At 51.8% G+C, this 140,698-nt stretch overlaps 6 protein-coding genes across 9 annotated transcripts in view; 3 read left to right on the top strand and 3 right to left on the bottom strand.

Moving 5' to 3' along the window:
- The first annotated feature begins 37,589 nt into the window (after positions 1-37,589).
- On the top strand, positions 37,590-42,934 carry LOC123931870 (interferon lambda-4-like). The gene is made up of 4 exons (XM_045989509.1): positions 37,590-41,586; positions 41,672-41,815; positions 42,043-42,117; positions 42,280-42,934. Exons 1-4 carry the CDS (start codon positions 40,909-40,911, stop codon positions 42,376-42,378), a joined length of 996 nt encoding a protein of 331 aa, XP_045845465.1. The 5' UTR covers positions 37,590-40,908; the 3' UTR covers positions 42,379-42,934.
- IFNL3 (interferon lambda 3) lies at positions 42,625-46,708 on the top strand. The gene is made up of 6 exons (XM_045986754.1): positions 42,625-42,643; positions 45,396-45,571; positions 45,866-45,943; positions 46,194-46,337; positions 46,440-46,523; positions 46,610-46,708. Exons 1-6 carry the CDS (start codon positions 42,625-42,627, stop codon positions 46,706-46,708), a joined length of 600 nt encoding a protein of 199 aa, XP_045842710.1.
- Positions 46,709-68,122: 21,414 nt separating this feature from the next.
- SYCN (syncollin) lies at positions 68,123-69,457 on the top strand. Its single transcript, XM_045987016.1, has 2 exons — positions 68,123-68,517; positions 69,338-69,457. Exons 1-2 carry the CDS (start codon positions 68,123-68,125, stop codon positions 69,345-69,347), a joined length of 405 nt encoding a protein of 134 aa, XP_045842972.1. The 3' UTR covers positions 69,348-69,457.
- Positions 69,458-71,487: 2,030 nt separating this feature from the next.
- NCCRP1 (NCCRP1, F-box associated domain containing) lies at positions 71,488-74,328 on the bottom strand. Its single transcript, XM_045987043.1, has 6 exons — positions 74,001-74,328; positions 73,314-73,376; positions 73,177-73,228; positions 72,490-72,585; positions 71,753-71,891; positions 71,488-71,628 (listed from the first exon to the last, which is right to left on the bottom strand). Exons 1-6 carry the CDS (start codon positions 74,326-74,328, stop codon positions 71,488-71,490), a joined length of 819 nt encoding a protein of 272 aa, XP_045842999.1.
- Positions 74,329-86,986: 12,658 nt separating this feature from the next.
- Positions 86,987-129,589, bottom strand: PAK4 (p21 (RAC1) activated kinase 4). Of its 3 annotated transcripts, none has more exons than XM_045988487.1 (10): positions 129,419-129,589; positions 97,703-97,776; positions 96,292-96,550; positions 93,000-93,449; positions 92,339-92,785; positions 90,838-90,971; positions 90,581-90,707; positions 89,351-89,476; positions 88,460-88,594; positions 86,987-88,022 (listed from the first exon to the last, which is right to left on the bottom strand). In XM_045988487.1, the coding sequence occupies exons 3-10, from the start codon at positions 96,493-96,495 to the stop codon at positions 87,867-87,869; spliced, it is 1,779 nt and encodes a 592-aa protein (XP_045844443.1). In that variant the 5' UTR covers positions 96,496-96,550; positions 97,703-97,776; positions 129,419-129,589; the 3' UTR covers positions 86,987-87,866. The 3 variants fall into 3 exon arrangements, with proteins under 3 accessions (XP_045844443.1, XP_045844441.1, XP_045844442.1); XM_045988485.1 differs by having other exon boundaries at positions 129,431-129,589; XM_045988486.1 differs by lacking the exon at positions 129,419-129,589 and adding an exon at positions 106,348-106,568.
- A 9,792-nt stretch (positions 129,590-139,381) lies between these two features.
- Positions 139,382-140,698, bottom strand: part of ACP7 (acid phosphatase 7, tartrate resistant (putative)) — a 16,464-nt gene continuing 15,147 nt past the window's right edge. For both annotated transcript variants that reach the window (XM_045988452.1, XM_045988453.1), the window contains one exon: positions 139,382-139,759. In XM_045988452.1, the coding sequence (XP_045844408.1) occupies positions 139,694-139,759 (66 nt within the window). In that variant the 3' untranslated portion in view covers positions 139,382-139,693. The remainder of the gene's footprint in view (positions 139,760-140,698) is intronic.

The following is a 140,698-nucleotide window of genomic DNA, read 5'->3' as shown; positions in this document are numbered from 1 at the left end:
GCAATAAAAAGGAAGGAACTAGTGAGAGAGATAAGTTGGGTGGCTTTTAAGGACACTGTGCTAAGTGCAAAAAGCCAATCTCAAAAGGTTACATGATATATGATTCCATTTATATCACATTCTTGCAATGACAAAATTATAGAGATGAAGAACAGGTCAGGAGGGTAACAGCAGAGGGATGGTGTGACTATAAAGGCATGGCCCTTGAGTGTTTCTTTGGGGTGAGGAGACAATTCTGTATTTTGATTGTGGTGTTTATTTATACATGTGATGAAATGTCACTGAATCATAGAGAAAGACAGACAAAAAGAAATGAACGTATTCGAAAGCTGAAGTCCCAGTTAGGTGTGTAATCTAGTTAATTGTATTGTGACAATGTCAGTTTCCTAGTTTGAAAGTGTGCTATAGTTATGTAAGGATGGATACGGGGAACTCCTCTGCAGTATTTTTACAACTTCCTGTAAGTTTTTAGTATTTTAAAATAAAAAAAAATTTAAGTTGATAAAAAAAATGTACTAAAAGAAAAAAATTGATCCCAGGAGTATTTTTCCATTCTGCTTAAATGATTCCTCTTTCTTTCTTACGTCCCTCTCCACCTCTCCCTTTACCACTCGAACCCCCAAAGATAACCATTGGTCACTCACAGCTTTCCCTCTACTAACAGCACATGCAGGTTTGTCGCACATATTCTTGTTACTTTCACAAAAGCGGTGTCAATCATATGGAATACATTTTTCTGCAATTCGCCTTTCTTGCTTTGCAGTGGTCCTGAAAATGGCCAAACTTGTCCTGGGTGGTCTGGGTAGGGCTTGGTGATGGAATAAAGGGCATGGGTTCCAGGTGGGGGTGGGAAGAGCTGCATCAGGGGACCCTGAGTGGGGTCTCAGCCCCACTTCCACCACCACCTTGGATTCTCTGATGTCTCTCTCAGGACCCCTACTGCAGCACCCGGATGGGGGGACCCTGGGAGAAGATAGGGGTGCATCCTCAGGGGCAGAGGGTGGGACATGGGCAGAAAGGGGCACTTAGGGTCACCTAAGGGTAGAGGAGGTGGACTGGCTCCACCAGCTTTTGACTTTTGCTGCAGAACCTCAGATTCCAAGCCCAGATCCCAGTTTCAGGGGACCTCCATCTCCTACTCAGCCTTTTCTATATTCTCCTCCTCACCTTTTGCCCATCTCTTCTGTGCAGGTCTGAGACATTCTGATGCCTCCTAAGTCCCTTCCCTGCTCTGAGGTCCACAGCCCAGACCTCACCCAAGGCTCTCAGAAGCCCTGAAGACAACTGAGGGGTCCTGGGTGGGAAACAGGCAGCCCCTATCAGCGAAAAGGATATGAGAGTAAAGACAAATGGAGAATAAGTGAAGGTGGACAGACTAGAAAAATAGAGGTGGAGGATTAAATATGAAGGGGGAGATCTGTGAGGAGTGACTGAGGAGGGAGAGGGAGGCAAGGCAGGTGAAGGGAGAAGAGCAAGTGAGAAGGTTAAGTGCAGGGGGGTGGTAGAGAGCTGGGTATTGGGACAGGTGAGTGAGAGAATTGAAGGGAAGTTAGGAGAGGGACAGAAGTGAGGGCAGACAGGTTCAGAGGCTGGTGAGGAGAACCAGATGACAGGATCAGGTGAGGCAGAAGAGCTAAGACTCCTATTAGACTCTGCTCCTTCTCTCTGACTTGCTCCTTGCCTGTGTTTGCCACCTGGACCACTCAAGTAGTCTCGGCAGGTCTCTCTCCACCCTGACCTTGTGGGTCTCCTTCTCACTGATCACCTGTCTCCCTTCACCTGACCCTGCTGTCTGGCTCAGCTTTGCCCCTCACATGTATCCTTTAAGCTCCCCCGGCCTCTCACTTGCTGCAGCAGTACCCAGTTTCAAGTCCCACAGAGGGGCAGGAACCATGGTCTGCTCAGTACCCAAGAATTCGCTCGTCCATTCTCTCATCAAATATTAATGAGCCCTTACTATGTGCCCAGGATGACCAAATGTTTACTGTTTTGGTCCCTCAGCATGGAGTGGTCTTGAGGACAGTGGCAGGGCAGGGGTCTTAGCTCACAGCATGAGCAATGGAGGGTGGACCTCAATAGTAAGGGCCACCACTGTTATCTCTCAGTGAGGGGGAGTGAGTCCACAGAGGACCAGGGAGAGGCATGCCTGGAGAGGGAGTGCTGGAGGTGAGCCTTTAGCAGGACGGATGGGAAATCATAAGCCATCATGGCTACATTCAAGTGCTTACCTTATAGTAGCCACTGTTCTAAATGTGTCCCACTTTGGGGGCACCTGGGTGGCTCAGTCAGTTAAGCATCCAACTCTTGGTTTTGGCTCAGGTCATGATCTCGCCGTCCATGGGGTCAAGCCCCATGGTGAGCTCTGCACTCAGTGCAGTCTGCTTCAGATACTCTCTCCCTCTCCCTCTCACTCACCCATTGTCCCAAATAAATATATATCAATATCTATATCTATATATGTGTGTGTGTGTATATATATAGTCTTTTTAAAAATGTGTCCCAGGGCTCCTGGGTGGCTCAGTGGGTTAAAGCCTCTGCCTTCAGCTCTGGTCATGATCTCAGGGTCCTGGGATCGAGCCCCGCATCGGGCTCTCTGCTCAGCAGGGACCCTGCTTCCCTTCCTCTCTCTCTGCCTGCTTCTCTGCCTACTTGTGATCTCTGTCTGTCAAAGAAATAATAAAATCTTAAAAAAAAAAGTGTCCCGCTTTCCAGATGAGGAAACTGAGGCACAGAGAAGTAAAGTCATCTGTTTCAAGCCATGAAACTGGTAGGTGGTGGAGTCATATTTAAAGTTTCGTTTACCTGATTTCAGAGCTTGCCTTCTTAACCCCCATGTGGGGGATTTGCAGAGGTGGTGGCACATTCTCTTGGATGCCTGGTGATGAGATCCTCACAATATAACAGCATCTCCCCAGGTTTTTGGGCTCTTGAGGGTGTCACCAGGACCAAGACTGGACCTGTGGTCCTACCTGTTGGATGGATGGACTGAAGAGATAGGACATGGCAGGGAGAGGGGAGACAAGACTGGGCCATGGATTGGAACAGATGGTGGATGGATGGATGGATGGATGGATGGATGGATGGATGGATGTGTGGATGGATGTGTGGATGGATGGGTGGATCAATGGATGTATAGATGGATAGTTGATCAGGGCGGGAAGTCAACCTCACCTAGCTTTGCCTCTAATTTCTGGCTATGGAAATAGTTGCTACTTCTTTTCTGTGTGTGTGATTCTCTTGGAGTCTGTCTCCCCCATTGGGTTCAGCTTTTGATTTCTTGGGTTGCAGTCTGTAGCACTTTGCTGCTGTTTTGGGGCTCTGACCCCTAGCTTTTTGTCTATATCTCCATTTCAGTCTGTTTCCACACTTTTATCTACATCTATAGGGTTCCTGGGGCCCCAAGGGGCATGTTTTAGGTTTATTCGGTGTTTCTCATCTTTGGCTGCATATTAGAAACACTTAGGGAGCTGACAAGATCTGACAATAATAATAACAAAAACAGCAAACACTTATTTGGTGCATATCCTATGCCAAACACTGTTTGTACTTGCATTATATACTTATACAAGCATTGTTATATCATTTAATGCTTATTATGAACTTAAGAGGTAGCAATTATTATTACCCCCATTTTATAGATGAGGAAACTGAGACTTCAAGAAGACAGTTCCATATCTCACAGTTGATAACAGGCAGAACTGGGATTGAACTCGATGCTCCTTAAACTTTTAACATGCGTATAAATCACCTGAGGATTTTGTTAAAATGCGTATTTCTGATTCATAGGTCAGGGACAGGGCCTGACATTCTGCATTTCTAACACTGTCCCAAGGTAATGCCAATGTCTGTAAATCACACTCTCAGGAGCAAGAGCTTTAACCACCTCTTGGTGTAGAGCAGTGTTTCTCAAAGTGTGGTCCATGGACTGGAAGTATCAGCTTCACCTTGGAACTTGTCAGGAATGCCCATTGTCTGAACTACAGAATCAGCAATGCTGGGGGTAGAATCCAGCAATTTATGTGTTAGCAAGACTTCCAACTGAATCCAATGGCCTTTAAAGTTTGAGAACCCCTGATAGAGTGTAATCATTAAGACCAGGGGAATCTCGGGGACTATGGCTCAGACACTGGTATCTTGAGAGTTCCCCAGGAAATTGTAAAGCAAGCAAAACCCACGAGCCACTGGATTGGCTGGAGGGAAAATCTCAGTTTATGTAAGTGAAGCAACTGTACTATCTGAATTTAGAATTTGCAGGCAGGGTTTGGGCAGGACTGGGGAGGCCAGGTGGGCAGTGGCCAGGAGGCGACAGATGGGAGATTGAATGTGAGAGAGAAACAGAAAGGAGGCTAGAACAGGGAGCCTGGAAGTCTTTTGGAAAGAGATCCTGGACTGGTAAATCCTCAGAGCCTGTGGAGTTGGTGGTGTGTGTGTGGGGGGGAATTTCCTTGAGTCCAGGCCCTATTTTCCTTGTAAGGGGCACCAAGTAAAGGGGCAGATGTTTTTGAAGAAATTGGAGCATGTGGAATCTTAGGGGACACATGGAAGGTTTTGGGGGTTCCAGGACAAAGATGATGGGTTTGCATGAATTGTCCCAAAACACACCGTAGTAAATAGGGATGACAGTGGTACATGAAATGTGCAAAATGCGTTATACCTGTGATTATAGAGACTGCTCAAGATGACCTTCTCCAGGGTGCCTGGGTGGCTCAGTGGTTTAAGCCACTGCCTTCGGCTCAGGTCATGATCTCAGGGTCCTGGGATCGAGTCCCGCATCGGGCTCTCTGCTCGGCAGGGAGCCTGCTTCCCTCTCACTCTCTCTGCCTGCTTCTCTGCCTACTTGTGATCTCTCTCTGTCAAATAAATAAATAAAATCTTAAAAAAAAAAATGACCTTCTCCAGTATTGTTCTCCTTTTCCTGTTGATGAATTGAGGTTTCATTGCAACCATCAAGTCACCCTTGACCTCTCTCTCTTTCCCTCTTTTTCTCCCTTTCTTTGTCTCTGTTGCTCTGTCTGTCTCTCTCCCATACATTCATCAGCAAATCCCACTGGCTGTACTTTCAAAGTGTTTCCAAATTCACCCACTTCTGATCCTCTTCTCACCCCCATCCTGGCCTGTCTATGGTCACCTCCTGCTCAGACAATCACAGTACCCCCATCCCTGATCCCCACCATCCCATCTGTGACTGTTTACATTCAGCCATAGATTATGTACCTCTGTTCAAATCACCTGTTAAGCCTAACAAAGCCTTCTAACCTCATCTCCCTGTTCACCCCCCTTCTCTACCAGATGGCCTCATTGCTGTCTCTTGAATAAGCCCCTTTCTCCCTGTATGTACCAAGGCTCTTAGTTGCAAACAACAGGATCCACACTGGCTAGTTTTAGCAAAGACTTGTGATAAGAATATTGAGAGGCTCTTGGATTCTTGGAGAGGGCAGGGAGACAGATTATGAAGGTAATAAAGAATTATCCCTAACTGCTCCATGAGGGCCTCTCTGGGAAGAAAAGTCCCATTCCTGCTGCTTAGAACCTCTGATAGTCATGACCAGACTGTAGAAGCATCCTTCACAACCTCCCCCAAAGAACTAGAGGCTTCTTTTGCAGGGGCTACCAGGTGACTGCTCTCCACTTTTGTGGCCACCTCCTCTTGTGGCTCACTTTTTTTTTTTAAGAACAAAACCCAGATTTGAGGAGGAGCATGATGGTGGAGGGGTAGGAGACCTAATATCATTGGGTCCCAGGAGTTCAGCTAGATAGTTATCAAACCATTCGGAACACCTACATATTCAACAAGAGATCAAAGAAGAGCAACAATTCTTTTATTTTTATTTTTTAAAATTTCTTTTCAGTGTTCCAGAATTCACTGCTTATGCACCACACCCAGTGCTCCATGCAATACGTGCCCTCCATAATACCCACCACCAGGCTCCCCCAACCTCCCACCCCCACCCCTCCAAACCCCTCAGATTGTTTTTCAGAGTCAACAGTCTCCCATGGGTCATCTCCCTTTCCAGTTTCCCCCAGCTCCCTTCTCTCTGTCTCCCCATGTCCTCCATGTTATTTCTTATGCTCCACAAATAAGCGAAACCATATGATAATTGACTCTCTCTGCTTGATTTATTTCACTCAGCATAATCTTTTCCAGTCCTGTCCATGTTGATACAAAAGTTGGGTATTCATCCTTTCTGATGGAAGCATAATACTCCATAGTATATATGGACCACATCTTCCTTACCCATTTGTCTGTTGAAGGGCATCTTGGTTCTTTCCACAGTTTGGCGACTGTGGCCATTGGTGCTATGAACATTGGGGTACTGATGGTCCTTCTTTTCACTACATCTGTATCTTTGGGGTAAATACCCAGTAGTGCAATGAGCAGCAATTGTAGGAACAGAAAATTGACCACTTTCCAGAAGGTAGGATGTGCAGAGAAGTGAATCTGAGACAACGTAGGGGAAGATAGACCTCTGGGGGAGCGGCAGGCTCCCCACAAGTGGTGGAGCAGCGGAGCACAAAATCAGAACTTTTACAAGTCTGCTTCACTGAGGGATATTGCTCCAGAGGCTAAGCAGGGGGTGGAGCCCTCGTGGGAACAGTGTGGTATCAGGACCCACAGAGTCACAGAAGGATCCGGGGTGTCTGAGGGTAGTAGAGCTCCCAGGTATCGGAGCCAGGAAGCCGGCTGCAGAGACAGAGCTAAGGAGTGAGCTCTCAGCTTGGGTTTACCTTAAACTGTGATCCGAGGCACAGTTGGGCCACTGCTCTTCAAGAGGGATCCCACAATTGGCAGATCTGGAAAACTCACCTTCATCCTCTGGGAAGAGCAGCGGTGGCAGGAATCTTCTGGGTTTGAAGACTCCAAATGGGGTGGTGTGCCAGAGACAGAAAAGCTCAGTCACAGGCCAGGTGAGCTCGGAGTGCGGCAGGAGACCAGGGAGATGGGAAGGATTGACAGCTTTTCTCTGAGGGCGTACTGAGGAGTGGGGCCAAGCTCTTGGCTCCTATGGAGACAGCAAGGCCACCATTTTTATTCCTGTACTCCAGAGCTCTACAGAAAGTGTTCAGGGAACAAAAGCTTCCGAGAGCTAACCCGAGCAGATTACTTAGCACAGCCCCTGGCAAGGGTGGTGCAATTCCACCTGGACAAAGACACTTGAGAATCACTGTAGCAGGCCCCTCCTGCAGAATATCAGCAAGAACATCCAGTCAATACCAAGTTCACCAATCAATGAGAACTGCAAAATCTCAGAAATACAGGAATACAGCATATGAAATTCATAGCTTTTTCCCCCATGATTCTTTAGTCTTTCAAAGTTAAATTTTTTAATTTTTATTTTTTCTTATTCTATTTAAATTTTTTTTCCTATTTCCTATTTTAACATTTTTAACTATTTATCTTATCAATACCTTTTAAAAAATCTTTTAAAATTTTCATTGTTATACTCATATTCTATCCCTTCATTGTATTTAGTCTTATTTTTTGTATACATATAGGTTTTTCTTTCTTTAAAATTTTGGGATACAGTTTCTTCTTCTAACAAATAAAAAATATACCCTAAATCAAGTGCATGGCTTTGTTCTAGTCTCCAGTGTGATCACATTCTTTCCTTTTTTTTTCTTTTTTCAACCAACTTCTTATCAATTCCTTTTTTAGAATCTTTTAAAATTTTCATTTTTACACACATATTCCATCCCTTCATAGTGTTTACCCTTATTTGTGTGTATATATATATAAGTTGTTCTTTCTTTCTTTCTTTTAAAGATTTTATTTATTTATTTGACAGACAGATATCACAAGTAGGCAGAGAGGTGGGGGAGGGGGAGCAGGCTCCCTGCTGAGCAGAGAGCCCGATGTGGGTCTTGATCCCAGGATCCTAAGATCAAGACCCAGAGCTGAAGGCAGAGGCTTAACATGCTGAGACACCCAGGTGCCCCTTTGTTTTTTATTCTTTAAAATTTTGGGAGGCTGTTTCTTCTAACAGACCAAAATACACCCCAAATCAAGTGTGTGGTTCTGTTCTATTCACCAATCTATTATATACATATATATTTTTTTCTTCCTTTTTTCTCTTCAGAGGTCTCTTCCGATTTGGTTAGTGTATATTTTTCTGGGGCCATCGTTACCCTTTTAGCATTTTATTCTCTGATTCATCTATTCTTGTCTGAATAAAATGACAAGGCGGAAACTCACCTCAAAAAAAAAGAACAAGAGGGGCGCCTGGGTGGCTCAGTGGGTTAAAGCTTCTGCCTTCAGCTCAGGTCATGATCCCAGGGTCCTGGGTTTGAGCCCCACATTGGGCTCTCTGCTTGGCAGGGGGCCTGCTTCCTCCTCTCTCTCTGCCTGCCTCTCTGCCTACCTGTGATCTCTGTCTGTCAAATAAAATAAAATTAAATTAAAAAAAGAACAAGAGGCAGTAATGAAGGCTAGGGACATAGTCAATATGGACGTTAGTAAGATGTCAGATCTAGAGTTCAGAATGATGATTATCAAGGAGCTAGCTGGGCTCGAAAAAAGCATGGAAGATACTAGAGAATCACTCTCTGGAGAAATAAAATCCCTTTCTGGAGAAATAGAAGAACTAAAATCTAACCAAGTTGAAATTTAAAAAGCTATTAATGAGGTACAATAAAAAATGGAGGCTCTTACTGCTAGGATAAATGAGGCAGAAGAGAGAATTAGTGATATAGAAGACCGAATGATGGAGAATAAAGAAGCTGAGAAAAAGAGAGATAAACAACTACTGGACCACAAGGAGAGAATTCAAGAGATAAGTGACACTATAAGACAAAACAATATTAGAATAATTGGGATCCCAGACGAAGAAAGAGAGAACGGGGCAGAAAGTATAGAGAAACAAATTATAGCAGAGAATTTCCCTAATTTGGCAAAGGGAACAGCATCAAAATCCAGGAGGCACAGAGAACCTCCCTCAAAATCAATAAAAATAGGTCCACACCCTGTCATCTAATAGTAAAACTTAAAGTCTCAGTGACAAAGAGAAAATCCTGAAAACACTTTGGGACAAGAGGTCTTAAGCATACAATGGTAGAAATATTAGATTGGCAGCAGACTTATCCAGAGAGACTTGGCAGGTCAGAAAGGACTGGCATGATATATTCAGAGCATTAAATGAGAAAAATATGCAGCCAAGAATACTATATCCAGCTAGGCTATCATTGAAAATAGAAGGAGAGATAAAAATCTTCTTTTTTTTTTTTTTTTTTTTTTTTTTAGATTTTGTTTGTTTATTTGACAGAGAGAGAGATCACTAGTAGGCAGAGAGGCAGGCAGAGAGAGAGAGAGGGAAGCAGGCTCGCTGCCAAGCAGACAGCCCGATGCGGGACTCGATCCCAGGACCCTGAGATCATGACCTGAGCCAAAGGCAGCGGCTTAACCCACTGAGCCACCCAGGTGCCCCGAGATAAAAATCTTCTAGGACAAACAAAAACTGAAAGAATTTGCAAACACCAAACCAGCCCTACTGGAAATATTGAAAGGGGTCCTCTAAGCAAAGAGAGAGCCTAAAAGTTAACAGGCCAGATAGGAACAGAGACAATATACAGTAACAGTCACCTTACAGGTGATACAATGGCACTAAATTCATATCATTCAATAGCTACCCTGAATGTAAATGGGCTAAATGTCCCAATCAAAAGACATAGGGTATCAGAATGGATAAAAAACAAGACCCATTGATATGATGTCTGCAAGAAACTAATTTTAGACCCAAAGACACCTCCATATTTGAAGTGAGGGGGTGGAAAGCAATTTACCATGCTAATGGACATCAAAAGAAAGCTGGGGTGGCAATCCTTATATCAAATAACTTATATTGTAAACCAAAGACAATAATAAGAGATGAGGAAGGACACTAGATCATACTTAAAGAGTCTGTCCAACAAAAAGATCTAACAATTTTAAATATCTATGCCCCTAACATGGGAGCAGTCAATTATATAAACCAATTAATAACAAAATCAAAGAAGCCTATCAACAAGAATACAATAATAGTAGGAGACTTTAACAATGTCCTCAATGAAACTGACAGATCATCTAAACAAAATATCAACAAGGAAATAAAGACTTTAAATGACACACTGGACCAGATGGACATCACAGATATATTCAGAACATTCTATCCCAAAGCAACAGAATACACATTCTTTTCTAGAGCACATGGAACATTCTCCAGAATAGATCACATCCTGGGTCACAAATCAGGTCTCACCCGGTACTAAAAGACTGGGATCATTCCCTGCATATTTTAAGACCACAATGCTCTGAAACTAGAACTCAACCACAAGAGGAAAGTTGTAAAGAACTCAAATATAAGGAGGCCAAAGAGCATCTTACTAAAGAATGAAAGGGTCAACCAGGAAATTAAAGAAGAATTTAAAAATTCATGGAAACAAATGAAAATGAAAACACAAGTGTTCAAAATCCTTGGGACACAGCAAAGGCGGTCCTGAGAGGAAAATATATAGCAATACAAGCTTTTCTCAAGAAACAAGAAAGGTCTCAAGTACACAACCTAACCCTACACCTAAAGGAGCTGGAGAAAGAACAGCAAAGAAAGCCTAAACCCAGCAGGAGAAGAGAAATATCAGAAGAGAAAGATCAGAGCAGAAATCCATGAAATAGAAACCAAAAGAACAATAGAACAAATCAATGAAACTAGGAGCTGGTTCTTTGAAAGAATTAGTAAGATTGATAAACCCCTGGCCATACTTATCAAAAAGAAAAGAGAAAGGACCCAAATTAATAAAATCATGAATGAAGGAGGAGAGATCACAACCAACACCAAAGAAATACAAACAGTTATAAGAACATATTATGAGCAACTATACGCCAGCAAATTTGATAATCTGGAAGAAATGGATGCATTCCCAGAGACATATAAACTACTACAACTGAACCAGGAAGAAATAGAAAACCTGAACAGACCCATAACCAGTAAGGAGATTGAAGCAGTCATCAAAAATCTCCCAAAAAACAAGAGCCCAGGGCCAGACAACTTCCCAGGGGAGTCTACCAAACATTTAAGAAGAATTAATACTCATTCTTCTGAAACTGTTCCAAAAAATAGAAATTGAAGGAAAACTGTCAAACTCATTTTATGAGGCCAGCATTATCTTGATCCCCAAACCAAACAAAGACCCCATCAAAAAGAATTACAGACCAATATTCCTGATGAACACAGATGCAAAAATTCTCACCAAAACACTAGCCAATAGGATCCAACAGTACATTAAAAGGATTATTCACCATGACCAAGCAGGATTTATTCCTGGGCTGCAAGGTTGGTTCAACATCCACAAATCAATCAATGTGATACAATATATTAATAAAAGAAAGAACATGAACCATATGATACTCTTAATAGATGCTGAAAAAGCATGACAAAGTACAGCATCCTTTCTTGATTAAAACTCTTCATGGTGTTGGGATAGAGGTTACATACCTCAATATCAGAAAAGCCATCTATGAAAACCCCACAGCGAATATCATTCTCAATGGTAAAAAACTGAGAGCTTTTCCCCTAAGGTCAGGAACACAGCAGGGCCTAAAATTTATATGGATCCAGAAAGACCCCAAATAGCCAGAGGAATGTTGAAAAAGAAAACTAAAGTTGGCAGCATCACAATTCCAGACTTCAAGCTCCATTACAAAGCTGTAATCATCAAGACAGTGTGGTACTGGCACAAAAATAGACAAATAGATTAATGGAACAGAATAGAGAGCCCAAAATGGACCCTCAACTCTATGGGTCCATTAATTATGTCAACTAATTTTCGACAAAGCAGGAAAGAATTCCAATGGAAAAAGGACATTCTCTTCAACAAATGGTGTTGGGAAAATTGGATAACCACATGCAGAAGAATGAAACTGGACCATTTCCTTATACCACACACAAAAATAGACTCAAAATAGATGAAAGACCTCAATGTGAGACAGGAATCCATCCAAATCCTTGAAGAGAACACAGGCAGCAAACTCTTCGACCTCAGCTGCAGCAACTTCTTGCTAGAAACATCGCCAAAGGCAAGGGAAGCAAGGGCAAAAATGAACTACTGGGACTTCATCCAGATCAAAAGCTTTTGCACAGCAAAGGAAACAGTCAACAAAATTGAAAGACAACTGACAGAATGGGAGAAGATATTCACAAATGACATATCAGATAAAGGGCTAGTATTCAAAATACACAAAGAACTTATCAAACTCAACACCCAAAGAACAAATAATCCAATGAAGAAATGGGCAGAAGACATGAACAGACATTTCTGCAAAAAAGGCATCTAAATGGCCAACAGACACATGAAAAAGTGCTCCACATCACTTGGCATCAGGGAAATACAAATCAAAACCACAGTGAGATACCACCTCACAGCAGTCAGAATGGCTAAAATTAACAAGTCAGGCAACAACAGATGTTGCCGAGGATGTGGAGAAAGGGGAACCCTCCTACACTGTTGGTGGGAATGCAAGCTGGTGCAGCCACTCTGGGAAACAGCATGGAGGTTCCTCAAAAAGTTGAAAATAGAGCTACCCTATGACCCTGCGATTGCACTATGGGGTATTTACCCTAAAGATACAAATGTAGTGATCCTAAGGGGCAGGTGTACCCCAATATTTATAGCAGCAATGTCCACAACAGCCAAATTATGGAAAGAACCCAGATGTCCAACAACAGATGAATGGACAAAGAATATGTGGCATATATACACAATGGAATACTATGCAGCCATCAAAAACCCCTGAAATCTTGCCATTTGCAATGACATGGATGGAACTAGAAGGTATTATGCTAAGTGAAATATGTCAATCAGAGAAAGACAATTATCATATGATCTCTCTGGTATGAGGAATTTGAGAGGCAAGGTTGGGGTCATGGGGGGTAGGGAGGGAGAAAATGAAACAAGAATGGGACCAGGGAGGGAGACAAACTTTAAGAGACTCTTAATCCCAGGAAAGAAACTGAGGGTTGCTGGGGGGTGGAAGGGGAGGGATAGGGTGGCTGGGTTACAGACATTGGGGAGGGTATGTGCTATGGTGAGTGTTATGAATTGTGTAAGACTGATGATTCACAGATCTGTACCCCTGAAGCAAATAATACAGTATATGTTAATAAAAAAATTACTAAAATCCTAAAAAAAAGAACAAGACCCAACATTCACTGAGTATTTATTATCTCCCAGCTACTGTTAGTGACTTCATTTAATTCTTACATTCACTACTTTAAGTAGGTACTATTATCATTCCAATTTTACAGATGAGGAAACCAAGGATCTACAAGGTAAGACAACTCAGTCAAGGTGAAACCATTTGTTTTTATTTTTAAAAATTAATTATTTATTTATTTATTTAGAGCATGAGCAGGGGTCGGGGGAGAGGGTAAGGGGAAAGGGAGAGAAAGAATCTCAAGTAGACCCCACAGTGAGCACGGAGCCTGAGGTAGGGCTCAATCTATGAAACCTGAGATCATGACCTGTGCTGAAATCAAGAGTCACACACCTAACTGATTTAGCCACCCAGGCAGCCCACGGTCAAAAGATTTGTAAGTGGCAAAGCCAGTCTTCAGACTCTAGTCTGTCTCTTGCATCTCATTCTCCCTAGCTCTACCTGACACTGTAGTACATGTTTTTCAGTAACCACTTTATCAAGATCTAATGCACGTACCATATAATTCACCCATTTCTAGCGTACAATTCCATGGATTTTAATACACTCACAGAGTTTCGAAGCCATCAATTTGAGAACATTTTAGAACATTTCATCAACCCCTGAAGAAACTCCACATTTCCTCCCAGCCCCCTCTCCCTACACAGCCCTAGGCAACCACTAATTTACTTTCATCTCTATGGATTTGCCTATTCTAGACATTTCATACAAATAGAATCTTATAGTATGTCTGTGTCTGGCTTCTTTGACTTAGTATAATGTTTTCAAAATTCATGTTGTAATGTATCAGTACTTCATTATGGCTGATTCTGTATTCCATCCTATGGATATACCACATCTTGTTTATCCATATGTTATTTGGTGGACTTTTGGGTTGTTTCCACTCATTGGCTATTATGAATAATGCTGCCATGAACATTTGTTCAAGTTCTTATGTGGGTATATGTTTTCATTTCTCTTGGGTATTGTGGCTCATTTCTGAACCCAAGCTTTTGGGGGATGTCCCTGATGGGTGCAGTCCAGGTCACACATCTATAGAAATTCTTCCTAGGATACAAAGAATCTGGGAGTGTGTTTTTGGCTCACACTCATAATGAGGTGAGGTGAGCTCATCCCTGGGTGAGCCTTGAGGAAGGCTCAGACTCATAATGTGGCAAATTACCAAAGTGTGGGAGAGCATTTGTGTAGGTTTTAAGTTTATTGATTCTCGGCTCCAAATTCTCTCTTTTTGCCTGCTCTTTGATAATGGAGCTGGGCCTTGGTATTTCTCCTTGGCCAGCCAGGAAGTTGTTCAGCCTGGCTTGTAGAGGGGGCTGGAGGGGTAGTGGAGGAGAAAGGGGCTCTCTTTCTTCATTCTAGTTGCTAGGGTTCTTTTCTCTTCACTGTCTGGTCCCCTGTGGTTTCTCCAGGCCACGTTTCTGCCAGGAACAGCCGGGAACAGCTTTCTCCGGCTTCCATGGGCTTTCTCTCTTGACTTGGGTGGCAGTAGGGTATCTGGGAGCCTCAGGCAGGATAGGCTGTGCCCTGAAAGGTCACTGGTTTCATACCCTCCCCTCAGCCCCAAGCATATGTGTGCTGGGGAATGAAATGGGATGGGGTGAGGGCTTGTGGGCTGGCTGTCTAATAACCCAATCCTAATCCCATACACCTGGCCTGGAGATGCCTTGGCCACACCACACACAGAAGAAGTATGCCAGACCCTGCTGATGGTGTCCTCTTTCATTCTCAGCTCCATCAGCACCTTCACAGTCCCCAACTCTCTGTACAGCCTCTTACCAGCCTTGGCTTGTGTGTTCCCAGTTCTGCCTACGTGACGACTGTTGACCAGATCTGACCCTGGTGGCCCGGAGTACTCTCCATCATCCAGTGGTAGAGGTCTGAGCCCCTCTTCAGTTTGTCCTTCCTTAGGTACTCCTTCTCTGACCTAGGGTATGCTTCAGAATTCTCATTCCATCTTTATAGTCACTCTCTTACCGTTGAGCCCTACATTGAGCTTGATCTCACAACCTTGAGACCATGACCTGAGCCAAAATCAAGAGTCAGATGCCTAGCCAACTGAGCCACCCAGGCAACCCAATGCCTGGCATTTAAACCATAATTTCAAGTTGTATTTCAACAGAGACTAATAGCTATTTTTTTCTACCTTTATGTAGATTTCTTAAACTTTTACCCCATATCTTTATTAAGTGTGTCAGTCAAGGTTCTACCAGAATCAGTAGAATCTATCTATCTATCTATCTATCTATCTATCATCTATCTATCTATCTATCATCTATCTATTATGTAGAGATTATTGTATTCCAAGTAATTGGCTCAGACAGAAGGTGATCCTGCAGTCCTCAGGCAGAATTTCTTTTCCTGCAGGGAAGAATTCTCACCCCCCTCCACTCCACCACTTAGTTTTCCTCGTAAAGCCTTTTAGCTGATCAGATGGGCTCACTTGTATTATTGCGGATAATCTCCTAGACTAACTGATTGCAGGCTTTAACCACATCCACAAAATAGCTTCACAGAAACACTGAAATTAATGCTTAATTGAATAACTGGAAACTATAGCGAAGTTGATTATAATTTACAAACAACGAACTGTACACATTTAAAATGTATTGATGCATCTAGGCATCTGTAGACACCTGTCCACTCCCTTCCCCAGGCATCAAGAGATCTGCTTTCTGTCATTATAGGTTAGCTTTCATTTTCCAGGATTTAATAACAGGATTTGTGGATGAATGCATGATGCCCAGTGAAGTGAAGTAACTTGCAAAACTCATACAGCTAGGAAGTGGTCATGCCAAGATCCACACCCGCACCTGCGGGTTCCTCAACTCCACAGCCAGTCTCTACTGCCTCCCCCGTGCAGGAATCTTCTGGGGGCAGAGAATGTCTGCTCCTTGAGGGCAGGGACTGTCTGATCTTCTGATTTCTCTCTCTCTTTCTTTCTTTCTTTCTTTCTTTCTTTCTTTCTTTCTTTTTTTAAAGACTTTATTTATTTGACAAAGATAGAGAGAGAGCACAAGCAGGGAGAGCAGCAGGCAGAGGCAGAGAGAGAAGCAGGCTCTCCGCTGAGCAGGGAGCCCAATGCGGGGCTCGATCCCAGGACCCTGAGATCACAACCTGAGCCAAAGGCAGATGCTTAACTGACTGAGCCCCCCAGATACCCCCGACCTTCTGATTTCATTCTTCCCTCTCCTTAGCTTCTCCTGGGACCTACAGGACATGGCGCTTTAATAAGTGGTTGATTAATTTAATTTTCTCTTCTCTGTATGTTTCCTCACGTCCCTTCCTATGTCTCTGCCTGTTTCAGTTATCTATTGATCCATGGCAAATGACCCCAAACTCTGGATAAAAACAAGAGTGACTTATTACTTCTCAAGGTTCTAAGAGTCAGCTGAGCAGTTTTTCTCCCGTACTCACTCACTCACCAGGCTGTTTTCAGCTGGTGGGCTGGCTGCTGGGGTCAGCTGGGATGCTCATCTGGGTGGGTCTTTCTCTCATGGAGGTCTTTCACCATTCAGTAGTCCAGATTGGGCTTCCTCACAAGGTGGCCAGAATATTTCCGATACACAAGCCGTTGGCAAGCTTCTGTGTTAATGCTCTAATGGCCAGAGCCATTCATGTGGCCAAGTCACGGTCAGTGTGGGAAGAGACCAAACAGGGGTGTCAGGGTGGTGCAGTTGCCACTCAGGTCAGTCCACTGCCCTGCCCTGGGGCTCCCCCTTGTTTACAGAACAGAATACTTTGCTCTAAGAGAAAGGGCCGAGGCTCCCGATGGCCTGGTTCATAGCCTGGCTCCGCTACCTGTTAGCGGCGTGACCTGGGCCAGGCAACTCAGCTATGCCGTGCCTCAGTGTTCACGCCTGTAAAATGGGTTAATGTTCATCCATTTTATCCATCCAATCCAAGTTAGATAAGTTCATGCAGGCAAAATTCTTAAATCAACGCCTGGCCCCTAGACAGCCCTCAATAAACAATGCTGCCGTTATGCTGTCCCCACCCCTTCCGGCTGGCGTGCTGGTGTCCACGGGAGCGCTTGTGTCAGCTGTGAATTACATTTGACTGTTAGAACGGAGACCACCTGCAAGATAGAGGACTGTTTCTCTTGTGAGACAAATCCAGAGGCGGGGCTAGTAGTTCAGCCCCACGGCTTGTCAGGCTTGTCAGGGACGCAGTGCCTTTCCGCCACCTGCTCAGGCATGAGGATCCCATTTACAGGTCATCACTGCGGCTCCAGGAGTCTGAGGCATATTCAAAGCAACAATTACATCTGAAGGAGTAAAGAGGATGAAGGACACCTGCCAGCTGACTAGTCCCTTTAGGAAACTTTTCCGGAAGTCCCACCCCATGGCTGGAGGGTTGGGTTTTTTGTTTGTTTGTTTTTTCTTTTCTTTTTTTTTTTTTCCTTTCTTTCTTTCTTTCTTTTTTTTTCTGGTCTTAGCTATCCTAACTGTAAGGAAAGTTGGTAGATATCTTTTAGCTGGGCGCACCGCCACCTGCAATTAAATCAGTGTTCTGTTACTAAATAAGTGGAGAACGGATACAGCCTGGGCCACTAGCAGTCTTTGCCACATACCCCTGGCTCCACTGCGAGGGTGGCAGTGTGAGTAGCCCAAATGGCAGGTCAAGATGCCCTTCCCACTAGAATGTCAGCTCCAGGAAAGCAAGGATCTTTGTGTTTTTGTTCACTACTCCTTAGTCATGCCACCGGTAAGGCCTGGTACACAGCAGGCACTCAGCAACGCTGAACAAATGGATCTCTGGCTAAGGACCCCGAGGAGCAGAAAAAAAAACTTAAAATTGTTTGAAACACAGTAGAGGTTTTAAAAGGAAATACTTACTGGGGCACCTGGGTGGCTCAGTGGGTTAAGCCTCTGCCTTTGGCTCAGGTCATGGTCGCAGGGTCCTGGGATTGAGCCCCTCGTCGGGCTCTCTGCTCAGCAGGGAGCCTGCTTCCCCTCTCTGTCTCTGTCTGCCTACTTGTGACCTCTCTGTCAAATAAATAAATAAATAAAATCTTAAAAAAATAAAAGAAAATACTTATTGATTTGTCCCTAATATTTTATTTTGAAATTTTGCACTCTTACAGGAAAGTGATAATAGCAGGTACAGTGATGTTCCTAAGCCCTTCCCCTAGATTCACCAGTGTTAACCTTTTACCTCCCTGGGTGGCTCAGTCGGTTAAGCCTCTGCCTTCTGCTCAGGTCATGATCTCGGGGTCCTGGGGTCGAGCCCTGCATCGGGCTCATTGCTTGGCGGGGAGCCTGCTTCTCCCTCTGTCTGCCACTCCCCCTGCTTGTACTCTCTCTCTGACAAATTAAAAAAAAAACAACCAACCGAACCACTTTACCTTCCTTTGTCTCTCTCTCCTACTCGAAAGCAATTGCAGCTATCATAGTACTCTACACCTCAATGCCTCCTGTGAATCTCAAAACAAGGACATTTTCTGACACAAATCACAGTGCGCCAAAATTTCAACATTATGGTAACAGGACAACACTATATTATTTAGTATGCACTCCATATGCAAACTTATCCAGTGATACCCATAATATTTTTGTTCTTTAAAAATATTTACAGTTTCAAATCCAGGATCCAATCCAATCAAGGACCATGCAGATGTTGATGACACGTCTCTTTCTGTCCTTTGATCTGGAGCCGTTCCAAAGCCTTCTTTGGACATTGACGTCTTCGAAAAGTCCAAAGCTGGTTGTTGTACAAAAAATTTTGGCTTGGATTTGTCTGATTGTTTCTTCATGATTTAAATTCAGGTTAAATGTTTTTGGCGAAAATAATTCAGAGATGGCGCTGTGTCCACGAGGAACATGATTTCGGTTTGTCTTCCTTTTGGTGATTGGGTTAAGATGAAGTCTGGCAGGTTTCGCCCTTGTAAAGACTTCGTTTCTTCCTCTAATTAATACGTCATCTGTGGGATGCTACTGGAGACTGTGTGACTATCTTTTGCCTCAAAATCTTTTCGCCCAAAAGATGAAAATTGATTGGTGATCTTTATTTGAACGAATTTTTCCATTGGTGGTTCCAAAATGCCTTGAAGAGTTTGAAATACCAGCTATGGTTCAAACAGAAACAACCCGGATTTTCATGGAGAGAAAAATTTTCAGCTCTCTGGAGTCCTTTGACAACAATGTCGAAATAAATTTCTCTTGCTTTTTTTTCTTCTTCTTCTTGAATTGGTTTTGTAGCTAGATTCCCTCACATCCTGAATCTCTTTGTCCATCTGTCTCTGTCCCCTTCCTCCCTTCCTTATTCCTATTTTTCCCTCCCCTGACTCAGAATTCCTTGGAAAGACTAGCCAAGAGTCGCTATATCCTAGTGTTTGGGGAAATCATTATGCTTAAGTGAGCGATGATGCTTTGGGGCCATAGACAGGCAATGAGCATATGATGATGTGGGGGACAACAAACGTATACTGAGCACGGATGACATGCCGGAATGATTCTAAGTGGTTTATAGATATTAAGTACCTATATTTTCAATAACCTTATGAGCTAGTCACTATTTTTATCTACCTTATTTCAGAGGAAAGTGAGGTACTGAAAGGGGAGATGATTTGATCAAAGACACATATACCTAGTAAGTGGCAGATCTGGAACCTGAATCCAAGTGATCTCACGCCAGGTTATCTTTCCCACTCTCTTTAACTTCAACAAAGAGACTTTGCAAAGAGAAACACTTTGAAGTGGCTAACGGATATCTTGCAAAAAGACCGATATTTGTATCATTTGTAGGAGGGTTCATTTGTAGGAGGAATAAACTCCGGTAGCTATTCTAAACAAAAAGGGTTCATAGTAAGATTCAGGCACTTACTGTGATGGTTAATTTTATGTCGGTTTGGCTGGGCCATGGTGCCCAGACATTTGGCCAAAAGTGATTCTGGATGTTTCTGAGAGGGCGTTTTTGGATGAGATTAACATTTAAATCCATGGACTTTTGAGTAAAGCAGATTGTTCTCCATAACGTGGGTGGGCCTCATTCAAAGGCCCCAAGAGAACAAAAACTGACCCCCTGGCAGAGCAAGAGAAAAATTTCCCAGCAGACAGTTTTTTAGACTTGAACTGCAACCTTGTCTCTTCCCAGGGTAGCCAGTTTTCCAGTTCACCCTGCAGATTTTGGATTTGCCAGCTTCCATATGTGAGCTGATTCCTTAAAAAAAATCTCTTCGGGCGCCTCGGTGGCTCAGTGGATGGAGCCTCTGCCTTAGGCTCAGGTCATGATCTCAGGGTCCTGGGATCGAGCCCTGCATCGGGCTTCCTGTTCAGTGGGGAGCCTGCTTTCCCCTCTTCTCTCTCTGCCTGCTGCTCTGCCTACTTGTGATCTCTCTCTCTCTCTGTCAGATAAATAAATGAAATCTTAAAAAAAATCTCTCTTCATATATATATATGTATCATATACATATCACAATAATATATGATAATTATATATATTAATACCTCTATATCTATAGATCACCTATTGGTTCTATTTCTCCGGCGAACCCTGACTAATATGCTTATAAAATCACTCAAAGGCTTGGAGGAGAAAGCTGTAGGCTTGGCATCCAGGAATGACTTCTGACAAATTCTGCAGAGTTTGCCCACCGGAGAGTTCTACTTCTCCCACAACCAGGGAATTCAGGAGACTGCTGTGGGACTATTGAATTCAGAAGCAAATTGGAAGGACTGATTGTTCATCTATAGTCTCAGCCCCAAGCTCATTTGTCTCTGCTCCATGTGTGCTCCATGATTGTAGGGCAGAAAACCGACACACTGCATTTTCCTGAACTCTTTGCCATCTTCTGATGAAGTTCTGCCAAGGAGAGAAGACGGGAACAGCAACTTTCTTCTCGCTTCTAGCTCAGATTAGCATCCTTACAATAGCAGCCCGTCGTCGCTGGGGTTCCTAGAAAGAAGACCAGGGTCTCCCTCAGGATTGATACCTGTGGAAGGGAGGGGGAATGTAGCAGGATTGGGCAGGGGGGACGTGGATCTGTGATATATTCCCAACAAAGACAGCCCCCCGACCCTGCGGCAGCTCTGGATGGTCTTTCAGAATTGTCTTGAGTTGGGATGAGCAATTGGGGTCTTTAGACCCCCACATTTGTCAGTCGTTGGATGCAGGCTGGCCGTGGAAGGAGGTGTGAATTTAAGCAAAACAGATTTCTTTAACTCAGGCAATTCCCAAAGACAGTGACAGCCAAGCCCTCCTGGCACCTGGAGAAGTTCTTCATTCTCGAATGGTGTTCTGGGTCATTTATCATAACACCCACTGCACAGTGGAACACTCTAGCTCCAGCTGTAATATTGCAGTGGTCCCAACACTAGCTGCTCTGTAGCCCCTAAAACACACCGGTAGCCCAATATGCTGTGTGCCGTGGATGGTCAGAGAACCAGCTCCAAGTTCTCTCCTCTGAGCCTAGGCACCTGCAGCAGGGAGCTCCCTTCAGAAGTTGGAGCAAGAGTGGCCATTGTGCCTCCTGGGGGGTTTGCAGGTTCCAGCACAAGGTATCGATAGTCTGAGAATCCATCCAATGGGGGACTTGTTGCAAAGATCCTGGATTCTGGGAGTACCATCTGTCTTTGTTCCTTCAATCCTAGAGGTGAGAGCTGGTTTATTCCATTGCTGATATTTGGGTTATTCTGGTGTTCTTTTTTTTTTTTTTTTTGCTCAGTCAGCTTTCCAAACACCTGTGAGACCAAATCTCTGAATTTAAACCCTGTTACTTGAAATACCTAGAGTAGTTCTATTTTCCTGATTGAACCCTGATGAGTAACACTGCTCCAGTTAAAAGAAAATGTGGGATCATGAGGTTATCGCTGGAACTGTTGACTTCAAGAGTGTGCCCTGTGGTTGGGACTCCGCGGTTATGAACTTGTCCCACTGCTTCTTGACATCTGTGAATCTTGAAACTCGGGATGCTGCCATGGAACAAAATGAAAACAGCAGGAAGAAGGCCTGCACACCACTTCTCATGCTCTCTCTCTCTTTCTCTCAAATAAAGAAATAAAATCTTAAGCAAACAAAACAAAAAAAAAAATAGGCTGCTAGATTTGGGGTGCCTGGCTGGTTCGGTCAGTGGAGCATGTAACTCTTAATTTCGGGTGAGTTTAAGCCCCATACTGGGCATGCTGCCTGCTTAAAATTAAAAAAATAAAGAAAGAAACTGCTAAATTTATGTGGTGGTTTGTTAGGGCACCAATAGGAAACTAATAAAATAAGAGAAAAAGACTCTCAGATAGGCATTAACCCTGCCGGATGATTTCTGTGTTTGTTACCATCTGCCTGCAGGGGAGAAACCAGCCCAGCTTGAGAGGCTCCTGGGACTGAGGCAGGCCAAGCCCAGACATGCCCTGGCAGTCTGACCAGGCTTCCATCCCTATTCTGCCTTTTCCAGGATGTCCAGAGTGGAATCATAGAGTATCTGTGACCCTTTTCTGACTTATTTTGAGAGTGCTTAATAAACAAGGAAGGGAAGGAGGGAAGTTACAATGCAGCAGAGGAAATTTTAGAAGGTGATGGATATGTTTATTATCTTGACTGTGGTAAGGGTTTCACAGATGTATTCATAGGTCAAAATTGATCAAATTGCAAACTTATGTTATAAATATCTGCAGTTTACTCTATGTCCATGATACCTTGGTAAAACCATATAGGAAAAATAGACAAGACTAAGGCATGAAAAGAGAAACCATAGATGGGGAGAAAATATTTGCCAGACAAGGATCTGATAATGGCCTTTCATCCGGAATATATTTTTTAAAACTTGCAACTCAGTAGTAAGACAAATGAGCCAATAAAAATGGGCAAAAATGTCGAACAGACAGTTCCCCAAGGGGAATATGTGGGTTGCAAAGAAGGAGATGAAACCATGCTTGTCATCATTAGTCATTAGGGAAATGCAAATTAAAATCACAATGAGATTAAAGAGGGCACGTGATATGATGAGCACTGGGTGTTAGACTGAACCAAAGAATCACTGAACATGCTATCAAAAACTAGTGATGTACTATATCTTGGCTAATCGAATTAAAAAAAAAACAACAGAAAAAGGTTAAAAAATAAATACAAAATAAAAAGGAATTCCCAACATTAAAAAAATAAATAAATAAAAATAAAATCACAACGAGAAAAAAATAAAAAGGAAATCACCATCAGGTATCATTACTCACCCAGCTAAATAACTGAAATCAGAAAGACTGAAAATAACAAGTGCTGGAGAGTTCAAGATCAACTGATCTCGGTGAGGGCTGGACCTGGGTTCTCTTGGTCATCACTGTGTCCCACTGTCACGCAGGTCAGGGCCTAGCACAGAGCAGGTACTTGGTAAATGTTTACTGAATAAACGAATGAAGTACTTTGAGAGGATGTTTTTTTAAAGTAAGTTCTACACCCAATGCGGGGTTTGAACCCAAAACCCTGAGATCAAGAGTCACACACTTTACTGCCTAAGCCTGCCAGGTGCCCCAAGAAGACATTTCTTGAGGATGACTAGAGTCCCAGGGCAACTGGCTGCTCTCTTCTGGGGATCCTCCAAGATAATGTCCCAGCTCGGGGGTGATGACTTCACAATAGTTGTTTTCTTTTAAGATGATTTATTTGAGAGATAGAGTGAGAGAGAAAGATCATGAGCCAGAGGAGGGGAAAGCTAGTGGGAGAAGCAGACTCCCCAGTGAGCAGGGAGCCCACTTTAGGGATTGATCCCAGGACCCTGGGATCATGACCTGAGCCAAAGGTAGACGCCCAACCGACTGACCCACCCAGATGCCCCATACAATAGTTGTTACATTCCTTCATTCATTAATCATTAATCATACTTTCCTGACATCTACAGAGTCCAGGCTTTGGCCCTTGATCCTGGAATCCAATGTGGCCCACTGTCCCAGCCCTCTGAGGGCTCAGAGGCCACATTAACAAAGAGCCCACACATGGGGTAAGTGTCACGTGCAAAGCGTGGAGGAAGAAAAGCAAAGAGTGACTTACGGATGGGTCCCGTGAAGGCTTCTCAGAGGAAGAGCAGATCTTGTTAAATCTCAATGGATGAAGGAGAATTTCCAAAGCTCCCCAAGGACAAGGTCTTATCAATATACCCATGTCAATTTCCCCTCTTACATGCCTGCCACCTGCAGGGGTGAGAAGGCTAAAACTCCCATTTCTCAGACTCCCCTGTAGCCAGAATCTGCCTTACATTTGGGTTTGTCCAATCAGATGCCCTCAAACAAGATGCGAATGAATGGCGGGCGTGAGGCGGAAACCACTCTGCTTCCTGCTCCACCATCATGGAAAGGTTGGCTTTTCTGTGGTGGTCTTTCTGATCAAAGCCATTTCCTTTTTTTTTTTTTTTAGATTATTTATTTATTTATTTGTCAGAGAGAGAGCGCACGAGAGAGCGAGCACAGGCAGACAGAGTGGCCGGCAAAGGCAGAGGGGGAAGCAGACTCCCTGCTGAGCAAGGAGCCTGATGTGGGACTCGATCCCAGGACGCTGAGATCATGGCCTGAGCCGGAGGCAGCCGCTTAACCAACTGAGCCACCCAGGTGTCCCTCCTTTTTTTTTTTTAAACATTGTATTTATCTATTTGACACAGAGAGAGAGAGCACAAGCAAGGGGAGCAGCAGGCAGAGAGGGAGAGATAGAGAGAGAAGTAGGTCCCCGGTGAGCAGGGATCCCAATGCTGAGCTCAATGCCAGGATGCTGGGACTATGAGCTGAGCTGCTGGCAGATGCTTCACTGACTGACCCACTCAGGCGCCCCTGATCATAGCCATTTCCTGAGGGCGGTTGTCCCATCACTGGGACAGATTCCCAGTTGTGTTGCCTTCCTGAACGTGGCAGTGGAAGCCAATTCCTAATTAAGCAGTCAAGGTCCTGATCAAAGAGAAGAAGTCAGCCCTTGAAAAACCTGTCTATGGTTTGGCTCCTGAAATCGTACCAGGATGGTCAACACAGAATCTGTTTGAGGATCTTTTTCTTTAATTTGACACAGAGAGAGAGTGCGAGAGAGAGAGAACACAAGCAGGAGGAGTGGGAGAGCTGAGCAGAGAGCCCGATGCGGGGCTCGATCCAAGGACTCTGGGATCATGACCTGAGCTGAAAGCAGACACTTAATGAATGAGCCACCCAGGCACCCCAACACAGAATCTATTTGTTCTGATATTTTTGTTAGCCATTTAAATCTGGTAATAAGGCCCTTTCTGTCACAATTAACTAGCCTCGGTCCTGGTCTCTGTAAGGAAAGGTGTGAGTTCGTTATGGCTATTTAGCAAATCCCCACAAAATTTGTGGTGTCAAATAGAAATTTATTCTCTCGGGACACCTGGGTGGCTCAGTGGGTTAAGCCACTGCCTTCGGCTCAGGTCACGATCCCAGGGTCCTGGGATCCAGCCCCACATTGGGCTCTCTGCTCAGCGGGGAGCCTGCTTCCCGCCCTTCTCTCTGCCTGCCTCTCTGCCTACTTGTGATCTCTCTCTCTGTCAAATAAATAAATAAAATCTTAAAAAAAAATAACTTTATTCTCTTACAGCTCTGGCAAACAGAAGCTCGCCATTGGTATCACTGGGCCAAAATCATGGTGTGCTCCCTCCGCAAAGGCTCCAGGGGAGAATCTGCCTTGCCTCTTCCGGCCTCTAGGGGCTACTAGTCTTCCGTGGCTTGTGGCCACATCACTCCCATCTCTGCCTCTGTGGTCATATTACCTTCTCTCTCTCTCTCTCTCTTTAAAAAAAAAGTAATCTCTACACCCCAGTGTGGGGCTCGAACTCATCACCCTGAGATCAGGAGTCGAGGCTCCGCCGGCTGAGCCAGCCAGGCGCCCTCTCTCCTCTTTTGTGTGGGTAATCTCTCCGTGTATCAAATTTATAAGACACTTGCCATCGCATTTAACTTCCCCCATCGCCTCGTCCAGAATAATCTCATCTCTTCTTTAATTTAATCACATTTGGGAAGACTTCCCCGCCCCAGTAAGGTCACATTTCACTTTTCAGCCTGTCACATGGAACAATGTAGGACCTTTCTTAGAGCACCTGTTTCGCCTCAAGCCAGGTTCCCCTCATCATAAGCCCGAACTGGATCATCATGAAACACTTTGTCTCTTTCTTCCTCTAGATTCACTCTCTGCTCTGTCCTAGGTGTCAGAATCTGGATCGCATCAACAGGGACTCCCTTCCCTTCTGTCTTCCAGCCCGGGTTGGCTATAACTACTCCCTCCCACATACCTTCCAGTTTGGGAATGGTAAGTTTTCGGCCATTGGCTGGGCCTGGGACTCTCCCTTTGTTGGTTACCCTTAACCACGCCCTGTCTCTGATCATTGCTGCTTAAGCAAGTCCCTTCCCTCGTTTGACTGTGACAGGGGTGTGCTACAGGGATCCTAGTTGACACACAAAGTCATATACATTGTCATATACACTGACATACATAGTCACATAGTCATGCCTACACTGATCCCTAGCAAGAGGAATGGGACTCCCATGATTGGTTTTAGGTCAATCAGATTCAGCCAAGAATAACATGGGGGAGGGGATCTGCCAAAAAGACACGAGAAATATTTTGTCGGGCTGGGAACAACTCTATCTCCTTTATCCATTTTAGAGCTAGGACCCTGAGATACTGCTTCCTCCTTGTTTGACAGTTTACATGTTGAAGCTTTTCTTAAAGTAATGGTACATTGATTAAATATGGAGTCCATACTTGTGCCAGGGACTGGCAGCTGACATAATGTTTTTAATTCCCACAATCACCTGGTGAGGAAAGATATTGGGACTATTTTATCCATTGGAAACTAAGAGTTGAAGTGATTTGCCCAAGGTCACACAGCAACTCAGTGAGCAGACTTGAGATTCTAAGATCTCTCTGACCTCAGAGTTCATTAAAAAAAAAAGATTTATTTATTTATTTGAAAGAGAGAGGGAAGGGGCAGAGGGAGAGAGTCTTAAGCAGACTCCACGCTGAGGGCTCAGAGCTCTACTTGGGGCTTGATCTCACGATTCTGAGATCACACCCTGAGTTAAATCAAGAGTCTGATGCTTAACCAACTGTGCCTCCAGGCACCCCAGAGTTCACATTTTTAACCACTACAATCATACTATCTTCTTTATCATACTGGAGACACTTCTACCTATCAGGTTGAGTACTCATTGCTTTGCATATGAGCTGGTCTCATATGCATTTCGAAACCACAAAATGTATGAATACATCTCACCATCTTCCTGCTGAGATCTAACTCATCATCACAGTACACCTAGACTCCCTTATCACTCCTAGGCATGCCAGTCCCCTCTCCTCTTACAAGGCCAGAATGTTAGATGCATACATTGGAGCAGCGGCTTCCTTGCTCAAAAACCCTGCCAGGACTCGCTGTGTAGCCTCCAGGAAATCCAAGTGCTTTGAAGATCTCACAGACGCCGTACAACCTGGCCCTTGTCTACCTGGCTAAGCTTGCTCTCAGCATGGAGCTCTGGACTCCAGTACTAGCCTCCTCTCTGTTCCTCCAACTGACAACCAGCTCCTTCCCCAGTCTGGAGCTCCCTGAGGCTAGAGGCTGCAGCACGGTACCCCAATACACGGCAAATAACTGACAACCAAGAAACAGCATCCACGCAGAATGAGTGCATGACTGAATGGGTGGATATTGACAAATGCACCTTTAGAAGAAAAGTATCACTGGGCTATTTTCAGATGAAGAACCTAGAAGTCAGAAAAGGCTAGTATGTTACTAAAAGTGACTTGGCAGGGGCGCCTGGGTGGCTCAGTGGGTTAGGCCGCTGCCTTCGGCTCGGGTCATGATCTCAGAGTCCTGGGATCGAGTCCCATATCGGGATCTCTGCTCAGCAGGGAGCCTGCTTCCCTCTCTCTCTCCCTCTGCCTACTTGTGATCTCTCTCTCGCTGTCAAATAAATAAATAAAATCTTTAAAAAAAAAAAAAGTGACTTGGCAAATAAATGTCCCATCTGGGTATCAGATTCAGGTTGGCCTTCCTCCTCTTCACACCACCTCCAAATGATTGCTCCCAGCTAGTCAATGTAACACCATTTAATAAGTGAAAATAAACACCTCGGGGGAAGCGGGAATGGGTGAAAACACAGGTACACAGGGCATACAGACAGGAGGACACATAAAGAGCAGGATCAAAAAATGTCACAATAAGGGGGAATTCTGACATTTGTGATTCCCCCAATTCCTCAAGAAATGAGACCAGCTCAGGTGGGGAGACACGAAATTCAGATGCATAGATTTTTTTTTTTTTTTTTTAAAGAAAGCTCCACACCGGGGCGCCTGGGTGGCTCAGTGGGTTAAGCCTCTGCCTTCGGCTCGGGTCATGATCTCAGGGTCCTGGGATCGAGCCCCACATCGGGCTCTCTGCTCAGCGGAGAGTCTGCTTCCTCCTCTCTCTCTCTGCCTGCCTCTCTGCCTACTTGTGATCTCTGTCTGTCAAATAAATAAATAAAATATTAAAAAAAAAAAAAAAGAAAGAAAGCTCCACACCCAGCGTTGGGCCCAATAGAACTCACGACCCTAAGGTCAAGACCTGAGCTGAGATAGACTGAGAGGCTTAACCCAAGGAGCCACCCAGGCGCCGGAAATTCCCAAATTCATAGAATCTCAAAGGAGGTGCTGAAGGTTCAGATCAGAGGTCCAGCCCCGTTATGGTGAGAAGAACCCAGGACAATGGCATGAGTAAGACTGTCTCTGGGTACTTGGAAGGAGGGGGTGGGGGATAGGAGAGCAGAAGACCGTCAGTGGCCAAAGTGGACCGAGGTTTGAAGTTTCTTCCTGAACAACCTTGCAAGATCATAGAGCAATGCATCCCGCGGAAATATCGCTGAACCCCGGGGGAACTCGGTTTGGTCTTGTGAAAAACACCCGCCCCTCTGGCCCTCAGGACAGGTGGGTCGAGGTCCGGCCAGCGCAGGCTGAGTCTCCCCAGCCTCAGTGCCCACTGGCTGAGACACCCGCCTGCTCCAGGGGGCCAGCAGAAGGCAGTCCCCCGCAGCCGCCCGCCTGCAGAGCTGCGGGTCCCAGGCAGAGCCGCCGCGGGGATCAGAGACAAGGCCCCGAGTTCGCCACCAGCTTCAGGTCCCACGTGAGCAGGCGCAGGAGGTTGAAGATGACGTTGGCTTCGTGGCACCGAGGCGAGTCCTGGAACCCGGGAAGGAGGCGGAGCCGGGCTGAACCAGGAATTCCCTTTCGGGCAAAGTCCCCTCAAAGTCCCCTCACCGCTCAGAGTCGCAGCTCCCAGCCCGCCTCCACCTCCCACGGTCCTCCCTGCGGTCTAACCGCCCCACCGCCTGCGCCGCTCACAGCTCTCCGTGTTGGGGGACGCCTCCTCGGTGGCCGCAGGGACTTCCTCCACGAGCCCGGCCGGACCAGCTCGAGCTGCAGGGGGGACGCGAAGCCCATGGAGGCGGCGAAGAAGCGAGTGTCCCGGCCACTCTGCCCGCGACCCTCCCAGTCACAGACCAAAGCCCGGATCGGGGGACACCGACACCACGCGAATCGTGGCTGCGGAACAGACCCGCCAAGCGGGTGGGTCTGGGCTGGAGGCCGGGGGCAAAGAGCGAGCTGGGAGGGCCCGAGGGGCCGGGGGCGCGGGCGGCACTCACGCAGGCCCCCAAGTCCCGTCGCGCGGCCGCCAGCAGCTCCAGGGTCGGACCGGTGCCGGGGAACCGATCAGGGCTCGACAGGCTGCTCAGCACCGCCTGGGCGTCCGCCAGGTCCCGGACCACGACGCGGAGGCGCGCGCAAGACTGCGCGGGGAGCGGAAGCCAGTTAGCGAGGCCGCGCCCCGGCTCGCGCCGTCCCCCATCCCCCGCGACGGCTCGCCCTCCTCACCCAGGGCCGCGGACGATCCCTCCTTGGGCGGAATGAGCAGTTGCGCAGCCTCCAGCTCAGCGTCTCCTCCTCCTGCGGGACAAGGGCCGGCGTGAGGCTGGGCCTCCTCGCCAGGCCCCCGAAACGCTGCGACGGCGGGGATTCCTGCACGTGGAACGCGCCTGGCCGGGACGGTTGTGCGGATCGTGCACGGAACCGCGCCGCTCTCGCAAGGCGCGAACGCTGGCTGAAGGCACCCCGCGACGCTTGGCCTCGCGCAGCCAGCCCCTTGGCCCGACGTGGAGCCCAGCCCGCCTGCAGGGGGCGCCCTCGGGGGCCTGGCCCAGAGGCGGGGTCGGTGCTCCCGCCCTCTCCCCGCAGCGGCCCGCAACATCTGCTGCTCAGAATCCTGCTCAGAGATCCCAGCCGCCCTGCGGGGCGCCAGGGCCGTCGCACACCGGGACCAGCGGCTGGGACCCGGCGGGCCCTCGGGCTCGGGGGACCGGGTGGGGACGTCTGGGCATCACTCACGTAGCGGTCCCTCAGCGCCTTGACGGCCGCCAGCGCCCTGGGGTCCAGCGAGCGGTAGTGGGACAGGAGGCAGCGCCGGGGCGTCGCCACGCCGGGGTCCGCCGCCTCGATCGCGGTCACCAAGACCCACAGCGCCACGGCCAGCGCGGCTGCGCCCCTCGGCCCCATCTCTGCTTCTGCAGAAAGCGAGGGACGGCAGGCAAGACGCCCAGCCCCTGCCTCTGCTGGGCCTCGCACACCGACTGATCCTCAGAGCGCGGGCACCGAGCACACGCGGTGGCGGTGGCGGTGGCGGGAGAGACCAGGAGCCCGGAGACTCCCTCTCTGCGTCGGCCTCTCTGTGCTCGCCGCTCCCCTGCGGAGTGCCCTCGGTGCCTCCCTGGTGCGGCAGCTGGACGGGCCTCCCACTGGCTCCGGCGTGGTGCCCACCTCGGACGACGGTGCCTGCGCCCCCCATGGCGGCTTTATGTGTGCGGCGGAGACCCGGTGAGCCATCGGGCTTTCCCTCATCATCTGGTTAAGCTTTCGGAACATCAGCGCTGGCGACGGGCCCGGCGGGATGCCTGCCATGGAGAAAAGGACTTTACCCGGGCGGGGGACTGTGCCAGCCCTGACTGCCCCAAAGTCAGCCACCAGTTCTAGTCTCCGTCCCATTCTGTACCCTCTCTTCTTGTCATAGCTTCGGGGTCCTCATCTCGGTTGTATATATGTTACAGAACTGTATAAACGGCTGTATAACAATCAGTCATTGTATTGGCTTACTGTGTCCTAGACTCTGTTGTAAGAAATCAATACACAGGTGTCACCTTTTTGGAAAGAGATTTTATTTATTTATTTGAGATATAGAGAGAGCATGAGTGGGAGGCAGAGGGAGAGGGAGAAGCAGGCTCCCCGCTGAGCAAGCAATCCGATGCAGGACTCCATCCAGGGACCCTGGGATCATGACCTGAGTGGAAGGCAGATGCTTAACTGAGTGAGCCACCCACGCACCCCAAGGTGTTACTTTTAATTCCTCAAAAAGCACTCAGCAAAGGATGTCCTATTATTACCCCCATTTTGTAGATCGGAAAACTGAGGCACAGAAAAGTGAAGGCACTTTTCCAAGGTAGGCAGTACCTGACAGAGGCTGGATTTGAACCTACACAATGTCCAGCCCCAAGGCTTTCTCTCTAAGCTGTAACTGCCTCTACATATCTGATTCAGTTTCTCCTCTCTCTCCATCTCCCCTTGTCTCCTTCCATTCCTTCTTCTGTGCTCTGTAGAGGACTCTCTTGGCTCTTGTTCCTGTTTCTGTCTCTGATTTTGTCTAGCTCCATATTTATCTCATTCCTTTTTCTAGCAATCATCCAGCCCAGGACTCCTCTGTCTGTGTCTGTCTGTCTGTCTCAACCTCCTTGTTTTAGTTTAAAAATAAAATCTACTTCACCTTGGAACTACTGTCAAAAAAAAAAAAAAAATCTACTACTTTTTCTGATAGCAATAGTAATGCCAGTTCATGGAAAATACTTTTTTTTTTCTCCCCTCAGCCTGGCTCTGGAACCATGTTTCCAATGTGTAGTTATTTGATGTCTGTTTGTTTGTGCATATGTTTCCTGATTACCAAAGTAACACATTTGAAGATTCAGTCAATGCAAAAACACTGGACTTGGTGAGTTAAAGGAAGTCTTTAATCCCACTTCCTGGAGGGGATTCTTTTTAACAATTAGCAACAATTCCATGTGCTATCTCCCTCCTGGTTACACACACTTTTTTTTTTTTTCCTTTCTAGAAATCATTTCTCCTAAACTGAAACCAGGCTGTATACGGTTTGGTAGCCTGTTTTTTTTTTGTTTTTTTTTTTTTGTTTTTTTTTTTTTAATGTCTTACCATTATCTCTCATTTGCATTTCTCCACATCTTTGATGCTACTGTACCAGTTAGGGCCCCAGCAGGAAACAGATGGCCCAATCAATTTAGGATAATTTGAGGTGGGTTTAATGCCAGGAGAATTTACAAAGGGTTTGGGTGGTAAAGGACCAGGGGCAGTGCAAGGCCTTGGGGCCCTGGATGGGGGAAGGTCTGTCCTCCTTAGGCCCAGGGGAAGGGAAAGGGGAGGGAGTGGTTGTTTGACCTGGGAAGGAGAATCTTGTTCTCAGGATGGGCAAGTACACAAATTGTCATGACCCTGCAGGGAGGAAAGCCAGGAATTAGATATATTCTCACATCTCAGAGAATAAATACTCTTCTTTCCTCTCCCTGGGCCTTCTGTGAGGCCTCCAGTTGGCTGCACCCCCATGGAGGCCAAAGGCCAGCCTCCTGGGGTCCAGAATGGGGTGTTGATGAGGGGGAGCAGTCAATGGGAAGAGTGGGGCTGGAAGGGCAGTGGGAACATCCTACATATAACACTATTAACATCCCACATATAACACTTTCGTTCTAATGGGATCATTTAGTAACCAGTCCCCTCCTGGTAGGCATTGAGGTTATTTCCAGGTTCTGTTAAAGCCATGGTTCTTAAGGCTGGTGGAGAGGGAGGTAGCAATTTTTTCATTCTCTTAACTGCTGAAGTTTTTAAGTTGAATAAAATTTACCTACTCAATTCTTTTCTTTTGTGGGTTATGCTTTCGTTGTATCGAAAGTCATACCAAATTCAAAGTCCCCTAGATTTCCTCTGTGCTGTATTCTAGTAGTTTATAGTTTGCACTTTATATATTGAGATCTATGATCCATGGTGAATTACATGCGGAGTTATCACACAAACGAGGGGCTCAGGTCAGGATCCCAGGGTCCTGGGATAGACCCCTTGAATTGGGCTCCCTGCTCAGCAGGAAGTCTGCTTCTCCCTCTCTCTCTACCCCTTCTCCCACTTGTGTGCATGCTCTTTCTCTCAAATAAATAAAATAAAATAAAATAAAAAAGAGTTGGTTACTTAACTGTCTAAGCCACACGGACACCCCTGTTCATTGTTTTGTTTTGTTTTGTTTTAAGATTCGTTTATTTATTTAAGAGAGAGAGAAAGTTGGGAGAGGAGCAGAGGGAGAGAATCCTCAAGCAGCCTCCTGGCTGAGCACAGGAGCCCAACCAGGACGCTAAGATCATGACTTGAGCTGAAACCAAGAGCCAGATGCTCAATGATTGGGCCACCCAGGCGTCCCTGTTCATGGCTTTTATGCAGGAAAACCAGACCTTTGTATGTTAACCTTGTGTCCTGCAACCTCGTTATAATCATGTATTGGTTCAGAAATGTGTTTTTATTTTTTTAAAAAGATTTTATTTTATTTTATTTTGACAGACAGAGAAAGAGATCACAAGTAGGCAGAGAGAGAGGGGGAAGCAGCCTCCCTGCCGAGCAGAGAGCCCCAGGACCCTGAGATCATGACCTGAGCCAAAGGCAGAGGCTTAACACACTGAGCCACCCGGACGCCCACAGAAATGTGTTTTTAATGATTAATATAAAATACACATGGCTATGCAGAAAACTCATTATATTGAAACCCAGTTGCCAAAACATAAAAGCAAGTTTGTAATAAGTAATGCACATGCCTCGTTATCAATGCATTAAGTAACAAGATACTGCAATGGGGTTTAACAACCACTATCCTTTTGAGGTGGTAATGAGAGTGAATGATATGTCAAGACACGTGTCACATCTGTAGCAGACGGTGAAAATATCTGATTTCTTTCCGCAACAAAGTCACAGTTTCTGCTATTACCATTGTGGTTTGTTGCTTACATTCGTAATGGAAAGACATGCTAACTTTCAGTTAGAGAGCAGTGAAAATGAAAACGCATCTTTTTCTCGGGCAAGTTCAGCTTCCCCTGAGTCCTACTGTGGGGGTGATCTGCGGACCCCAGGTTAAGCTAGACCTGGAGCAGTTAAATAGAATGAAATAGATCTATATGTGTTGACACAGACATCCTATAGAGTGAAACAAAGTTATACGGCTGAACAGTACCCCTGGTGGGGCACTACCTTTGTTCAGAACTCACACATGCAAACGCAGTTCAATGGAGAAAAATAGCCTTTTCCACCGATGGTGCTAGAGCAGTTGGACATGCACGAGCCAAACATGATCTAAACTTCACATCTAAAACAAAAGGAACTCAAAATGGACCACAGACTTAAAAGGAGCCTGCTTCTCCTTCTCCATCTGCCTCTCCCCCACCTCTCTCTCTCTCTCTATCTCTCTCTCTCTCTCTCTCTCTCTCCCCGTCTCTGTAAATCTAAATATGAAGCTAGACGACTTTGGGGGAGAAAAAATCACCAAGAACACCTTTGGGATCTAAAGCTTGGCGAAGTTTTTAGGCTTGACACCAAAGGCTCGATCCGTAATAGGACAATTGATGACCTGGACACGACGGAAAGCTTTTCCTCTGCAAGAAACCATGTTAAGTGGACGGAAAGTCGAGCTAAAGACTGGGAAGAAATATTTGCAAATCCCCTATCGGATCGAGGACTAGTACCTAGGGTATACAAAGAAATCTGAAAACTCAACTGTAAAAACTTAAACAGTCCAGGAGCACCTGGCTGCCTCAGTGGGAGGAGTGTGCAACTCTTCATTTCGGGGTCCTGAGTTCAAGGCCCATGTTGGGAGTTGAGATTACTTAAATAAGTAAAACTTTAAAAAAGTTAACAGTCCAAATGGGAAATGGGCAAAAGAGACATTTCACCAAAGAAGATACACAGATGGAAGATAAGCACATGAAAAGACCTTCTAGGCCATTAGACAGATGCAAATTAAAACCACAGTGAAAGGAAAAAAAAAACCACAATGAGATCTCATTACACAGCTATCAGTATGGCTAAACCAAAAAATAATGACAACATCAAATGCTGGTGAGGATGTAGGAGAAAGTGAACATCCACCATTGGTGTGAATGCAGAAATGGTACAGCCCCGCTGGGAAAAAGGGTTGACAGTTTCTTAAAAAACTCAACATGCAACCACCACATGACCTAGCAGTTGTGATCCTGGACATTTATCCCTGAGAAATGGAGACTTATGTTCCCATAACATCTCCCATGTGAATGTTTATAGCAGTTTTATTTGTAATAGTCAAAAACCGGAAACAATCCTGGTGTCCTTTAACAGGTGATAGTTAAATAAACTGTAGTGTATACATACTATGGAATACCATTCAGCAATAAAAAGGAACACACTCAGGACACTTGGGCGGCGCAGTCCGTTGAGTGGTTGCCTTGGGCTCAGGTCATGATCCCAGGGTCCTGGGATTGAGTCCCGCATTGGGCTCCTTGCTCAGCAGAAAGCCTGCTTCTCTCTGACTCTGCCTGCTTGTGTTTTTTTCCTCTCTTTCTCTAACAAATAAATAAATGAAATCCTTTTTTAAAAGATTTTATTTATTTATTTATTTGACAGAGAGATCACAAGTAGGCAGAGAGGCAGGCAGAGAGAGAGGGGGAAGCAGGCTCCCCGCTTTAATCCACTGAGCCACCCAGGTGCCCCAATAAATAAAATCTTTAAAAAAAAAAAAAAGGAACACACTCTTTTTTCCGCCCAATTTATTTATTTTTATTTCTTTTAAAAGGAACACACTCTTGATACACAACTGTCTGTGTAAAGGTCCAGGGAATGATACCGGGTGCAAAGAGCCCATTGCCAAAAGTTACACACCATAGGATTCCATTTATATAACACTCTTGACAGGACAGAACACAGGGGCCCCTGCGTGGCTCAGTCAGTTAAGCCTCTGCCTTGGGCTCGGGTCATGATCCCGGGGTCCTGGGATCAAGCCCCGCGTGGGCTCCCTGCCCTGTGGGGAGCCTGCTTCTCCTTCTCCATCTGCCTCTCCCCCACCTCTCTCTCTCTCTCACTCTCCCTCTCTGTAAATCTAAAATTAGGTCAAAATAAAGAAGCTTAATCAACACAATTATGCACAAATATTATATATTGTCTCGGGAGCTGTATGATGTATCTCAAAACGTATAAAAAAGGTTTTCAAACATATATACCCCTAGTTGATTAATAGGGGCATATCTCTGGGGAGGGCATGGGAACTGGGGAGATGATCTTTGGAATAATCTCATCAATAATATTTTAGTTCCTGGGGTGGCTGGCTCCGTCCATGGAGCTTTTTGACTCTTTCTGACTCTTGTGGGTTTGAGTTGGAGCATCACGTTGAGTGGAGAGATTACTTAAAAATAAAATCATTAAAAAATAATATTTTATTTCCTTAAAGGAGAGGGGAATTCTACTTGAGTAGTTAAAAATGTAAACCAGCTCAGAGCGTCTGGCTGGCTCAGTTGGTGGAGCATGCAACTTTTGATCTCCAGGTCACGAGTTCAGGCCCCACATTGGGTGTAGAGATCGCTTGAAAATAAAATCTTAAAAAAAAAATTAAAACCAACTCATTGGTTATGGGGGAAATGCTAGCTCATTGATTCCTTAATTCCTGGTAGGATGAAAACATTTTGAGAGCTTTTAAAGAGGTAGAAACTGTTGATTTGATCTCTAGACCTGCTGATATGGCCTAGTAAAATGCTGAGCTTGCCCTCTGCTGAAAATCTCTAATTACCAGATCTTTTTTCTAGCCTGTACTGGGCCCGTAGACGCTGCATCTGTGAGTCTCCCCTGCCCTCTGGCTTATGGTTGGGTTCACCCAACAGGACGTGCTGGCAGGAGATTGAAGGGAGGAGGTGAGCAAGGCTGAGGTATTTATTCTCTGTCCTCCTGATGCCCTCCCTGCAGGGCTGAGGTCTGACAGTGGCTGCATTTCTGTTCCTCTACCTACAGCCTTGCTGTGACGGCCCCAGCTCTCCACATTACTAGCCACTGGATGCAATGCCATCCCTTGCTGCTTCCCTTAACCCGTCCACTTGGGCCCAGATTACACGTTTGTGTAGGTCACCTGCTTCCTGTATATTTCAATTTTTTTCCTGAGTTTTTTTGCACTGGGACTTTTATTGCGATAATTGCAGCTCTGCATGCTGTTGTCAGTAATAATACAGAGAGGGGCGCCTGGGTGGCTCAGTCAATTAAGTGTTTGCCTTCAGCTCAGGTCATGATCCTAGGGTCCTGGGATTGAGTCCAGCAATGGGCTTTTTGCTCAGCGGGGAGTCTGCTTCTCCCTCTGCCTCTGTCTCTCCTCCCTGCGTGTGTGCTCGCTCTCTCTCAAGTAAATAAATAAATAAAATCTTTAAAAAAAAACCTTTCTATTAGGTTGGTATCCATCTTAATCCACTAGGCTGCTTTAACCAAATACCACAGAGTAGGGGGTTCATGAACACAGAATTTATTTCTCACAGTGCTGGAGGCTGGAAAGTCCAAGATCAAGTGCCTGCATCATCACATGAGGACCCTCTTCCAGGAGGCAAAGTTCTCACGGGGTGGAAGGGATCTTGGGAGTTCTGTGGGATCACTTTCATAAGAGGACTAACCCGGTTCATGACTTCCTCACCTCTCAAAGTGAAGAACACCTTTGGTGGCCAGTAACCAAAACTCCAACTCAAGCTGATTGGAGCACTGGACAATTTATAGAACCAGAACTCCAGGATTTAGGTGATGTTTGATCCTGGACGACATCACGAGCCTCCCAGTTTTGTTTTGTTTTCTCTTTTGGGTCTCCCTTTCACAGGTGGGAAGGCTGTTTACCCTTACAAACTTCTAGAGGAATGCCAGCAGTTGGCTTGGCTTTACACTTCCTTCTTCTTCAGTGGGTAGAAGACAGCTTCTTTCCCCAAGATGTCCAAGACTGAGATTTATTCTTATTGGACTGGCTTAGGTCACATGTCCATAACCAACCCAATCACTGGAGCCAGGGAGACAACTGAGGCAACTAGCGGCAGCCAGGTCACATTCTCCATCCCAGAGATGGGGGTAGAGAGGGAGGGATGCACATCCTCTTCCCAAAACCATCTGACTCTCCAACTGAAACGGGGGATGCCAGGATGGATGCAGGAGAAGTAATGGAAGCTTGGAAACTATGCTGCATGGGTTCCTCAAGGGGGACGTCCTTTCTAGAATTTCCCTCATGATTTTTGGAGTCCTTACATTTCAGCCATTTTGATGTTTCTTTTTTCTTTTTCATCTTTTTCTCTTTTTTTTCCACTTTTGGATTAGTGTATTTCACTGCTACTGTCAAAGTGCAGGATTTTTTTTTAAAATCAAGAAGATCTAAGACCTTGTTTCCTTTCTCCCCACCCTCTCCTCCAAAAAACAGAAACAAAAACAAAACAAAACAAAACAAAAAAACCCCATGATTTTCTTGCCGTATTTTCCTCTCTGCAAATGCCAACCAGGACTTGATGCAGGAGGGCTGAGCGGAATTGGTCACATCGCCCCTTCTTCCATTTCTTTCAAACCCCAAGGGCACAGGCTCAGGAGACAAGTCGTGGATGGTGGGTAAAAGGCAAAATTCAAGCAGCTAGAGAGGGCCGACCAGCATGGGGTCGTGGGTGAGCTGGGGCCAAGGGGGCCAGTTCTCCATCCCCTCGGGTATGGTGGGGCCCGGCAGGGCATAGGCCAAGGCGGGGGAGGGGGGTTCCCTTGGAAAGCATGGACTCTCACCCTCTGGGGGTGGCCGGCTGCCTGCCACCACCTGGCACTGCGGGCTGCCACCTGGGCGGCCTTCAGGTGGGCGGACAAACGCACACACCATAGCCCAATGTCAGCCCATTTTGATGTTTCTTAAAACTTCTATGCCTTTGGGGGGCCTGGGCGTCTGCCCCTTGATTTCTGCTCAGGTCATGATCTCAGGGTCATGAGACCAAGCCCAAGTTGGGGTCTGCACGCAGCCCTGAATCTGCTTGCGATCCCCTCCCTCTCCTCCTCTCCCCCTCTGCACTCCCCCGACAGTGTTGGTGCTCTCTTTCTCTCTTAAACAAAAAAAAAAAAAAAAAAAAGCAAAACAAAAACCTCTATGCCTTTGAAGAAGACTTCCGCTGAAAAAACAAAGTAATTTTCTCATGATGCTGAGAAAGACCTACTTCTGAAAAAGTCACGACTTGCTTGTAATTATCAGCATTCATTAATGAATTTAATTATAATGAGTTAGACAGGGTCTCATGGTTGAACTTGCTGAAAATATACCTAAACTATTCTGTAGATGGGCAGATCAGTCTCTACAGATGAGGGAAGGTAGAACACCACTGACAGTAACGCAGTGTGTGGGGGGGGGGGGGGTCCCAAAGCCACATCTAGGAGCTGTGTGAGCTCAGGCAGGACCCGTAGCCTCTCTGTATCTCAGTTTCCTCATTGGCAAAAAATGTCAGCTAACAAGAGGACCTATGTCGAAATACTGCTGAGGAGAGTAAAGCAGTAAGTACAAGAGTAGAACTCCAAGTGGGGTCCGGTGGATGGGAAGTGTTCAGTACAATTCAGCTAATGATGACTATTAACCCTGATTCAAAAACTCATGTCTGGGGCGCCTGGGTGGCTCAGTGGGTTAAAGCCGCTGCCTTCCGCTCACGTCATGATCCTGGGGTCCTGGGATAGAGCCCCTCATCGGGCTCTCTGCTCCGCAGGGAGCCTGCTTCCTCCTCTTTCTCTGCCTGCCTCTCTGCCTACTTGTGATCTCTGTCTGTCAAATAAATAAATAAAATCTTTTAAAAAAAAAAAGAAAAAGAAAAACTCACGTCTGACCCTCCGCTCTTCAACAGCAAACTCACACTTAAAATCAGTACAGGAATGCCTATCATTTAATAGCAGACTCGGGAAGGAATGAGGAAAAGCCAGAGAGAACACAGAGGGGAGTTTTCAGAGTGAGAGAAAGATAAACCGAGAAAGACAGGAATTGAAGGACAAGAAGCGCCTGCCTGTGGGGCACTAGGCGCCCACAGTGTGAACTCCCCCCGAGGGCAGGCACTTGAGTGGGGACACCTGCCACTCCTGTCGTTGGGAAGGGAAGAAGTGGTCTGTTTTCAGATCATTCCTAGAGTGCAGAAGAAAGACCAAGGCAGGCGGAAAAGACAAACAGCTGTCCAGAAGACAGGAGCAGTTGGCTCAGGATAAAGGGTTGGGGCAGTCAGGGTTGGCACGGTACCCCGCGTGGGTAAAGTCCTCGCCTCATGGCAGGCATCCCACCCGGCCTGCCGCCAGCGCTGACGTTCGGAAAGCTTAGCGGAATGGCCAGGGAAAGCCCGATGGCTCACCCGGTCTCCGCCGCACACATAAAGCCGCCATGGGGGGCGCAGGCACCGCCGTCCAAGGTGGGCACCACGCCGGAGCCAGTGGGAGGCCCGTCCAGCTGCCGCACCAGGGAGGCACCGAGGGCACTCCGCAGGGGAGCGGCGAGCACAGAGAGGCCGACGCAGAGAGGGAGTCTCCGGGCTCCTGGTCTCTCCCGCCACCGCCACCGCCACCGCGTGTGCTCGGTGCCCGCGCTCTGAGGATCAGTCGGTGTGCGAGGCCCAGCAGAGGCAGGGGCTGGGCGTCTTGCCTGCCGTCCCTCGCTTTCTGCAGAAGCAGAGATGGGGCCGAGGGGCGCAGCCGCGCTGGCCGTGGCGCTGTGGGTCTTGGTGACCGCGATCGAGGCGGCGGACCCCGGCGTGGCGACGCCCCGGCGCTGCCTCCTGTCCCACTACCGCTCGCTGGACCCCAGGGCGCTGGCGGCCGTCAAGGCGCTGAGGGACCGCTACGTGAGTGATGCCCAGACGTCCCCACCCGGTCCCCCGAGCCCGAGGGCCCGCCGGGTCCCAGCCGCTGGTCCCGGTGTGCGACGGCCCTGGCGCCCCGCAGGGCGGCTGGGATCTCTGAGCAGGATTCTGAGCAGCAGATGTTGCGGGCCGCTGCGGGGAGAGGGCGGGAGCACCGACCCCGCCTCTGGGCCAGGCCCCCGAGGGCGCCCCCTGCAGGCGGGCTGGGCTCCACGTCGGGCCAAGGGGCTGGCTGCGCGAGGCCAAGCGTCGCGGGGTGCCTTCAGCCAGCGTTCGCGCCTTGCGAGAGCGGCGCGGTTCCGTGCACGATCCGCACAACCGTCCCGGCCAGGCGCGTTCCACGTGCAGGAATCCCCGCCGTCGCAGCGTTTCGGGGGCCTGGCGAGGAGGCCCAGCCTCACGCCGGCCCTTGTCCCGCAGGAGGAGGAGACGCTGAGCTGGAGGCTGCGCAACTGCTCATTCCGCCCAAGGAGGGATCGTCCGCGGCCCTGGGTGAGGAGGGCGAGCCGTCGCGGGGGATGGGGGACGGCGCGAGCCGGGGCGCGGCCTCGCTAACTGGCTTCCGCTCCCCGCGCAGTCTTGCGCGCGCCTCCGCGTCGTGGTCCGGGACCTGGCGGACGCCCAGGCGGTGCTGAGCAGCCTGTCGAGCCCTGATCGGTTCCCCGGCACCGGTCCGACCCTGGAGCTGCTGGCGGCCGCGCGACGGGACTTGGGGGCCTGCGTGAGTGCCGCCCGCGCCCCCGGCCCCTCGGGCCCTCCCAGCTCGCTCTTTGCCCCCGGCCTCCAGCCCAGACCCACCCGCTTGGCGGGTCTGTTCCGCAGCCACGATTCGCGTGGTGTCGGTGTCCCCCGATCCGGGCTTTGGTCTGTGACTGGGAGGGTCGCGGGCAGAGTGGCCGGGACACTCGCTTCTTCGCCGCCTCCATGGGCCTCGCGTCCCCCCTGCAGCTCGAGCTGGTCCGGCCGGGCTCGTGGAGGAAGTCCCTGCGGCCACCGAGGAGGCGTCCCCCAACACGGAGAGCTGTGAGCGGCGCAGGCGGTGGGGCGGTTAGACCGCAGGGAGGACCGTGGGAGGTGGAGGCGGGCTGGGAGCTGCGACTCTGAGCGGTGAGGGGACTTTGAGGGGACTTTGCCCGAAAGGGAATTCCTGGTTCAGCCCGGCTCCGCCTCCTTCCCGGGTTCCAGGACTCGCCTCGGTGCCACGAAGCCAACGTCATCTTCAACCTCCTGCGCCTGCTCACGTGGGACCTGAAGCTGGTGGCGAACTCGGGGCCTTGTCTCTGATCCCCGCGGCGGCTCTGCCTGGGACCCGCAGCTCTGCAGGCGGGCGGCTGCGGGGGACTGCCTTCTGCTGGCCCCCTGGAGCAGGCGGGTGTCTCAGCCAGTGGGCACTGAGGCTGGGGAGACTCAGCCTGCGCTGGCCGGACCTCGACCCACCTGTCCTGAGGGCCAGAGGGGCGGGTGTTTTTCGCAAGACCAGACCGAGTTCCCCCAGGGTGCAGCGATATTCCTGTGGGACGAGTTGTCACCATGATCCTTCGGGCGCCTGGTATGGCCGGAAGAGACGATAGATCTTGGAGTCTGCCTTGGTCGCTGACCCTCCACCCCACCACGTACCAGCGACCAGTTTCTCCTTCTGTGGTTACCAGAACCCCAGAGGTCCTCTTCCAGGACAGGTCCCACGCCGGATTTGGATCTTCAGCTCCCACTTTGAGATTGTATTAATCTGTGACTCTTGAATCTCCCTAGTGGGGAGGCCTCATACATTCCCTGAGGGATTTGGTAGGGAAAGGTCCTAAAGTTCTTAAGTTATTGTAGTTTTTGAATTCTGTTGCTTAAGGATGTTTTGTATTTGCAAAATTCCTGTGTTTATGTGCCATTCTGTCTGCTGGTGTTAATGTATTGCCAGTTATTAAACATTATTGCATTTTTGTTGGTTGTTTCCCCTGTGACCATTTTGGGGGTGTACTGTTCAGTAAAAATGCTGAGCCAGGGAGATCAGGTAACTTGAATTTCAATTCTGACCTTGTCATTTAATTATGGAGTAACTCCGGGCAAATTCCTTCTCTCTGAGCCTTGGTTTTCTCATCTATACAATGACATTATTATACTATCCTTGCAAGTGAGTAATGTACGTTGAAATAGTATTTATAAAGCTTCCCGGTGAGGTCATAGTGTGGCCTTAATAAGTGGTCTCCATTAAAGAACCACATACACATAAGTACACAAACAATTGTACTTTTTTTAAACTTGTCCAGATTTGTGGGCTGGCAATCTTTGTTGCTAACTGCATGCCTCATTCTCAAGGTCACACAGCTATGAGGATCAGAGCCAGGTCTGAACCCTGGACCCTTTAGTTCCAGGGTCTGGAAGTGCTCTTAACCACCCCACTGAACTGCCTTTGTAAGAAAAACAAGTATGAAGTTCAGGAATTTTGAGATAAAATGTCAGTTTTCCAATTCACGGTTGAGAGGCAATGTCTTCTCCCCTGATGGAAGGCTCCTGCAATTGACAGAAATTAACCAGTGCACTGGAAGGTGAGTTGGGTACATCCCTGCTCTTGGTTTTGAAACATTTTTATATGTCAGGCTTAATGATTTTTCCCAGCTGAGGACTTCTGTCTGCCCTGTCTCTGGAATTATGAATGAGGGAAAGTCAAGTGTCAAAAAGTACTCAACACCTCTCCCCCAAAATTCATCACCTCCAGGTCCAGAGGATCTAGCAACACAAAGGCCAGAGATTATAGTGGATACCATCTTGGTGCAAGACAAAATTCATTACCATCCAGTCCTCATCAGTTACTTGCTGTGTGTGCCCTTGGTCAGGTCTCTTAACCTCTCTGAGTCCCTGCAGGTTACTTCTTACTTATAAGGTAGACAAAGCCCAGAATGTGCTTGGTGTTAATGTAGGTATTCAATTCTACATTGTGGCAAAACCTCTGTGACCAGGTGAGACATGTAAGTGCTCAACAAAATGGGGGTGTCTCTGTTTTCCTTTTGCGCGACTGTTGCCGTTACCCACAAGGCTCCTTCCTCGGATCACATGGCTCCTTTCCGCACCTCCTTTAGGACTTTGCTCAGACGTCATTTTCTCAGGCCACCTCATGAATACAAACTCCCTCCTGCTCTCTGCTCTCATCTCTGGGCATGATCTCTCCCCCCACCCATTTTCTGTTTCCTGACATAATACACACCATGTGCTCCCCACGCCCCCCACCCCTGCCTACAACACTGTCTGTTACTCCTCTCTAGTAATGAACTCTGTGAAGGATTGTTTTATGTATGTTTCTTTGTTTTCTGTGCTCAATTCCTGGCACTTTGGACAGTGCCTGGGACTGAATAAGTACTCGGTACATAAATGAAGGCATTTGTCACAACAGAGCTGGTTCCCTTGAAGGTTATGGGCACACCCCAAATCCTTAGCAGAGCGTGATAATCCTGGGACCTTCCGTGCCTGGACAAGGAAAGATGTTCGTGGAGGCTCTCCTCCTTCCCCTTTCTCTCTCTGTGGATAGCAGGTGGGGACAGGTGGGGAGAGAGCTGGGGTCCTCTCTTAATTCTTGGCTGTTTTGTTTTCTGACTCTCTCTTCCTGTACTCAGCACCCTTCCCCCACCCCTACACAGCCTCCCTCTTGGAAGTTCCAGGTTCTTTATGGCACCAGCCCCTAAGGGTGCCTTTTTCCTCCCTTCCCTGCATGAGGGCATCCCACAGAAAGGGAAGTCCCTCTGGGCCCCTCCCATCCCAGGCCTGAATCTAACCCCCTTCTGGCACCGTGAGTCCTCCTGGCAGGGCCGGAGCTGCCCCAGCCCTGACGGTTCATCTTCCGAACTCACCTTCACGCAGGTAAACACTGAATCAGAGTTCAGTTTCTCTTTCGCTCCCAAGGCTCAGCTGGCTCTGGGCTTTCCCCGGCTGGGGCCTCCCCTGGTGGTGGATGTCAACCTGGGGCTGTGTTTTCACTTTTCCTACATCAGCTGGAGTTGCCCGTCTGTCCAGGTTAAAAGCTGCACCATGGGGCTCAGGCAGGAGTCACACAGACGAAGCTGGAAGTTCAGAGACGCAGACAGGACAGTCTCCAGGGTTCCAGAGGAGGACACTGAAGTCAGAGACACCCACTGAGACTGAGTGAGGATCCCAGGCGACAGCCTCGAAGGGAACATCTGGATTCTCCTATTGGCTGAAGGAGACGAGCATCCAGGAACGAAGCTGGGTGAGCCCTCTAGCATGGCCCGTGACCCTCACCTCACCCTCAGCGCCTGATGCTCCCTGACCCCTCTCCTTTCTGTCCTTCTGCATCACAGATATGGCCGTGGGCTGCCTGCTGGTGCTGATAGCTATGGTGCTGACCCGGACAGGAGGAGTTCCTGGCCCCAAGCCCCTGGAAGTCTTCCCCGATGCAGGGGGCTGCCACTTGGCCCAGTTCCAGTCTCTGTCCCCGCAAGAGCTGCAGGCCTTCAAGAAGGCCAAGGACACCTTTGTGAGTCTCCCCACTGTCCCACCTGCTGTGGGCTAACCTCCCCCTTGCCCACTGCCTCTCTAGGTCACCATGCTGCTCTCCCCCAGAGGAGGATCTGCACCCTTCCCTCGCTGGGCTAACCTCCCCCAGGCCGTCGTGGGCAGACTCAGGGCCTCCCAGGGTCGAGGTGCCTCTACCCTCCTTTTACAAGTTAACTTCGGTTCCTCCTGCTGTTAGCATCATCTGGTCCTACTGGATGTTCTCCCCTCTGTCCCACCTACTGGGGGCTGACCTCTCTCTGCCTTTACTCTCCAGGAAGAGTCGCTCTCCCTGAAGTCTTGGAGCTGCCGCCCCCGCCTCTTCCCCAGGACCTGGGACCTACAGCAGCTGCAGGTGAGGGACGGCCAGGCCCACCCCTGCCTTCCCCTGCTCCTTACTGGGCCCCTTCACCTTCTCCTTCCCACGTGTCCCTCTCTCCTCATTCTCCCCCACTAGCACCACACACGGCTTCCCCTCCCTGAGCACTCTGGCTGTGCCCTCTCACCTGTCCCCTGACTGTCACCTTTGCCTGGCCCTTCCTCAGTCCTCCCCACCTGTCCTCTCTCGCGTGCAACTCTCACCTGTCTCCGTCTCCCGACCTCAGGTGTGGGAGCGCCCTGTGGCCTTGGAGGCCGAGGTGGCCTTGACCCTGAAGGTCCTGGAGACCATGGCTGACAGGTCTCTGGGGAGTATCCTGGACCAGCCCCTTCACATGCTGCGCCACATCCAGTCTGAGCTCCAGGCCTGCGTGAGTGCTTGGGGCACCTGGGTCCTGTCTGTGCTCTGACCGCCTGTACCTCCCCCTCCACCATAGGCCCCCGCCTCACCCACCACCCTCCTCTGCCCACAGGTGGAAGCTCAGCCCCCTGCAGGACCCCAGCCCCGAGGCCGCCTCCACCACTGGCTGCACCGGCTCCACGAGGCCCCAAAGAAGGTGGGTGACCAGGGAGGGCCAGTGTCTGGGGACAACCGGGAGCCCAGATGATGGACAGCCAGTGACCCAGCCCTTTCTCCCCACAGGAGCCCCTTGGCTGCCTGGAAACCTCTGTCATGTTCAACCTTTTTCGCCTCCTTACCCGGGACCTGAAATGCGTGGCCAGTGGAGACCTGTGCGCGTGATCCCCGAGACCCACCTGTCCCTGTCCCGACATCCCAGCCATACTTATGCAGCAGCCACGTTTCTTAATGTATTGCCACCAAATCATTATTTATGTATTTATGTGCAGGGATTCTCAACGTGGACCCGATAAAATGTTTATTTTTCTACTTTGTATAAAAAGTTTTGCCAATAAAAAAGTGAAAGAAACAACCCTCCTTGTAGATTGTGGGTTTGTGTGGTATAAGTTTTTAGGCTTTTTTGTTTTTCTGGGGTTTTGTTGTTGTTGTTGTTTTGGTTGTTTGGGTTTTTTTGTTTGTTTGTTTGTTTGTTTGTTTGTTTTGCTGCGATAACCAATTATCACAAACTTAGCTCCAAACAAGACAGATCTCATGGTTCTGCAGGTCAGAAATCCTGGTGGGCGTGGTAGTTCCTTTGCTGTGGGTCTCACGAGGCTGAACAAAGTGCTGCTGGCTGGATTTTTATTGGGGGGCCCTCTGGGAAGAACCTGTTTCCAAGCTTATTCCAGTTGTCTTGTCGTTGCAAGACAGAGGTCTCTGTTCCCTTGAGACATTGTTATAGTCCATCCTTAGCTCTTGGTGGCCTCTTTCTGGTCTTGGTACATGGGACCCTACATAATGCATCTAGCCCCAAACTCTGGTATCTGACACCTCAGGTCAATGACCATGGTTTTCTGCTTGAGTTCGAGCTGTCCCTTGTTGCTTGCACAGAGATGCCTCCCGAGGGGAAAAGTTGTATAAACTTAGATCTCACACAGTGCCTTTAAAGATTGAATCCTCTCCAGTTTTTGCCTGGCTCTGGTTTCTCTCTAGTGCCTCCAAATAGTTGTTTTTAATTTTTCAAGTTAAAAAAAATATGTTGGGGGGAGGGGCAGAGGGAGAGAGAGAATCCTAAGCAGGCTCCATGCCCAACGCAGAGCCTGACATGAGACTTGATCTTATATGACCCTGATATCATAACGCCCTCAGGAATTAAGAGTCAGACACCTAACAGACTGAGCCACCCAGGCACACCTAAATAGTTGCTTTTTAAAAAAATTTTTGTATATTTTAATTTTTTTACAAAAGATTTATTTATTTTGGAGAGAGAGAGAGAGAGGGAGAGTGGGAGGAAGTGGCAGAGGGAGAGAGAGTCCCAAACAGACTCTGCACTGAGAACAGAATCCGACACTGGGCTCCAGCTTGTGACCCCAAGATCAAGACACTGATATCATGACCTGAGCCAAAGCCAAGAGTTGGACACGTAACTGAGAGCACAATCCAGGTACCCTTAAATAGTTGTGTTTTGGGGGCACCTGGGTAGCTCAGTCAGTTAATCATCTGCCTTTGGCTCATGTCAGGTCCCGGAGTCCAGGGATCGAGCCCCACGTCGGGTTCCATGCTCTGTGGGTAATCTGCTTCTCCCTCTCCCACTCCTCCTGCTGGTTCTGTCTCTCTCACTGTGTCTCTCTCTGTCAAATAAATGAATAACAGTTTTAAAAAATAGTTGTGTTTTTTAAGAAGATTTTATTTATTTATTTGTCAGAGAGAGAACATAAGCAGGGGGAGAGGCAGGCAGGGGGAGAGGCAGGCAGAGGGAGAAGCAGGGTTTCCACCTGATGCAGGACTTGATCTCAGGACCCTGGGATCATGACCTGAGCTGAAGGCAGACACTTAACTAACTGAGCCACCCAGGCATCCCCTTATATAGTTGTTTTTTAAAAAATAATTTTGTCCAGGGATGCCTGGGTGGCTCGGTTGATTAAACGTCTGCCTTTGGCATAGGTCATGGTCCCAGGGTCCTTGGGATCAAGTCCCTCATTGGGCTCCTTGCTCAGCGGGGAGCCTGTTTCTCCCTCTGCTTGCAGCTCTCCCTGCTTGTACTTTCACTCTCTCACTCACATGTGTGCACTTTGTCGCTAGGAAATAAATAAATAAAATCTTTTAAAAAATCATTTTGTCCAGATATGAACAGACATTTCTGCAAAGAAGACATCCAGATGGCCAACAGACACAGAAAAAGTGCTCCACATCACTCAGCATCAGAGAAATACAAATCAAAACCACAATGAGATATCACCTCACACCAGTCAGAATGGCTAAAATTAACAAGTCAGGAAATGCCAGATGCTGGCGAGGATGCGGAGAAAGGGGAACCCTCCTACACTGTTGGTGGGAATGCAAGCTGGTGCAACCACTCTGGAAAACAGCATGGAGGTTCCTCAAAAGGTTGAAAATAGAACTACCCTATGACCCAGCAATTGCACTACTAGGTATTTACCCTAAAGATACAAACGTAGTGATCTGAAGGGGCACGTGCACCCGAATGTTTATAGCAGCAATGTCTACAATAGCCAAACAATGGAAAGAACCTAGATGTCCATCAACAGATGAATGGATAAAGAAGATGTGGTATATATACACAATGGAATACTATGCATCTCCATCAAAAGAAATGAAATCTTGCCATTTGCGATGACGTGGATGGAACTAGAGGGTATCATGCTTAGTGAAATAAGTCAATCGGAGAAAGACAACTATCATATGATCTCCCTGATATAAGGACGTGGAGATGCAACATGGGGGGTTAGGGGGATAGGAGAAGAATAAATGAAACAAGATGGGATTGGGAGGGAGACAAACCATAAGTGACTCTTAATCTCACAAAACAAACTGAGGGTTGCTGGGGGGAGGAGGGGTTGGGAGGGAGAGCATTATGGACATTGGGGAGGGTATGTGTTATGGAGAGTGCTGTGAAGTGTGTAAACCTGGCGATTCACAGACCTGTACCCCTGGGGATAAAAATACATTATATGTTTATAAAAAAATAAGAAATAAATAAAAACTTTAAAAAAATCATTTTGTCCAGAGTTAGTCATTGTTGTCTGTGCAGAAGGTAGTCAGTACCCTCTCACCTGTCCCTGTCCCATCCTTTTCCCTCTGTGGTTCACCTTCAGATGAATGATTCCACTTGGGTCCCTCCTGTGCCTGTAGACACATGTCAGCTGGGCTTTGACTGATCTGAAGGTTTGACGGACTTGGATGCCATTGACGGCTCACTCATATGGCTGACTGTGAGCTCAGCCAGGAATGTTGACCAGAACATCTGCAAGTGGCTTCTCCACATGACTCAGATTTCTCCCACCACTGCAGTCCCTGAACAGCTGAACTTCTCACAAGGGAGTTGGCTGCCCTCCAAGCAGTGTTTAAAAGGGACAGGAAGTGAAAGCTGAAGGCTAGTTAAGGGCTATGTCCAGAAATGACAATATATTCTATTGGCCCCAGCTGTTTCAGGCCCTGTCCATATTTTAGAGTATGACGAAAAATAAAACTCACTCTTTTTAAAAAAGATTTTATTTATTTATTTGACAGATAGTGATCACAAGGCTGAGAGGCAGGCAGAGAGAGAGGGGGAAGCAGGCTTCCTGCTGAGCAGAGAGCCCAATGTGGGGCTTGATCCCAGGACCCTGGGATCATGACCTGAGCCGAAGGCAGAGGCTTCAACCCACTGAGCCACCCAGGTGCCCCTAAAACTTACTCTTGATGGTGGAGTAGCAATGTCACATTTCAGTAGAGCATGTGGGATAGAGACATTGCTGGGAAATAAAATTTGACCACAATAGACACAATCCTGAGCTATTCCCCTCTCCACAATACTCTAAAAGTGCACAATGCTGTGTGACTGAATGTGAGTGTCTTCTCAGGGTCCATGGCTGCCCAGTGCACAGAGGAGTCAAAAAAATCCGGACACGTCCACAGGTTTTATCTAACACCAGCGTTAGGGGATAGGAGACTGATTAGTATCGCTCTCCGTGGTCCTGAATCTGTGTGCTTTCTCCTTCACCAAAGCCATGCAGGAGAAAGGTCCAACTCTACCAACACACACACACATTGTGTGTTCTTTGTTTTGTCAATATTGGCAAAAGTTGACATGAAATATAATAATAGAAGAAAAAAGAACCATTCTGTTTTATAACAATAGCAAAAAGTTAGTGAAAGATCACAGTGGATCCAGTCATATTGTAAGTGCTGCCCAAGGGTAAGTCCTTAAATTCACACAATAATCCTATGTTGTAGGTACCATTATCAGCACACATTTCAAGTCCAGGAAAGGTGAAGGACAGAGAGGTAAATCGCCCACTCCATGTTACACAGCTAATAAGTTAGGATTTAATAAGTTAGGATTTGAGACAAATTATTCTTGACAGAGTCCATACTCTTTTTTTTTTTTTTTTTTTTTTTTGAGAGAGAGAGAGAGAGAGGGAGAGCTCTCCCATGGTGGGGGTAGGGGCAGAGGGAAATGGAGAGAAAGAGAGAATGCTAAGCAGGCTCTATGCTCAGAACAGAGGCTTATGAGGTTCTCGATCCCACGACCCTGATATCATGATTTGAGACAAAATCAAGAGTCAGACACTCAACTGACTGAGCCATCCAGGTGTCTTCTATTTTCTTCTTAGACCTGCATACTGAGCCAACCCATTCATGGCCCAAGCTCAGCCTCTGCAGCCATATGTGTAAACAAAAGACTAGGCAGCAATGCACCAGGAGAGATGACCTGGAGGCTAGGCCCTCTCGTTCACAAGCGGACTTGTACTCTGGTCTTGCCTGTGCCCAATCTTAGATGTACCACTTCCATCTTACAACAAACGGCTGCTTGGATCACCCAGCCTTAAGATCTGGTGGGTCAGGCGGCTCATAACTGGTCACATGATATCCTGAGGCCCAGCACTTCCTGTCCGCTGTGACCCAGCAGCATGCCAGCATTGCTTTATGAGTGTACTTTGTTGTAGATGCCCTGACCTTGCTCCAGAACCCTAGTGGGCTCCCATTGTGATTCTCCCATTGAGGTTTGTATAAATGCCTAAAGAGGTCTTTTCTTACCACACATCCCTCAAGTTCCATAGGGTCTGTTGGCTTGTACGCTTCAAGAGACAGAGGGGCTCCACACCACAGCCTGGACCTCCTGCAGAGTGCTATTCTGTTCTGCACCCCACTCAAAGCTGATACGGTTCCATGTTTGTGGCTTGGACATTATTCCCATATGCTGTCCCCTGAGCCCAAATGTGCCTAACCAGCTTTGTGTCTTTTTCTTAGCAGAGAGAGGTGTGAGTAGCAATGGTTTCTTTTGAAGGGAGTGTCCTGACATACTCCAGGCCACCGGACCCCTCAAGACTTGACCCATGTCGCAGGTGCCTGCAACTTTGAAGAGTTTCTCCTCCACCCTTGGGAGGATATTTTCCAATGTACTTTCACTTCTTCCTCTTACAATCTGATTAGCATATTGCTGTCTAAGAGTGAGCCAATGTGACATTCTGTGCTCAGATGGCCCAGATCCTTGCAGTTATAGTTATGGCAGAGGACAGGATGGCTAACATATCCCTGGGGCCATATTGAATGTGCATCTTGGCCATTCTGAGTAAACGCGACCTGCCTCTGATCCTCCTTTCTGTAAGGGACAGAGGGATCATATTTGCCAGGGCAATGGTCACATAACACACAGTGAGGCTGTGTTAATTCTCTCTGGCAAAGATACCCTACCAGCAGAGCAGCTGCAGATTGGGCTACTATTTGATTAAATCTGCACTTCCACTGTCATCCACCACCATCCAGATCGTTTTTTGAAGAGGTCAGGCAAGTGAACTAAATGAGGGTATGATGGGGACCACCATTCCTGCATTTTTCATGTCTTTGAGGATGGCATAGCTCTCTGCCATACTCTCGGGGATGTGATGATTTTTTTTTTAAACTGCAATGACTAGGTTGGGAAGAGGCCATTTCAGAGGCTTCTATTTGGTCTTTCCCCATTATAACAGCTCCAGGAGGGAGGTCTGGGTCAGGATTCCATTTATCAACTGCCTCCATATGTCTCCCTGACTCTAGCAGAAGGGCCAGAATGGCACTCTGGGTCCTCAGCATTGGTATTAACTCAGACCCTGTGTTTCACAGTTATCAAAAGATCTGAGTTTTCCCTTCAATCAGTGCACTGTTAACCAAAGTAATTGCCATTAGCAATGGTTTCCAGTAAATGTTTAACAACTGGCTCTCTGAGAAGAAGAGCTCTAATTTGCAGCATTTTCCTATTTCTATCATGTAAGTACAACAGCTATGGCTGACATCAAGCTGCCACCAAGGCATCCCTGAGCACAGAGTCTGGAAGAGCTGTCCAGCAGGACATCATCATCTGGTATTTCTACATAGAAATAATAGACAAAGCGTTTTACTTCCCTAGGGCTGTCATAACAGAGTCCCACAAACTGTGTGACTTAAAATAGCAGGAAAGTGTTGTCTCACAGTTTTGAAGGTTGGAAATCCCAAATCAAGGTATCAGCTGAACCATGACGGTTTCCTTCTGAAAACCTGTAGAGGAGAATCCTTCCTCACCTTTTCCAGGTGCTGGGCATTTCCCAGCAATCCTTGGCATTCCTTGGGTGCACCACTGTGATCTCCCATGGCTGCCTTACCCCTCAGTTTCTCTTCCTCTTCTTCTCCTTCTTTTTTTTTTTAAAGATTTTATTTATTATTTGACAGAGAGAGACACAGCAAGAGAGGGAACACAAGCAGGAGGAGTGGGAGAGGGAGAAGCAGGCTTCCCCACCAAGCCAGAAGCCTGATGTGGGACTCGATCCCAGGACCCTGGAACCACGACCTGAACCAACCAACTGAACCACACAGGCACCCCATTTTGGTAAGATTTTAAATTTTAAGTTCATGGAATTTCACATTTCTAATGGCTTTGCTTAACGATAGACTTGCAAAATTCCTGAAAATTTAACAATTGGCTCTGGTATGTTGATACAAGCCCCACCATGGGTTGTGAGTCCCTTTGAGGAAGGACTTTCCCTGAGTCTCCAGAACTCTTAGGAAGATCTCCTGAGTCTGTCTTGCATTTCATTTGCTACCAAGCAGAATTTTGCTTTCAAGTCCTGCCTTGAGTTGGTGATTCACCATCTGAACCTGTCATTCTGGCTCAGGATACTTCCTCTTTCACTGGTATCTTATCTTTGCTCATCACAGGTAAACATTTTAACTATTGCACTGCTTAGCATGCTAGGTGTCTCCACACTCCAACTGCTCCTGGAGATGGGATCCTCATTGCCAGCCAAACAGCAAGTGTCCCTATTCCAAAAGCCCATTGCTGAGTCTGCTTGATAAGAACACTTTTGATACCAGTGGCCTTAGATTAGATTTTCTGGAACACTTTGACACAGAATTGCAGGCAGAATCACTAAATTCTATTCCTGAAATGAATATTACACTAAATGTTAACTAATTAGAATTTTTAAAAAATCTAAATGTACAACAAAAAAGAAAAAAAAAGGCTGATTGGAGAGGGCTCTTGGGAGGTGCACATGAAAGAATATGAGGAAAGAAGGAATGTGGAGGGCAACTGGCCCTTTAAGGCAGTTCCACAGACATGTTAGCCCATCCCACAGAGAGCTCTGCAGCTGAATTGGTCTTTCAAAGTTGTCCCAAATAGAAGCTGCGATTGAGGCTTTGATATCTCTATGTTGGCCAATCACTGGCCATGGCCAATGCCCTATTTTTGAGGCAAGGCAGATCATGGCAGCTGACAGTATTTCCTTCTTGAGGGGTGTGGCCAGGAGCCATCAGCAGCGGCATTCCCAACAGCTGGGGCCTAAGTGTGCAGGTGCTGAAGAAGTGATTTGGGTAGAATGTCAAAGTAACCATGACACAGACTAAGATTCAGAGCCTCATCTTTGCATGGCCCCTCCCAGTCTGGGGAGGGGGAGACTTCTCCATGGAGTTACATGGTTACCTGTTTTTGTAAAATAAGCAAAATAAAATCTTTTTCTCATTGGGTTTCCTTTTTCTATGGAGATAACATTGACATATACCATTATATTAATTTCAAGTATACAACTTAATGATTCGATATTTGGATATGTTATGCAATGATCACCTCAATTCATCATCATTTATACTTGTAATTTTCTTTCTTGAGATGAGCTCTTTTAAGATCTATTCTCTTAACAATTTTCAAATCTTCAATACAGTATTATTAGCTATAGTTTCTGTACAATAGGTCCCCGGGAATCATTTATTTCATAACTGGAAGTTTGCACTTTGATCACCTTCACACATCTTGGCCACCCCTATCCCCCTTGTCTGTCTCTGGTAACCATCAATATGTTCTCTGTGTCTATGAGTTGTTTAGTTTTTGTGGGTTTGGGGTTTTTTTGCATTTTTTTGTTTTTGTTTTTGTTTTTTAGCTTCTACTTATAAGTGAGATTATATGGTGTTTGTCTTTCTTGGACTTCTTTCACTAAGAATAATGCCTTCAAGGTCCTTCCATGCTATCACAAATGAAAGATTTTCTTCATTTTTATGGCTGAGTAGTATTCCATTGTTATCTATATGCTATATCTTTTTACCCATTCATCCACTGATAGACACTCAGTTTGCTTCCATGCCTTCACTGTTGTAAATAATGCTGCAATGAACACAGGGGTTTATAGATCTTTTGAATTAGTGTTTTCTTTTCCTTTAGATAAATACCCAGATGTGCAACTGCTGGATCATATGGTAGTTCTATTTTTAAAATTTTTAGGGACCCCCATACTGTTTCTCATAGTGGCTGCATCCATTCGGTTTTTCAAAAGGAGCCCCTAAATGCTGTGAGCTTCAAGCCCCACTAATCCCAGATCTGCCTCTTTGAGTGAGAGCAACTCCAACCAGTCAATTCATGCTGAACAGAGTTTGCATAAAGGTTGAACTGCTGTAACAAAAAGACCCTCAAAATAGTGGATGAAAAAAACTCCATAGAAGTGTAATGCTCTACCACCCAGAGCCCCAAGCGGAGTGATCCAGCTAGCAGGGTGTCTCTACTCAGTCTTCTAGGGACCCATTTTTTCCCTGCTCTACAATCCCCCGAGGGCAGGTGTTCTTACCCACTTTCATGCATTGGACTTCAAGACAGACTTGCAAAGCTTCTCAAAATAAAATACACAGGACAAAGAAATCCAATTCTTATTGCAATGCAGTTATCAAAATATTTTTTTAAACTGCGATATAGTAATTTATGTGCTTCTTCACTATTGCGTTAAATAAAAAGCCACTCATGGCAGCTTTAATAGCTACTTTAACTTAAAAGTAGAGATGATCATAAATAATATTTCAAGATGCCTCTTAGAAGACAATTCAATAAGAAAATATCTGAAAATATCTTTCAGTGACAAAGGCACAAGTTCTGCCAGCACCATTGTGGTTTGTTGCCACCGTTGTGTGGTGGACTGAAGAGTGGGTCCCAGAGATGTTCCTTGTCCCTGGAACCTGTGACTATTTTCCCTTACACAGTAAAAGAGGCTTTGCAGATGTGATTAAGTTAAGTGTCTTGAGATGGGGAGATTATTCTGGGCTGTCCAGGTGGACCCAGTAAAATCACAGGGGTCCTTTAAAAAAAAAGATTTTATTTATTTGTCAGAGAGAGAGAACACAAGTAGGGGAAATGGCAGACAGAGGGAGAGGGAGTAGCAGGCTCCCCGCTTAGCAAGGAGCCCAATGAGGGACTCAATCCCAGGACCTGGGATCATGACCAGAGCCAAAGGCAGATGCTTAACCAACTGAGCCACACCAGGCATCCTGGCAAGGGTCCTTATAAGAGGAAGGCAGGAGGGTCAGAGTCAAGAGCAAGAGGAGTGCTGTGGGAAGCAGCAGATTGGAATGCTGTGGGGAAGGAAACCCAAGTCAAGGAAGCCAGGTGACCCTCAACACTGAATAAGACAAGGAAATGGATTCTCCCCCAAAGTCTCTAGAAGGAACCAGCCCTGCCAACACCTTGATTTTAGACTTCTGACCTCCAGAACTATAGTAGCATAAATTTGCAGAGTGTTTTTGTTCTGTTCCTTTGGTTAGGCAATTTTTAAAAGTTTTCACTGTGAAGAATATACGGAAGATTTACCATATTGGCCATTTGTAAGTGCACAGGTCAGTAGTATTAAGTATCTTCACATGGTTGTGTTACCCATCTCCAGAACTCCTTCATCTTGCAAAACTGAAACCCAGTACCCATGAAACAACAATTTCTCCTCCCCCCACCCCCAGCCGCTGGTAACCACCACCCTACTTTCTGTCTCTGTGAATTTACCAGCTCCAGATACGTCCTATAACTGGAATCCTACAGTATGTTCATTTTTGTGACTGGTTTATTTCACTTAACATCATGTCCTCAAGGTTCATCCATGTTACAGCTCATCGTGTGTCAGAATTTCCTTCCTTTTTAAAAGCTGAATAATGGGGTGCCTGGGTGGCTCAATTTGTTAAACACCAGACTCTTGGTTTTGGCTCAGGTCACAATCTCAAGGTCATGAGACCGAGCCCCATGTCAAGCCCCACAAGGGGCTCCAAGCTCTGTGCTCAGCAAGGAATCCATGGAGATTTTCTCACTCTCCCTCTTCCTCTGCCCCTCTCCCCAGTAAATAAAATAAAATCTTAAAGAGACCTGAAAAACATTGCATTGTATGTATGGACCACATTTTATTTGTCCAGTCATCAGGTGATGGAAAATTTGCATTGTTTTAAGTTGCTAAGTTTATGGTGATCTGTTACAGCTCTGCTCTGGGTCAAACACATTCTTCACTAGTTCCCACTTGCCTGGTTTTCTTCCTGTCTCTCTGGTGCCTCCTTTTCAGTCTTCTTTGCTGATTCATCTTCTCATCTCCCCTCTATAGACATTGGAATATACCAGAACTCATCCTGGCTTTTATCTCTTGTATCCGTGATGCGTTCATCTGTTCTCATGGCTTTAGAGCCTACCCAACCTCTACAGTCATGGCTCCTCCGGACAGATTGAATTATTGGTGCAAATTCTTCCAGTTCCTTGCATCCATACCCTTGACACAGCCTCACTGAAAACAAAGTTTAGTTCTCTGCCTCTTGATTTTGGACACAGCCATGTTAATTGTTAATCCAATGGTGTATCTCTAGAAGAGGTAATGTGTCAGTTCTCAGTCTAAGCCTTAAGAAGCCTCCTGAGCTTTGTTGATGGCAATTAGAGCTCTCCTGGCTTGCTGCTGTCCCTCAGCCTGGCCTCAGACTGGAGCCAGCTAGACCCACAACTTAAAGAAGAGCCACCCAGCTGAACCTGGTCTGAATCTACCAATCCCAGATACCAGCAGAGCCACCTCCAGCTGGTCTGCAAATGCTGGGCTAAGTAAGTGATCACTGTGTCTTTGAGGTTTCTGTGGTTGCTTATTACACAGCACAAACTGACTGATACAACTCACAAACTTTTATCTTCAGACTTCACCCCGGAACTCCAGGCTTATACATCAAATTGACCACTAAACAACCTTATTTAGATGTTCAGTGGACTTCTCAAACTTATCATACCCAAAATGTAACTCCTGCTCTTCTCATTTAAAACCTAGGAGTGGCTGGATGGCCTGGTCAGTTAAGTGTCTGCCTTTGGGCTCAGGTCATGATCCCAGGTTCCTGGGATTGAGCCCCACGTTGGGCTCCCTGCTCAGCAAGGAGTCTGCTTTTCCCTCTCCCTCTGCTGCTCCCCCTGCTTGTTCTTTCTCTCGCTTGCTCTGTAAAATAAATAAATAAATCTTTAAACCTGTTATTTCTATAATCTTTCTCAACCCATTAAATGGTAGCTCACGTTTCCAAATCTCCAGGTTAAAGACCTTGGAATCATCCTTGGCTCCCTTCTTTTCTGTCATTTCCCACATCTGGTTAGCAAATCCAGTTGTAGGTATGTGCTGAATCTGACCATTTCTCACTCTCTACACTGTCCCTACCCTAGTCTTGTCCACCTTCTCCCACCTGGATCATGGAAGCAGCCTCCTCTCTGAGTTCCCTATTCCTGCCTCAACCCCCTCAGTCTGTTCCTCATACACAGCCAGAGGGACCCCATGAATACCTGAGTCAGGTCAGGAGTCTCCCCTGCTCACTCATGGCTCCATCTCACTCAGAGTAAAAGACAAAGTCCTTGTACAAGGCTCCATATGACCTGCCCCCATGACCTCTCTGATCCCTTCTCTTCCCCTCTCTTCCTACCTCTCTGCATTCTGCCCACACGAACTCCTTGCCATTTCTTAAATACTCTTTTGCTCTGGTAATTCCCTCTGCTGGGAATCCTCTCCCTCCAGCATTGCCATAACTGCCCTCCTTCCCCTCCACAAGTCTTTGCTCAAATGCTTCTTCCTGAGGCTTCCCTGGCCACTCATTCAAAATTGTTCCCACCTTGTTCCATGCTCTCTGCTTGATTCACTTTTCTCCACTGCAGGTACACCCTCTGGCATTCAGTCATTACATTTATTTTATTTTGTTCATTGCCTCTCTCTCCAAATGGAATATGATCTCTACGAGGGCAATGTTTTTGTCTACTTAGTGAAGGCAATTACCCCCCTCCCTGGCCCCGGAATGTGGGTGGTATGACATGTCATTTCTGGGCCAATGCGTGCATTGCCTGCTTTTTCCTACGACCAGAAATTGGCAACAATCCAGGTATTGTCTGAGTATAGACAGTAGCAAGCAGAGCCCCAAAATGATCTGTGATGAGCACACAGCGTGAGAAAGAGATGAACCTTTGCAGATGTCAGCCCCTGATGGCTACTTGTTACTGCAGCAAAACACAGCCTCTCTTAACTTACAGGTTGGTTGTCACCAACGCACTGAGTGTCTATGAAGAGTAAATGAGAACATGTGTGTGAGGCCTTTGACAGAGAATTTAGCACGTAGTAAGTGGGCACTATTACTGTATCACTTTTATTATTACTACTGTCATTATTTTTAATTTTGCTACTACTATGTTGGGGTATATTAACACCAATCTAATCTAGCCCTTGACTTTTGGAAGTCCCTTCCCCTGCCCCCCATAATCACTTTCTTGAAAAATTGAGGTACATGGGCACCTGGGTGGCTCCATTGGTTGAGCGACTGCCTTCAGCTCAGGTCATGATCCTGGAGTTCTGGGATCGAGTCCCGCATCAGGCTCCCAGCTCCATGGGGAGTCTGCTTCTCCCTCTGACCTTTTCCCCTCTCTCAATCTCTCTCTCTCTCTCATTTTCTCTTTCAAATAAATAAAATGTTTAAAAAATTGAGGTACTACTGACATATAATATTATATTAGTTTTAGGTATGCAACATAATGATTCAATATTGGTATATATTGTGAAATGATCACCAAATAAGTCTAGTTAACATCCATCACCATATATGGCTACAATTTTTTTTCTCTTGTGATGAGAATTTTTAAGATCTATTTTCTTAGCAACTTTCAAGGTATGCATGTATGTATTTATTTATTTTTGAGAGAGAGAGAGAATGAACTGGGGGAGGGGCAGAGGGAGAAGCAGGGCAGGGAGGGAACAGGGAGCTCAATGAAGGACTCAGTCCCAGGACCCTAGGATCATGACCTGAGCTGAAGGCACGTGCTTAACCAATTGAGCCACCCAGGCACCCCTGCAACTTTCAAATATATAATACAGATTATTAACTGTAGTCATCACACTGTAATTACAATCCCATGACATTTATTCTATAACTAGAAGTTAGTACCCTTTGACCCATTTCACTCATTTTGCCCAAGGTCTACTCTAGCCTCTGGCAACCACCAATCTGTTCTCTATTTCTATGAGTTTTGTTTTGTTTGTTTGTTTGTTGTTTCTATATTCCACATATAAGTGAGATCATCCAGTGTCTGTCTTGTTCTGACTTAGTTCACTTAGCACAATGCCCTCAAGACCCCCCTATGTTGTTGCAAATGGCAAGATTTCCCTTTTTTATGGCCAAATGACATCCCATTGCGTGTATGTACCGGATTTCCTTATCCATTCATCCACTGACGGACACTTAGGATGCTCCCATGTCTTGGCTATTGTCAGCAGCGTTGCGAGGAACAAGAAGGTGCAGCTATCTTTTTGAATTGGTGTTTTGTTTTCTTCAGGCAAATACCCAGAAGAGGAAGAGTTGGATCTATAATCACTTTGATTCCCTGGAAGACTTTAACCAACACCCCATTTCTCAGGGGATCTCCTGCTCCAGTTCCTTCTCCTAGAGAACAGGAGTTCTTTAGGGCAAGGTCACTATATTCATTTCCTGTGGCTGATTAATCATCACAAACTCAATGGCTTGCAACAACACGATGTACTCTCCTACAGTTCTGGAGGCCAGAAGGTGAAAGTGAGATTTCAGAGGCTACCATCAGGTGTCAGCAGGGCTGAAATTCCTCAGGGATGATTCAGGGAAGAATTAATTTCCTTGCCTTTTTCAACTTCTGGTGGCCGCTGCCTTCCGGGACTTGTGGCCCCTTCCTCATCTTCAAAGCACATCACCCCAATCTCTGCTCAGGTCATCACTTCTCTGGAGTCAAGTCTCCCTCAGCCGCCCTCTTACAAGGACATGTGTTTCCAGTTAGGGTCCACCCACATAATTTAGGGCAATCTCCCCCACCTGAAGATCCTCAATGCAATCACATCTGCTAAATCCCTTGTGCCAAATAAGGTAACATGCACAGCTTCCAGGATTAGTACCTGAATGTGGCTGGATGCCATTAATCAGCCTACCGCAACCCGCCTACTTGCTACCATACCCAGGCTGTGATTAAGAAGGACTCCATTTTTAATTCTCCTGCAGATCTGGGTCCTATCTGACTCTCTGTCATCCCACAACCTGCCTCTTACCCAAGCTTTTTGACCACACCTCCATATCTGTTCTTTCTTTAGTAATAGGAAACTTGGACCAGTCATTCCATAAATGGCTAACCCAGGTTAAGACAGCTTCCTGCGTCATCACATGCCCACCTGCAGCTAAGTTCTGACAGCAGGATATAGAGAGCAGTATCCTGTGGTACTTCCTCCCTCCCTCCCATTCTCCACCTATTGTCTGGGATGTGGATGTGAAGGATGGAGCTCAAGCAATCATCTTGGACCAGGAGGAAGCCACATACTGGTGATGGAGCAACAGTATGGAAGGAGTTTGTGTCCTGACACCAGAGCCCTGGACAGCTTGGGTGGTTCCTCTTCCTACAAGAGAGAGTATTCCTCATTGATAGTAAAACTCAATGCTAATCTGTGCTAGGCAGAATAATTTTCCCCCATAGATGTCCATGTCCTAATCTCCAGTCCCCATGAATATGTTATGTTACATGTCAAGGGAGGTTAAGTCTGAAATTGAACAAAAGTACTAATTGGGCCACCTGGGTGATTCAGCCGGTTAAGTGTCTGACTCTTGATTTTGGCTCAGGTTGTGATCTCAGGATTGTGAGATCCAGCCCCATGTCAGGCTCCATACTGGGCACGCAGTCTGTTTAGGATTCTCTCTCGGGGCGCCTGCGTGGCTCAGTTAAACATCTTTCCATTGGCTCAGGTCATGATCCCGGCTCCTTGCTCAGCAGGGGGCCTGCTTCTCTCTCTCCCTGTGCCTGCCGCTCCCCCTACTTGCGCTCTATCTCTCTGTCCAATAAATAAATAAAATCTTAAAAAAAAAAAAAAGATTCTCTCTCCCTCTCCCCTTACCCCCAACCCTCCCTTAAAAAAAAAAAAAAGGAGCTGCTAATCAGCTGACTTTAAAATAAGGAAATTAATCTGGGCTATCTGAGTGAGTCCGCATAATCACAAAGATCCTTTAAAGTGGGAGAGGGGACAGAAAAGCGAGTCTGAATCAGAGAAAGTTTTGAGGATGCAATGTTGAAGGAGGAAGGGGTCACAAGTCAAAGAATGCAAACAGCATCTAGAAGCTAGAAAGTGCAAGGGGATGGACTGTCCTCTACAGAAGAATTCAGCCATGCAGACACCTTGATTTTAGCCCAGTGAAACCCAGTTTGGATCCCTGACCTCCAGACCTGTCAGATAATAAATCTGTGTTTATAAACCACCAAGTTTAAGATCATTTGTTATGGCAGCAATAGAAAACCAATGCGTCATTGATTCAGGATTCTTCCCCTGTACCTTTCTCTGTCTTTAAGGCCTCTGATTAATAATAATAATCAAAACCCACACCAACACTAACAGTTAACGTACCCAGCACTTTCTGTGTGCCTGCCACAATCTCACCATGCTACATTTGTTTTCTTACTTAAGCCCAAAACACTCCTACAAAGGAAGTGGAAAGCTTTGAGTACAAATGTGAGAAAAGAGAAAAGGTCAAATATAAGCAAACTAAACATCTATCTCAAAACTCTAGGACAAGAATGGCACGCACACACAAAAATTCAAGTAGAATGAAAGAAAAGAATCCGAATGCACAATAGAAACGAATGATATTCTTATTGACGAAGATCAAATTAAAGAAAAAAACCACATATCCAATAGAGAGGAATCTACACAGCTAAACATTAGTTATTGCCGGTAACCTGAAAAGACTAATAAAACGGCTGCAATTATATCTTAAAACTGATCAAGAAAAAAAAAAGAATGTAGCAGCGGCTAATGTAAGCAATAAAAAGGGAAACCTAGCTATAACTAACTTTTGCGTAGTATCCCCACTTTACACAGGAGGAAGCACGGGGCACGTAATTGGCAGAGTCGGGGATTTGAACCTGGCCTCTAGCCCGCCCCGTCCAACCAAGGAATCTCCGTGCTCTGGCGCCACCTTGCGAGGGCTCCCAGCCTCCCCTAACCCTGAGGGCGGCCCGCGAAGCCCCGCCCAGCTTCGGGCTCCGCGGAGGGTTCACCGCGCACTGGCACCCGCTCCCGCACCCGCACCCGCACCCGCACCCGCTCCCGCACCCGCATCTGCACCTGAACCCGCAGCGACTCTTGGGCCAAAGCTGTTCAGCCCCGAGGAGTTTCAGACTTCGCTTCCTCCACAGGTTTCCTTCTGAAATTTCACTGGAGTTTTCTCCTTGAATCGCAACCGCTCCCCAGCGTCTCCCTGGCCTTGCCCACCTCTGAATTCTTGCCACGCCCTCCTGGTGGCAGGTGCCTGATTTGCCGCTGTACCTTTGCTACATTCGTCTCAGCTGGGGGAGCCACTTACTCAGTGACTCAGTGCCCCATCCCCCCCTCAGGCCCCAGCAGCCTGGCAGCACTTGGGAGCTCGCAGGAAATGCAGAACCTAGATCCTTAACACAGACCTGTTGAATCGGCATCTGTATTTTAACAAGACCCTCCCCGCCCCCAAAGGGTTTGAGGCGCAGGGAAGGGGAACGAAGCTCTGGCCGAGACCACTAGGGGGCCATGGGACCCGGGGAGACCTGAAAACAAGGCGCCTCACCTGGGGCAGTTTCTCCTGAAGTTAGATGATGCCAGCCCTTTTTTGTCTGTGTTAGAGAAGATTCAAGTTCTTTTGAGGTCTTTGGAATCCAGGTGCTGTCTTCCAAGGCTCCAGCTGGGACTCCCAAGACATGTCTCTTTTTCTACTGCTAATGGGATTAGTTTTAATCAGGAAAATTATATGAAACACCACGTTACAGGAGACGAGCAAATTGAGGTGTCACTACAGAAAATTCTAGATGCAATAAACAATCAGTGACATAGGAAACCTCAGAAGACCAACACCTTAATCCAGTGGTTCTCAAACTCCAGCAGGCATCAAATCCCCAGGAGGGCATTTAAAACTCAGATTGTCGGGCCCCACCCCTAGAGTTTCTAATTCAAACAACTTGGGTGAGGCTGAGAATTTGCATTCCTTTTTTTCAAGTTTTTAAAATTTATTTTTGAGTGAGAGAGCACGCACAGGCAGAGGGAGGGACAGAGGGAGAAGCAGACTTCCTGCTGACCAGGGAGCACAGGACCCTGCTTGACCAACTGAGTCACCCAGGCGCTCAGAAGTTCCCCAGGAGATGCCAATGCCGTTGAGCTAGAGACCACGCTCTAGAATCACTATTTCCAAACCACACAGTAATGGCTGCTTTGGAGGGTCCCATTAGCCCTTAAGGATTATATAGAAATGACCCCATTCGGTGCCATATTGATGCAGAAGTGTGGTGAGTTCCCATGATCCGGTGTGAACTTAAGTACTGATCTGAGTATTTTCCCGTGTTTATGCAATAGACCGCATTTTCATTGAAACTATGTGCCCCCAGTACTGTTGTTGATGTTCGGGGACTGTCCTAATTCAGACGAATACTTTCTTTTTCTGCTAGTGGCAATTTCATGCGCATACCAGTCTCCTTTTTTTTTTTTTTTTTTTTTTTTTTGACAGAGAGAGATCACAAGTAGGCAGAGAGGCAGGCAGAGAGAGTGAGAGGGAAGCAGGCTCCCTTCAGTGCAGAGAGCCCGACGTGGGACTCGATCCCAGGACCCTGAGATCATGACCTGAGCCGAAGGCAGCGGCTTAAACCACTGAGCCACCCAGGCACCCAGTCTCCTTTTTTTTTATGATCTCCTGGAAGAAGTGGCATCAAGGTTGTGCGATCTGAAAAGAAGATGTTTTCCTTATTATACAAATCACAATATATCAGCGCATATTAAAGAAACCCTGGTATTCTTCCCCGTGTATTCCCAGAGTCCTTTGCCATGCCCGTTTTCACTCTTTTCACATAGTGTTCGAAATTATTGATTTACTGTCTGACTTTCTCAAAGGCTCATGAATTCCTCAAGGGCAGGACATTCTTCCATTTTTGGAAGAAAAAAATGAAAAAATAAAAAGGAGATGTTTGTTTTTCTACTATTTGCCCAGTCTGTGTTAATAAACAGTAACAGGACTGCTTCTGGACGAAGATGCCTTGTGGGTGCTCCTGCTGGCACGACAGATGTGTGTATGGGGTTTTGTGCTTTTGAGATTTCATAGGGTGTGGGGTGGGAGCGGTGGAGGGCTGAGGGCCTGGGTTGGTGGTGGGTGTGTTTCTGTAGTGGGTGCGTTGTCTGGGACCGTGTTTCTCTTGGACTGTGTACCAAGCGTGTGTCTGCACTCAGTGTGTGCTGTTCTCTAGGACTCACGAGTGAGACTCAGTGACTGTCATTGCCTGACTGTGTCACAGTGTGTCCCCACCCCCACCCGTGTATGTGTCCCTTGACTGAGGATGCTGTGCACTCTTTCTGGGTCTTCATGTGTGCTGTGGCCACCTGCGTCCTGTGTTTCTGTTCCTGGGGCTTCTCCCTAGCAGGGTCTCCTTGCTGTCCTATGTTGTCCCAGTGTCCGATGCTCATGGCCTTTTCCAACCGCACTGCGCTTACCTGTCTCCATCCCTGAGTCCAGGCATGCAGAGCTGGGAGGGTGAGGGCTCTGTGCCCTGAGGTCAAGGAGGAGGGCTGGGAAGTTAGCAGCTGGAGATTAGATTTCAGGGGCTCACAAGACAGAAGGAGGGAGAAGGATCCAGGTCTGGTTTGGGACAGGGCCAGGCCAGGATCCAGGGTCTGGGAATCATGGAAAAGTCTTAACAGTTCCTGTTTCCAGAGTAACTTCCAGGTACCAAGGCACTGGACTTGGTGCTTTATGCATTTATATCGATACTGTTTTCTTTTGATATTAAATATTATTTATATTTATAAATAACAATGATGTGGATTGTTCCTAATGTTTATGAAAAATATTTTATCATGTCAGTTATAGATTTCTCTTTTTAAGGATTTTACTTATTTGAGAGAGAGACAGAGCGCGAGCAGGGTGGGGGAGAGGCAGAGGGACAGGGAGAGAAATCTTCAAGCAGACTCCCTGCTGAATGGGGAGCCCGACATGGGGGCTGGATCCCAGGACCCTGGCATCGTGACCTGAGCCAAAGTCAGACACCGAACTGACTGAGCCACCCAGGCACCCCAGTTCCAGATTTCTTTATATAATTTTCTATTATTGTTTTCTGTTATCCCATTGAATGCAGGAGGAGACCGAAGCTCAGAGAGGTGAGTTCACTTGCCTGAGGTCACTCAGCAAGGTGACACAGTTAAAATTTACACCTACTTCCAAGTGTTTCCAGCCTTTGGCTCTTCGGAACCTCATGACCCAGGCCAAGGCGGGAGACAGCGTCAGGTGGAGGGGGAAGGAATAACAGCAGATCGTTGCTGTTGTGTTGTTCTGCTTTCCATTTACTGAGCACCACACTAAGGGTTGGCATAACAACAGTGACAAATACGCACAAGGCGCTCTGCCGGGGCCCTACTATTAGCACTGTCATGTGGATTAACTCACTTACCTCCTATACCAGCTTCCTGAGATGGATACCACATTGTCTCCCTGGGCCCCGGAGGTGGAGTCAGGTACGGACAGCTCAAGGAGGAGTTGGGATTTGGCCCCAGGCAGCCTGCCTCCAGAGGCTGTTCCTTTATTCCCCCTGTACTTTCTATGATCCCTTGTAATCCTCCTAACAACCCTATAGTACAGGAAGAAAATACCACCCATTTTACAGATGAGGAAACTGAGGCCCAGATTTGGCCTTACCCACAGAGCCACAGATGGACCATTGACTTGATGCTCATCTGGCAGGAGACCAGGAACTCCAAAGAATCTCCAAAGGGCCCTGGCTGGGGTCCCAGATGCCCAGTTCCCTGTCCCACTCTGAGGTCCCAGACTCTCAACCCTTCCTGGGCTGGTCCTCAATTTTTTCCTCTGGCTTATGGCATTTCTGGTCACTGATTGGTAACTGTTTATTGTGCATTACAAGAATTGTCTAGTCTGTGTTTGTTGCTCTAAAAAGGTTTACATTCTATACAGTTCGGTAGGTCCTCTGTTTCTTTTATAAATTCAAGATTTCCAATCTTTGTTAAGAAAATTCCCTGGCTCCTGGGAAGTGAAAGTAGAGGGTTCACCCTCTTCTTCCTTCTCTCTCCCCCTCCAAGGCTTGTCTTTCTTGGAGGTGGAGGCGGGCGGGGGCGATTGATATCTTCTTGTCAATTTGTAAGCACTCTTTATATATGATAGCTATTAATATAGCTATCCTGTCCCAGTGTTGCAATTGTTTCTCCCCCCCCCCCCAAGCCTTTTGTACATTGCCTTGCAGTGGTTTTTAAGAGTTGTGCAAATATGTCTATTTCATAGATTCTGGGTTTCCAGCCTTGGTTGGGAGGCTCTCCTGCTCCTGAAGGGAGCGGGATCTCTGTCCTCATTTCCTCCTCCCCACCCCCGCCTCCGGGGCCGCTCTCTCCTTATCTCTAGCTTATCCTTTCCCAAGGTTCTGAGTCCCAAATAGGGTACTTGCCCAGCCTGGAGACCCAGCCCCGCCCCCTCCGCCTCCAATGGCATCTCCTTATTTGGAGAGGGGGTTGTTCCAATCCCTGTCAGTTTTTAAGAGCTCTCCTTACTTACACTATTAACCTTACGTTCCCTTCTGTATTGCAAGAGACTCGTCCTTAAGTGCTGTTAATTGACTTTCTTTCTTTTTTTATAACATTTGCCACGTGAAATCTTAAGCTGCTAAATTGTACACAAGTATGTCCGTCCTGCATTCATCCGCTGTGGGTCTCCGATGTAGGTGAGGAAGGTCTCCCAGCTCCGGGAGGGTGGGGGGGTGGAGAGGGCGTCCTTATCTCGCAGCTTCTCTCTTCCCACGGGCCAGGCTCTTAAAAGCGAGCGGGGACGCGGCCTTGCAGTGTCGCCATGTCCCCGCTCTGCCCCCTGCTGCTGGCCCTGGCCCTGGCGGCCGTCCCTGGCGTCCGAGCGGCCTGCCCGACGCCCGCGGACCTCAAGAAGCCCGACGGGACGCGAACGTGCGCCACGCTCTACGACAAGAGCGACCCCTACTACGAGAACTGCTGCGGGGGCGCCCAGCTGGCTTTAGAGCCGGGCGCCGACCTGCCCTTCCTGCCCTCCGACTGGATGAACGTCGCCTCCTCGCTGGTGGTGGCCCCGCGCTGCGAGATCACCGTGTGGTCCCTCCGCGGTAAGGCCGGCAAGACGCGCAAGTTCTCATCCGGCGCCTACCCGCGCCTCGAAGAGTTCCGCAAGGGTATCTTCGGCGACTGGTCCAACACCATCGCGTCGCTCTACTGCAGGTGCCCGCCCGGCCCCGCCTCCGCCCGCAGCCCCGCCTACGCGGCACGAGCCCGGCCCCCAGACCCCTCGGCCCCTGACCCCCACTGGGGGTCCCTGGGACCAATCCTGGAGATCTCCCTTCTCCTACCCGAACCCCTTCCCCCAAGCCCATGCCCCCTCGGAGCTCTCGCACCCAACTCTCAGAAGTTGACCTCGCCTTCTAGCCCTTTAGCCTCCATTCTGGGAGCACCCGCCTCCCACCTTCCTGAATTCTCCCCCTGCCGACCCACCCAGAGCTGCCGTCCTAGGCCTAGCTTGCGGATGGGGAGCCACCAGTCTTCTCACCCCAGAGCCCCCAGAACCAAATCCAGTCGGTCCCAGATCCCGGAGCCACCAGAGCCAGCTCTGGGACTCCCAGACTCTAAACTGACCCACTCCAAGACCCAGTTCTAGGAACACCCTATCTACCCCCATGTTCCTGCCCAAGTAGACATTCTAGATCAGGCACAGCCCTGGAAACCAGTCCCAAAGTCCCTGTTAAGGTTCTGGAGCCCCCAGATCCAACTTTGGGTACCACCCAGGCCACTGTGCACTCACATATGAGAGCTCACAGACCATGGAACCCTAAATCTAGTCCTAGCACTCTTCAAAACCATGTCACCCGTCCCTCTCTCTCCACAAGAGCTCCAAGGGCCCCCAGGACACCTAGCTCATGAGCTTGGAGCCTAGCCTCAGCCCTCCACCCCATCTCAGCTTTTTAGAACCGACCCCGCCCCCACTCTGGATCTCTGAGCCCCTGGCACCACCCCCCGCCAAGTGATCATTTTTATTCTGTTGCAGGTGTTACTGATGCCTTAGGGATACTTCTTCCCCAACCCCCACAGGGTGCAGAGACCCTCATCTGGCTTTGTCTCTGGGGTCTGCTGAAGTGCCCAAGTTCCAGGAGGAGAGAACTTTCTGCCTGTCCCCCGCAACCCGCCTTCCCTGCAATATAGCCCTTGTGACGTTATCCCTGTCTGCCATCTACTCGTGCTTGGGACCCACATCCACACAGGACATGGATGGGGTGGGGGAGAGAGCAGGGTGCTCAGGCCTGCATCCGCCCATACCTGGGACAATGCTGGAGGGGGGTCCATACTCAGAGATTCCGCCATCCGTTTAGGTGGGCACAAAGATATACATCCACGGGACATGTGTCCGACATGCAGTGATACCACTAAAATGCTTCCCGGCACTCTTTGGTAGAGAACCCTTCCCTGAATCCCTCCAATCCCTTCCCTCCCCCCAGGCTGTTCTGCCTGCCAGGGACCTCCTGCCTCATCTCAGGAGTCAGGCCTGGAACAGCAAGAGGCAGTCAAGGACCCTGCCCCAGGCTGGGATCAGGGTCTCCTGCTGGATCTGGCCAGAGCCGGGGACTTCGCAGTTGTTACAGATTTTCGATCTTTTTCCCCAACACATGAAAAAAATTGCAGCTCAAGTTTATCAACTGTCCCACTGCCATCCCCAGGGATTATGGCCCTTAATGGAGACCTTGATGGCTTTGGGGGGACTCTGGAGGAATGGGGGGGAAGAGTGAGGGTCTTGTGGGGAGGAGAGGTATGGGGACCAGCTCTGGGGGAGGTGAGAATTTGGGGTTGGAGGGGGAAGGGGAATGTGAGGAGCATCTGAGAGGACAGAACTGGAGCAGAGAGGTCAGTGGAAAGGCCAAGAGGCTGTAAACTGGGGCTAAGTAAAGAGACCAGAGGTCGTGGCAGGAGGTGCTCACGGCACGGGCGTTGCGAGGTGCTGGAGGATAAGGGTTACAGGATGTGCCTGTGGGATATGAACTCGGTGTCATTCTGAGAAGCAAAGACCAGGGAAATGCTCGGCATTCTCACGCCTGTGAACTTATTCACCAATCAGCAACGGTTTACGAGGCACCTACTGTCTGCGGAGCACTAACTCGGGAAGAAGCAGTTGCTGCCCTCAGCCCTCACGGGGCTCAGAGAGAGCAGAAGAAACGTCAGTCGGCCATTCAAGGGGGTGTGAAGATGTCACGTGGGAAATCAAGGGCCAGGCAGGAAGCAGGGGCCTGAGGGGTGGTCAGTGACCAAAGAGAAGCTGAAGGGTCATGAAGGTGGGAAGGGAACAGGGGTTGCTACACATCGGGGAAGTGTGCAGACAGCAGGGCAGAGCTAAAGGGCCAGGGAGGTGCTAAGGGCCAGGGACTCCTGAGGGTCAGGGAGGTGCTAAGGGCCAGGGACTCCTGAGGGCCAGGGAGGTGCTAAGGGCCAGGGACTCCTGAGGGTCAGGGAGGTGCTAAGGGCCAGGGACTCCTGAGGGTCAGGGAGGTGCTAAGGGCCAGGGACTCCTGAGGGTCAGGGAGGTGCTAAGGGCCAGGGACTCCTGAGGGTCAGGGAGGTGCTAAGGGCCAGGGACTCCTGAGGGTCAGGGAGGTGCTAAGGGCCAGGGACTCCTGAGGGTCAGGGAGGTGCTAAGGGCCAGGGACTCCTGAGGGTCAGGGAGGTGCTAAGGGCCAGGGACTCCTGAGGGCCAGGGAGGTGCTAAGGGCCAGGGACTCCTGAGGGTCAGGGAGGTGCTAAGGGCCAGGGACTCCTGAGGGTCAGGGAGGTGCTAAGGGCCAGGGACTCCTGAGGGCCAGGGAGGTGCTAAGGGCCAGGGACTCCTGAGGGTCAGGGAGGTGCTAAGGGCCAGGGACTTCTAAAGGTCAGGGAGGTGCTAAGGGCCAGGGACTCCTGAGGTTCAAGGAGGTGCTAAGGGCCAGGGACTCCTGAGGGTCAGGGAGGTGCTAAGGGCCAGGGACTTCTAAGGGTCAGGGAGGTAGAAGAGATGCTAAGCGGTCCGAAGGGATAAAGGAACAAGAAGATATTAAGGGGTCAGGGTGATGCAAAGGGTCAGGGAAGTGCTAAGAGATCAGGGAGGTGGAAGGGATCACACGTTATGGACCAGTGAGACAAAGTGTCAGAACAGGCCAGGAGTTGAACAGCCCGTCACTCCCTGAACTGCACAGACACGGAGGAGTCCGTCACCCTTGTCCGCCGCAGCCCGCCAGGCTCCCTCCGGTTCTTGGTCTTGTGCAGGAAGTGAACGAAGCGCACACCAGGGCCGTACTGGCGGAAGACGTGGGACACCTGCGGCGGGGTCAGGGAGAAGTCCCGTCAGGGACCCGGGAACCCTCCTCTCCTACCTCCGCCCTCTCTGAGGTCTTGGGACATGGACACGTGGCCAGGGTTGGTGGCCAGGGCAGAGCCTCACCTGGAGCCAGCGGCCGGGGGGGCCCCGCCCAGAAGATCGGGGGGCCACGTGGTGTTGCGCGATGACCGAGCGGCGGTCAGCTGCCAGCAGCCAGACGTGCAGCTCGTAGACACACGTGTCTAGCCGGCTGTCTTCGTACCTGGGGGTGGGGTCCAGACCTTCAGCTGCCACCGCAGCTCCCATGCCCCCACCTCGTCCCCTGGCCCTAACACCATGCGACACACGCTCACTGGCTTCCGCTCGGTGCACCTGGGATGGCTAGCGTAGGCAACACAGTCCTGACCAAGGCAGCCTCCCACGGCGACCCTGTGGGAGTCATATAGCCTGGTGTGGGAAGCAGACCTGTCACCAGACAGTGACCATCCGGAATGCTAAGGGCTGGGATGGGGGGAGCCCAGGGCCCTGGAGCATACAGCTTCTGAGCCAGCTGGGGGGTGGTCTGGGAAGGCTTCCCGGCAGAGCCACGTGTAGCAGAATCCCAAAGGATAAGGAGGAATTTGTCTAGAGAGCAGAGAGGGACAAGCATCCAAGAATGAAGGAACGATGGCCAGCAAGGTGTGTCCCCGAAACTGGAAGTCTCAGAGGGAAGGAGCTAGAACAGGAGGCGGGGCTTGATCCTGCCATGGCGTGAGAGTCTTGGTGACAAGCTCACACCAGGGGAGGACAGGTGAGGCTGGTGCTCCGGGGAGCCCTGTGCATGACTCCGTGGGGCAGGCAGATTGGCCAGAGGTGCATACCAGTCCATGACCGTGATGTCTGGCTGCTCATCGTCAAGGAGCTCCTCCCACAGGCCCTCGGCCAGAAGGTCCACACATTGCTGCTTCACCGTCCAGCTGTGAGAGAGGGCATGGGGAAGGTGAGGTCTGGGAACTGCTAGGATTCTTGGGAATAGGAAACCTTGATCATGATGCCCTCGTGGAGACACCAAGGGCACCCATGGATGGGGGCTGAGCACTTACTCCCCCCTTAGAGCCTCAGCTCCCTCTTTTCCCCCCTGAATGACAGATGGTCTGAACCCTATGATGCACATGAGCAAAGTGGCTCAAGAAGGGAAGTCGCTCGCTTAAGGTCAAGCAGCAAAGAAGTGGCAGAGCGGGGCTCCCAACCCAGGTGTGTGTGACTCTGTCCCACCCAACCTGCAGAAGCAGGGCTCAGTTTAATGGAGGGCAGATGGTGGCCTGGGTGCCTTCCCCCTCCCAGGGAAGAGGTGGAGAAGAGTAACGGTGACAGCTGTTATTTATTGAGCACCTACTATATGCAAGCTGGGCCCAGCCAGACCCTGCGCTGTGTTTTAGGAATGTTCTCTTTTATGACAAACCCTGGGTATGGAGCAGGAAACTGAGGCCCAGAGGGGCACAGAGGCAGTTTCTCCAGGCCCTGAGGTGAGAGACTGGGGCAAGGCCCCAGGGGGCTCGGCCACCCACCTGAGGTCATGCTGGAGCATCTCGGTCCTAATGTACCAGCCGCGGAAGTTGCCTGGCCAGTGGAGGAGCAGAGGGTTAGAACCGGCCCATTCCGCAGGGCCATTCACACCCCGTGGGCTGAGCCTGCAAGCACTTACCCAGAGTCTCCAGCGGCTGCTGGGTGGGACCCGTAGGGGGTGCTGGCTGATAAATGTTGATGCCTGAAATGCACCCGGGAGCGGAGCCTCAGGCGGGCTGAAACTGCCTCCAGCCCTTCAGCCCCGGCCTCTCTCCCTCCCCCTAGGGCTCTGCGAGAAGGGCGGGAATCCGCCAGGACCGACCTGCCTGGCAGGGATGTGTGAGTCAGGGCCCGTGGGAGCCCTGAGAATGTCCTGGGGCAAAGGAATGGTGCAGTGAAGAAGGAGGGAAGGAGGAGGAGGAGGGCGTCCTGGTGAGACCGAGACAGAGGGACGGAGCGAGAGGCACCTAGAGAAAGAGACAGAAATACATGCGGAGGGAAGCAGGGAGAGAGAGACAGATATACAGGATGAGAGAGAGAGAGAGAGAGAGAGAGAGACACCGTGAGAGACAGGGACATATGACATAGAAAGAGAGAGAGGGTGATGCGGGCAGGAGAGAGCCCCAAGGAGACGGAGGGGGACACAACGACAGAAGACACAGGAAAGGGTGTGGAGAAACATGTTGGGCCCAGGCAACAGACACGAGGGAGCAGAGGGAAAATGAGGAGACAGACGGTCCGAGCAACTGCACGTGGCAGAAGGTGGAGACTGGGCAGCGGTCGGTCGGTGGGTCCGGGTGCCGCTCCTTCCCGCCCCTTCCCGCACCTTCGGGGTTGGGCGAACTCAGCAGGTTGCGGTAGAGCGGCCGCCGCAGGAAGAGTAGCTTCCAGGTGAGGCGCGGGGGCAGCTCCAGGCTCCCGCCCGGGGGCCTCCACTCCTCCAGCAGCAGCTGCCGGGCGTAGGCCTCCGTCGGCTGCTCGGGCTGGGGGGTCCCCGGGGTGTCGGGGGCAGTGGGGGACGGCGGGGACGGCGGCGACGGTGGCGACGGCGGCTCCCGGGGGCTGGCGGGCTCGTCGGGCGGCTCCCGGGGGCTGGCGGGCTCGTCGGCCTCCATCCCGCCTCCGAGCGCGTGTCGGTCGCTTTCCTCCTCCATCCGTGGGGTCCGGGCGACTGTCCCGAGCTCCTCCCAGGCTTGGGTTAACTGGAGGCGGGAGGGGCGGGGCGCGCCAGCGGGCGTTGGAGCGGGGTGTGTGTTAGGGGACGGCTCTGGGCCTCCAGGCCCTCCATCCTCAGACTTAGGAGTCCGGGTTCCCAGCTCCTTGCTCTGTCAGACCAGGAGCGCAGGTCATCTACTCCTCCAGGACCCAGGAGTCCGGGTCCCCACCCCTGTTCGGTTTCCCAAGCCTCCTGCCCCAGTTTCCCCAGGGCCGGCTGAGGGCTCAGGCACTGGCAGGGGGAGGGGGTGTGACCAAGGAGCTGATGTCAGGGCTCCCTGCCCTTGAATGAGGTCCCTCCCCCTCATTAAGATCCGGAGTGGCAGGATTAAGAGGCTCATTAAGGAAGAACCCCCCCTTGTCCCCACCCCCACTTTCATCCAGGGGTAGGAGGTGGGGGGAGGTCCTGTCTCTGCAGCTTCCTCCTCTGCCATCACCAGGGACACGCCCTTGGGACCCCGACATTTCCTGTTCTGGAAACCGAAGTGGAGGGCAGAGAGACGCTCAGAGGCACAGAGATGGGGGGACCCCCAGGGAGGCACTGAGATAGCAGCAGATAGGGGAGCAGTGACCCCACCTGGGTTTTGGAGGGTGTCTGTACCCCTTCCCTCCCCCGGGGGGGGGGGCGGCTGGGGAAGAAGGCACAGCTGCCAAAGCCTCTGCCCTCAGAGGTCCTGGTGATTTGGGAGTGAGGGATGGGGCAATGGTGAGGGCAAGAGGTTGGGGTGCGGAGGAAGCAGGGTGACCAGGAACCTGTAGGGCCAGATGCCCAGGGCCGCATCCTGCCCCGGCCACATCCCACACCCGGGTTCCACATGGATTACCCACAGCAACCTCCATGGTGAGAGCTTTCTGGATACTCAGTGGGTGCTGTTCTAGGTGCTTCCCAGTTCCAGGCAGCCTCCAGCAACGGAGAGGGAGGTGGGCGCCACTCTTACCCGCACTTTATTGACCAAGGAAAGGTAACAGCAGACGGGCGTGTGCGAACATGCGCTCCAGCGCCCTGCTTGCCCCCGCACCAAGGTTGTGTGGGGCGCTGCTCTTGTTCCCATTTCACAGAGGGGGAAAGAGAGGCCACCCTCGCAGGCCTGCTCCCTTGCTGCCCTAGATAACCCCCTTTGCTTTCAGGCGCACTTCCTGCCCCAGATTCCTGCAAGACGCGGACACATGCCTGGGACACTCAGAGTTGAGCTCACGCCCGAACAATGGTGCTCACGTAATTGAGGGCTCCCTGTGCGCTGGCATGGCCCTGAGTAATTACCTCCATCTCCACATCCTCCCTAGGAAATAAATGCTATTGCCATACCCATTTTGGAGATGAGGAAACAGGCACAGAGAGGTTTAGTAACTCACCCAATGCACCCCAGGGCTGCAGCCCAGATGCCCCAGGAAGTCCTCAGGAGACGCCCAAACACTCACCCAGCTCAGAGCACATGCAGAACTGGAGATACTCCCCCGGCCACCACAAACACACAAACACACACCCATGGCTGGCCACCAGCCCACCTGTCTTCCCCATAGCCATCCGGAGTAGCAGGAAGAGGGGCAAGGGAGGAGGAGGAAGGGCGGAACCAGAGCAGGAGTGTCTGATGAGGTTGTCCCCAGGTCAGAATCCACGGCAGGGAGTGGCCTGGAACAAAGACCGGGCAGAATGGGGTCTGCACCCCTCCACCTGGCCCCCACCCTGCCCTGGCCTGCCATGGTTTCCACACATTTCCCATCATCTCCGGAATTCCTGGGGTCCTCACCCCCTTCTGTATCTCTCTCACACACACACACACATTCACACATGCATCCTGTGTGTGAATTTCTGGTCCCTGCTTCCCTAACCTGTTCTTTCCCATCTTTTTGCTCCCAAAGTTCTTTCTACCTGGAATGACTTTCCCTCTCACCTACATGCCCCTTACCCCAGACTCGGTGGTCCCAAGCTTTACAGCATGTCAGACTCACCCAGATGCTCACTCAAAATGTGTCTTCCCAGGTCCCACCTGGAGTTGGCCTCAGTCCCTCTGGGCCCCAGAAAGGAAAACTTAAGAAGCCACCTCTCCTGCACCTGCCATACTATGGGAAATATTGTTATTTAAATCTGAGGAATCCAGGGCATAACCTGGGCCCTGCAAAGCCAAGTGGATCTCAGACATCCCCTCCCTCCAGGTTCAAGCGGGGAAGGTCCTAGCGTGGGGACCTGTTTTCAGAACAGGCTGAGGCCCGCCCAACTGACGTAACACCACACATTCTCATGGGTCATGAAGCATTCAGAGCATGAGCAATGGTGGGACCACTTTGGAAAAGAACTTGACAATTTCTTATAAAACCAGATATCCGGGGTGCGTGACCCTTGATCTCCAGGGTGGTGAGATCAAGACTCATGTTGGGTGTAGAGTAGTTAAGAAAACAAACAAAAACAACAAAAAAAGAGAGAGATGCCCTCCCATCCTGCACCATGGGGGCCGTCCCATTGCTCCCTGGATTTAGCGAGAGATGGGAGTCCGTGTCCACACAGAGGAGCACACAGGACACTTCTTCCCAACAGTGCCAAACTGAGAGTTGGGAGCTGGTGTTGGGCTCCCTGCTCGGTGGGGAGTCTGTTTCTTCCTTTCCCTTTGTCCACCCCCCCCCCCCCCGGCTTGTTCTCTCTTGCACTCCAGCACACGTGCTCTCTCTTTCTCTCTCTCTCTCTCACACACACACACACACACACACACACACATTCTCAAGAAGGAGAGAGCAAGAGAGCGAGAGCGAGAGAAAGGGCAGGGGAGGGACATACACAGGGCCCAGACACCGGGCACAGACATGGGGCATAGACACGGGGCATAGACACGGGGCTCGACCCCAGGACCCTGAGATCATGACCTGAGCCAAAGTCAGATGCTTAACCCACTGAGCCACCCAGGCGCCCCAGGAGTTCTGGCTTTCTGGTGGTGGTTACATGGGAGAACATTTGTCAAAACTCACCAAGCTATACATTTGAAATGGGTGTGTTTTCTTGCATGTAAGTTATACCTCAATAAGGCAAAACAAAAAAAAATACAGCAACTCTGTCTCCATACTAATAAGAAAATATCTTTAACCCTATTAAGTGAAAAGAGCAAGATGTCCAACACTAAGCCTCATAGGCTGCTATTCGTGTGAAGAAAAAAAATAGGGACAGAAAACAAGGATCCCAAGTTTCCCATCACCTTTCTACCTCTTATTCTTTAAACAAATACTTAAGTATTAAGGAATAATAAGTAATAATACTTATTAAGTAATACTATTACTTACAACCCCAAGCCCTGTGCATCAGGGATATAATGGTGAAAGAACAGACAGATTCCTGTCCCCGTGGGGCTTCTGGGCTTGTGTAGGGAGGGATGGACTTCAAAAAGTCACGGAGCAGCTCGTTAATTGACAAACAGTATCAATGCTTTGGAGGTGAAGAACAGGCTGTGAGGACAGAGAAAAGGAGCCAGAAGCCCGTTAACTAGGGTAGTTAGGGAGGACTTCTCGGAGGAGGGGATGTCTGAGTGGAGACCTGAAGAAGGCAAAAGAGTTGAGCATGTTCCGGTAGCAGGAACAGCAAGTGCAAAGGCCCTGGGGTGGGACCAAGCTTAGTGTGTTTGGGGAACAGCAGGGAGGCTGGAGCAGAGGGAATGTAGGGGAAATGAGATCCATGAGACAATGGGGCAGCTCCTAGGTTTATCTTGGAGGTAGGTAAGTGTAATGGGAAAGGAGGAAACATAACTAATCTCTGGCTGAGGGGGGTCCGGGGAACAGCGAGGAAGGTGATGAGGGTGGCCAGGACCAGAGTGAGATCATGGAGTGGCTGGTAGAGGACAGATTCAGGACAGATTCTCCTCTTGACTGGCCTTGAGCAGTGGACAGAAGGTGGTCCCATGATGCAAGAGGGGAAGACAGAGGGCAGAACACGTGGGGTGGGGGGACAGGAAATTGAGATTCCATCCAAATTAAGCATAGGACATCCAAAGGGACAGTGCCAGGCAGTGACTGGATGTATGTGGCGGGAGTTCAGAGAGAGGTCAGGGTGGAGACACACCTGGGAGGCATCGCCATGTCACCAGGTGAAGAAATGAATGAGCTATAACAGTAACAATAATAATAACAATTGTGGAGTGCTCACTCAGGGCCAATCACCGCTCTATGCATTCCATGTATTTTCTTTTTTAAGATGATATTTTTAAGTAATCTCTACTCCCCATCATGGGACTCAAACTCACAACCCTGGGACGAAGAGACGCCTGCTACCTTGACTGAGCCAGCTGGGCACCTGCGCTCCATGTGCGTTAATCAAACGCACCCGCTATCGTAGGTATTGTTATTATTAAACCCACTTTAGTGTGAGAGAATGGGGGCACAGAGAGGTAAATTGACTTGCCCAAGGTCACACAGTCTGGACGTGGCAGAACTGAGATCTGAACCCTGACAGCCTCGCCCCCGGAGTCTGCATCCCTGGGCAGGGCAGCTCAGTTTGGAGTCCAGGCTCCTCATCCTAATGTCTGCCTCCCGGGGTGATCCCTCTTATCAGCCATCTGGTCATGGCTCTGCTCTCCTTAGAACCCTTCCAAGTAAGGTCACAGGTTCTGGGGGTTAGGATGTGGATGTATCTTTTTGGGGACCACCATTCAACCCACAGTGGACACGGATCCCTCCGAGGATGGGAGCAACGTTTGGGGAGGCAGAAGAGCCTGGCTCCATGGTTCTCAAATTTGACTGGCTGTCAGAATCCTCTAGAAGGCTTGTTAATCACAGACATCTGGGCTCCAAACTCTGCTCCCATCCCAAGTTTCTGATTCAGTAGCTCTGGGGTGGGCCGAGAGATGATGCTGGTCTGGGAATCCCGCACTAAGAACCACTGTCCTGGTGGTTCAGAGGGTAAGTTAGTCTGCCTGAGCTCAACAGTCCCCACCCTGACCCTGTGTGTCCTTGGGGGGAAGAGCTTTCCTTCTCCAAGCCTTAGTTTCCCATCTATAACCTGGGGCTAACTCCTCTCTGCACAGGGCTACCTGTGGTGACCCACACTCTCCTCTCACTCATGGTGTCCCAAATTTTGGCTGGTCCTTGACCCTCCAGCTTCCTTTCTACCTCAGGGCCTTTGCACACGTTGCCCCGGTGCCTACCAAGACTTCCTCTCCATGCTTCTGTGGCTGCCTTCATCTCCATTCAAATGTCACCTCTTCATAACACACACCCTTCTGGCTTTATTCTGCCCGAGAATACAATCTTGCGATTGTTCGCCATACATAAAAATACAACCCGGCCAAGGTCAATTTCTCACCCTCCTGCTATTCTCTAGCGTCACACCCCGTTTTCTTTCTTGAACATGGTATGATTTATAAATACCTATGAGTATGTGGATCTGTTCACGTGGTCATGAACTGTGTCATCCCATGAGAATGTCAGCCTTGCCAGGGCAGGGCCTTGGGCGGGTTTGGGGTTTTTTTTGTTTGTTTGTTTGTTTGTGTTTGTTTGTTTGTCTGTCCCCAGCTCAGGTCTGACAAAGACTGGTTGCTCTGTTTGCTGAGCAGGGAGGACAGGAAGGCCAGCCCCAGGCAGGAGGGGAGGCTCTGTCTGATTGAGAAAGCACGTCTAGCCTGCCTGAGTCTAGCTCCCATGACTTCCACTCCAAAACCAGTATCACCCCTGCAGCGCCCAGTCCTACTGGTAGAGAGAGAATGGCGGCGTTCTGGAGGGCAGGCACCTGGGGACTTTGGGAAACAAATAGTGGGTTTTCCACCGGGGCTGCAGGGGGGTGAGGAAGCCCAGGCAGGTCGGGGCGGGAGGCAGGGAATGGGAGAAAGAAAGATAAGCTGAGTTGGGTGCTGTCTTCCCCAAGTAGGAACCACAGGGGTCTGGTGGAGGAGGTGGTGAGCCAGCTTCATCCTACAGGGGGCGACAGAGAGGCAAGGGAGAAGAGAGTTGGGGAGAAGGAGGGAAATGGGAAGGGGTTAGAGGGAAAGAGGAAGAGAGGATGGTGGTGTGGAGGAAAGCAAAGAAAGAGGAGAAAGAGACCAGGACGAGGTTGATGAGAGGCGAGGAAGAATCTAGAAGGTTAGAGATACCGAGAGGCCATTACCTGGGGCAGAGGGCAGGGCGGAGTCCAGCGGCAGATGGGGGAGGAGACAAGGCGGATGTATACCAGATAAATTTGCCCATGTGCCAAATATAAAATATATGCAAGATCTCTACTGTGGCATTGGTCAAAACAGCCGGCAGTCGCCAGCATCCCGGCTTCCGGTGTCCGTGGACTGGGACTGTTTCCGTAACTCAGGGCTCACATGCCTGGTGGAGGATTACTCCAGTCACTGACAGGAGGGAAGTTGCTGTTGCCATTCCCAACAAGGAACCTCCACCAAGACACAGTGTTAGGGAAGAAAAAGCAAGACGTAGAAGGATGTGGACATTATGCTAACATTTGTGCAAAGTGGGACACAATTTGCATATGCATGCAGGTCTTTCCTGGTCACTGCATATTCCCGGAAGGAGATGTGAGAAACTTCTACCAGGGGCCACCTCTGGGGAGGGGAGTCCCAGAAGAGAAGCAAGGAATGGGGGAGGGAGGGAGGTTGATTTTGCAACTTAACCTCTTTGGAATCTTCTGCATTTTGCTCCGTGGGTTTGGGTCACTGCTCAAATACTAAGTGTGGTTAAGTGATAGAATAAGAGAGAGACAGAGAAAGTCAGAGACAAAGGAACAGGGAAGAGAAGGAAGGAGGAAGAAAGGGAGAGAGTTTACATTTGTTTAACCTGGCAGGGCCCCAAACTTCTGTAGATGCTGTCCTGACTCACTCCCAGCCTTCTCTGAGCTTCCTTTCAGGGTCCTGGCCCTGGTCAAGTTGACACTTTCCTATTGGGTCCTGTGGCCCGTCAGTAACGAGGGGAGCCCTTCCCAGTCCTGGAGACTGTGGCCTGAGGATCTGCAGAGACTTGGGGGCGGGGGGCATGTGCTTGGGTTCCAGTCCTGCCTCTTCCCTCTGCCAGCTGTGTGACCTCAGGTTGGTGACTTAGTGTGTTGGTTCCTCAGTCTCCCCCGCTGTGAAATGGGTTTGAGGAAGGTGCTTGCTTAGGGGACAGCTGCTGGGCGGGTGGTGTGTGTCTCCTAGAGCTGCCCTAAGGAATCACCGCAAACCCATCGGTTTAGGGGGGCAGAAAGGTGATGTCACTCAGTCCTGGAAGCCGAAGTCTGAGATCAAGGTGTCAGCAGGGTCTTGCCACCTCTGAAGCTCTGAGGGGAGACTTCTTGGCATCTTGGCGGCTGGGAGCTGCCGGCGCTGTTCCATCCACCCCACAGCCCTCCCTTGTCCGCCTCCCCTAGGCATCGCAAACCTCCCTCTGCTTTTCTCCCCCCCCCCTTTTTTTCCCTTAAGATTTTATTTATTTATTTGACAGAGAGAGACAGTGAGAGAGGGAATACAATCAGGGGAGGTGGGAGAGGGAGGAGAAGCAGGCTTCCGGTCAAGCAGAGAGCCCAATGTGGAGCTCGATCCCAGGACACGGGAATCATGACCTGAGCCGAAGGCAGATGCTTAATAACTGAGCCACCCAGGCGCCCCTGCTTTTCTCTTCTAAAGATATTGCTGCCCCACCCCCAGCTAGATAAACCAGTGATCTCACATCGCAAAATCCTTCATCACAGCCTGAAGGCAGGGGCCCTTTTTAATCCACCTAGGTTTGAATTTACAGGTTCCACATGGAGTGGCAGGGGCACCATTCAAAGCACGAAAGGGTTAAATGGGGTAAACTAGGTGCTCAGCGAAGCCCTGGACACCGTCTTACTATTTTTTAAAAAATATTTATTTATTTATTTCGGAGCGAGAGGGAAGCCGGGAGGGGCAGAGGCAGAGGATCTCCAGCAGACTCCCCACTGAGTTTGGAGTCCTACTCGGACTCCGTCTCACAACCCTGAGATCCTGACCTGAGCTGAAATCAAGAGTCAGAGGCTCAGCCGACTGAGCCCCTCCAGGTGACCCCCTCCCCCCACTTACGACCTTGAGGTATGTTAGCTCTGCCCTTGATCTTGCTGGGCCCACAGATAATGTTCAGCACACTGAGGTGGTTGCCTATCTTTAAGATTCAAGAACTGTCACATGAAAATAGGGATTTCTTGGGGGTGCCTGGGTGGCTCAGTGGCATAAGCCTCTGCCTTCAGCTCAGGTCATGATCTCAGGGTCCTGGGATCAAGCTCTGCATCAGGCTCTCTGCTCGGCAGGGAGCCTGCTTTCTCCTCTCTCTGCCTGCCTCTTTGACTACTTGTTACCTCTGTCAAATAAATAAAATCTTAAAAAAAAAAAAGAAAGAAAATGGGGATTTCTTGAGAAAAATCCAGTCCAGCAGTGACGTGGTGGTGGACAAAGCACTGGGTTGCCCCCACAGCCACGCTCCCATTCGCAATCTCAGCCGCACATTAGAATCACCTGGACAGGGGCGCCTGGGTGGCTCAGTGGGTTAAGCCTCTGCCATCGGCTCAGGTCATGATCTCAGGGTCCTGGCATTGAGCCCTGCATGGATCCCGCATCAGGCCTCTGCTCAGCGGGGAGCCTGCTTCCTCCTCTCTCTCTGCCTGCCTCTGTCTACTTGTGATCTCTGTCAAATAAATAAAGTCTTTAAAAAAAAATCACCTGGATAATTTTCCTTTAGATACCTGTGACCTTGCCCCAATCCACACCCTTTGTTCATAGGACAGATCTTCAGCGTGACCTTCAAGGCCTTTATTCCTCTGGAGACTCCTCTCATGTTCATTTATTCTTCCTCTTTATTCCCTCTCTCTCCTCCTTCCCCACGGGGAGCCATTCTATTATGTAAATGAGTCACCTTTTTAAATCTTGAAAAACGGGTATTACACTTTTATGTTCCTAATTTGTAATCGACACACGTGGCCTGGTATAGATCCCGACTTTACTTTCCCCATCACTGGTCTGGCTCTCCCTCCCCATGGGCACACTTGGTCCCTGGCTCCTGAGGACTGCACGGGAGTCCTTGGCATGTGGCCCCTGTGTCTCCCGTTTGCTGCCCTAGAGTGGACACACGGCACACAGGCCACCTCCAGCTCCCACCCCATAAACACTGCTGCAGTGAACATCCCCGTGTGTGCTCCCCCATAGGGTCCTATGATTTCTTTGGGAAGGGATTCAGGAGTGGAATTATTGCGAGATGCATACGTGCGATAATTCATTTGACTAAACCAGACTCGAATTTTTACCAGGCTCGTGGTAGAAGGACAGCGTGTTGAAATGTGCCTTCCTCCGATTACGGGTAAGTTTGAGCCCTTGTGCACACCCTGGTTGGTCTTTTGGGTTTTTTTCTTCTGTCAGTTGCCTGTTTATATTCTTTGCCCATGTTTCTATTTGGGTTGCTCTTTTCTCATTAAAAAAAAAATATATGATACGTGTTAGACTCTGCAAATTTTTTCCCCTTTCTGAAGCCTATTACATTTGGCCATGATGTCCTTCTTTGAACAGAAGCTTTACATTTTCACATAGTTCAATTAATTTTTGTTTTTGACAGTTTGTTCCACTGGAGTTTTAAGAAGTCCCTCTCTGCTGCTGGTCCTCAAGTATTTTCCTCTGTCCCCTTCATAGTTTGTCTTTTAGAGGATGTTTCATCAGAGAAACCTTGTCCAGGGGAACTCAGGCAATGGAAAGTTCTCATATCTAAACAGTTTAGTTAGTAGCCACTGGTTACACGTGGAGGTTGTGAAATGTGGCTAGTGCTACTAAGGGACCGAACTGTTTCATTTTATTTTGTTAATTTAAAATTAAATAGCCACATGTGGTTGGTGGCTACCTTCCTGGGAAGTGCAGAGCTAGGGTTCTTTTGTCGTGATGTTAGGTAGGGAGCCCGTTTTCCTTTTCTCCAGAAAAATGAAGCAATTTCCCCAATACTATTATTAAACAATCTATTTTTCCCTCATTGCTTCATGGGGGCCAGCCTTGTCATATATAAAGCTCATCCTGAGTATACTTGGGTCTGCCTCTGGGTTCTTCAGAGAATCCCGGGGAGTCTAGGTCTAATGAAGGTGGAGAGTCTAGCAGAGGTGGAGAATCACAATTCTACAGTATTAGAATTTTTAGCGAGACACACAGCCGCCCAGAATAAAGACTACGTTTCCCAACCTCCCTTGCTGTCGGGTGCAGTCACGTGACAAAGCTCAGGCCAGTGAGGCAACGGCGCAACCTCCGGGTCCTGTCTAAGGGGGCGTGGCTGCCTCTTGTCCTCAGAACCAATGATTCAGCCCGGGGTGTGGCCTGGGAATCTGCATTTCCATAAAGTTCCCAGGGATGCTGCTGGTCCGGGAACCACGCTTGGGAGAACCACTGGTCTGACTTGTTTCACTTACTCATTTTGGGTCTTTGTAAACACACCTCTGATCTACAGGTTAGTACCTCCCGGGCTTCCCCTGCTGGGCCTTTGCAGCTTTGGAGCACAGCGCCCCCTGCTGCCGCTGAGATGACACTACTTTGTGTGGGATGCCGACGGGTCAGTACCATCTGGACCAAGCCAGTCTCCAGGGCCACATCGCCGCTGGGGCAGGTGTCTGCTCTTGCTCCGCCACACTTGCCCTTCTGAGTGCGCTCTTGTCCCGCCCACGCCTGACGCGGACTCTCTCGCCGGCTGGCATCAGTGGGGTCCTGCCTGAAAAAGGTCCTGGAGCAGGTGGGAGGGGAAGCTGGAAGAACCTTCCTGCCTCCGCTGCAGCAGGCTCACGAGCCGACTTCCGGGGTCTTGGTGGTGCCCTTGAGCACTTTTGTGCCTCTAGCCTCTAGGCCGGGTTACTGGCCGTGTTGGCTCCCCGAGCCTTCCAGGTACTCTTGTGACCAACCCCCTGTACTCAATCTCCCATCCGAAACAACTAGAGGGGTTTCACGGATGCCATGGGAACCCCTTCCTGATGGGCAGGGGCAGCAGGAGGGGGTATGGGGCTTCTGGGAGCACTCTCTCGAGGCCACCCAAAACCATCCTTTAAACTGCAGTGATGGCGATGGAAGGTGACAATCATGGTAGAGTCCCCGTGAAACCGAATGTTGGCTCCTCCACCAGGTAATGACCTGGCAAGGGGCCTGTCCCCCCACCCCCAGGGGGTGGGGGAGAGAGGAAATGTCCTTCACCTGCAGTGGCACGTCCTGGAGCGCCCCCAGGGGCCCAGGGAGGCAAGGCCCTCCAGTTGGGAGGGCGGTGGCTCTGTGCCACCCTGTTCTTCCTGGGTTGTGGAATCATGGGCGTACCAGCCTCCGAAAATGAGTCGGGCTGCTATCCTTTCCCTGTTCTCTGGAACAGTTTGTACAAGGTAGGAATTGTGTGATCCTTCAAAGTCTGGTGGAACTCATTTGTAAAAGCATTCAAGCCCAGGGCTTTTTCTTTGGTGCGTGTGTGTGTGGGGGGTAATGTTACTTTGGTCTTTTCTTGTTTTCTGTTTCTCCTTATACCCATTTTGGCAGAGTTCTTCCCAGAGCTTAACAACTCCACCCAGGCACCCAACACATTCAACATGGCAACAGCTGCTTTCCTGGGGATGTTTAGACCTCTGAGTCCCCATCTAGACAGTGCCTGTTGGTGGCCGGCCCCAGGCACAGACATGGCACCCCAGCCTTGGGGACCCAGGGCCTGTGGAGAGGCATGCCCTGGAGTGGGCGGAGACGGTGTACCCGAGCCAGAATCTCCACACGTCTCCCGCCCACATAGCAGGCGGAGGTCCCTGGTGCCAGTGGGTGGTGGGGTTCGCTGCTCACGCTGCAGTTGTCCCCAGGGAGCTGCTGGTGTTCCCTCCTCCTTGGGTTCTGGGGGAGAGGCACACAGTCCAAGTTCACACCAGCCTGGGGCGCTCAGTGCCCAGAACACAGAGGCAGCACCGTCCTGAGGATGCCAGCCAATTCCTTTCTCCCCTTGTGGAGACCCAGGCTCAGCCTCCTGGGACCCCGATTTGGAGGGAGGGATCTGGCCAGTGGAGTATCCCTAAGGCTGGATCTGTTCCAGACCCATCTGCCTCCGTCGAGTCCTCAAAAGCCCACCTGCGCCTGGGTGGCTCAGTGGATTAAGCCGCTGCCTTCGGCTCGGGTCATGATCTCAGGGTCCTAGGATCGAGCCCCGCATCGGGCTCTCTGCTCCACGGGGAGCCTGCTTCCTCCTCCCTCTCTGTCTACTTGTGATCTCTCTCTCTGTCAAATAAATAAATAAAATCTTTAAAAAAAAAAAAAAAAAGCCCACCTGCCCACTGACCAATTTTCTGAACGACCCATTTACTAACATCAGCTCATCAAGGATCCTTCCTACCCACCGAACATGCTCAAGACAAACAACCTTTAAAACAAGATTCCCGCAAATCTCCAATTTGGCAAACCGGTCACCGCAGCACACGGGCCCTGGGGGACTGGCTGTTTGCAGGCCAGGGGTGATTCTGGGTCCCACATCAGGGGAGAACTATGGGCTGCTTCGACCTGGGGCTCCCCACCACTCCCAGACATAGCCCTTGCCCCTAAGGTGGACTGGAATCCTGGGGTTCGCCAGCCTGCCCTCTCTCTGTCCTTGAGTCCCTCCCCCAAGTCCTGCACCAAGATGACCTGGACAGGGAGGGGCCGCTACACACACTACACGCACACGCAAAACAAGAAAACATTTTAATTGTAAAACTAACTTGAGGGAGGGGAGTGGAGAATGGGGCCACACCAAAGGGCTGGGAACCTGATTCTTCGAGCAGTGGTTCTGTCCCTGGTGTCGCCCCGAGGGGGCAGGGACCATCTGTCCCCAGGTTGGGACAGGGGCTAGTGTTATAAAATGACAATATAAATAGACTTCTAGAAAAGAGGAGGCTGTCCAGGTGCAGTAGTCATCTGCAGAGGCTGGGGATGGGTGGGAAGCCCTGACCCCCGTCTCCCCAGCCAGCCACCGAGAGGGGGTATAGGACTCAGGGAAAAGGCCACTCTTTAGACATTCATGATCGACCCCCGCAATGGCTCGGGGGGGGGGGGGGCCCAGGGGGCTGCGCTGTATGTCAGGCAAGGACTTAGAGACACCCACTCGCAGGCTGGAGGACAGAGCAGCTGGACCGTCTGCACGGGTATGCGTGCACACATGCGTGCACACACACACACACGCGCACACGCACACACACACGCGCCTCTTATAGTGTTCTCTCCACCCACAGCAGCCCCCACTGTAGATGATTTCCAGTGATAGGGGAGCTGTCTGTCCTTCCTGGAAGACAGGAAGACACAGGGAGGGACCATCCCGGAGGGTGGGGAGGCTGGGAACCCTCACTGGCTCCCACAAATCCCTGTGGTTTTGTTTTTTTTTTTTAAACAAGCCACAAAATCAAACCTGGAGTTCAGTAGTAGGGTCCTGCACGCTCCCCCACCGCTGACGAGGGCGGTGCCACATGGAGTGTCTCCCGGGTGGGGAGGAGTGGGGGCCTCCCCCCGACTGGCCCGTGGTGGGACAGGGGTGACCCAAGGGGCTCTTTGGTTCAGGGACAGGGCACTGAGCCTCATCTGGTGCGGTTCTGGCGCATGAGGGGCACGATGCTGGCGGGCGGGCCCGCTTTGGCCAGGAACGGGTGCTTGAGCAGCTCAGCCGCTGTGGCCCGTTGGGCCGGGTCACGCACCAGCAGGCGGTCCAGGAAGCCCTTCAGGGAGGGTGACACCTGTGGGGAAGTGGGGGAGAGAGTCAGGAATGGGTCTGAGCACCAGCTCCGCTGCTCACTTGCCACTGGGCCTCAGTTTCCTCCTCTGTCAAATGGGCCGACGACATCCGCTGCCTGGGGGTAGGGGCCAGGAGGGCCCAGGTGTCTAGAGCTTGGCCCCAAGGAAAGAAACACATCAAAGACCCCAGGGGCTCATTTCTTCTCCATTTTCAAGGTTTGCAAGGAGGTGACAGCGGCTAGGCCCCAGGAGCACCCCTCTCTTGCCAGGTGAGCCATCTACCAGGAAGGCTCCTCTTCCAGACCCGGCTGTGCCAGCCAGCAGAGACACAACCACTGGGGAACGGTGAGGGCTCAGGGAACCCGCAGGGGTGGGGGCGGGGAGCCCAACACAGAGGCAGTGTCCCCTCCCCCACACCGCCTGCCCGCCGGGTACCCACTTTGTGCAGGTTTTTCAGTCGGGGTGGCAAGTTGTCCCGAATCATCTTCATGGCTTTGAGGGGGGGCTCGTTGAAGTAGGGGGGCTCCCCATCCACCATCTCGATCACCATCACCCCTAGAGACCAGATGTCTACCTGTGGCGGGAAAGGGACAGGAGGGCTGAGCTGGGCCCGTGGGGCCGGTGCTGGGGGAAGCCACAGAGGGGTGGCTGGTTCTGCCTTTGCCTCCTTGCTCCTGGAGTCCTTGGGCCCCAAACACCCCGAACCCCAAGTTGCCAGACCCACAAGCTCCTCCCCCAGGGAGCCCTTGGAAGGGTTCTGCACACCCAGCACCCACCCTCCCTCGCTCTAGGGAGCATTCAGGGTCCCATGGCCAGTAGCCTAAGCAGCATGGCTGGGGCACAGTAATTGGCTCATGAGCGGACACGTGACCTGAGCTGAGTCAATCAGAGCCAGCCTGAAGACTTTTACCGGCCATAGCCAGGAGCACCCGGCACTCACAGGCAGGGGAATGGGGTCCCAGAGTTGCCAGGCCAGCTCTGCCCCGACCAGGGGAGCACCTGCCTGGGTGAAGACTACACGGACCAAGTCAGGACTGGGGAGGGACAGAGCACAGGAATGCAGGACCTGAAGCCTGTCACTCGCCCCTACCTCACAGCTCTCGAGACCCAGAGCTTTCAGGTTTTGCTAAATCCCAGCGGGTTTTGTCAGCACTGGGCCGGGCTCATCAGGGATGGGTGCACACACGCGTGCCTCCCTCCTCTCCCACAGGGCCATCCCCAGTGACCCATCTCCCACACCGAGCCCCACTCCACCCCCAAACTCCTGTGGCTCCAGACGGTCACAGTGTAAACCTGTGCTGACAGGACAAGCAGGCCACCGCTGGCTTACCTCTGGCCCATAGGGAAGGCGAGAGATGAGCTCTGGGGCCATCCAGTAGGGCGTGCCGACCAGGGACTTCCTCCGTGGTACCTCCTTGCTGACTTGGGCGCAGAACCCGAAGTCTGACAGCTTCACCTGCAGCGGGGCGCGGGCAGTGGGGGGCGGTCAGAGGTGTCTACCTACTCAGTTCCCGGGCCTTGGACGTTCTGGTGCTCTGGGCAGCCTAGAGTTTAGAGCCAGACCACTGGGTCCCTCGGCCTCTTCCCAGCAGGGGGCCCTTAGGTGTGTCACCTCCCCATGGGAGATCAGTGTGCCTTCCTGACAGGGTCTGCCCTGGGGCCTTTGGGGGAAGTGGCTTGAGTCCTAAAGGTTCCAAATGTTGCGTAGGGGAGCTGAGACCCCAGCTGGCTCCCAAAGCCCTTGCCTGGGCCCCAGCGTCCCTGAATGCAGCCCTGGCCTGGAGAGGATGACAGCTGTGACTTACTCTGCTAACAACCATGTGCCCAGAACCACGCATTTCCACCTGCTTGGGAGCCACGGGCCCCCTTCCAATTCCTGAGGATACGTACGGATCTTCTCATCCCCATGAAACGTATGCACACGGCGTGCACACAATTTGAGGCTCACGGATGTCCCCCAAACACATCTGTGGACAGCTTCAGGTGTTTGGGGATTCCAACTGAGACTCCCCATGAAAGAGTGCCCACCCCGACCCCTATCTCTGCCGAATGGCTTCACTTCCCTGGGGGAAGGCAGGCGAATCACCAAGGAGAACTTGGGGACAGTCAAGGATTCCCTCCCACTGAAAATCACATCCACTCTTGGAGTAGAAATGCAGGTTCTGAGCACTGGGGAGGCTCATCCGTGGGCCTCAGAGTCTGAGCCTCAGTCTGGAGAACCGGAGACAGGAGTGGGGTCCACGGCCCATGGCCATGTGCTCGTCTGGGAACAGCTTCTTGGTGGAGGAAGAGCTGTGGCCAGCCCCCCAGTTGTCTCCTGGCCTCCCGGGGCCCAGTGCTCAACCACAGCTCCCGGCACCCTGGGCTGAAGGCGCAGCCTCCTCCGGCCTGGGCCCTTCCATGACTGCGTGCGCAGAGCCCCCCGCTGACTGGGCCTGATTCGGGGCTGTTGGCCTGAGGAGTGAACAAACCTCTTGCTCCTCAAGCCACCGAGATGGGGGTCAGGGATGGAGGGGAGCCAGGGAGAGGCTGAGGGAACCCAAGCTACCCTGCTCCTCACCCTGCCGTCGTGGGTCAGCAGGATGGAGTCACTCTTGATGTCTCGGTGGATAACTCCCTGTGCGTGGAGCACGGCCAGGGCCTGAAGCACGGCCAGGCACACGGCGGCGATCTGCTCCTCGTTCATCCTGTGTGGGTTGGGGGTCAGCGACCGGAGGCCCGAGGGGAATGCCACCCTCCCGGCCCGGAGACGTGGCCCCCACCCCGAGGGGTCTGAGAGGACGTGGGGGCCCCAGGGAGCCTGGGGCCTGGCAGTACCTGGTGTGAGTGACGATGTCGGTGAGGGCCCCGCCTTCCAGAAACTCCATGACCACCCAGAGCTCGTCCCCGACCAGGTAGCTGTTGTACATCTCCACCACGTTCTCGTGCTGGTAGTCCCGCATGATCACCACCTGGGCACGGGGCGGGGTCAGCACCGCCGGCCCCTGTCGCAAACCCAGCCACCCCACCAGCCTGCTTCCCGCCTCCCCTCCTGCCTGGGTTGGGGCCCTGCCACACAAAGGCCCAACCCACTTGTCACTCCCACTCCTTGTCACTGTCACTTGTCACTGCCCTCCCCTGTGCCAAGGGCAGGAGACCCCAAAGGCAGCTTGGGGCCTGATGCCTGCATTGTGGGGGTTCACTGCCCCCGTACCCCATTTCTGATCCTGCTCTCTAACCAGTCCTGAGCTGGTTGGTCTCTGAATGGCCCTGCTGACCAGGCCGGTGTAGGGACAGGGGCGCGGACGAGAATGTCTAAGCAGGGGGCTGAGTCTGCAGGACAAGCAGGTACCAGTCAAGGGCAAAGTAACAGGCTGGGGGGATAGGTTCAGGGAAGAAAAGGCCTGGCAGCAAAGCCCGGGGGAGATGGGAACGGGACACTCACTGGGGTTCCGCTGAAGAGCCCACGGTGCGGCTGCAGTGCGGGGAGACTAGGGGGCTGGGGGAGGGGTTACGGGGACAGCTGAGAGACCGGGAGGCGGCAGTTTCGACCACCTCCAGACCTGACATCCGGGACTCCCGCACTGGAGTCCAGGGGCTGCTGCCAGCCCGGATTCCTCTGGGGAAGGAGCCAGGAGTTGGCCTTTGTGAAAAAAAGGCTGGCAGATGCCACCGGGAACCCCAGCCAGGGGCTGGACACAACCAAGGACCTAGATGGGAGCCAGACCTCAAACGCCTGCCAGAGGCCAGGCCCGTGTCCCGAGGACACTGAGGGGTGGGACAGGAGAGCTGCAAGGGTCAGTAAGGGCGGCAGAGGGGCAGGCCGGCAGGCCCGAAAGAGCCCTTTAGCTGTTCCGTGGGGAACGCCAAGGGGGTACCCAAGAGGGGACACCAGGGCAGAGCCCAGGGGAGAGGACGGGGCTGCACAGCAGCTAACGGGCTACGGTGGGAGACGGAACCAGGGGAGGGGCAGGGCTGGGGGAGAGACTCTGGGGGCCAGTTTGGGACTCAGTGGGTATGAAGGACCTGGAAGTCCCGCGAGGGCGGGGCTGAGGGGCTCTGCAGTTGGGGCTCCAGGGAGGCAGTGGTGGGTATGGGGCATGGGGGGGTGGGGGAAGGTGACAGCCTGGGGACGTGTGAGGAGTACGGAGAGGAGACAGGCTCAAACCCAGCCCTGGGGACCCTGGCGCTGAATGGTCTTCTCCCATCCTCACCCTTACAGGACCCGGACCAGCATGGGTCTCCAGACCAGCCGTAGAGGGCAGCAGGAGGAGGGGGACGGCGGGGCTGGGAGGGCACAGGAGGGGCTGGGAGGGGCTGGGATGGGCGCGTGGCCCACCTCATTGAAGAGGAGCTCCCGCCTCTGCTGCTTGCGCAGGTCCATCTTCTTGACCGCCACCAGCCTGCCTGAGCTGCGCACAGTGGCAATGCACACGATACCCGTGGAGCCCTCGCCGATCTTGATGAAGTTGTCCAGGTAGGAGCGAGGGTCGCCGGGGTCCACTACCAGCTGCAAGGCAGCCCGGAACTGCTCGTGCGACACTCGCTGGGGTTCCCGCTGTGGGGAGCGGGGCCCGGGGGGCCCGGGGGCCGGGGGCCCGGCGGGGGTAGGGGCAGCGACAGGGCGGGCTAGAGGAGCCAGCTGGGGCTCAGAGGCATGGGGACCCAGCACTCCTGGGCTGGGGGGTCCGCGGGCTCGGGTGGGAGGCCGGGAGGAGGAGGAGGACTGGGGGACCGCCAAGCCCCCGGCCGATGGCCCATTGGGGGCCAGGCTATGAGGCTCCCCCTGCAATAGAAAAGACAGGCAGCTGTTAGTGGAGGGGCAGGGGGCCAGCTCTGCTCCCTGTGTGGGAGAGGGGCCCTGCCTGTGGGACAGACACATGGCGGTCAGGATGGAGATGGACAGTGGGCTGGGCATAGGCTGGTGCTGGTGGGCAGGGAACAGGGGACGTTTTGGACAAAGGGGCGATGGGAGGTCCCGGGGCAGGGGGACTGGTTACCTGGACACCCCGGGCCAGGTGGTCCGTGTCAGCCCTCGGGTACGTGTTAAAGGGCCGACCAGCTGCCGCTTTGGCCCCACCAGCCAGACCGGCAGGTTGCGGGGTGCCGACGTCGGGCCCGGAGAGGGGGCGTTTGTCCCGGGAGGACTCCTGAGGTCCTCCTGAGCCCTCCCTGGAAGACTTGGGCCTCTTCTCTGGCCCCACCCGCCGCCTGTCACCACCGCTGCCGCCTGCCTCGCTGCGACCGGCACCCCGGCCTTGGCTGCCCGCCTTCTCTGGGGCTGCTCTGGCGGGCTCTGCAGGCATCCCGTTTTCCTGGCGGGCACGGGCAGGTGGCGGGGGGCTGTCTCTCCGCAGGGAGTTGGAGCGCGTCACCGACATGTTCTCAAACTCGTCGAGTAGCAGTGTGAGGGCCCCATCCTTGGCGCCTTTGCTGCCCCGCACGATGGTCTGGGGTCCAGGGTAATGGCGGGATGGGGGCCGGGCAAGGAAGAGGAGGACACAGGACGTGTATCCAACACACAAGACAGGACAACACAACACACACACAGAGACAAGACAGAGACGGAATGAAGAAATGCCATGGGGTGATGATGGGGCAGGGTGGGCGGGGGTGGCACCAGAAGGACCCCTGCAGCCCCTCCCACACACCCAAGTGGTCTGGTGCAGGAAGAAAGCTGAAGGGGTAACCTCCCACAGGTCAGTCTGTTGCCCCTGGGCTGGTGGTCCCCCTAAAAAGCAGCCCCCATCTCTCTCCCATTCTCCAGCCTGGGGGCAGGTTTCTGCCCTGTGGGCGGGAGGGGAAGGAGCACAGAGCCCATGCCACCCCATAATCAGTCCTGGAGAGCTGCAAATTACAGGATGCTGGGCCCAGGGCCCGGCCTGGACTTCCTGCTGCCTGCCAGGGCTGTTAACCCTAAACCCATGCTTTGTCCCCCTGGAAGCCGAGGGTGGAGTACAGGGAGAGTCAGAAAGGACTGGGCCCGAAGTCCAGGAGCAGTGGTGGCAAATGAGAATTCCCACGTGGCCTGGTGAATGTAACATGTGCCCTGAATCCACCCAGAATCCACCCAAGCTTCGCCTGCCAAGCCCAGCACTCTGATCATGGTCACGGCCGCCTCCTCCCTCAAGTAGAGTCAAGGCCTCCAGGAATACCCCCCCCCCCATCTCCCATTCAGCTCAGGGCACACAAGCTTCCTCACTGCTCCTCAAACATACCAGGCACAGGCCCACCTCAGGACCTTTGCACTGGCTGTTTGCTCTTCCTAGAACATCTTCCCCCAAGTATGCCCTTAGCTCCTTCCCTCCTCTCCTCTTCCAGGCCTTTGCCCGAACTCAGCTTCTCAGAGGGAAGCTTCCGTTGACCACCCAGAGTCTAAAATGCCAGCCCCTAACACTCTCTATTCCCCTTCCCTGCCTTCTCTTCCTCTGGAGCCCTGGAAACCAGCTGCCCTGATGCACGTGTCAGCTGACTGTCACCTGCCTGCCCTGTGACATCCATGAGGGCAACTGCTGTATTTGCCTGCTGTTCTGCTCTTGCTACATCTCAGTACCTAGTATGGCGTCAAGTATGTGCGCGCAGCGTGCTCAAGGAACGTGGGCCGAGCCAGCGGGGGAGAGAGGCAGGCTGGGAGGAGGCTACAAAGAGCGGAACACGCAACCCCGGCCCTCTGCTCTCACTCACAGGCCGGTGGCGATGGGGGCCCAGGGCTGCCACACATCCTCAAGCCACGACTGCCTCCACCATGCACGAAACCCACCTCCAGCCCCCAGGGCCCCTAGGGGCCTGCCCTGGTCTCTCCCTCCCACCCCCCGCCTCCTGGGGGCCTGGCTGCCTCCTTGCCTGGGCACCCTGTGAAGCAAGGTAGACAGACACCTGCTCAGGCCCTAGTGCTGGAATAAGGGGCCAAGAAGACTGGGGGCTGCGGGAGGGCCTGGGAAGACCCAGCCAAGGGGAGATTCCCAGCCAGGAGCAGCAAACACGTACCCACAGGGGCCCCAAGACTCTGCTAGTCCCCATGGCCCCTTGTGTGGCCCTTCCTGGCAGGCATGGGCCCAAACAGGACTCACAGCTGGTGGGCCAAGCAGGGGCTAGATTTTCGGGGGTCCCCTAGGGAGGCCACAGCCGTCATGGAGGAGCCCCAGGGCCAGCTGGGGGACGGAAGCAAGGCAGGCGGGATGGGGCCGGCAGGGACAGAGGAGCCAGCACCCCGGCCCGTGGAGGTAGCTGCCACCCCCTCAGCCCCTGCGATTAGTCAGCAGAAGCCAGAAATACAGCCTCGGATGTGAAGTCTCTTGCTGCTTTAAGCAGCAGCAAAGAGTTCAAAGTATTCAAAAGGCCTGCAGGAGAGGCACCGAGACCTCAGCGGGCCGCAGGATGGAGTCCATCCTGGTGAGCGTCCTCTCGCCGGGCCCCGGGGATGATGAGTCAGCCGAAGGCCTGCCCCCCCGCCGCGGGTTGGCTGACCGGCACACCCATCTCCATCTCCAGCCCCAGAACAACCCTGGCTGCGTGCCTCTGGCCCTGGGCCCTTCCTGGCTCCCACTGCCCCTGGGGTGAAGTCTGGCCTCGGAGGCTGGCTTCCCAGGCCGGGCAGGCTCACACCCTGCCACCAGCTGGCCTCACCATGCCACGCCTGGGCGCTGGGACTGCACAGACAGCAAAGAGGGTCTAAGCCTGGGCTGTGGAAAGAGACCGTCGTTCAAATCCCAACTCCTCCCTTTTGCTCAAGATGGCCGGAAAACCATCCCCCAAACCAAAAGGCCTCCAAGGCTTCCCATGGACTCTTTCCTCTGCTAAAAGGCTCTCCTTGCCACAGGACTCCTCCCTCAGCTCTCAGGGCACAGCCCAGGTGTCCCCCTCCTCCACAAAGCTGGTCCAGACTGGGGGACGGGGACAGGGGAGGCCGGGTCAGCAGCTCTCTGGGTGCCCCCAGCCCGGCCCTACCGTGGGGATCTGTCCCTCACCCAAGGACAAGTTTCTGGTACTGGGGACGGGACCACGGAGCCCAGGGAGAGGAGAACAACTCAGAGGCTGGCGTCGGGGGGCTGCTACAGGGGTCAAGGTGGGGGTCAGTGTTGAGAGGCATGGGGAGGGATCGGTGGGTGGAGGGGGTAAAAGGTCAGGACTGGGGCGAAGATTAGGGTAGAGGGTTGGGGTGTCTGTCTGGCTGTCAGTAGGAGGGGGTCAGCAAGGAGGTGTTGGCCCCAGGGTCAAGCATGGGTTTAAGGCCTGGGGGCACTGTGTGGGTTTGGTCTGGGGCAGGAGAGACCACAGTGGGCACTGGCATACCTTGGGGGCCCCGGGCTGGATGGAGGTGATGCAGGCAGGGTCCACAAGGGGCTTGGGCCGGCGAGCCGACTCCTCAATCAGGCTCTGCCATTGGCGGGGCAGCCCCGTGAACTTCTGCTCATGCTGGTCGAAGCCTGTGTGCACGCGGTGCTCAAAGTTGGATGGCGCGGAGATCTCGACCTTCTTCTTCTTCTTCCCGAACATGGCGCTGACGCTCTCAGCGCCACGAGGGCGCAGACTTGGGCTCCTCTCAGCAGGCCTGCAGGAGGGGGCCACTCACCAGAACCCGCCCATTTCTCTGGGCTCCTTGGGCCCTGCCCCAGTCCTGTCCCTCTTCATCTCCTCCTTAGTTTCCCATTCCCCACTGGCCGGAGGCACCCGTGAACAGGCTCCCCTGCTCAGCCCTCAGAGTCCCCTCCGACATGACCTGCACCTGTCACCTCTCTGCTCTCATGCCCTCTTCGCTCACACTGGTTTTCAAACCTCAGTGCCTTTGCACTGCCTCCTCATGGAACACTCTTCCCTAGTATCCACACATGGCTCCTTCCTCCCCCTCCTTCAGGTCTCAAGAGTGGTTGGTGAATCTTTTCCTGACCGCCCCAAGTGAAGGAAGTGTCCCACTAGCTTTCCGTCACAAAGCTTCATAGCATGTTTAACTCCTGGAAATTCTACTGTTCATTCTTGACTTTACCAGCTGGATGTCTACACCCCACCCCCAACCCTTAGACTATCAGCACCAAAGGCCAGATCTCATCTGCTCAGTGTGCCTGTATCCTACCCCATCCCCAGTACAGTGCCTGGCCCGTAGCCCACGCTTAGTGACCGAGCGACTGTTCAACAACTGCTTCTAGTCCCTGTCCTATGCACGGCCCTTGGGAGCCTCACCCTAACACTCCCACTTTACAGACAAAGAGACTGAGGCTCGGAGAAGGGAGTTCCTCACCAGGGGAAAAAGTTCCAAGTGGGGAAAGTTCCAAGGTGCAGCGCATACTAGCAGACGCAACCACCCCCACCTTTAGGCTCTGTGGTCTCCAGGTGGCACCTCGGCTGGTACCAGGCACTGTATAAATGCTCACTGAAAGCCAGTTGGAAAACCAAAGGGACCGCCGGGGAGATGCACTGCTGTGTGTTCCCAGGGAGACCAGGGTGGTGAGGGGATGGGGAGTCAAATGGCCAGAGCACATATCTCTCTTTGCCACTCACTCTGTGGGACCGTGGGTGAGTGATGTGACCTCTCTTCCCCTCACAGGGCTGCTCTGAGGACTGACTGGGTAACAGGAGCAGAGCAGGGCATGGAGCGCGGGCCCTGCTCCACTGCGGTGACTCCGGAGTGCTCCTAGCAGCGTCTGGGGGAGGGGGACCCCGGGTCCTGTGCCCCCGTCCCACGCCCAGGCCTCGGAGTCCCACAGACCTGGTTTGATGCTGGCTGTGCTAGACGTGCCCTCCGGCAGGTGACGCCTCCTCTTGGGGTCTCAAGTTACTCATCTGGAAAATGGGAAGAAAATATGCATGCATGCATTTGCTAACACCTCGCTTCTCTGTGCCCAGCCCTGTGCTGGTGGCTACTCGGGATACGGTGGGGACCGAGACTAAGATCGCCTCCGACGGTCCAGGGTGGTCAAGGCTGGGGTCAAGGAGGACCAGACCCAGCCTGAGGGATGGGAGGGTCGGGGGGCAGGGGAGACTTCCCACAAGAGAGGCTGTGTGAGCTAAGCCCCAGAGGATGAGGGGAAAGGCATCAGGCTGGGCTCTTTGCCGGCTTCAGGCTGGCTCTCCGGAGCCTGGCACGGTGCCCAACACAGGGTGGGCCCCAAGCGCAGTGAGTCTTGTGACCTGAGGACTCTCTCGAGCATCTGGGATGCTGCCCTCCAGCCCCGGCTCTCCTCCCTCCCCGTGCCATTCCGCCTTTCCGCTGGGGCAGCTGCGTGAGGTCAGGAAAACTCGCAGCCAGCCCTGGCCCAGAGGCAGGACCATCAGTGGGTAGCCATCTAGGAGAACCGGTCCCGCAGCAGCACCCGGCTGGGAGGGGGTGGGGACCCAGCAGACAACCTGTCTCAACTGGTCGGGGCCTCCCGGGCAGCAGGTGGCCAGAGCCAGGCCTGACCAGGGCTCCCCCAGCAGGTCCAGCTTTCCTGTTGCTCCGGGGTCCCCAGCTGCCTGGATGTGGGGTACGGCGGCCCTGGCCAGGATGGAGATCCCTTTGCCTCTGCCTCTGCCCCTCCTCTGCCCCCAACCAAGCCAGGAGACCTTTCAGTGTCTCCCCCCATTCCAGCCCTTCCCTCCCACCTCAACTTCCATCCCTGGCCCCCCATCCACCCTGTTCTGGCTCCTGAGCCTCTCTGCTGCCCTCAGCCGTCAGCCTGTCTCAAACGGGTCCTTGCCTTGTCCCCACAGCCAGACCTTCCCCCATCCTCCCACGGATATCCCACAGCTTCACCTCCACCTCCTCGCTGGGTTCCCAGAGGGGTCCCAACCTGGCATACCTGGCCTCAGCCCTCACCTTGGCCTCTCTCACTCGGCCCTACCCATCCCCCAACCGGGGCCCACAGCCCAAGGTACCAAGTCACTCCCGGGAGTAAGATTAACCACGTGACCCCTCAAGAAGCCCAGGAGAGGGCGGGGCGGCCCTATGGTGGGAGGAGCTCCGCACCCGAGACGGGTCAGAGTATGCCCCGGGCCTGGGACCGCCTCCTTAGAGCCCTCGCCCCCATAAAACCCAAGTGGCATCCACACACCGCAGCCAGCCCCCAGTGTATCCTGCCTTTGGGGGCATGTGACCCCGCAGGGGAAGGGGATGAAGGGACACACCTCCGGATATTTGCCCGGGCCACCCCTTCCCTCTGCGCACTGCACGGAGGGAGGGACAAACATAGGAACTGACCGTGTTTATAGTGCTCTGGCTCCAGCTCCACCCTGGGGCAGCCTCCAGCTCCAACCAAGTCCCGTCCCCGTCGTCCCCCCCCCCCCACCCTACAGGAGCCCACAGCGAGGAAGGTGGAGCAGCTGCGACACAAAGCTAGGAGCCTGCACCAGGAGCATGGAGGTGGGCAAAGAGGGGGCGCAGGGGCTCCCCAGCGAGCTTGGAACCCAGAAGTCTGGCTGCTGTGTCCCGGGCCACCTCACCTTCTGTACTTGGGAGCCAAGCCACCTTGGGAGCTCACTGTGCGGCCTGGGGCCAGCAGCTCGGCCACCCCATGCCTCAGTTTCCTCCTCTGTTAGGATAATCCCTGGGGTTCTGAGTCACAAAACACAAGGCACTCGCCCGCAGTCACCCACTGAGCACCTACTGTGTGCTGGCCCCTCTTCCAAGCACCCCACCCAGAGCCCCTCGTCTCACCTGCACACGTGACCCACGAGGACGCAGCCACTGTGAGCCCCACATTATAGCCAAGGAGGAACGAGGTGCAGGGAGGACACCCCATTTGCCCATGGCCCACCGCCTGGCAGCAGAGTGCACCTGTGGCTCCAGGCCAGTCCTCAGAAAGAAAGGCGGCGGCGCCCTTGGAGGGCCGGCCGTGCGCGCCACGCTCTGCTCGCAGCCCTCACAACTGACCAGCCCCAATTCACAGACCAGGAGCCTGAGGCCCGGAGCGAGGAAGCCCCTTGTCCAGGGCACCCAGCATTCGAACTCCGGCAGGTGGGCACCAGAGCCCACACTCTTACCTGCCTGGCCTTCACTGAGGACCACCAGACGCAACTGCTTCTGTCCCCTTCACCTCCAGGGCGCCTTCTTCCCTCCCTCCCAAGCCCACACCCTGCCCTTCCTTCTTTCAAGTTTATTTATTTATTTATCTTTAGTAATCTCTACCCCGAGATCAAGAGTCACATGTTCCCTCGACTGAGCCAGCCAGTCACCCCCACACTTGCCCTTTTGGTCCTGCCCTGACCCCTCCTGGGGTTGAGGGTCCCCATCTCCTATCTGACCTGTCCCAAGGCCCCCCAAGTGTAGTGGGAGGCAGCCCAGAGTGGGGGTTCCTGTCCCTCTTCAGCAAGACAATCTGCAGGGGAAGAGACCGCCACACGTCCATCCCCGCCACCAAATGTACCTCTCCGAGGCTCGGCCCCAGTACTGACATCACTACCTCCAACCGCGAGGGACACCACAACCCTGCTCAGATGCAGACCCTCAGCTCACAGACTCCCTGTGACCTGGGGGGAGCAGCTGTTCTCATTTCCATCTTGCAGATGTGGAAACTGAGGGCCACGAAGGTGAAATCTCTTGCTCAGGTTACCAAGCAGAGCTGGGCCTGGAAGCCAGTTAGACCCACTATAGCGTCAACCTTGTTAAACTTTCTGCTGGCCCCCAAAACCCGTCCCCGTGGCCCTGTGGCCCATATGATCTGCCTGTCACCTCTGCCCCTTGCTCGTTCTGCCCCAGCCACATGGGCCTCCATGCTGTTCTGCAAACCCTAGACACGTCCCCACCTCAGGGCCTTTGCACTGGCGGTCACCCCCTCGCGGGGACTTCATTCTCACAGATCTGCACATGGCTCCCTCCCTTCTTCCTTCTATCCACGTCTGTCCTCAAATATCCCTGGCTCCAGTCCTGTCCCCCTCGACGCCTTTCCCTTTACACCTGTCATCTGTCTTGCTCCCTGTCATACCCCAATATCTACAACATGGCCCAGCCCATACCAGGCACTTAAGGAACAACTGGTGAATGAACGCACTCATCTGTACCTGCTACACCACACCCCTGCTCAGATACCTCCGATTCTGCCCAGGTGGTCCTTGGGGAAACTCCAGGAGAGGGTGAAGCCGCAACCTTAGAGGGAACGGGGCAGGGGGTTGGGGGGAGACAGAGCGCAGCCACCAGCCACCAGCCAGGCCACAGATGCCTCTGAAGCCCCATGTCTGATCCCACGAATGCAGGCACATTCCGCACCCTACTCTCAAATGCTCACTGCAATGAAGAAAAAGGCTTTTGAATTATTCGACATGGGGGACAGGACAGTTTCCAGCCTGTCCTAGCCAAAGCTGCCAAGTTTCTAGACACCCCTGCATTCGCTGGTTCCATCCTCCTGAGCTTTCATGGGAAGAAAATGATACCCACCCAGCCCACCCCATGCCTAACTCTCCCCATCACGGAAATCCACTCTGGTAGAAGAGCGAGATGCACCTGTAGGACAAAGTCATCCGGGGAATGTGTGCGTGTGCACGTGTCTGCAAAACTCCTTACCTTCCATCTCCTTCCCTCCTCCCCCACCCCTCTGAATCAAGCTTGCTCCCCTGCTGTTTCAGGGAGCTGACTGAAGCTGACTGAAGGGGAACCCAGGGGCCCAAGGAAAGAGCAGGGGATGTGCCAAGATCAGTCTCCAAAATGAAACCCTCAATCAGGAAGGGGACCATGAAGGAAGGCCACTGTCCCCAGCTAGCACTCAGGGCTGCTACCACCGGCTCCCAACCCCCCTTCTATCAAGACTTTTATTTATTTATTTTTTAAAGATTTTATTTATTTAAGAGAAAAAGCAAGATAGCAAGAGAGCGCATAAGCAGGAGGGAGAGGGAGAAGCAGGCTCCCTGCTGAGCAGGGATCCTCACGCTGGGCTGGATCCCAGGATCCTGAGATCATGACCTGAGCTGAAGGCAGAGGCTTAACCCACGGAGCCACCCAGGCGCCCCTGCCAAGACTTTTACCTACGAGCTTGGGGAAGCCCCTTCCCACCTCAGTTTACTCAGTCTCCTGGGGCTGTGCCCTGACAAAGGAGGGGAGACCGGCCCCCAGTAGAACCTCACTGCCCCCTTCCACCCCCCACACCCGTCCCGCCTCTACACCCATACTCAGCTCTCAGGTGCCCATCTGTACAGCCCCCGTCCTCCCCAGTCCAAATCTCTCTCCCAGCCCTGCTGCCCTGAGCCTAGTTTCTCCAGGAGTCCCCAGGGATCTTGACCCCAGATGCCATCCTGAGCTTTGGGCCCGACATATGCCCCAGCCCACTCCTTGGCAAACACCCCAAAGGACCCCATCACACTCACACACCCGCCTACTGTCCGTGGCTACTGAGGGCTGCTCTCTGCCAGAGCCGGGCTGGGGCTCCTAGTGGCGGTCAGAATGGCCAGAAGCCTCCCAGCCCTTGTGGACAGCTCACATTCTAGGGGAAAGGAGACAGTTGATAAATGGGCTAAATCAGAAAAATATCTAGTGAGTCAGAGGGTAAATGCCGAGAACACACACAAAGCAAGGATCAAGAGACTGCTGAGGGCCAGGAGAGGCTGCAAGTTTCAGTGAAAAGGTCAGGGAGGGCCTGGCTGGGAAGGTGACCCTTGAGCAGGGACCCGAGCGGGGGAGGGGCGAGGGAACCACGTGGACACCCAGGAGTGGGAAGATTCAGTGCAACTGTCCCCAGGTGGGGACGTGCTTGATGTGGTCAGAGCAGAGGAGGCCCAGTGGTGGGGGCATATCACGCAGGGCATTATGGGCCACGGGGACAGCTCTGTCCTTTCCTCGGAGGGAGGTGGGGCCACACAAGGGCTCTGAGCAGGGGAGGGCCATGGCCTGACTCAGGCAACCACAGGCTGGACTGTGGCCACGTGGAGCTCAGGGAGGAGGACGTGACAGCCGAGGGGCAGGCAGGACCACGTGGGGGCTCTGGAGGGAGAAGCAGGCAGGCTCTGGGCATGCTGGAACGGCCGAGGTGACAGGACTTGCTGACAACTGACACCATCTTCCATACTAGCCGCAGCAAGAGCGCCACGGGGGCGGGCGCTGGGTCCGGTCTTGCCCATCATCGCACCCCCAGTGCCTGGCTCGTCTACCCTCTCCTGGCCCTTCATATCCCCTGATGCATCCGCAGTGATGAGTGTGCCTCACGCTTCCCACGAAGTCAGTGGCTCAGCGCCGGTTGGGGTGTGTGTGTGTGTGGGGGGGTGTGCTTTGGTGCCAACTCCAGCCCAGCTGCAGGCCAGACGTGTAGACCAGGCCACCCTGAGCCCTACCAACTATTCTTAGGTGACTGGGTTGGGTGGGAGAGTCCTCTTCCTTCCTGTTTCCCAAACCAGAACAACAGGGCCCAGAGAGGGGAATTCACTGCCCAGGGCTGCCCAGCACCAGGTCACCAAAGCACCCGTGCTGAGCCGCAAAGGCCTTGTCGCTGCCCCCTCCACTCCCAGTTTGCCGGCAGCCCCAGCACCAGCCAAGGCCTGTGCTCCAGATGAAGGACCCCAGAAGTTCATGGGACAAGAACAAGGGCAGAGACAACTCTACTGTCAATGATCAGAACCAAGATCAGCAAGGCTGCCTTGGTTAGGAGGGAACCAGAAGCAACACTAAACAAAGTTGTTCCAGGGCTTCAGACTGAGATAAAGCTCCCCACTGAGCCCTACCAAGGCCCTGCCCAGCTGCACTCCACCAACCTCAGGACCCCACCCCTCCTCTCACTTCACTACACCTGCGCTGGCCTCCTGCACTTTAAGTCGTGGACACCTCAAGCTTGTTCCAGCCTCAGGGCCTTTGCACCTACTACTTCCTCTGCCCAGAGCTGCATGGCTCACCCCTTTCTGATATTTGGGTCTTTGTGCAAATAAAACCTTCCTAGAGGAGCACCTGGGTGGCTTAGTAGGTTAAGTGTCTGCCTTTGGCTCGGGTCATGATCTTGGGGTCTTGGGATCAAACCTGCATCAGGCTCCATGCAGAGCGGGGAGTCTGCTTCTCCTTCTCCCTCTGTGCGTGCGCTCTCTCTCAAATAAATAAATAAAAACCTCTAAGAAATAAAACCTCGTTAGAGAGGTCTTTCGTGGATCCTGACAAAATCTGCACCCCCACTTTATACCTCTCTGTGGCCTTTATTACCATCTGACATCACATAAATGCAGACCGTGGGTCCCCTCTTCTCTCTGGCCCCCAGCAAAGGCTCTCTGATAGCTGGAGCCCTTGTCTTTCTTGCTGCATCCTTGGCATCTAGAGCAGTAGACACTCAGCAAGTGTTTGTGGCACAAATGAACGATGCCACGGCCAAGTGAGCAGTCTGGACCCTGAGGAGGAAGAGGCAAGGGAGGTGAGGGCGAGGGCGGACAGACATCCCCAGCGCCCATCCCACACTGCCTGGAAGTCGGACTTTCATGCCTAAGCAGGAACCGGTCCCAGTCCTGAGAGACCAAATCTGGCTCTCTGTGAATAAGCTGGCCTATGCTCCAAATGCCACAAGAGGTGCCCCCCACTGATCCTATTCCTGGGTGCACCCCACCCCGGGGAGGCCCACCCAGCCACACTGCCTCAGCTGGAAATATGAGGACATGGCAGCCCACTGTGGCTACAGGCAAGGGGCAAGTCACGTGGCAAGAGATGCTGCTGGAAATCCACTGGTCCCCGTAACGTGTGAAATCCCACAGGATGACACAAATCCACGGGTCACCCTGGCCTTGTGGGAAGGAGCTGGCGTTGGCAGTCTGGGGCGTGAGGAGCAGCCGTGCTCTTCGTGTTCTGGCCAGATGCGTACCATCTCTCTGCACCGGGCCTTTGCACAGACCCCGCCAGGGCAAGGACTCAGGAGAGAGATGTGCTGCCACCAAGCGGGTCCTCGCTACAGTTACTCTGCCGGCACTACCGTGGCCATTGCTGCTGCTGCTGCTGAATGCACAAGGGCAGAAACAGAAAACCAGAAGAGGGTGCCGCGCACACTTCTCTCCTGCCCAGTGCAAGGGTCCGGCCTTACAGTCTTTGATGTCTTACTTTCTCAGGGCTTCAATCAGAGCAGAACGGGCTGTGCTGTCTGCGAGTCCCGGAGAGGGTAGTGCCCGGGGCCATCCCAGCCACCCTGTGTCCCCAGCCCTGCCCAACAAGGGGTGGGGCGCAGCTCAGACAGTGTGGCTAAATGAAGAAAAGGTATTTCCTGGAGCCAGCCGGGCTGGTGCTCCGAGTCCCCAGGGAGGCCGGGTGGCAAGTCCGGCAGCCCCGGGCTCAGGTGCCTCCTCCCCACACGGCCAGGCGCAACAGGACACAGACACAAAGGGCACTGTTGGCGTCCGTCACCCCCCAGAGGTGCCCAGGGTAGGGATGGATGCCACAACAAACCTGAGAGTGTGGGCGAGCCCCCAGGGACCAGGAAAATCAGATCAGACTCCATTCATTCTTCCCAAAGCAGGGCAGGAAGGCGGGGGGTAACAGGAAAGAGGCATAGCCCTCCTCCGCCATGCAACTCCCTGCTCCACACACAGACACACGGACACACAGACACACAGACACAGAGGAGTCCTCAACTCTGAAGCAAGAGAAGCCACCGCAGCCACACAGCAGCCTTGGCCCAGAAAAGGACATCCCAAACTGAGCCCTAGGTCCTGCCTCTGGAATACCAGCCCCAGCAGAGCCCGCCGGAGCCTTATGGCCTCAGTGCGAGAATGCTGGTGAAGCAGTCAGAAAGAGGGGCCTGGCTCAGAGGAACCTCTCCCAATAGAAAGGCCAGAACAATCAGGTGGCCCACAGCAGGGTTCCTGAAGAAGCCGTGGACCCAGGACCCCTCTACAAATGGTGTAAAGACCCACATACCCGCCCCCCCAAGAGATGCTGGGACTCCTGAAAGAGACCCGCAACACACACTGGCAATATACATGATACACACCAGCTACCAGCTCAGAACGCAGGCCCACGCGTACATAGAGCCAACCCCAGACGCTCCCTAACCACCCGACATGCCTGGAAAGGACCCCCCCCACACACCGGCTACACTCCCTGAGCCACAGTGTTAGACCACGAGACCCACACACCTAGATCCGCACATAGGGGAAAGGAGACCCCACAACAGACCCCGGCACATCCACCACCAACTCCTGGGTCATCCAGGGTGACCCAGTGAGGCACAGCCCCTCTGAGTCACCCCCCGTAGAACCAGACCCCAGGACTGAGCTCCCCTGGAGGCGCTCAGGGGCCTGTATGGAGGCACGTGGTAAGTGCCAGCAGACAAAACACCTGCCTGGGAACACACGGAAACACAGCGACCTCGCGCCTGGCCCTGACCAAGAAAGGGGTGGTCCCCGAGCATAGGCTGACACCCTCCCACCGGCAGCCCTCCCCTCTCCTTCCCTCCTCCCCCCTCCGCCCTGCCGAGGCCAGGGTCAGCTCACCTCCGCCATCCTCCTCCCTGGTCCTGGGGCCACCGTCAGTGGGAGAGGGCAGTGGACGGACAGGCTTCCAGCTGGCAGGGCAGGAATGGGGAGCAAGGGGCTCCCCTGGCCCTGGAGGCGAGCCACCCACCTAGGGGAGCTGGCTGGCCCCGCACTCTGGCCTCCCTGGCTGTGGGTGGTGCCTTGGCCCTGCCCTGGCAGGAGTTGGGCTGCCTGTGGCTCCCGTCCATGGAGGGCGAGGGCGGAGGGTGGAACAGAGGGAAGGAGGGGCTGAGCCCGGAAAGCCTGAGCCACGGAGCCACCACTGCCCTGGCAGAGGGAAGGGCTGGGCAGGGACACAGAAGCAGGGCACACGAAACTCAGCCCTTGCTCTAACAGGGTCCGTCTCCCACCAGCACCCAGGCACCCCCAGGGCCAGACTTGGCACCAGAAGCCAGGACAGCAGGGGCCACACCACACGGGGCGGGGCTGAGTGGCTAAGAGTGGCTGGCAGGGCGGCCAGGTTTGAAATGACAGCTGGGGCTGGGGGGGGCTGGACAGAGGGAGGGGGCTGGGGGGCTCTCTGATGAGGCTGGGTGGTTGGAGAGCTGGAGCTTGCCGGATTGGCCCCCCACCCGGTAATTCCAGCCAGAACCCCAAGAGGGTGCATGAAGGGGGTCTCTCCCCACTCCATCCCACTCTCTCATTAGACGCGAGGCAGGTCACAGTGGACCCCAGACACAGCCATCTCCAGATGTGAAAGTGTGACTGGTGAATGGTGGAAACGGGGAGGAAGAAAGTTGGGGAGGGCTGGCTCTGTCTTGCCAGCCATGCCAGGATGCAACTGACCTGAAAGTGCAGGGCCCAACTCCGCAAAGAACTTTCCCTGGGCCAGGCCCTGCTCTCAGCACTGACACGCTTTAAGCCATTTCCCCCCAGCAGGGCCTTTAAGGGACAGGTGTTTTAACAGGCTCATTTTACAATGGGGGAAACTGAGGCCCAGAGAGGTCCAGAGACTTGCCCAAGGCACCCCGCAAGGGGGGTCTGGCACCAGGCTTCCCATGCAGTTGCTCTGAGCATGAGGCTAGCCTGCCCAGAACCCCCATTCCAGACAGAGGAAAAAGATGCTCAGACAGGAGTCATCTAGAAGGGGTGTGCACACCCCGCCGCCCCTTTGCCTCACACGTCCCTCCCCCTCCAGATCTTAATTCCTCGGCAAAGTCTTTCTGGGCCCAGGTCAGGGCTCCCTGGGTTGTACTTGTCTGTCTTGCCCCTGATGGGGACTTGGGAGGCAGGGGTGGGGCTGCCTGGTTCATCACCAGTCATCCTTCAGGGTCTGCCTCAGGCACCCTCTCCTCCAGAAAGCCCTCCCTAACACCAGGCTGGGTCTGGTACCTCCTCTAGACTCCATCCCAGGGCTGAGCCCTCCTGATGTCCGGCTCCCCCGTTTGGTCACATATTTCCTGAACTTCTAGCACCTGCAGGGCGAGCCCACTGGGAGGCCCTGACAGTTCAGAAGTGAGCAAACTAGACAGAACTCCTGTGAGCGGCAGGGACCAGGTTCTCAAGTTCTCACAGGCGGCCCAGGACAGGTGCCCAGTCGACGGTGAGCCCGTGAGAAGCAGCAAGTGGCCCAGGCAGGCAGGTGGATAAAGACGCCTGTGTCCTTCCCCCTCTCTCGCTCTGGCACCTCCACCAAGACCACTCCCACCGCAGCCAACTCCCTGAGGACTTTATCACTGGGACCTGGGAGCCCTGGCTCCAAGGTCCCGGAAATCCTCCTCCTGCCTTCCACCTGCCCATCCAACCAGGGGCTCCCAGCCAGGCCTAGGCTGGGCCTGCGGCTAAAGCAGGGCAGGTCTAGGAGACCCCAGAATTCCTAAATCCCAGTCCACTCCCTCCTCTCTGGGGTAGGGGGGGAGCACTGGTCAGGCAAACCACCAGCACAGGAGCCAAGTGAGTGAGCCCCCAGACCTTCCCAAACCGGACAGGCAGGTTTGGGCTCTGGCTGGGGAGGCAGTCAGGATTGGGCAGTTTTGAGCCAAGGAAAACCAAGTCCCAAGGGGAGGGATGGGGGAGGGGGAGAGGAGGAAGTACCCTTTCCCTAGAAGTCGAAGTGGAAACAAGTGAGGGGTGCTCCTGGGGGCCAGGCTTCAGGAGCGAGGAGAGCCTGCCCTAGGATCATCTCACACCGGAACAGACACAGTTATGAAACTTTGTAAACATACCCCCAAACCAAGACTAAACCAATAACCCAAGTAAAGCTGGTCACTTGGCTTCTCAACTATTAACAAGCTGCTACATCTGGGCTCCATCTCTCCCCTCTTTCCTTTCCGAGAGAGCTTACACGTGCGTGTGCGTGGGTGTGTGTGCACAAACACGTTCGCACACCTCTTTTAAGAACATAAATGGCAGGGGCGCCTGGGTGGCTCAGTGGGTTAAAGCCTCTGCCTTCCGCTCAGGTCATGATCTCAGGGTCCTGGGACCAAGCCCCCGCATCGGGCTCTCTGCTCAGCAGGGAGCCTGCTTCCTCCTCTCTCTCTCTGCCTACCTGAGATCTCTGCCTATCAAATAAATAAATAAAATCTTAAAAAAAAAAAGAACATAAATGGCAGCACACCACGCACACTATTCTGACCTTGCTTTTCTCCAAAAACAATCCTTGGCTCCCCCACCCCTGCCTTGGGAGGAGCCTGGCAGCCTCCAGTAGAGGGGAAGACACACACTGGGGACCTCGGGAATGCTCTCCCAGGCACACTCCCTTGGACCTAGAAAAGCGCCCCCCTGGGTATGGAGCCGAAGGAACCAGCCTGCTTGCCTCCGGGACATGCATGGGGACGTTTCTGCAGCTCGGGCTGAATCAGCCAGAGAGACTGGAAACGAGCCAAGTGCTGGTCTGAGGTGGACGGACGATGATCATGATCGGGGATCTCCTGGCTCCCCCGAATAGTGCATGACAGTGAGAATAGACGACCGATAGCTACAGGTAAATGAAACCAAAACGGAAGCAGCAAAATGTGAAAGGATACGTCTTGTGACTTGTTTAGAAAAAACTCAAGGCTAGACGAAATGAAACATACTGTTTGGGGCTGCGAACAGAGCTGGCAAGACCAAGGGGAAGCGCAAGGCAGTGGGGGCCTCCGGAGTCGGGGGGGGGGGGCCTGCGGGGGGAAGGTCTGGGGGGGTTGGCACCCCTGCTTCTTCACCTGGGGGTAGGCGGCTGGGTGGGTTTTCTCTCAAGAGTAGCCAGTCATGCTGCACATTCATGCTTTATACTCAACGTGCATGTTAACAGTTTAAAATTACAGGGGGTGCCTGGGTGGCTCAGTGGGTTAAGCCTCTGCCTTTGACTCAGGTCATGATCCCAGGGTCCTGGGATCAAGCCCCGCATCGGGCTCTCTGCTCAGTGGGGAGCCTGCTTCCCTCCTCTCTCTCTCTGCCTGTCTCTCTGCCTACTTGTGATCTCTCTCTGTGTGTCAAATAAATAAATAAAATCTTAAAAAAAATTACAATGTTAAAGGCAAAGAAAAAAGTATCTACATCTTAGTGATTTTCCAAGCCTACTCTGTCTCTGAAAGCGCTGTGGTGCTGCTTGAGCAGTGCTGTGAAGGGGCGACTGTGCCTGGAGCCGGTCCCCACAGGGCCAGCTAGGTGGCTTCCAGCCTTGTGCTCTCACAAATGGCACGACCGGGATACCTGTGCGCAGATGTCACCTCACAGGTGGGCCAGCGCGGCCATGGGCCACGGGCCCAGAAGGCCTTGCTGGGGCCAGGATGGTGACTGCCAAGCTGCCCATGTGAGGGCTGCCTGCCTCACCCCCACCCCAGCCCCTTGGCCTCCCTGCCCAGGCCGTCCTTGCCTGCCAAGTGCCTTCACAAAGCCGAGTTTCCTCCAGGGGCCAGGGAGACCTTTGTAAAATCCAACTGATGTCCCTCTCCTGCTGAAACCCTACCAGGGCCCGCACAGCTCAAGCCATCTCCTCTCCAGGGAACCCCACTCCCCAAGTTCTCCCTGCCTCTCCGGGCTCATTTCTTCACCTTCCCTTCCCTGGGTCCTGGGTGCCCGAGGCATGCAACCTTTTCTACCACCCCTCCCCCATACTGTCCACAGAAACTCCAATGCTCCGCCACCAAATGCCCCCAGGGCCGGGCGGGTGCAGCTCCATCCCTGCCTGGCGGGGCCTCTAGTCAAGGATCCCACCAATGAAATGGAAGTCCCAGCAGAGAAAGGCTGGCTGGAGGGACGAGGGTGTGGGGGATCCAGGCCAGAGACCCGCAGGAGCCAGCCAAGGGGCCAGGACACAGCTGCACTTGGATATACAACTCTGGCTGTCCTGTCCGCAGAGGACCAGATCAAGGTGGCTTGAGTGGGTGCAGGGACAAGTCGTGACAGGAGGCAGCACTGCTCCCGGCAAATGACGACAGCGGCCAGGACAGCAGGACAGAGAGGGGGGTGGGGGACAGACAGGAGCTCTGTCTGCCAAGAAAAAGCAATACTTGTCAATGAATCAGATACGGGGGCTGAGAACGAGGCAGGTGCAGGGGGTGACCCTGAAACGCCCCACCTGCCACACGAGGGAGCCTGCGAGGAACTCCAAAAATGACAGGCCCCCGGGCCCTAGAACAGCTCCGTTCAGGAACAGAAGAAGGTGGAGGTGTCACCTGCCCCCCAACCAGCCACAGGAACAACACAGTATGGGTAAACACGCGGGTCAGCGAGCAGAAGAGAGAGCCCACAGACCCCCACAGATAGACGCGCTGGTTTTAAAAACACCGATTTTTCTTCTTTGTGGTAAAACATACAGAATATTTATCATCTTGATCATCAGTAAAGCACCTAATTCAGTGGCATTAAAGACAGCCGTGGGGTCGTGCACATCACCATCTACACCCGGGACTTTTTCAGCATCCCCGACAAAAACCTTGCAGCCACTGAACAATGGCTCCCCATTCCCTCCTGCTCCCAGCAATCCCACCCCCTCTCCCTGCCCCGCCCCAACCTCTGTTCTCTGGACTCTGTGCACTTCGCTATTCTAGCCATCTCACGTTAAGTGAGGGCTTACGAACATCTCTCCTCTGTCTGGCTTATTTTGCCAGGTATAACGCTGTCAAGGTCCACCCCATACTGTAGCATTTTTTCAAAAGCCCATTCATTTCTGGGGCTGAATGATGCTCCGCCGTGTCTGTCACATCCCATCCACCTGGGTTCCTTCCACTTCTTAGCTAGTGAATAACGCAACACGAATGCCGGTACGAGGGTCTGTCCAGGTCTCTGCTTTCGATGCGCCTGGAGGTACACCCGGGAGGAGGACTGCTAGGTGATCGGGTAGTTCTGTACTGAACCGTTTGAACAACTACCAGCCTATTTTCCACAGCGGCTTCACCGGCTTAGGTGTCCGCCCACGATGCAGGAGGCCGCCAGCAATATCTGTGATTTTCCCTTTTTGAGGGAACAGCCATCCTGGTAGGTATGAAGTGTTATCTCATTGTGGTAACTTACGTTTGGCCAAAAAAAAAAAAAAAAAAAGAAAGAAAAAAAGAAAAAAAAGGTTTCAGCAACTGGATGGAGGAAGGAGCATTTTGCAGAGCGTTTTCCAGAGCGCTGGAACCATGACTATCCACACGCTCCCAAACAGACCTTGATCTTAAACCGCACACTTTGTATCAACATGAACTTATGATGGAGGCACAGAACCAAATACAGAACTAAAAAATCTTCTGAAAGCAACCAACCAAACCAAACGTCCAGGTCTAAGGCTAGGCACGGAGTTGTTTGACTTGATACCAAAAGATCCATAAAAGGAAAAATTAGTAATGCAGGCCCCATCGAAATTAGATTTTTTTTTGCTCTGCAGAAGTCCACAAGAAGGGGGGAGCGCTATGGATTGGGGAAACAATATTTTCAAACTTATCTAACAAAGGACTAGTATCTGGAAGAAAGAAGGAACTCTTAAAATTCCATGGTAAAAACCCCTAAAAATCCAGGGAGAAAACAGTCAGAAGACATGAGGAGGCATTCACCAAAGATGATGCCCAGATGGCAGATGGGCCCATGAAAAGGATGGGAGGCATCACGGGCCATGAGAAACGTGGAAGTTAAAGCCACAATGAGTTATCATTACACGCCCAGTCGAACAGCTTAAAATCAAAAACAGTGGCAACACCAAATGCTGGTGATGGTGCAGGGAAACTGGCTCATCTGCTTGCTGCTGCGGAGGATGTAAAATGGTAGAGCTGAACGGTCTGGCAATTTCTCTACACCAACAACTGCATTTCTGGTTATTCGTCTCAGAGAAACAAAAAGTTATATTTGCACAAACACCTGTACACAACTGTTTATGGCAGCTTTATCTGCACTGCACCCCAGAGGGAGCTAGCCCAGATGTCCTTCAACCGGTGAATGGTTAGACTGTGGTACACCCATACCACAGAATACTACTCAGCAAGAAAAAAGGACCGAACTATTGAATCAGGCAATGACCTGGATGAAATCTCCAAAGAATGAAGCTGAGTATATGTATTAAAAAAAAAAGGGGGGGGGGGCGCCTGGGTGGCTCAGTGGATTAAGCCGCTGCCTTCGGCTCAGGTCATGACCTCAGGGTCCTGGGATCGAGCCCCGCATCAGGCTCTCTGCTCCGCAGGGAGCCTGCTTCCTCCTCTCTCTGCCTGCCTCTCTGCCTACTTGTGATCTCTCTCTGTCAAATAAATAAATAAAATCTTTAAAAAAAAAAAAGCCTCCATTTAATACCATTTTTTTCCAAATGTTAAACTTTATATGCTTTATTTTATATCTTAAATTCTTATTGTTATAGTTCTTCACATTATGGTTGTGAAAACTATTCCATAACACATCATATTCTTGACATTCAGGATTATGAAAACGGGGAGTGGTTGCTGGGAGTTGGGGACATGCCAGGGAGGGGATGTGGCTATAAAAAGGCATTGGGAAGGATCCTTGTGATGGAATGTTCTGTAGTTGATATAGTTCTGACTATATCAATTTCGTTATCCAAGTTGCGGTCTCAGACTAACTAGAGTTTTTCAAGATGTTACCATGGGGGAAATAGGGGCATTCTCTGCGTTATTTCTTAAAACCGCCAGTAAATCTACAGTTATCTCGAAATAAGAAGTTTCACTTAAAATAGTAGTAATTTATGAAATACGCCAGACCCTTTCCCACTTTTTAGTCTTTGAACACTCTATTCCCTCTCCCTGGAACACTATTCCATACACTGACTCTTGCTCCTCTTTCTGCCTTGGGCTCAGCTGTCTCCTCTTCCAGGAAGGCTTCCCTGATTTCCAAGGCCCAGTCCTCTGGGCTTCCTCCACCACAGCCATGACAGTGGTCTATGGTCCCCCTGAAGTTGCTCTGGGCTGTCACCACTGGTACTGTGTCTGTCTATCTTCACCACTGGACCGCAAGTTCCATGAGGGAAGAGCATGGCACGTCACCAGCCCTTTGCTGGGACAGGGCTGGAGGCAGATGAATGAATGAGTGAATGGCAGTAAGGACAGTAATATCCACAGCTAGCACTCATGATGAGGTTTCTAAGTGCCACTCTCTTTTAAGTGCTCTACGTGAATGAAATAACCTTTATTCAATCCCACTTATCGTGGGGAAACTGAGGCCTACAGCGGGAAGCCACCACATGCCAAAGGTCACCCAGCTAGCAGGTGGCAGAGCAGGGAAGCAGACCCAGGCCTCCGTATACAGAGTCTTTGCAAGTACTCTCCATCCCGGAGGGCCTCTCCATGAAAGGCCAGATGAGCCTGGCTAAGAGGGGAAGCAGAGGGGTCCAGGGGGCAGGCCAGAAAGAGATCATCTGGCCCCCAGCCCCCACCCATTCCCACGTGGAGGGACAGGCAGACCCGGGATGATATCAGAGCCCCCTTTATCCCTTACAGGTGCTCGGGGAGGAACCCTTATGTGTCAAGGGCCTGTGACTGAATCCCTTTTGGCGACCGGGGAAGCCAGCAATGCCCTCTATCAGACAGAAAATGCCCACTGTCACGTGAGGCGGTGGTTTTGACCCCCCAGAGTGCCCTTCTGATACCCCATCAGGGCTGGGCTGCTTTCATCTGGCTGCTGGGGGATGTGGCTCTGACCCATGCAGGGGAAACATTCCTACGGGCACGGGACTTCAGGCTCTATTATCCACCTGGAGAAACCTTGAGAGAAAAACAGAGCGAATGACAGCCAAGTGCTCCTGGTCTGGTACCATCAAAAGCTGAGCAAGGTGGGAGCTAGTTTAGGGAAGTGCGGGGGCGGGGGCAGGGGGGAGGCATGCACACCTGCAGATGGGCACCGAGGGCTCTAACCAGGGCAGGAATGTTTTCTCCCGCCGCTGGGCAGAGTGCATAAGGAGGGATCCGCAGCTGGTCAAAGCCTCTAAGGTGGGGTCTGTCAGGTGACTCTCTGTCCCCCTGGGGGCACTGGACATCTCTCATGAGTCACCAAAATAGAGGCGACAATTAAATGGAAAAAAGGGAGCGCTGAATTTATTTGCCAAGGCTGGGAAGAGCACAAGTAGGGGGCTTTTGAGGTGCTGGCGATGCCTGTCTTCTTGATCTGGGTGGTTATTAGATGGGTATATGCTTGATCGTGATAATCATTCATGAAATTCAACGGGGAGTTACATACATTCTCCACTTGTGTCCTACTTGACACTTGTAGCAAACACCAGGGGCAGCAGTTCTGACAGCTGGGAGCTTTGTCTCTACCTTCAGTCTCTCTCTCTTTTGAGCCCTATCTCTCAGCACACACATACACACATGCACGCACACACGCATGCACACGCATGCACACACATGCACACACATGCACACACGCACTGCCGAGAGCTGTGAACTGCTACCACCATCAGAACAGCAGTCCTCTTTGGCCGCTTGCAGCTCTCGGCCCGTCTCCTGCCAGGGAGATGGAGGCCTGGAAGCAGGCAGCCCTGGAGCCCTCCGACGTGGCCACAGCCCCATGCCTCTCCACATCCTGGGAGCCGTTGTGTCCTGCGGGAACCACACTCCTCAAGGAGCCTGTCTAGCCACAGGAACATACCCATCCATGGTGTCCCTGCCCCGACCTGCCCTGGGGCCCCAGCAGCCAGGAGTTATTTAAGATTTAAATAAGGAGGAGTTATTTAAGATTTAAAGTGTCCCCATGATAGGGGCGGGCCCTGGCTGGCTCGGCTGGGCCAGACGCTGGAGACACAGGTCAGTGGCGAGACCAGCTACAAAGTGTTCTGTGCGGGCACCGTGCTGGCACCAAACAAGGCAGCGAGCAGGGGGCTGTGAACACCCCCATGTGGCAGGGGAGGAGACCAAGGCTCAGCGAGGGCAGGTGCTGGCCCCAGGTCACACAGTGTGTATTGGAGCCAGGAGTCCGTGGTAGGTCGGACCTGGGCCCAAGTCCGCTCACTTAACCATGTTCCTGTCCCGCTAGTCCACACGCTCCAGGACTATATTCTGCGCTCGCTGTGTGCCAGGCATGGTTTTAGGCACCAGGGACAGATCAGTAAAGGAGACAGTGGCTCCTTCTCAGAGCTGACATTCCCGTGGGGGAGATGGGACAATACACAAGTCAACAGAAGGGTGTGCAACCAGAGGGAGAGAACAGAGAGGTTCTCTCATGCCCCGAGGGGTATGATGCTGGAGTCAGAGCAGAGGGCCGTGAGGAAGCTGCGTGGCGAGCCAGGGAAGCACGATCAGGGCAGAGGGAAGGGCCGCGGCAAAGGCCCAAGGACTGAAGCAGGCCTGACACGTGCCAGAATGTGCAAGCGGCCAGCGTGGCCAGGATGGAGGCTAGGAGGGGAAAGGGGTGGAGTGGAGGTCAAAAGAGGCTTAATGCTAAATGTGGAGGAACAGCGCACGCCACTCATCACGCCCTCTTCTGTCCGGTCTCCGTCCGTCCGCTGGAGTCCTGACCACAGCCCTCAGAGGGAGGTGCTGCCCCCATCACTGTCTGGAGGGGGAAGTGGGTGGGGCAGGGGAAAGCTCCCCAGGGCAGCTCCGCTGGCCAAAGACACAGCCTGGGCAGGAGAGCAGCTCTGTCCCGCAGGATAACCACCAGGCCAGCTGAAGCCGCTGGAGTCAAGGATGGGGTGGCCGGGGGGCAGGGGGGGCTCGTGGCTGAGGGCCCACGATCTCAGCAAAGCAGGCCCAAAGCCATGTACTCCTACAACAGATGGTTCTTGGAAGCTGGAGGCTGACACTCCACCCATGCCTCCCAGGCGCCCCCACAGTTCCCAACCCTCGGTCCTCAAGCCCCTGCTGCTCAGTCCCGTACCAGTCTGACCGCAAGCAAGGGAAGCATTTTTTCCCACCTACTGGATTTTTAAAATTTAATGGAATTTACCTTATTTGATCTTACTTTACATTTTATTTGTTTTTTTCAGTAATCTCGACACCCCACGTGGGGCCCAAACTCACAACCCCAAGAGCAAGAGTTGCATGCTCCACCGACAGAGCCAGCCAGGAACCGCCTACATTTATTTCAAAGGTGACCCAGATGCTAATGTTGACCTGAGGTTCATACACACAGCACCACCCATAAAAGAAACAGCACGTGAATATGATCAAGATTCCAGACCTGAGTCCCTGTTTATAGGAAACACGGGGAGACAGAGGAACAAGCTGGATGACACCACAAGGATTCACTGCCTGGATCCTGACGGTGGAAAAGTCAAGGGGATAAAGTATGAGGGTCTTTGGCGGGTACACAAGGCAAGCAGCAAGCACACAGAAAAACAGACACAAGAAATCCTACAGAAGACTTATGGGAACGCCCGGCAGAGACCTTGTCTGGATTCCAAATCAAACAAGCACGCTGAAAAAAGATGGTAAGACAACTGGGGAAACGTGAGGATCTTAAAGAATCACTAATTCTTTCTTTCCCGTGACAACAGTATTGTGGGGTTTGTTTTCTTAGACTTTAATCTCTTAAAGAAAAATCTGAAAAATTCACGGCTCAAGTACATGATGTATGGGAATTGTTCTGAAATAATCAGGGAGGTGGGGCATGGGTTACAGACAAAAAAGCCTGGTCACCGGTGCTGACTGCGGGACACTGGGGACAGTGATGGGGATGGGGACGGGGACAGAGACGTGGGGAAGGCATGAGACCATTCTCCCAAGCATGAATGAACAGTTCCATTTATACAAACGTTTTCAACATTTTGTGAAAGGAAATGTGACCTAATTCTAACAGCGAAGAGTTATGGATCACTCACAGGGTGAATCCTGGTTACTGAATCCGAACACGGGTCCTGCCTCTAATAACGAACAGTGATCACGGTCAAGGTGACCATAATGACATAATGATGGCAGCATTGTGCTGAGCGTCACACACGCCACTGACTCACTCATTCCTCCCAGCAACCCCGGGAGGCGGCAGGAACCCGTGGGAACCAATGTTGAGAAATGTGGAGCCCCGGGCCTGGCCCGAGGTCAGAGAAGGCGCTCTGTCAGAGCTGGAGAGGCCCCGATGGGCAGCCTTTGTCCGCGAGCGGGTGTGGGAGAGGCCAGTGAGCCGGGCGAGCGGGGACGACCAGGAGCCCCGGCCTCACTCCCCCTCGTTCCCACAGTATCGGCTCCAGCAACGCAATATTCACATCTCAGAGTGCGCCTCCGCCAAGATTAAACCCTCGGCCACCCCCATGGGAGCCTGAGATGGTGACCAGTCACAGATGACGCCAGCAGACTTTTGGGCCCACGGAAGGATCTTGGGTCACAGGATCTGTCATGTCAGGGTCTGCCTGCGTGGACAGTCCTCCCTTGAGGTCGCAAAGCTGGCCCCTGTGACCCCAAATGTCAGCGGGAGGTGTGCCCCCGCCCCCACTCCAAGTGCCAGGAGAAGCGAGAGAGGCTGGCAAGGTGACACGGGCATCCCCCCACCCTCCTGGGCCTGTAGGAACCATCCCCTTCTGTGGCTGCAGCGGGATCCTGGCTAACAGGGGAAGTGGGGCTGGGGAGAACAGGAGAGAAGCAGAAGTTGAGGGCAGGGGAAAAAGGGAGAGAGACAAAAGGCGGAGACATGGAGAGAGAGAGGAGGAGAGGAGAGAGACAGAGACGGCGGCCGGCCCACCAGGAGGCTGGAGGACCCAGGGGTGGCAGAAAGAACAGCGGCAGAGGCTGTGCGGCCCCTGGAAGCTTCTGGGCCCCAGCTGCCTTGTCTGCAATGCCACTGTGCCCTTGTGGGGGTGACGTGGCTCAGTCACGCTATGTCAGAAGCCTCGAAAAGTACCCCAAGCATTGTGAAAGTGAATGCATATGCTGGTTTTGGAGGCCAGGGGCTCTCATCCCAGCTAGTCACACAGGGAGCCTAAAAAAAACCCCAAAACCCAAAACCCTCGATCAATGCTCAGGCCCCACAGCCAGAGACTGGGCTTCAAATGGTCTAGGCTTAGGGTACCATATGGCGGTCCCCACCATGGGGAGGGGCAGGGGCCCCTCCACCTACCCACCCTCCTCCACCGCCACCAGGAGTCTGGGGCCTGCTGAGGAATCCAAGGAATGAGGCCCGGGCCTGGCACAGCCATCTCTGGGTCCCCTCCCCCTCTGCAAACTCCCAGGAGCCCATCCTGTGTCTGGTCCAGGCGGAAGCCTCCCCTGGGAAGGCATCAATCAGCCGGCTGAGGTCTCCCAGTCCTGAATCTCCACTCCCAGCCTTTTCCTCCAAGTGCCAGTCCTGAACCCCTTCTCTTCTTTTCTTGGGTCCTCCCCACCTCAAATGCTGGACCACAGGGCCCTGCCCAGGGGTCCTCTTCACTGAGTACTTATCAGTGGTGGAGTGAGTGACCCTGACAGCCCACAAGGAGCCCGCAGAGCTTACCACCTGCCCTGGTGGGCAGGCGTGACCCAAGGCGGCTTCCCAGAGGAGGTGACCCTTAGGTCAAGACGGAAACATGAGAGGAGAGCACTTAAAGGTCAGCGAGACTAAAGTGCAAACAGACCAGGGCAGGGCCAGGTCCAGCAGGGGAGGAACCAGGTTTGGGTCCTTTCCCCAGGCAGTGGGGAACACAGGAGGACTTCAAGCAGAGAAGGGGCCCCCATCCTGCATGCACTGACTCCGGCCACACATGCTGCCCTCTACCCTTCTTCTTTCACGGGGATGGAGAACACCAGCTGGCCCACTGGGAAGTGCCAGGGGATGCCCAGGTCCTGCCACCCCCGCGGGGTAGGGCCTGGCCCTGGCTCCTCCCTGCTACGCTGTGGGGAGACCCCACCAGAGTGCTTCCCGCAGCCCTGAGCCTATTCCCCGATAATTAAACCGTAAGCTGATTAGTCAAGGAAAACCTTTAATTAGCCCTTGAAATCATTCAGGAAAATTACAACCTCCTCTCTGGGCACCCTGCCCACCCTCTGCTAGGGACTAGGAGTGGTGCCAGGGAGGAAGCAGAGTTGGGGGGGAGGGCGGGGGGCTCCTGCCCCTCATGTGAGCCTCACCCAGCAAAGGCAACCCAGGGTACAAGGCACCTCATGAGAAGAGAAGGCCCCCGGCCACGTCACAAACTACCTCAGAATAAAGCCACTAAGTCACCAAGAAGTGGGCAAGGAGGATGCTGGAAAAGTGTGGCACTCTCCGGAGACATCAGAGAAGGCAAATAAATGGAGAGATGGACCATGTCCATCGACTGGGACACCACGTCCATCGACTGAAGACTCAGTGTTGCGTCGCGTCTGGGCGCGTGACGAGATGCACGTCTAATGTTGAAGTAGAACTGAAAGAGCGAAGAATGGCCAGGACGCTCAGGAAGAAGAACAAGCAGGAGTGCTTGCTCGCCCCAAGATCAAAGCTTCTTACCAAGGACAGAAGTGAAAGCGGGTGGTAGTACGCGGAACACACCGGAAGAGCAAGAGAAACGGATGGGGCATCCGGCACTAGACCCACTTACACAGACATGGGATCTATGATAAAGGTGGCCACGGAGAAAAGTCAGTCTGTTTGCAGTACATGGTCCTTGGATGACTGGGGATCCAGGTGACAAATATGAAATTGGATGTCTACCTCACACCACACACACAATTCTAGAACAAAGAAAGGTGAGAGGCAGAATTATAAACCTCTACAGGATATGAGTGATATATTTGACCACATTAAAATTAAGTGCTTCTGTTCATCAAAAGCCACCATAAAGGAACTGAAAAGACGAGCAGCAGACAGGGAGAATGACAGCAACTTCGAAACAAAGGCTCTCATGCAGAACCTAGGATTTAACTCGAAGAAGTAACAAGTAAAAATGCAGACAGCCCGATGGGAAATAGGCAAGTGACTTGAATGGGCTCTCATCTTGGGGAGGAGCTCCAGATGTTCCAGGAAGACAGGGGAAAAGCTGTTCCACATGACAGTGACCAACCGGCCACCAGCGAAATGCAAATGGCATCCTGAGGAGATCCGGCCAGATCTGCTCTCACCAGGCCCGGCTAGCACTCACCACTCACCACGGGTGCCACCGTTCCCCGTCTGTGAAATGGGCTGAATGCTCAGAGCCCCATTCTGGGATCCCATGTGGGACTGGGCAGACACAGGGGAGCACTATGCGGGGCACTGGGCCTGGCAAGGTACAAACCTTCCATTAGTTTTCCCTACTAATCAGCCTGAGGAATAATCACTCCCCAGACCCAAGGTCATTTCAGGTCTTCCCCTTCCTCGGAGCAGGGATGCCCCAGAAGGCCGAGAGTCCAGGAGACAGACACCAAATGGGTAGCAACTGGATCTGTTTACCCACCAACCGCTGTGTCCCCGGAGGCCACGAACGGCCAGGCACTCTGGAGCGTATGTAGGAGAAAAACGAAAACAATCACGTTCATGTTTATACCGCAGGCCCTGGTGTAAGTATGTTAGGAGCAGAGCTTCAGAGATGCCCTAGAACACCGGAGTGGCCTCGATTCTAGAGAAGGACAAGCAAGACGTGGAGAGGTCCCAAGTGGCTGTCTGTGTTCAAATCCAGACCACAGAACCACAGAGTCGAGGGCGATGCTAGCTACCCTTTAGTTCTGCAGAGGCTCCTGTGCTCTCCCCACCCCTCCCCTCCCTCAGCCAACTCCTGCTCACCCTTCCAGTGGCATTCCTCCTCACTCAGGGCAGGCCCCCACCATGCACCGCGGCAGCCACACTCAGGGCTTACCACGGGCTCATTTATGCCCCCTCCCCATCACGTTCAGTCTGCCAGTGTTTACTGGGTCACCCCCGAGCATATAGATCAAGCTGAGGTTATAGCAAGGGATACAGTAAGGGTCCCCCCTACCCACCACCCCATGAAGCCAAGTTGTGAGGGGCAGGAACCACAAGAAGCCAACTGACCCACAAATCATAATGTAAGTAGCAATGGTAAGAGCCACAAAGAAAATCAAGCCCGGGAAGGTGGATAAGGGAGAGTGACCAGTCCCAGAGCAGGTAGCATGAACCAAAGGCCCTGAGGCAGGCCCTAGCCTGGAATGTTCCAAGAACAGCACGGCAGGAGAGGAGGGGAAGCTGGCAGGAAAGCTGGGCCAGGATCTCATGACCCAACCCTGAGGGAGATGAAGCGACAGGAGGGTCCCAGCAGGGCAGTAATGCCATCTGACCCCAGCTCCCTCTGGCTTCATGTGAGGACAGACTGCGGGTGTGTGTGGGGGAAGGCAACGGGGGGGGGGGGGGGGGGGGGGAGTGGGGAGGCAGTCCAGGCGGGACAGACAGGAGGCTGGCTTAAGCAGCAGCTGCCACTGGAGGAGCTCTGCAGGTAGAACAGGTGACTTTCCTGACATGGTGGCTGCAAAGGAAGAGGACAAGAGGAGTCGGTGTCCTGCCTGATAGAGCTCACAAAGGGCCACCCGTGCACCCCCTGTCCCAGCTTCCCTGGAGAAATGTTTCCATGCACGCCCCGGGGCGGACATTCAAGGACACTGACACCCACACAGCAGGAGACAGAGAGATCAGCTCTGGGTTGTTTTCACACTAGAAGAGTACATAGCAACGAGTGGGGACAGACTATGGACACGCTCAACCACATGGTTGGACCCCACAGACCAGAGATCAAAGAAGGCAGCCATTTCTGTGAAGTTCAAAAGCAGGCAAGGTGGTATTCTGTAATTCAGGGATGCATGCCTGGCAGGGACTCTCCAGAAAGGCAGGAACACGGTGACCCCCAAGGTCAGGGTCATGATCACTACTGAGGCCGAGATCAAGACGGTGTCGGGGGAGGGGGGATGCAGCTCCCAGGGTGCAGTGTTCGCTCTTCCCCTAAGCGTGGCGAGGTGTTTGTTCATTGCACACTGATGTTAAACCGACAAACAATGCACTTAGGCCCATTTCCAGAGGCACGTTACACTTTTAAAGGTTTAAAAGTAGAAGGATCATCAACGTACACAACCATATATACACAACAAGGCATCTCAGAGTCAGATCATGGGGGAGGGAGGGCAGGCTGCCATGGAAGATTCTCGGAAGGACCAGGCTGCGGAGGCCCTGGTGGGCCGCAGAGGAGGGGACTCTAGGGAGAGAGGAGGCAGAAGTGCCTGGGGGTCCACCCTAGCGGAGATATGCAAAACAGCCCTGCCTTCCCTTCTCCCATTCCTCACTAGGACAGGACTGAAAGCAGAGTGCGAAGGGAGGGCAGGAGGGGAGCGGGAGGAGGGCCCTTCCCATCCTGTGGGAGTGGCTGAAACCAGCCTGGGGAAGCCCGCTGGAAGCACAATGCCCCTTTATCGGGAGTTTCCAGGGCCACGCCGGCCACCTGGGGTTGGGGCCAGGGAGCGCTCTGTCCTGACCCCGCCCTGACGCCCCCACCTGTCAGGTGCTCCCCACCAAAGCCCGGAAGGAAGACAATGGTGGTGGCAAGGGGAGGGAGAGCCTTCTAATTCCTCAGGCTAGTTTGGGAATGGCAGAGGGAGTGACCCCAGGCAAGTCTCCCAGGGTCGTAATCCCACCCCCCATGAAAGAGGAATCATAGTAACAGCTACATTCTGGGGTGCCGGGAGGGTCTGAGCAGTTGGCTCACAGGAGGTGGCCTGTTAAAAGCGATGACACAAAATAAGGCAAAGAGCGTCAGCCCTTACTATGCATTTTGCCTCAAAACCACCCTGAGGAGGCACGGTTAGCATCTCCATCCCTGGACGGAGGACACCAGAGCACAGAGCAGTGACCTGACTGGTCTGGAGCCACACAGCTGGCTCCAGAGCCCAGGGCGCGGCCTCCACGGTGTCACACAGGTTAGAAACCCCAGACTGGAGCCCTGCGGGCCTGGGTACCAGGCCTGGATCTGCCCCTTATTTGCTGAGGGGCTTCCAGCCCATTCCCTGGTTTCCCCTTCTTGGGGCAAGTACAAGTCCCACAGATGGCCAGCTCCGGGGAAAGGAAGCCCAGGGGGCTTTCCACACCACGGAAGATGCTCCACTTCCCCGCCGGGAGAACCTTACGTGGCCGGCAAACCCAAGGTGCAAACACGGGAAGTCAGGCTCCATCTGGGTAGAAATAAAAGGGGGCAGAGCGTGGGGACAAACAGAGAAGAGAGGCCAGGAACAACGGCTGTCTTGGGGAAGGAATGTCCTTGTCACTGGATACTACCCTTCTGTGCTGTGCGCAATTATTATTTAGGGGACTAGGTATGCACATGCACAGAGCAAAAAATGTGCCTTCCTGAAATGAAAACGCTGGGAAAGAGAAATGAGGTTAATAACACCTCCTCCTCAGGGTCTCTGGGTAGAGCCGCCGAGCTGATGCTCACGGGGCACTCAGCCGGCACCTGGCGGGCCGTGAGCCGCGGGTGAGTACAGTATCACTAGAGGCTGGGAGCTGGCGAAGGAGAGGTTGCAGCCCAGAGGGGATATGGCACGAGAAAACGGAAATTGTTAAAATTGTTGAATTATTAAATTGTTACCACAAGCTTACTGTGTGCCCGGCGAATCGGGGAGCTCTACCCCGCACGATCTAAGATCCTCCAGATGGCCCAGTTAACAGGTGAGGAATGTGAGCCCACCGAGGCTCTGGCTCTTCCCCATGGACCCCAGCTAGCGGGTCGGGGACATGCTGCGTGGCCCCTGCAGAGAAGTCACCACTGTGCCTGAGCATGGCGGCAGCACCCGGGGGAAGGCAGGGCAGGACCAGAGGGCCCCGAGAGACAGGCTGCTGGGAGCAGTGGCTTCCGTCACATCTGCCATTGCCGGCTCCCCCTGGGACCTGGGAAAGGTCCCCTCTGACCCTCCTTGCTCCCCCTCCCACACACACACACCTTCCTCTGGGCCCAGGCATCTGGCAGAAAACAAGCCCCAGCCCCGGAAAGGGTGGCGGGGGCGGGAAGGGTCCCATTTCCCCGGCTGTGACTTGGAAGGAGGCTGCTTCCTGCTGGCAGCATCTGTGGCCTCCTGGCTGGGGTGATGGGACAAACAGCTGCTGGGGACACCCCGACCGGCGTCTGGCCAGGAAGTCTGGTTCACTGTGAGCCAGCCGGACAAGGAGGAGTGAGGCTGTGGAGAAGAAAGTGAAGGGGTTGTGGGGGGGCCCGGAGGGAGGGAGGGACCCAGTGCCCAAAACACCCCAGGTTGACCAGACCTCCAAGGAGCTTCCATCTAAAAGAGGAGCCTGGGTCAGAACCAACTGGACAGGAAGTGGCCTTGTCTTATCCAAACCATTTCCAAATCACTGCAGGTCAACCACCACAGGCCGTGACTCGAGTCTGAAAGCCTGGAGTTTAAGTCCTACCTCTCCTGCTCGCCTGCTGTGTAACCTTAGACGTGTCACATACTTCTGTGGGTCTCAAGTTTTCTCATCTCTGAAATGGGGATAACAACAGTACCCACCTTGTAGGTCGTTGTGGAGATCAAATGGGTTAATACAGGTAAAGAGCCTGGGTGGCTCAGCTGGTTAAGCGTCCCACTCCTGATTGTGGCTCAGGTCATGATCTCAGGGTTGTGAGGTCAAGCCCCACTGCTGGGCTCTGCACTGGAATGGAGCCTGCTTGAGATGCTCTCTCTCCTTCTGCCCCTCACCCCCATGTACATGCATGCATGTTCTCTCTCAAATAAAAATAATAAAATCTTAAAAAAAAAAATCTATCGGTTAAGACCTCACAATCTCGGCAGCACACAGATCCGTTTTCCATCACTGTCCCCCTCATCCTATCCACCTTCGTCTCCTGCTTGGACTGCTGGAGCAGCCTCCCTGTGGGTCTCCCTGCTGTTGCCCCCATGATCCGCTCCCCGCATGGCAACATGGGTGATCCTTATGAAAGGAAAACTAGATGTTGCTGAAAGCCTTCCAGCGACTCCCCATTATACACGAAACGCAATCCACGCTCCTTACCTAGGCCTGTCAGCCTTTGGCCTATCTGCCACATCTTCCTCACCTTCCCGACCTCGCTACCTACTCTGCCGCACGGGCCTCCTTGATAGTACTTGACCATCCCAACTCAACTCGACCTCAGGACCTTTGCACTTCCCATACCCACTACCTGCTCCATTCTTTCCACCTTTTTTCTTAGGTTGGCTCACTGCTGGGCTGTCATTGTCTCAGGACGGGTCTGTCGCCTTTGTATACTAAAATCCATGCAGGCAGGGCTGGGGCTGTGTGGGTCATCCATGGGACCCGCAGTCACGCACGAAAAGAGTATAACAAGACTCTGCCCCTCCCTTTCCACATTCCACCTCCTTCCCGCCCCCTTCCTGAGGAGGTTCAAGCCCAGGCCCACCAGGGAGCTTCTGACTTGGTCAGGGGTGGGTCAGGCCTTGGTACATGGTTCAAGTCAGTACAGTTTCCTTACCCACTATCAGCCCTGAGAGATGCGTCCCAAGGAAAGCTGGGTCAAAGCTGTGGTCACTGTCCTACATGTCCTTGAGGGCAAAAGCCTGGGTGTGGGGGCTCTGTGGGTGTCAGGTCCCCGCCAAGCCCAACATGTGAACCTTCTTCCCATTCGTTTCCAGCCAGTCCAGAGGGGCCATAAGCCCACCAGTGGCTGAGTATACCACTTCAGCAAGGCCTACGGATTTGTCTCAAAGTGGGACATGGAGTGAGGGGAGCCCTGGAGCCTTGTGGGACAGCAGACTGGTACCGCTGCCTAGGAGAACAATCTGGAAGGCCCAGCATGTCCACAGTGAGCCACATGCCCAAGACAGACTCTGGCCACAGTATACAAGGAGACACGCTCTAGAATGTTCAATGTGGCATTGTCACAGTGTCCCAATGGGAAACCATCCCAATGTCCACCAACAGGTGACCAGTAAGTCCTATGTGGCACAAGCACAAGAAGACATACTCACAGCAGAGACATCGAATCCTAGAGCTACACACACGTCCTCGCACAGAGAAATGCAAACTTGAATGCTGAGCGGAAAAGAGCAAGTCGTCTCCCAAGACACCACTTCCATCAGCCGTCAAAATGTAGAACAGCGGTGGTCCCGCCTGGCTGGCCCCGAGAACCACGAACCATGCACTGAGGCCCGCCCCACCCCCGACCAAGTCAGAAGCTCCCTAGCAGGCCTGGGCTGGAGCAGTTTTGAAAGTTTTACAGCAGCAGGGAGCCGGGACTGAGAGCTGTGGATCCATCATCTGTGAATGAATTCAGAGGTCGTAACGGTAGGAAGGCCTGCAGAGAGACAGACACACCAAATCCAAATCCAGCACCAGGGCAAGCAGGCAGGGAGCGGGACCTTGAACACTATTCGCCCGAGTCCCATCCCAGGCCAGATGCTGGAGGCGTGGGGGGGTTCTGTTCATTGAAAGCTTTACTTTTCGCCCGATATAAAATGTATCCTAAGGGAACAAAAGTGGCAAGTAAGAAAGCACTTGCCGGAGGTCCCACGGCTGGGGACAGGGCAGGGACCTGAGTTCGGGTCTCCGATGGCAAAGCCCTAGCTGTCCTTATCTGCGCCAAGCCCAGGATGCTGAGCAAGCTGGCACCATGAGGAGAGGAGGCTGGGCCGCCCTCACAGAACTGCCTGGCAGTGTGCCCACCCGGTGACCCTGCCAGAGGCGGAAGGGGGTGGCGTGGCAGCTTGGGAGAGCCAGGAGGCAGGTGGAGAGGGGCCTTCCTCCATCTCTGAGGTCTTCCCCAGGCTGCAGTACTAATGCCGACATAGCACAGAGTGGGACCAGGTCTGGAGTTATGCGCTTTCTGCTTTGCGCCCTCCCGGCCATCCCATGAGGTGGTCACTGTCATATCCATTTTGCAGAGGAAGAAACGGAGGCCCAGGAAGTAAAGCAACTGGCCCATGGTCACGCCACCCGGGAGTGACGGAGCTGAGTCTGAACCAGTCCCTAGCGCTGCCCCACCGATAGGGGCAGCTACCTTTCAGCCCCGGCTCCCCGGGCCCTCCCCACCCCCAAGGCCAGGTCCATATGTAGCTGTGAATCACTGGCTGGGGTCTGGTTCCAATCTGCTCCCACCAAGGGACACCAAGAGCCCCTGGAGGCCTGGCAGTTCTGTGGCTTGTCTGCTGCCCGGAGTCTCAGCGCCCAGCCCAGTGTCCAACATTCAACCACCAAACACCCTCCACTGGCCCCACAGTGCTCCAGGGGGGATTCGGGGAAGAAATAACATGGAGAAATTCCTGCCATATGGGACCCGCATTCTTGGGGTGGGGGGAGGCAGACAACACATGGTGCCCTGACAAACAAGGTAAGCACAAGAGTGTGGGGAGAAAACCAGACAGGGAGATAAGGAGTGTGTGAGGGACAGTGAGAGGCAGGTGATGCTAGAAGTGCTGCCCGTGGGGGACCGTGAGTACGGGGCTGGGGCCAGGGAGAGGATTCCAGGCAGAGGCAACGGGAAGGTCAAAGACCTAGAGGGTGGCATATGCCTGCAGACTTGAAGAACAGCAAACAGGCTGGTGGGGCTGGAGCTTGAGAAGGGACAAGGAGAGCCGTAGGAAATGAGGTGGGAGCAATCTGGGACCACCAGGAGAGACTGGGGTCTTAAGTACAGAGAACACTGGGCTTTGTACTGGATCCCACTCAGGGACACCCCTCCCAGTCACAAGCCCATCAGACTCACTTGGACTCTGGGCCACCCACAAATACCCTATTCCCATCCGTCCATGAGAACTTCTCTTCCCAGATCACACCCTTCCATGGAGCCCAAAGACAATCCATTCCAGTCCAGGGAGTGGCTCGGCCTTGCCCAGGCCCCTGCTTCCAGGAACAGATCTTCAGTCTAACAACTGGAGATTAGAAGCTTGGGAATCCATCAGACCCAGCTTTGAAACTGCCCGTGTTACTCTGCAGATGGACCTGAGCCTCAGTTTTCCTGTCTGTGAAGTGGGTCTACCCAGTACCCACTTCACAAACTTGTGGTATAATGAAACGAGTGCGCTGAGTGCAGCGTTAGACCTCATTATATATTAGCCAGAATTGTGATTATTTGAGGGGCAGTAGAGCATAGTACGTCTCTGGGACCAGAACTCGAGTCTGACTCCCAACCCCACAACTTACTCATTAGATAATCCTGGGCCAACCGCATAAGGTTGCAATGAGCATTAAATATATGTAAAGCATTGAACTGACCTGACACATACTGATTTATGAGTGTTTGCCATTATTTTCACCATTTGTGGGAGAGGGCTCCCCTTTGCCCAGCCAGGAAGCACCCTTGATCTCTCTCTTGGGCATCCCTCCAGCGTTCCGCAGCAAAGCCTCCCGCTAGGGTTTTAACTATTGACCCCTCAGGTACAACAGCTGTCAGATTGGGACCTTTGCCCCCTTTGGACACGCCCCACATCTGATCCCTTCAAAAGGTACTCCCCCACCCCCAAATCTCATGCATCTGCTCCGCGGGCTGCCGTTGGTAAACCTCCAAACCACCGCCCCCACGGTTGCGATCTCTGACTCTAGGAAGCGCACCCTCCCTTCAAATGATTAATTTTGACCCCCATTTTCTGACACTCGCCCCGACCCCCTCGAACGGGCCCCACTTCAAATTCCGAACTTTGTGGTCCCCTTCGCCACGCCCCCCTTCGCTAGTTTGACCTCCGGATCTCCTCTACACCACCATCCCCAGCAGCACTGACCCCTGACCTCTCCGAGGCGACCCTTCCCTCTTCGAGTGAACTTTGACCCCACCGGCCCCGCCCCCTACTTGCGTGAACGCTCTCCCACCGCCGTCGCCCGGCCCTCCCCAATCCCCTGGCCAGACCTGTAATCCTACCGGCTCGGCGCTGCAGTCGCTCGAGGCCTAGCTGCTTGACCGGGAATTCCAAACGCTCACACCGCCCTCAGCTCTCTTGCGCCGCCGCCACCGCGGCCACTGCCGCCGCCATGTTAAATCCCCAACGAACATCCGGGGCTTTCCCCCCTCGCCGCCCACCAGTCCCCATAGCAACGGGGCTGACCGGGCAGGGGGCAGGGCCCGCTCAGGGGCGGAGCTGGGCCATTGGCAGAGCCCGCTCCAGCCTCTGATTGGCGCAGATTGTCCAATCGGAGACCTTCGGGCAGAAAATGCCAAGCGGGGATTGGAAAATTTGGAAAGGGTGTGGGGGCGGGGGGGAGCTGGCTCCCAGCCCAATCGGGTTCTTAAAGGGGAAATGACTATCCTCGTGGAGGAGTCCCACCCTACCCCAAAACGAATTTGTGGGGTACGTGCCGCACACCTGGCCAAATGCTTTCTTTGCATTGTCTCACTAAATACCACTAAAACTCTATCGTATTATCAATACCCACTTTACAGATAAAGAAACTGAGGCTCAAAGGCATGAACTAGCTGCCTCAGGATTACAGGAAGTCGAAAATGAGTTTCGAACGGTAGTCTGAGTCCAGGAACTTGACCTGGAACCAAGACACTATTTGATCCTAATCTTTTTTCTTTTTTTTTTAAATTCGTTTAATTCGTTAAAAAAAAAAAGGAAACAGCAACAAAATCCGTAAACGACACCCGGACATCCTCTCCTATGATTTCACTCGCTGGGTCCCAGCTACCTTAGTCTTCCAGAAAAAATATCCGGAGGGCATATCCCTCCTCTTAAGGTCTTTGGCTGTTCTTTACTTCTGGGAGACTCTTCCTCCAGGTATCCTCAGGGCTCCCCTCCCCCTGGGGGTTTTACTCAAATAGCACCTTATCAGTGAGTTTATTCCTTCCCACTCTAACTAAAGCTGCAAACATCCCTCTTGAAAGCTACTAACTCCCCCCACCCCTTATCGTTTTTTTCATATTTTCTTGCTCTAATCACCTTCTAACAAACTAGATGATTAGCTCATTGTAATTTGTTTTTTGGTTGTTTCCTCTACTGAAATGTCAGCTCCATGAGAGCATGGGTTTTTGTCTGTCTTGTTCACCGTGCGTGCCCAGTGCCCTTGCACTACTTGCATGTAGATGGCCAACAAACGTTTGTTGAATGGATGGTTGGGATGAGTCCTAATTCCACCCCCTCAAAGATACTGTTAAGTGCTGAGTGCATCACCCCTTATGCCGCTCCCCAGCACAGTGTCTAAGACATAGTAGCCATTTAATTAATGTCTGGGGAAGCAATGAATGAATGATTGAGTGATGAGTCATTTTTTTCCCCTGTACATTTACCTACCTCTTTTGTTTGTAAACAGAGGGGCACACATTTATAAAGAATTTTACATGTTTCTGAAAACAAGGTCAGAAATCTCACCAGTATCCCTGCAAGTCATTTTCTTCAAGAACATTAGTTTTCACGGCTTCATAGATGCCATTCTATCAATGAACTCTAATTTGTTTAACTACCCTTTCTTATTGAACATCTAAGCTGTAATAAATATTTTGCTATTATAAATAATACCTCCCCTCGCCCCACAAATTCAAGCAGTTAAATATTTGTGCACGTCTCTAATTATTTTCTTTAAATAGACTACCACAAATGGAACTGCTGGGTCAAAGGAAATGGGTACATGTGTACAACTTTAAGATTTAATAATAGTAACAGTTCCTATGCAGGGAGCTAAGCTGTGTAATTTTAACAACAAGGGCTATGATTATTCCAGCTTCGCAGGGAAACCAAAGCTTAGGAGAAGTAACTTTATTGGCTCAAGGCGCACAAGCTAATAGGGCAGAACCGGGGCTCGTCTCCAGTTTTGACTCCCAGGCAAGGCTCTCGCTAACTGCCCTCTGCTGCCTCCCAGCGGCCTGTGAGGCACATTGCCCAGTTGTGGTACGAGGATCCAGTTCACACTCCCCACCTTTCAGAGGGAACATGCACTTTAAAGTATCTTCGCCACCATTAAACGTTCTTTTTTTGGTGCTCTTTTGAAATCCGTATGCCTCACAGAGTCTCGTTTGTTTAAAAAACAACTCTAGTAGCTGAGATGACAGCACTTTATTCAGGTCGCAGTGATGGGAGGAGGGCCAGCAGCAGCCTTTGCTGACTGAGACACCCAGGCACCAATAGGAACTGTTCTTTAATAATTATTTTTTTAGGGGCGCCTGGGTGGCTCAGTGGATTAAGCCGCTGCCTTCGGGTCAGGTCATGATCTCAGGGTCCTGGGACTGAGCCCTGCATCGGGCTCTCTGCTCCGCAGGGAGCCTGCTTCCTCCTCTCTCTCTGCCTGCCTCTCTGCCTACTTGTGATCTCTCTGTCAAATAAATAAATAAATCTTAAAAAAAATTATTATTTTTTTAAAGATTTTATTTATTTACTTGAGAGAGAGAGAGTGAGAGGGGAGAAGGTGACTCCCCACGGAGATGGAAGCCTGATGGGGGACTCGATCCAGGGTTTCAGGGATCATAACCTGAGTTGAAGGCAGTCGCTTAAGCAAGGGGAGCCACCCAGGTGCCCACTCCTAGGAATTGTTTTTTTGTTTTTTTTTTTAAGATTTTATTTATTTATTTGACAGAGATCACAAGCAGGCAGAGAGGCAGGCAGAGAGAGAGGAGAAAGCAGGCTCCCTGCAGAGCAGAGAGCTGGATGTGGGACTGGATCCCAGGATCCTGGGATCATGACCCTACCGAAGGCAGAGGTTTTTAACCCGTTGAGCCACCCAGGCGCCCCTAGGAATTGTTCTTAAAGGGAAAAAAAGACAACGGTGTAAGTGTATAGGTGAACAATACGGGTTTGAACGGCATCAGTCCTCTAATAAACAGATATTTTTCAATAAATTCAGTACAGTACTATAAATGTATTTTCTCTTCTCCGTGATTTTTCTTTAATAACATCCTTTTCCCAGGTCACTTTATTGTAAGAATACAGTCTATAATATAATACATATAACATGAAATATGCATTAATTTTCTGTTTATGTTATCGGTTAGACTACTGGTCACATAAGGCAATGAGTAGCTAAGTTTTAAGGGAATCAAAAGTTTAAAATATTTATTTATGTATTTTATTTCAGAGAGAGAGAGAGAGAGAGAGAGAGCGCTCCAGCACGGATGGGGACAGACGAAGAGGAAGAAAGAAAATCTCAAGGAGACTCCCCACTGGGCACGGAGCCAGAAGCTGCTAGGTCCCACAACCCTGAGACCATGACCCGAGTCTACATCAAGAGTCAGGAGGCCTCAACTGACTGAGCCACCCCTCTACAACCTCATTTAATCCCCACGACCACCCTGCGCACTACTGTTAGACCCCTTCTGCAAGTGTGCAAAGAGAGAAATAGAGAGGTTAAGTAACTTCTCCAAAGTCGCACGGGCAGCCTGGCTTCAAGGTCTAGGCTTTCCATTTCTCTTCTTTTTGAGAGAACAAATGCTTGGGAGATAGCCAATAAACACATGAATAAATAAATAATATAAGACAAGGTGATGAGCAGAGCTCGAAATGTGTCACAGAATACAGCTATGCAGCTGTCGTAGAAAGAATGTGGAAGACACAGGACCCCGTGATCCCACTCCTAGGTCTTTACTCCAGAGAAATGAAAACATATATTCCCACCATGACCTGTACAGGAATGTCCAAAAGCTCGTTTTTTAGTTTTGGGGTTTTTTGTGTGTGCGCGTGCGTGCGTGTGCGTGCGCGCCCTGTTTTTCTTGTTGTTGTTTGTTTTGTTTGTTGTTTTTGGGTTTTTTTTTTTTCCATAGCACTTTTTTCATGATCACCAGAAGCTGGAAACAACCAAAATGTCCATCAACTAGTGAAGAGATAAATAGCAGTCTGTGTGTTCCTTGGAACACTACTTGGCATAAAAAGGAAGGAATTCTTGATAAGCCGTGCCTCATGGATGAATTGCAAATGTATTAGACTGCTTGAAAGAGGCCAGCCTCCTGTGGTTCCATTCCTAGCATTCTGGGAAAGGTAAATCTAATCTATAGTGACAGAGGGCAGATTAGTTGTTGCCTGAAGCAACGTGGGGACAGAGGAGAAGGTGCATTGCGGAAACTTGGGTGGTGGAAATGTTTTCCATGTCTTGACTGTGGTTGTGGTTGTGGTTTCATGGGAATATACGTGGGTCAAGACTCATGAAATTATACACTTCAAAAGGGTCCAGGTAATTGTATTAAATGGAATTATATTTAAAAGTTTTTAATGGGGCACCTCGGTGGCTCAGTGGGTTAAAGCCTCTGCCTCTCTCTCCCTGCCTCTCTGCCTACTTGTGATCTCTGTCTGTCAAAGAAATAAATCCTAAAAAAAATAAAAATAAAAAATAAAAGTTTTTTTAAATACATATTTTATTTGAGAGAGAGAGAGAGAGAGCAGGGGGAAGGGGCAGAGGGAGAGGGAGAAGCAGAATTCCCACAGAGCAAGAGTCTGACTCAGCTCCATCTTGGGACCCCGGGATCAGGACCTGAGCTGAAGGCAGATGCTCAACTGACTAAGCCACCCAGACGCCCCAACTTAAAAGTTTTTTAAATGCAGTAGAATGGATATGGACTTTAGTTAATAATACTCTATCAATATTGGTTCATTAGCTGTGAGAAATGTACCAGGTTTAGGTAAGCTTTTAATAATAAGGGAGACTAGGTATGGAGTTCTTGAGAAGTCCGTACTGTCTTTGCAATTCTTCTGGAAATTCCCAATTGCCAACTGAAGTTTACTTTTAGTTAATTTTTTTTAAAGATTTTATTTACTTATTTGACAGAGAGAGAGAGATCACAAATAGGCAGAGAGGCAGGCAGAGAAAGAGAGAAGGAAGCAGGCTCCCTGCTCCCAGGATCCTGAGATCATGATGCGAGCCGAAGGCAGAGGCTCAACCCACTGAAGGCACCCTGAAGTTTACTTTTAAAAATGGAAAAGAGAGAGAGAGAGAGATTATGCCAATGTTAATTTATACGGGAAAGAAAAAGCAAGGTACAAACCTATCCATGTCATATGATAGTATTTTCATTAAAAAAAAAAAAAAGAAATCAGGGGTTATGAGGGAAAAAAGGAAGATGTTGAAAGTTACAAGCTGTTAGGAATGGGACAGCCAGAAAATTTCTGGTTCTACTTTTCCACTTTATCCTTTATTGCATGGTTTGAATTTCTTCTTCTTTTTTTAAGACTTTATTTATTTAGAGTTCAAGAGAAGGTGGGAGGGGCAGAGGGAGAGAGAGAGAATCTGAAGCAGGCTCCATGCTGGGGCTTGATCTCAGGACCCTGAATCATGACCTGAGCTGAAACTAAGAGTCGTACACTTACCCAACTGAGCCACCAAGGCGCCCCTGAGTTTCTTTTTTTAAAAAGAATTTATTTTTAAGTAATCTCTACACTCAACGTGGGGCTCAAGCCCACAACCCCGAGATCAAGAGTTGTACATTCCACTGCCCAAGCCAGCCAGGCACCCCTGATCTTTTTTTTTTTTTTTTAAACAATAGTGTGTTACTTTCTCCCCTGAAGTAAAAGGACAATATTATTATTTTTTTTAATTTGCTGAAAAGCAGCAGCAGAGATCTGGAGAGGGGATGGGGGAGGAGGACTGAGGATGCACCTCTGCCCAGGGAGTAGAGATGCCAAGTAACAGAGGTCCGCCAAAGAACTCAAAGAACGTCCTGTCTTCCTCAGGCATGTGCGCGGGATTCAGAAAGGAACTTTTTGTCCCTTCTGCGTCCTCATCTCCTCCACATCCTGTCTTGCTCATTCCTACAGTTACAACAATAATTTAGGCAATGAAAATACAGGATGCCCAGCTAGTGTTGAATTTCGGATAAACCTCGAGTCATTTTTTAGTATAGGCCTGTCCCCACGCAATATTTGGGACATATTTAGACTAAACATTTATATACTGTATCTGAAATTCAAATGTAATTGGGCATTGTATTTTATCTGGTAATCTTTCTCACTCCAAACCAGTCACTCTGGATCTCTCAAACATGCAGCCTCAGTCCTGCCTCAGGGCCTTTGCACCTGCTGGTTTCCCTACCTGGATCACTCTTAGAGATCTTTTTTTTTTTTTTTTTTTTTTGTGGTCTCTGTCAGATAAATAAATAAAATCTTTAGAGATCTTTTTTTTTCTTTTTTTATTTATTTGACAGAGAGAGAGAGAGAGATCACAAGTAGGCAGAGAGGCAGGTAGAGAGACAGGAGGAAGTAGGCTCCCCGCTGAGCAGAGAGCTCCATGCGGGGCTCGATCCCAGGACCCTGAGATCATGACCTGAGCTGAAGGCAGAGGCTTAACCCACTGAGCCACCCAGGCGCCCCTAGAGATCTTTTTTTTGACCAGCTCCCTGCCCCTTGGCATAAATGTCACCTCCTCCGAGAGGCCCTTCCTTGGCGCCATTCTGATAGCACGCTTTGCCTTCCCACTTTTAATTCCCTCTGCATGTTCTCCACACTTCTGATCACCACCCGGAATTCTCAGGTGATAGTATTTTTGTTTCCACCATTCCTTCTCTGTCTCCCCCGGTAGAATGTCAGCCTCACAAAGGCCAAAATGTCATCTTGGCCACCACAGTACCTACAACAGTTGGATCATGGTTGGGTGCCTTGTTCTTTCCTGGTTCTTACCTGCTGCCAGCAAAACCCGTTTCTGGCTGAGCAAAGAAGGACTTCAGTAAAAAAATATTTGTTAATGAATGAATCCTGAGACCCACAGCTCCCCACTTCTGGTCTCTCCATAGACCCCAAACGGCCTCCCAGGCCATCCCAGGGACCCTGCTGCCCCTCCCAGGAGCAGTCACACCAGCCTGCTAGGCAGCCATCTGTGTAGCCTTCTAAAGCCTTGATCAGCTCTGCCTCCCAGAAGTTGTACGGTCTTCAGTCCAGCAACCTGTCACTTCCTGAGCCTGTCACGCATCATAGGTGTTGCAGTCGGCCGGACATGCCTGTCTCCTGCGTGCTCAGCAGGGGGAGCCCCAAGGGCTGGGCCTTTATCTGATTCACCCAAATTACCGTCATTCCTACTTTTTCTGACCTGCTCCTTTGGCACCGGTGCTGTTTTAAGCATTTTGTCGGAATTTCTCCCGCCTCCCCTCATCCATTCAACCAGTGTTTATTGGGCAACCACTATGTTCCGGGTTCGGAACTAGGGGCTAAACAGAACCGGCAAAACCCCCAGAGCTCACTTTCTGATGGAGGAGATACAGAATACATCATGAAACATGTCTTTTCTTAGCAGGCCACAACGTGGAAGTGACCTGAAGGAAAATAAAGCAGGGAAAGGCGATGGGAGGTCAGGGATGGGATGCTATTTCAAACGGGTTGGTCAGGGGAGGGCTCCCTGCGGAGGCTTAGAGAAGGGGAGGGAGAGAGCTGTGCAGGGACCCAGAGGCAGGGTCCCAGGCAGAGGAAACAGCCAGTTGTCTGATACCATTGAGGCCAGTGTGGCTGGAGCAGAGCGGGCAGAGACAAGTAGTGGGAGATGAGGACAGGGAGGTGACAGGGGCAGATTGTGTGGGGTGAGCCGCAGGGAAGACGCTGGCTGTCTCCCCAGGGGAGATGCAGCCCCAGGAAAGCTGAGGCAGAAGAGGGACACAATCTGACACAGGTGTCCACCAGCCCCTTTGGCTACATGTAGAGAGCAGACTGGGCGTGGGGGGGGGGGGAGGGAGAGGGGAGCATTAGGGACACCAGGTAGGAGGCCAGGGACAGGTGGACAGGACCAGGGTGCGAGGCCTTGGAGACGGGGGAAGGGGACAGCTTCTAGACAGACTTTACAAAGTCAACAGAATTTGCTAGCTGATTAAATGCAGGATGTGAGCAAAAGAAGAGTCAAGGACAACATCAAGGCTTTCAGCCTCATTTCATCCCAAGGCCATGCCACAAAGGAGGATCATTCTTTTGTGACAGATGATGAAGCTGACATTCAGAGCAGGCCGCCAACTCCACATCCCACAGTAAGTGGCAGAGCTGAGATTCAAACCCCATTTCTGTCCAGCCCCAGTGCCAGGCCTTTGCTCTCTGTGGACCCCCTCCCCCTGGCCCAGGCTTGTTCGCAGCCTCCCCTGGCCTGGGACGGAACATGCCAGGTGCACGTGGGGAACAGCTCAGGCTTTGGCTGCAGTGAGCGATGCAGGACTCCGTGGCTGGCGACCTCACGGGCTGGGTGCCTCCCTCAGTGGCATGCCCTCATTGCCTGTCACCTGGGTTGAGTAACCACGTTGCTCTGCTCGCCCATGAACTCCTACAGGGCCTGGCTAGGGCTGACTCATCGCTGTCCCTGGCGTGTCCCTGGCCTTGTCCAGCCAGCATGTGGCATGTGGTGGCCTTCATTAAGGCAACAAGTATTCATGAAGTGCCTATCTTGTGCTGGGCTGAGCTGGGGTGAGCCCTGGACCCCGCCCTCCTGGGGCTGACAGTCCAGTGGGGGAGACAAAGCCACCCCAGACAGTGCCGGCCCAGAGCAGGGCTGGGATGAGTGGGCGCCGGGCAGCCACCCAGCCTGAGAAGAGGTCTGGGAGGGGTTGGTGGAGGGGACAGACCCACAAACGGACAAGCTGGCCCTGGTCTCCTCCTGCACAGACCCTTAGCTCCAGGGCGCAGGCTGACCACAGGCAAGCATAAATCAGTAAGAGGATTCCAGGAAGCTAAGAGCTAGAAGTGATGTAAATCGGGGACGGGACAGAATGACAGCAGCTCTCCTTGCTGCGGCTGTCAGGAAAGGCTGAGACCTCAGGCTGAGAAGGTGCCAGTCCAGGATGAGCCCAGGAGAGGGCCCGCCAAGGGTGAGAAAAAGCTTCGCATAATTCAAGAAACTGAAGGAAGCCAGTGTGCCTTGGGCACTGTGGGGGTGGCGAGGGGAGTAAGTAGGAGGAAGCTGAGCCTTTGCAGCTCACAGCTCATGGAGCTATAACGTGAGGTCAGCCTGCAAAGCTGGAAGCCCACGGGCTGCTCTGGGGGAGCTCTCAGCCCTGGGGCTAGCACCCAGCTTGGCCTAGGACTCCTGCAGTCAGATGTGTCTGTCACCAGCTCAGAGCCCTCCTGTGGATAAAGGACTAAGTCCTCCTGGGCCCCATGAGGCCCCACATGATCTTTCCCTATCAGCTCCCTGTCTCTGTCTTCCCCTACTCACTCTGCCCAGGATGCACCAGCCACACTGATACCCTGGCAGGGCCAGCATGTTTCAGCCTCAGGGCCTTTGCACTGGCTGTTCCTCTGCCTGGAGCATTCCACCTGTGGCGTCTCCATCAGATCTCTTCAGATCAAATGTTCACCCTCTGGGTGAGGTCTCCCTGATTATCCCTGTAAAAACTGCCACTATCCCCCCTCAGGCCCCTTCCCTGCTTTTTCAGAGTGCTTCCCAATTTTTACCCTGTTTTCCACTTTTCTCATTTATTGTGTTTGCTGTCTGACCCCCTGGTTAGAGTATCAGCTCTGTGAAGGCAGAGATCTCTGGCTTGCTCACAGCTGTCTCCCAGGACAGAGACCAGGGCCTGGCACATGAGAGATGCCCAAGAAATAATGGGTGAATACACGAAAAGGAAGGGGATAGAGACAGGGAGGAGAAAAGGAAGGGGAAGGGGAGGAGAACAGCAGGTCTGTGAGATCCTAAGGCTTGTCAGCACCCCCAGCTTAGAGGCGGGAGTGTTAATACTTCTCAGTGCTGGGAAACTGAGGCCCAAGGCCACACTGGTTTAGGGTGCCTTGAGCAGTGGGAGCCTTGAGGGTCAGCCTAGGAGGAGAAAGTCACCAGCACCACCTGCTGGAGAGTGGTGTCATGACAGCCGTACCCACTCTGTTGACTTAGGGGTGCCGATGGCCCCTCGCCCCTGCAGGCATGGGGAGGGGGAGACAGCCCAGGGGGCATCCCCAGCAGAAGTGCAGAGTCCACAGAGCCACAGCTGTAAGTCTCTTTATTCCTGGGGCCCCGTGGGCACCCCGCCCTGTCAGTGCTATGCAGGGGAGCAGGGTCGAGCCGCCCCACACCTGCCCTGCTTTGCTCTGTGCCTGGGCGCCGACCCGCCCATCACAGCCGGTGGTACCCCCACCTCTCCAGGAGGGGAGAGCTGCCCCAGCTGCCACGGGGCTGCATGCACCCCACATGGGGCCTCAGAACGGCTGGGAGTCAAGGCCTGCCCCAACTCTCCACCTGGGCCTGGGCAGTGTCTGGTCACACAAGCCAAGGCAGCAAGGCCCAGGGTTCCTGATGAGAGCTGCCTCTGTGCTTAGAGGTACATCATCCGGCCAACCAGCGGTCTCACCACCCTGACGTCATCCACAATCTTCCCATCCTGCAAGGGACAAAAACAAAGGAGGTAATGAGAGCTGCAAGTCCTGACTCCAGGGCTACAGACCTGAATTTTTAATGGGCTGTGTGACCTGGGGCAAGATGCTAGACTTCTCTGAGCCTCAGTTTTCCTCATCTGAAAAGTGGGGATGCTAGGAATATTACCTACACCGTAGAGGTTGTGGGGATTCAATGAGATTATTTGTAGAAGGCTTTTTTTTTTTACTTTTTTTTTTAAGATTTTATTTATTTGAGAGAAAGAGAGAGAGAGAGCATGAGAAGAGGGAGGGTCAGAGAGAGAAGGAGACTCCCTGACAAGCAGGGAGCCCGATGTGGGACTCCATCCCGCGACTTCAGGATCATGACCTGAGCTGAAGGCAGTCGCTTAACCAACTGAGCCATCCAGGTGCCCTGTAGAGGGCTTTTTATTTTTTTATTTTTTTTTAAAGATTTTATTTATTTATTTGACAGACAGAGATAACAAGTAGGCAGAGAGGCAGGCAGAGAGAGAGGAAGGGAATCAGGCTCCTTGCTGAGCAGAGAGCCTGATGCAGGGCTCAATCCTAAGACCCTGGGATCATGACCTGAGCTGAATGAAGGCAGAGGCTTTAACACACTGAGCCACCCAGGCACCCCTATAGAGGGCTTTTTAAAAAGGGATCCCAGGACATGGCAAGGATTGTGTAAGGTTTAGGCTGTTATTATGAGCACAGACCCTGGAGTCAGACAAACATCACTTACAGCCCAGTACAGCAGCTCTCTACGTGGCCTTAAGAGTAAAACTCTGAGCCTCATTTCCATATTCTCTACACAGGGGAGAACTGAATGCAATAAATACACAAATTTAAAACCTGCCTCTGGTGCGTGCCCCGCTCAGTACACTTGATCTTAGCCAAAAGGCCAAGAAGCGATTCCCCACTCAGTAAAGGATAGTTATTTATAA

This window comes from Meles meles, chromosome 19, assembly GCF_922984935.1.
Source record: "Meles meles chromosome 19, mMelMel3.1 paternal haplotype, whole genome shotgun sequence".
Lineage (NCBI taxonomy): Eukaryota > Metazoa > Chordata > Mammalia > Carnivora > Mustelidae > Meles > Meles meles.
Note: the sequence above shows the minus strand (reverse complement) of the source record. Positions and strands in the feature narration are given on the sequence as shown.

Coding starts and splice junctions, on each gene's coding strand:
- LOC123931870 (XM_045989509.1), top strand. CDS start 40,909: ATGGGGCCGAGGGGCGCAGCCGCGCTGGCCGTGGCGCTGTGGGTCTTG. Junction 41,587..41,671: donor GGGATCGTCCGCGGCCCTGG/GTGAGGAGGGCG, acceptor CTCCCCGCGCAG/TCTTGCGCGCGCCTCCGCGT. Junction 42,118..42,279: donor GTCCCCCAACACGGAGAGCT/GTGAGCGGCGCA, acceptor CCCGGGTTCCAG/GACTCGCCTCGGTGCCACGA.
- IFNL3 (XM_045986754.1), top strand. Junction 45,572..45,865: donor AGAAGGCCAAGGACACCTTT/GTGAGTCTCCCC, acceptor TTTACTCTCCAG/GAAGAGTCGCTCTCCCTGAA. Junction 45,944..46,193: donor GGGACCTACAGCAGCTGCAG/GTGAGGGACGGC, acceptor TCCCGACCTCAG/GTGTGGGAGCGCCCTGTGGC.
- SYCN (XM_045987016.1), top strand. CDS start 68,123: ATGTCCCCGCTCTGCCCCCTGCTGCTGGCCCTGGCCCTGGCGGCCGTC.
- NCCRP1 (XM_045987043.1), bottom strand. CDS start 74,328: ATGGAGGAGGAAAGCGACCGACACGCGCTCGGAGGCGGGATGGAGGCC. Junction 73,377..74,000: donor GAGTTCGCCCAACCCCGAAG/GTGCGGGAAGGG, acceptor GGTGCATTTCAG/GCATCAACATTTATCAGCCA. Junction 72,586..73,176: donor ATGCTCCAGCATGACCTCAG/GTGGGTGGCCGA, acceptor CCTCTCTCACAG/CTGGACGGTGAAGCAGCAAT.
- PAK4 (XM_045988487.1), bottom strand. CDS start 96,495: ATGTTCGGGAAGAAGAAGAAGAAGGTCGAGATCTCCGCGCCATCCAAC. Junction 90,972..92,338: donor GGGAGCTCCTCTTCAATGAG/GTGGGCCACGCG, acceptor CCCCGTGCCCAG/GTGGTGATCATGCGGGACTA. Junction 90,708..90,837: donor GACATCGTCACTCACACCAG/GTACTGCCAGGC, acceptor CAACCCACACAG/GATGAACGAGGAGCAGATCG.